A 123,838-nucleotide genomic window follows, 5' to 3' on the forward strand; every position below is an offset into this window, starting at 1 on the left:
GAAAGTTTTCTGCTGCATGAGGTTGCTGTGAAAGGATCGTTCCATATTCTTGCCTTTTGTGATAAAAGTTTTCTTGGTACTGCTGTTTCCATGGTATTGAATGGAAAACTACCGATTTTCATAAGAAAATAATTGTTCATTTCAATAGCCTGCATTAAGGATTATTTACAGTGCTGCTCAACTTTGGCTACCTAGGATTTTATATCCTTGTCAAGTCTTTTCCAAAGCAGTATTTTCAATAATTCTTGTTTTTTGAAAGCCTGCCCAGCTTTCTGCTGCAGCAGAACAATCCCATTTACTCTGGATTAGTGAATTCTACAATAGCAGCTACTTCCAGACCCAAAACTGCAGAGTAAAGGTAATTAGGGAATAGTGGCTCCTTGCCAAATTCCAAAGCAGCCTTCCCTGGCAATTATCATCCCACTGTTTCATATGAGCTGCTACACTTTCCTCTAAGGAAGAGGGATTTTACAGAAAGGGAGTCAGAGCAATTCCTACCTCTTGCCTATTTTATTATTTATTGTTCCATATCACTACCCAGCAGTGGCATATTTTGTGTAAATTCTTTCCATTACTCACAAAGCCACACAAACAGCTCGGAGCTTTCCTCAGAGAATTCTTAACTTCCTGCAAAAACAAGCAACAAAAAGCTACCAGGAAAAGTAACCAGAGACTTTTAATCACTTGAGTCTATTTCCTGTCCCTAAGAGAAACTAGGATTTTCCACCTGCTTAAGTGAAATACTCAAGTGAATTACATTCTATTAAACAAAATAAATGCATGATATTTTATTGTGTCAAACAGGAGAATGGATCCTATTTCTTATCCTTACTCAAAGGCTTCCAAAGATTGCTCCAGAAAAGGCAATTCCTCTTGAGCGGGTCTGTTTTATACAATCCCAATAATATACTTTGATAGCATTAAAAATCTGAATTTATGCATTTGGTTGTGATGGAAATATCCTGAACTCTCCTGGTATAAACAAAGCACAGGTGACCTTTTTAATATAATTATATATATATAAATAAATATAATATTTTATATATAATATATATATTTCATATATAATAATACATATACTGTATATTATATTTGAAATATTAAATTTGCATATAAATTATGTAATTTTTATTTTGAATAAAACTATGGCTACAACCATCAATACTTCTTTAATATTAAGTGCAGTTGACTGTTATCAAAAGATAAATGAAGAGGGAGAGGGGGAAAAAGAAGGCAAATAATTTTGCTTGCATTCCTGTCAGCCAAGAGCGTGATGCTACTTGAAAACTTGATACATCAAAATCCATTTCTTGAGGAAATAATTTATTGCTTTGTACTGAATGTTTCACAAAAAAAATTTAGTTTGAATAGGTAATTTTGAAACAAGAAGTTAAATAATTTATTTAACAAGAAGTTAAATAATTTACCCAGAGAGTGCTGGGGCAAAGCATCTGCAGATTACCCCAACCTAAGATATTTTTGGTTCTGCTGTTCCTTATTTACAAGGGTAAGGTTTTCCCAAGAGGAGGAGGAGAAAATCCACCTTGGTTTATTTTCAAAAGACAGCCTTGAAAGAGATGAATCTGTCAGGTGTGTCCTGGGGAGATGTCTGAGCACAGAAGCTCCCAGATGGAAATAATGCCTGGGAGTTTCACCCTGCCTGCCCCAGGACAGCTTTGGCTGTGCTGCAATTCCATGCTAGGACTGACATGGGGGCAGGCTGCAGTCCTCAAACCCCAAGCTGGAATTATTAATAAATACATCAGTACATACTAGCAACAAAACATGGCTATTCCTTTCCATCCATTCCACTTTGTATGTGATAAGGGGGAAAAAATAACCTTGTTTTAAAATTTCCTGTCTAGAATTTAGTGTGTGAACACAGAATCAGTTATTCCAAGTTACAAATACCTGCTGTATGACAAGCAAACGCTTTAGCTTGCTCTAGATTTTGCTTTTTTGGTGTTTCTTTGCCCTCACTGTGGAATCAAAGGGATGTCTCAGCAATGATGTTCCAGCAGTTACCCAAGTCCTTGTGTCACCGTTCCATTTCTGTGGAGGGCAGAAGAAAGCCTTGCACAATTTGCTGCTAATGCAAAGCTTCTGTCTCCACCAGAAATAGGTTTGGAGGTGAGGAATGTCTGAATAAATGAATGTGAATACCTGTGAGTATTTGATGTGTATCTCCAAAGTATTAAAAATACTCAGGTACAAGCAGGCATGTCCACACTCATTTCTGTGCAGTTGCTGAGAGATGGAACAAATCTCCTAACGCAGCACACTGGGCTCTGCTCTGAGCTCCAGCAGGAGACTTGTATGTTTGCATTCCTTTGGCCTGATGTCTTTGCTAATTACTGCTCAAGTAATTTACTTGTTTTGCTCATAGCATTGTTTTGGCTTTTTATTATCTTGCAGAAAGAAGTGAAAAAAGAAGTTTGTTCAAAAATAAGACCAAAGTGAACATCATCGTTCATTTAATCAGAGTTGACTTTTCTGTTGAAGCAGAAATATATCCTGATAAGTATAATCAACCTGATTATCACTGGCCAGTCTGAGAAATGAAAAAAAGTCCTTAATAAATTAAATATCAAATTAAATGACAAAAACATCCCCCACCTTTATCATCAGACACCAAATGAGCCATATATGTATGGAAGTTTGTAAAAATGCACTGTTACCCTGGTGTGTCATGTTAGAGCTTCCCAGGAGGAATCTCCTGATCCTTGTGCTGAGCCCTGTGCAGGATGTGTCCATGGAGCCCAGAGTGAAATTCCCCCTGTAATTTCCCCTGTGCAGCTCTGGAATGCTCCATGCTCTGTGCAGGATGAGTCCATCAGCCCAGAGTGAATTTCCCTGTGCAGCTCTGGAATGCTGAGCCCTGTGTAGGATGTGCCCATCAGCCCAGAGTGAATTTCCCTGTGCAGGATGTGCCCATGAGCCCAGAGTGAATTTCCCTGTGCAGGATGGGTCCATCAGCCCAGAGTGAATTTCCCTGTGCAGGATCTCTCCATCAGCCCAGAGTGAATTTCCCTGTGCAGCCCTGGAATGCTCCATGCCCTGGGCAGGGCTGGTCAGAGCTTCCCCTTGTCCAGCCACCAAGCCCCAGCAGCTGCATGGCCACAATCCTGCCCTACTGCACATCCTCACGGGTGCCCTGCTCTGAAGGGAGGTGCTTGCAACACGATTCTGGACTGTGCTGGCCCTGGAAGCACAAACTGCTCTGTGGGACACGGAGGACAGGAATCAAAGGCTGGCTGCAGCAGGGGCGTGTTGCCAAAAGTAACACAGCCCTTTGATCACCTATCTCTGTTTATCCCAATGTTTGAGATGAACTTGAAAGACAATGGATAAATGGGCTGGAGCTGAAAGACAGGCAGTTTTTTTTTTTTTTCTTATTTTGGACTGCTTTTTGTAACAGAATGCAGCTAAGGAGAGCTGCATTTCTCTCAGTGCAGGAATGCAGGCACGTGGCTAAAGTGGACTTTTGTCTTTGTGCTGCCTGCATGAACCTTTGAGTGCTGCAGGTATTTATGGCCTTATAGGCACATGGTAATTAGCTGCGTTATCTGGGCATGGCAGAGCTCAGGGCAGCAGGATGGATCCAGTGCCTGCTCTGGGTTCCTTGTCTCTGGAATCTGCCTTTGATGAGAGCTCACAGTGACGTGAGCAGGGCAGGAGTGAGGATCTCTGCACAAACACATCGCGGTCAGAGCAGCCTTCTCACCACAACTGTAAAAACCACTTGGGCTTTTTGATGAAGAAACAGAACAAAAATGATCTGTGAAGAGATAGAGGAAGGTTTGTGTATTTTTTAGCTACAGTCTGATAGAAGCCTCCTATCCTACTCTGTCACTACTCATTCCTTACTCAGGATTGCTTGCAGGAAAATGAAATGTTGCTGTCACCCTTTACCTTACTACAATGAACAGCTGTAATCCTTCTGCTTGGGGAGAACCTGAGTATTGAGTGGAGTTCAGTGGCCATGAGAAATTGTCAATGCACAGCTTAATGTCACACTGAATGAGGTGATAAATCCTTATCTCTCTATCAGGTGTAACAACTCTTCTTCAGCAGAGCATTCATTAATGTTCAGGCTGGGTTCTAAAAATGTTTGTCAGGAAAGAGCTATTTATGCTTTGTTATTTTTAAACTGTAGTACCTAGCTCTGAAGAGATTTTGCTGTGGTTAGGCTTTTTCAGAAAGTCAAAATAAACCAAATAAACCAGTTTGGTTAGGTTTCAAAAATAGAATACACGTGTAAATCAAAGTGCTGTATTTATTGTCTCTGCAGTAGGAATGGCTGTTCAAATAGACACAAATTATAGCCTAGATTTTTAGTTTTTAAAAAATGTGTCCTCTTTTTGGAGCTCAAATAATGCTTATTCAGACTGAATTTTTATTCCCTGTGCAGGTGGCACTCATCAGTTTAGCATCTCCACATTAAATTTATGAAATATTATTCTAAAATTATTTTCATGCTTTGATATTCTCAGCATCCAGTACTACCCCAGCTGACCTGGTGCATTTGTCTTGTGCTCTTTGAAACTTCCAGTGTTCTGAAAGGAGATTTACCCAGGCTTTCAGTCCTTTCCAAAATTATCTGGGATTTAACTGCTATTCCTCCAACACATTCCCAGCTATGGGGAAAAACCAGTTATAGTCACCAGATAAAATAAATTTGTACCTGTCAGACACAACAGGGAGGGAGCCCTTTGAAGCCACGTGCCTTTGGGGATATTTTCTATTTGCTTTTTCTCGGTTATCTGAGCAAACGAGGTGTGGAACAGCAGAGGACCCAGAGGACTGGCTGGGTGATGGGAGAATTGTCTGGGAGCAGGATCTGCACTGGGCAGCTCGGGTTTCAAAGTCACACCAGGAGAAAGTGAAATCTTGGGCAGAAGCGCTGCAAATGAGAATCCAAATGTAAAATTATCAGTGAGGAAGGGCTGCTGTAACTTTGTTTTTTCAGTAGGAGATTGTTGTTTACTGTTTGTAGAGCTGCACTCTCAGAATAATTTAATTACTGCAAGGCTTAATGAAAAGCTGTTTCAATTTATACTCTGAAGTGCTCCCACACAAACTGGTATTGAAAATCTACATAACTGATATTTTCATCCAACATATTTATTGTTAATTTTATAGAAAGACACCCAAGAACCATATAAGCAGCAACATCTAATAGATTATAGAACTATAATCTCCTTACTATAATCTATTAGATGTTCCTACTTACATGGTTCTTGGGTGTTTTTCTATTTTCATATGGAAGAGAGAGATTTGGCTCCCAAGATTTGGCTGAAAAGCTGCTGGACCCCAAGAGCAACCACCTTTGGCTGGATATGAACAATGTAGAAAATTGATGATTTATTCAGGACAAAGCAACAAAAATAATGGTTTTCATTTCAGCAAAACAAGTTAACTGCTCTGTTAACAGCTTCATATATGGTGTCCTGTTGTTGTAAGGCAATTTATGCAATTTAAATTCTCAATGCATGAAAAACCCAAACTAAAAATTGTATTTCCACTCCTTTGAACACTTTAGTGACACAGGGAAATAATAAAGCCTTTCAGATGGATGATAAAATATAAATAGTTTATGCATCATCATACACATAAGAGATGCCTTATTTGGCTTCTCTTTTAGGTTGCTCATGCTTGATTTGTTCAAGGCACTTTCTTCATGGGCTCTGTATGTGGACTTCTTTTGTATCTAACCTGACTTAAACTTTTTCCTAAGTAATTAAAAACAAACAAACAAAACAACAAAAAACCCCCACCTTTTGGAGGAGTTAGAGGATAATTTGTAGCATAATCAAACCTTGCAGAAGGACAATGTGCCTGGAAAAATGGCAAAGTTTGTCTACAGCAATCCTTGGCTTGAGGAGGGAGGGAGGAAGATTTGATACACAAAATTCCATAATAATAAAGTGTGTATATGCATTTCTTCTTTTTCCCAGCCAGCATTCCACTCCTAATTCTTGCTGTTCATTCTTCTGAGGCTTAGAGGCATTAAGGACACAATTAAGGTGATGTGGTGGCACTTCAAACATTTGATATTTATGAAGAATCCCCAAGACTGGGAGCACAGGAATATTGCACACAGCAAATGGAATCACCACAAATAAGGAATTTTTCCATGCTCCTTTCCAGCAGGCAGAGTGAAAACTCTTCTCAAAGCTGGGGATGGATCATCCCTGCCATGAGGGGGCTGAGGTGGCTTTGCCTGTGTGACAGACCCACAGGAGGAGAGGGAATTAAAGAATGCCCAGGATTTTGTCACAGCCTGAAGCCCAGGGGTTTTCATTCTCCTCTGATCCCTGCTTTTTGTCCAGGTAGGAACCCTGCAGATGTGAAAGTGCAAGAGCTGATTGTGTGCCTGGAGAAGTGCAAGTCCAATACCTGGATATTCACACTTCCAACACCTCACGCCTAACACAAACCACATCAGCCTGGGGAAGAATGCTGATAATTTTCAGTTTATTTTGGAAAATCTGCTCAGTTTTTGTTTCCCTTCTGCCCCAGTGCTGTAATGTTTCAGTTTCCCTGGTTGCTTTTCTGTTTCTTTCTTGCAATTATTGTCTTCCTTTGCATGTGCTGCATTGTTTAACTCTGAAATCTGGCTTGCTTTCCTCCAGATCTGTGTTTATTTGCTCCATGACTATACTCCTTCACTGTTCTGCTTGTTTAAAAGCAGTTTAAAACTTTCTGAAAGGTCTTTGGCAAAACCTCCTCTTTGCGAGGTGATTTTCCCTCCTTTCCTCCTTTTTCAAGCTCCTCATGGTGTTTATATTTTATATTACAGTATTTAAAGATCCTTTTACATATTTTGCTAAAATCTGTACTACTCTACCATATTACACGGACATGCTGAGTCTAAAGCCATGTGAATATTTATTGTACACACAGCTTTGAGTGGATTTTTGGATTTTTTTCCTCCTGGGCTAAGTTTTGCAGTCAGATACATGGATATGACTCCTGTTCAAGTTGTATAAATAAACTGGATCTGTGCATCATGGCACTTCTTCAGTTGAAATGTGGCATTGAGGTGTTAGTCTGTAAGAATTTGTAAAGAATGATTTGGATTTTAAATTTTGCCCTCAGTGGATACCACCTCAGTCTGGATTTGGTTTTCTGGTAGGTCTGAGCTGATGGCAATGGGGAAGAGGAAAATTAGAGTCTTTTCTTAACAGCTGGAATCTCAGTGTGATTCGTCTTATAGAAGGTGCTATAAAAGCTTAAATATTTCTTTTAGCAATATCCTGTAAACTGAAGCATTGTTACACTGGTATCAGTGGTAACTTTCAGAACAGGTGGGAATCACAGCATTTTGGAGACATGGAAACTTCTATTTCAGCCCTCCAGAGCTCCTGGTTGCCATCCCCATTCCAATCCCCTATTCCATGGAACCACACCTCTTCCTGGGGGCACCAGCACCTAAGAACTCTCTTGAATTTTGGGATTTTTTTCTTATTTGTTGCTCAGGAGAGGCAAACCCAACAGTGCTGCTTTGCCTTGTCCTTGCCATGCCTCTCTGAGGTTAACTGACTTTAGCTGAACTCAGGTTTTGGTTTATATCACAACTTTCTTCTGTAGAGAAATCCAAAATAAGGCAGAGAATTTTGCTGGAGGCTCTTTTTTAGAGTAAAGCTTATTTAATTAACAATTAATGTAACTTACATGACTGTAAATGCAAACGTGTAATGCTCTTTAAAAACACTTCTAGGAGAAATGTTTTCCTTTGCAACAGCTGTCCTTAGAAGCTGGATTTTGGGGTGGTAATTTATTATTTTGATGTACCGTTCTGTATGTTTTCAAAGCTAAAATGAGTTAAGAGCGAGCAGAGCCCTTTGGTATCCCCGCTTTTCCACGGAGGCTGTGCGGAGTCACACATGGACTGCTGCCTCACAGCCGGTCCCCGTCTCCTCCAGGAACAGAGCTCGCACGCTATTTCTTTTTATTTATTTTTTTATTTCTCCCCAGATACCTTTCCCAGCAGCTCGCACCCCACCCCTGAGCTCGTACCGCCCCTTGGGAATCGCTGCCTGCTCGGTGCAGAGCCGGGCTCCGCTGAGCGCAGGTAGGAGCGGGCAGGGCTGGCTCAGCCCAGGTAAGGCAGCGCTGCCCGGCCACAGCGCAGAGCCCCGCTCCGCTGCACCGGACCCGAGCACCGGGGCTGCTTCATTGACTAATTAATTGTCAAATTACAAATTAATTGTCAATCTGCCGAGGGCTCGACCGAGGCAGCGCTGCGGACCGGCTCGGCAGCTGAGGGCGGGGGTGCCTGTGAGGCAGCCCTGAGGGGAGCCGGCTCTGCCGCCCACCGGCGCGGCGGCAGCGCTCATGCCGCTCTCGCAGGCCGGGTGGCGGGCAGGGCTAGAGGCGCGGTGGCGGCGGGATCCCTTCGGGATCGCCTCATTCCCTCATTCCTTCCATCCCTCCCGCCGCCGCCGCCGCCGCCGCCGCCGAACCCGCGGCGCCTCAGCCGCTCCCAAATGGCGGCGGGGTGGGGCGGAGCGGCCGATCCAGGGCTCGGCGCTCCCGCGCCAGGCGGGGAGGCGGGAGCGGCCGGGCAGGCGGGCGCAGGGACGGCGTCGAGCGCCGAGCGGGCGATGGGCGGGGATAAATGTCTGCCTGGGCGCGGGGCCGCCATTTTCTCTGAGGCGCGGAACGAGCGGCGCCGGGCGGCACCGGGGCGCGGGGGACCCGCCGGGGGCCCGGGACACAGGTACGGGTGGCCGGGCAGCGCCAGGGCCGAGCGGGAGAACCGTTCCTCGTATTTCCTCTCTTTGCGGCGCTGCGTTCCGCGCTGGCGCCGCTCCGGGCTCGGCCCCGGGCGCGCTGACCCGGCCGCCGCCTCGGCCGCTCGGCCCCGGCGGACACTGGGGAAGGACGAGGAGAACCGGGCGGCTTCAGGCCTGCGGACCTTCGCGGCCGGATTGCCCGGCCAGGGCCGAGGGGATCGGTGCCGAGAGGGCCGGGGCGGGGCGAGGGTGCCCGAGGGTCGGGGGGAGCGGGGCTGGGTCGTGGCCGCCGCCTGTCAGCGCCAGCGCGGAGCCGCGAGGGTGGGCCCGCAGCGCCCGGGGGGACAGCCCGCACTGCTGCGGCCATGCAGGGGCTGTGCCCTGCCCCGGGAGGGTGAGCAGCGGGCATCCCGCTCTGCTGGGGCTGTGCCCTGTGCTGGGGCAGTGAACAGCGGGCATCCCGCACTGCTGGGGCTGTGCTCTGTGCTGGGACAGTGAACAGCGGGCATCCCGCACTGCTGGGGCTGTGCCCTGTGCTGGGACAGTGAACAGCGGGCATCCCGCACTGCTGGGGCTGTGCCCTGTGCTGGGACAGTGAACAGCGGGCATCCCGCACTGCTGGGGCTGTGCTCTGTGCTGGGACAGTGAACAGCGGGCATCCCGCACTGCTGGGGCTGTGCTCTGTGCAGGAAGAATGAGGAGGATGGGCAGTGGGATGAGGATCCTGCAGCCCTGGAGCCGTGCCCTGTGCAGGGAGGATGAAGATCCCGCGCTGCTGGGGCTGTGCCCTGTGCAGGGAGGATGAGAGTCCCGCAGCCCTGGAGCCGTGCCCTGTGCAGGGAGGATGAGGATGAGGATCCCGCACTGCTGGGGCCGTGCCCTGTGCAGGGAGGATGAGGAGGATGAGGATCCCGCACAGCTGGAGCCGTGCCCTGCCCACAGCCGGGGCTGTGCTGTCCTGCTCTCCCCGGGTCCCCGCTGTGATGCTGTGGCTTTGTCCCTCCTATGCTTCCAGCCTGACCCTCCTGTTAGTGTCATCCATAGTCAGCTGAACTGGGAGAAGAAAACACCTTTAGGTGTATCAACAAAACTGAATTCTTTCTGCTTGGGCACTCTTTGCTCTGAATTGCTCGCTTGATCATTTTTTGCAAGTTAAAATCCGTTCGACATTTGCAGACAGGGGTGAGATTGCTCTGAGTCCTTGTCAGCGGTTCAGCCCTGCCTGTAGCAGTGGTGTTCTGCAGGAGCAGCCCCAGCCCTGTCCAGTTTCTGCCTCTTTCTCTCCAGCCTGCCTGCACACAGCAGTAACCTGCCTGTCCCACTGCTGTCACCTCACCTGTGACAGGCCAAATGACTTCCCTTCTTAGCCTTGGAGTGCCAGCCAGAGATGCAGGGACTGCAGAACCAGTTGCAGAGGGATTGCTGCAGCACAGTTTGTGTTCCAGCTGCAGCTTGTAGGTGTGCAGAAGGATCTGCAGTGGTGTAAAACTCAGAGTATTTCCAAAACTGAAGCCAGCTTAAAATATCTGAAGGTGTTTTTTATTTTAATGCTTCAGAAAAACTCATCTGCAGCTATTGCCTGAAGGATCCCTGCATTGTGCCAAAATGGAATGGGCTTGCTTATTCTTCAGGCTGTGTCTGCAGCGTTGGTGCAGAAGGAGAGGTTGAGTTGATGAATGTGAGAGTTAATTCCAGGCAATTCTCTTAAATCTCTTCTGGGGACACCCACTCAAAATGGAAGTGGCTTTAGTTTGGTTTGTCTTAATGAGAATTTTCTGCAGGCAAACCCTGAGGCTGCAATTAATCATGAAAGATGTAGGGATCTCTGTGTGTGCTCATGAAATGAATATGGTGACTGATTAATGCAGTAAGCAATTTAATCTTAGATTATTAAATCAGAAGTGAAGCAGCATCGTTGGGTTGGGGCAGTGATGCTTTCAGAGTCCTGCAATGTGCTTTTCATATGATTTGTTGCTATTAATATTGTCAGAACTGAACAATTTACTGTGCAACATTGCAGGTTAACCTGCTTTGAAGGAATAGCTGTAAGTAGCAGGAAAAAAGCCTGCTTTTTTTTTTTTTTTCCAAAGAAGATCTAAACCTTATTTTTTTCAGTTTAATTCCTTTTCCATTTTTTATTCTTAACCAAGAGTGCATTCTGTTCAAATGACGTATGAAGTCACTGCTGTTTCAGGGCTGGACTTACTCTATCTTATTAAAGGAGCTCATTTTGTGAACCACAAACATGACCCACGGAAAGCATTGCTCAGCACTTCTTGTACGCTACATCAGCAGTAATTCCTTCTGGGACATCTCCTCCCCTCCAGATTATTTATGTGGCTTTTTGTGCTCTTGGAAAAGCAGGAGTTGAGAAGAAAACCACGTTTTCCTTAAATTCAGAGCTGTTGGTTTCCAAGCTCCTGTAGGAGATGGGAAGCAAAAGCTGTTAGGTGGAATTATTTTATATGAAGGAGCCTTCAGTCAAGATTCAGTGCAGGAGTTGATGTTGTGCATTCAGGATGTTGAAATGGCTTTTATTTTGCTAATTAAGTTCGTGGAGCAAATGAAGTCGGGCAGTTGAGTGCAGGTTGGTGTTTGGGTCTCTGCTCACAGCCTGTGCTGCCAGAGTGGGTCCCTGTGCCACACCTGTGCCACACCTGCAGCACCCCTCTGCTCCTCCCCTTCCCCTGCTGTCACAGCTCTGCTCCTGCCTCCCAGAAGGACAGACGGACAGACAGAGGGAGGGGTTTCCGTGGCTTTGGGCTCCTCCTGGGGATGATGTGCTCCTGCTGGGATGCCCTGGCTGATGGAGAGCAGGGAATTCCCCCACGCCTCAGCTTCCTATTTCTGTATTCTGTGGGAATGTCCCGTTCTTTGTGCCCCTGCCTGGCTTGAAGAATGGGAAATGCCCAGGAATTGCTGCAGGAGAGGCAGGGCAGTTGGTGCCACCAGGTGCCCAGGGCACGAGGATAATGGGATTTGTGCAGCTGCATTTCCAAAACTTTTTGTGGCAGTTCAGGAAACAAATGAGTGTTTGGCCTCTGTGTACAAATCAGTGCTTGAACAGGATGATTGTGCTGTCAAAAATAAATTCCCGGACCATCTTCTAAATTAGAAACACAGAAATCTAAATGTATGCAATGAAAAATAGTATTTAAAGTTCTGTTTATAATCATTAAATTGCATAAGTTAAAGTGATCTTTATTTGGGGAAGCAACAAAAGTCGTCAGAACAAGATAAAAACTTGTGATTTACCAGGCAGTGTGATTGAAGCATGATTTCTGTAAGTTTCACATAAGTTTAATTTGTAAACAGACATGTTTACATCTACATTGTATTGATTTTGATTGATTTTGTGTAATTGCTTATGCAAAACTCTGGTGTTTTCTAGTATGAAATACATCCACTGTATTGAATAAGGTTGTAGAAACATTTGCTCAGCTTTACAAATTAATTGAAAGAGGAACTGATGTAACAGTAGGGACTTGGCTAAAAAGTCAGAATTTATGACAAATTACCAAGGTATTTTAGCCATGAGCATTCATTAGCTCATGGCTTTTGAGACAGCATGAAGCAGATACAATTTATTCTGTATAGTAACCCATGTTTAGTGATGTTCTTATTTTTTCTGAAGAGAAAGTCTCTTTTGGCCCGAGTTCTGTGAAGAATTCTCCGAGCTGTGCTGGCTCTTGCTGCGTGCGCTGTTTTTTTGTAAACAACGCTTTTGCTTTGAAAGCAGCTGGCTCACGTTTATCCCTTTAGTGACTTGAATATTGTGTTTGTACTATAAATGTCATCTGTTTTACACAAAGTTGATTTTATTGCAGCACTGTGTACTGACCTTTTACAGTTTAATAGAATATGGTCATTTGTGTACTGAAATGCTGCAGTGCACACAGCAGACGAGAATAAACAAAGTGCTGCTCTGGAGTCGTTTGTAAAAGAGAAAAGCATTTTCAGAGCTAGGAATTAGAACTGATCATTAATAAATAGCATGTTTATAAGTATCCTATTGAAGTTATGTAGTCCATGTGATTGAACTGAGAGATTTTAGCAGCAGAACTCCGGGTTTGTGTGGCACAGCAGGGTGGCCATTGCGGGTTTGTGTGCAGGTGTCATTTCTCTGGAGCAAGGGAGCAGAGGAGAGCAGCAGCACGGTTAAATCAGAGCTGTTCACTTGAGGCAGAATCGCCTTCAAACCCCGAGTGCAGGTGGTGAGCGTGACACCCGTGCTGTGTTTGCCCCCGGCGCTGTGGTGGGACCTTGTGTGCAGCTCCGCCCTCTGAGCCCCTCCCTCTGCGCTGTGCCTGGGTCACCGGGAACTGCAGTTTCCCTCTGGGGTTCAGCTCAGTTTGTGCCTGCTGGCTCTGCCCCTCACAGCTGTGGGCTCTCAGCCCGTGTTTTGCCTGTGCCTGGGTCACCGGGCGCTGCAGTTTTCCCTCAGGTTCAGCTCGGTTTGTACCTGCCGTGGTTTCCCTCGCAGTTATGGGCTCTCAGCCTCTCCCTCTGTGCTGTGCCTGGATCACCCGGCGCTGCAGTAACCTGAAGCTCCTCACCTATCCTCCTCCTTACCCTAGGACTAGTATACAAATGAATTCAAGGTGGATTAGAATGAGCAGAATAACAGAAAGTTAGTCTAACTAAGACGGTTGATTTCGACTCAACAAATTATAGCTCCCACCCTACAACTTACTTTATGTCCTACCTCCACCTAAGCTCCTACTCAGCCTTCACCCTAAGCAGCCTAGGCCTAGCCTTCCACCAAACCCACCTAATTGCAGCCCTGCCTTGTTTAGAGAGCATAATACTATTTTTATTTTCCCCGGTGCCTGATCACCGGGTTCAGGTCAGTTTGAACCTGCCGTGGTTTCCCTGGCAGTTGTGGGGTGCCTGTGCCTGGGTCACTGGGCGCTGCAGTTTTCCCTCTATCTCAGGTTCAGCTCGGTTTGTACCTGGCTGGTTTCCCTCACAGCTGGGGGCTCTCAGCCTCACCCTCCATGCTGTGCGTGGATCACTGGGTACTGCAGTTTTTGCTTCATCTCAGGTTTAGCTCAGTTTGTACCTGCTGTGGTTTTCCTTCCCGTGTCTCTCTGAGCCTGGATCACCGGGTGCTGCAGTTTTCCCCCTCAGGTTTAGCTCAATTTGTACCTGCCGTGATTTCCCCTCCCGTGTCTCTCTCAGCCTCTCCCTCTGTGCTGTTCCTGTGCCTGGGTCACCAGGCGCTGCAGTTTCCCTCTCAGGGTTAGCTCAGTTTGTTCCTGCCGTGGCTCTGCCCCTCACAGTTGTGGGCTCTCAGCCTCTCCCTCTGTACTGCGCCTGGATCACCGCGTGCTGCAGTTTTCCCTCTATCTTGGGTTCAGCTCAATTTGTACCTGCTGTGGTTTCCCCTCCCGTGTCTCTGTGAGCCTGTATCACCGGGCGCTGCAGTTTTCCCCGTCAGGTTTAGCTCAGTTTGTACCTGCTGTGGTTTCCCCTCCCGTGTCTCTCTCAGCCTCTCCCTCTGTGCTTGTGCCTGGATCACTGGGCACTGCAGTTTTCCCTCAGGTTCGGCTCAGTTTGTACCTGCCGTGGTTCCCCTCACAGCTGTGGGCTCTCAGCCTGTCCCTCTGTGCTGTGCCTGTATCACCGGTGCTGCAGTTTTCCCTCAGGTTTAGCTCAGTTTGTACTGCCGTGGTTTCCCCTCCCGTGTCTCTCTGAGCCTGGATCACCGGGCGCTGCAGTTTCCCTCAGGTTCAGCTCGGTTTGTACCTGCCGTGTTTCCCCTCACAGCTGAGGGCTCTCAGCCCGTGTTGTGCCTGTGCCTGGGTCACCGGGCGCTGCAGTTTCCCTCAGGTTCAGCTCGGTTTGTACCTGCCGTGTTTCCCCCGGTTGTGCAGCAGCTGCCGCCGGGGTTTTGCAGCCCGGGCCGTTCCCATGGGCAGCCAGGATCGCAGTGCCCATGAGCCATTCGGTATTTTTAGTTCAGAGACGGGACATTGCTTCCCTAACTCGCCCCTGGGTGTGTGCCGTGGGTTAACTGCGTTAATTAAAGCTGCCTCAGAGGTTCAGGCGCTAAGAAATGGCTCTGGGCCCCCAGCAGAGGTTTCTGTTACATAAATGTCACCATAGAACAAGCTGGAGTTCTGAAAGTGGGATTTTTGGAACTCTGAGCTGACAGGTTACCAAGAGGGAGGTGCAGGATAGTGCAGAACTAGAAGAAAGATGTCTCTAATGCTTTCATAAGGGAAAACATTTAAGATATTCTATTGAAACAATTTAACCATTATTCTTTTAATATTTTAAACAATACCATTTAGTGAAATATTTAATATTTTAAATATGGCCCATTTTCCTTTTTCTCTAATGTCTTTTAGTCTGCTTCCAGTGTATGTCCCTGTCAGCTCTACCAGTAATTTCTGCTGGCTTTTGCATATTCCTTTTTCTTGTTCTCAGCCATTTAAGAGTGTTTGCTCAAAGTCTGGTCATACTTTCACTATTTTATGGTGGTTTTTCAGTCTATTAGCACACCACAAAAGGCACTGCTCTTTTTACTCACTTGCTACCTGTGGCAGAGATGACTAAATTATCATTCCTTTTTCTTTATTCAGATTTTCTTTGTGTATAAGAAACGTGAGGTTTTATGTAAGAATTTTTGGTGAAAGTGAAGGAGTGTGGTGGGCAGGTGAAGATATGTGTGCTCTCTTTTGTTGGTGTGGAATTGTTGCAGAAATGGAACACAGAGGGAAAATCCTGCAGAGCAGTTGTAGGGAGGACCATTAGACTGGAAATGTAGCTGGGAAGAAAAAAATAATAATCAAAAATACTGGTTAATCATACTTTAATTTTTTTTTTTAATTCCTAATTTATTGCTACCCCAAAAATGCTATTTATATTGTTTCCAAATCATTACCATAGAAAGTACACTATTAAAAGTTTCTTGTAGAAGAGAAAGTAAAGTGGATTTTAATTCTACTTAATGTGGAGGTAACAGTGCCTGTAATTGCCTGTGCAGGTTTCACTTGCAAAGGTGTATTTTGACACATGGGAACTTGGGGTTGTTTCAACTTTGCTTTAGAAACTTAGTTCTGAAGTTTCTCTGAAAGTTGGCACAGGATGTGACTCTGCCTTCAGGGGCAAGAAGATATTTTCTTTCAATTTCTGAAGTTCAGAACTTACCTGATTCCAAGGCTGCTGTTGGGTTAATATTTGCCTTATTTTGATGATTTCTGATAGCAATTGAATTCCTTCAGGTCCAATCTATTGCATAACTCCATTAAAATTTTTTTTTTTCAGTTTTTGTGTTGCAATTTGATGTGTTTGTTTTTTTTTTTTTTGCATTATAAAATTCATGTATTCAAAGTATGGCTGAAGTGTTTAAACTGTCTTTACTTTTGATTTTGCATGAGGCTGATGCTTAGTTTTTAAAACAAGCACACAGTGCAACAAACATCTCTGATTATTCCAGGGCTGGCAGGTTTAAGGATGATGAGCACTCAGTTTCCTTCAATTGAGGCAGAAAAGTGAGAGCACCTGTGCCAGCTCAGTGAGCTGCTGTTCCCAGCCTTTGCTCCCTCTCCCTGTGCCTCCAGTGGCTTTGGGAGCTGTGTGCAATCCATCCTGATGGAGGGAGGAGCAGGCAGGAACCTGTTTGTGGTGCTGGGGCGGGAGGTGCAGCTTTCCCCGGTGCCTAATTAGAGAGCTGAGCGCTTTTGGTCAGCTGCAAGCCAAGCTGCTGGCTTGGGGCAGAGTCTGTGCTGGTGGAACAGCGTTTGCTGTGATCCCTGGGCTCACAGGGCTCAGCTTGGGGGCTGTTAGCTTTGTGTGGAAACCTGGCAAAACCCACAGAGGGTTCGGGGCTGGGGAGGGCTCGTCCAGGCTGCAGAAATGGGGTAGGAGGAGGTCTGGAGGGGTGGATCTGGAGAATGGGGTAAATGGAGGAGCTTCCAGTGTGCAAGGCTCTAATTTTGTGCTGCCGTTTGACAAGAGATACACAGAATTCTGAGGGACGTCGTCCCTGGGTGCTTTGAGCAGGTAGAAAGCTGCCCCAGGCAGGGCTGCCCCGGAGCCCTGGGCTGCCAGTGGTGCAGGGATTGATCTGAGCTCAGAAACAGGGCACAGCTCTCTCTTGCATTGCTGCAGCCTTTTAAGCTGCCTGTGTGAGTGGCTCCCTGGCAATGCAGAGGTTATAAAAAGAGAGCCAGCTGATGTTGCAATGTAAGCACTGCCCCTGGAGTGGAAAGACTGTCCTTTGGCATGCTCCCTGCTGCTATTTTTACCTATTCCAGTAAGATCTGCCCTTGTGATGTTCAATTACAGGACAGTACCTGGAATAATTTTCTGTTACAAAGTGCTGTATGTGCTGAAGAAAACGTTCAGTAAAATTGGGGAGATTGACACTAAAACTGTCTTACTCTGAAAAATGTTTTTTCTTTTGTCAGCACAAAACTGTGACTACAAGAGAGTCTTTCAGGTTTTTTTCAATATTTTATGTCTGGCAGAGTTTTTATTTTTTAAACTTTAGGTTCCTTTGTATTTTGATTATTTTGTCTTTCTCAATTTCTCATATGGAGGCTTTAAACAGACAGTGTGAGTTTTAAAGATGGGGATTAACAGTGTAGCCCAGGAATCAGTTTTTTGTCTTAATTTCTAAAAGGCCAGGCTGACGTTGACTAAATTTTATTTTGTATTCCTGCACACTATAGGAAATTAATATTTGTTTCTGGGAGTAAATTAACAGCGATGAAATGCTGCATCTATCCAAATATTTGTTGTGGTGGAAACAGGAGCAAGAATGCCCTGACAGTGACACAGGGGGTTCAGTGGCACAGGTATCCAGTGGGGATGTGTGGCTGCTGAAATGTCTGACATTTGGGATTTCCTTACCCCAAATACAAGGTGTATTTTGTAAAGCCATCAATCCATGGTGTGGCTGCTGAAATGTCTGACATTTGGGATTTCCTTACCCCAAATACAAGGTGTATTTTCTAAAACCATCAATCCATGGTTCAGAAGTGATTGATAACACTGAAACCCAAACCTGAAGCTTTTGTGCTGGCTCTTGGTGCCTTTAGGAGTAGGTTTGGGCAGAACCTTTCCAAGGCAGTGCTTTGACACTGAGGTGTGATGAGTGATGAATTTGGGTGCTGGCCTTGCTCCTTGTGCTCCTCAGAGCAGCTCAGGTGGAAATCCTGCAGGCAGGAAATTCCTGCAGGACTCAGGGATTGTCCTCTCCCTCTGCTCTGCCATTGCCTCATTGCACAGTTCTAGCCAGGTTTGATTGAATCTCACATCTGCACTAAAGCTGGGCTTTTGGCAACTCATTCCTTAAACCCTCATATTTGCCAGTTCTGCTAGCAGATGTTCTTACTGATTTTTTTGTCATGTTTCTCTTTATCTGTCATGAAAAATAAGTAATTTTCCTGCTTCATAACTATTGCTGTGGTGGCAGATAGAATTCTGCACCTGCTTCTTCAGCCCATCACACTTGTTTTATGCTGTGCTGTCTCTTGATTTATGCATGAGATTTCTTTTTCTTCTTACAGATTTTATGTAAAAATGCTTCGGGTTTTCATTCTGTAAATGAAATTTCCACATCGATTTTCTCTCTTTTTTTTTTCATGTAACATTATCCATTTTAGTGCCTCATTGCCATCTCTTGTATTTGGTTAGAACTAAAGCTCTCACCTTTTCCTGTGGTGTGAGAAAACCTGAATTCCTTCCTTGTCCCCAGTCTCCTTGCTTATCTTTTTCCATGATGGAAAGCATATTTACAGTATTTTCTGTGCCACATTCCTTAGTGTTTGTTGGAGACAGGTGTGCTAGGTGTAAGCAGGGTAAATTCACTGGTCAGACTCTCAGTGGATTTTACTTTTAAAATTACTGAAAATGGCTCCAGGTGGAGGTCTCAAAGCATTCATCTGGTTTCTTGTTAATCTTTGAGAGTTTGCTTTTTTGGTAAAATCATTGCAGCTTCTTTTTGTTTATTAATTTTAGTTTTTTCCCCTTTCAGAAGAGAGGATACCTCTAACCAGAAGTGAGCTGCCAATATAAGATTTCTTGATTTTTTTTTATTGCATTTTTAAGAAAGACATGAGGAATCTGAGACTTCTTGGTCTGGAGAAGAGAAAGCTTTGTGGGGGCTGATCCCATCAAGATTTCTTCAGCTTCCCTAGGAATTCTCCCTCTTACAGTTGGTGCTTTTATGTGAGATACAGAGAGCCTTCAGAGGCTTGGCTGCTCCTACTGTTTGTTTGTTTTGTCTCCAAGATTTGTCAACATCTGTGAGTCAGCAAGGTGTTTGTCTGAGTGAGGAGCTGACGTCTGAGACTGAGATGGGACTGTTCAACTCCTGTTTGATTTTAATTTTTCTTCAGTGAGGTTTTAGCTGTAAAAGATTTTTTCTGATGTTCTGAAGGACGAATGAAATGCTTTTGAGCTGGGTAACATTTGGTTGTTGTGCACTTTGTGTCTCTTACACTGAAATGCTGCATGAAATAATGAAAGGTGGAAGACCCCGAGAGCTCTGAAAGTAGAAGGATGATAATTTATCACTGCTGTAATTTTTTTGTTGTTTATTTGATATACATAAGTTTGTCTATTAAAATGTAAATATCTGCTGTTTTTTTTGTCTTCCACAGATGATGTGCTTCATCCTTTTGTCATAGGACTTCATTTGCTGAAAGGAAAACTAAAGGTACAAATAACTTTCTCTTACCTTTCCCTTCCTCCTTCTCCTGCCCTTCCTTTCTTTGGAGATTCCCTTCAGGGGGGAAACTCAGCTCAGCCCCCCTGTGCTTGGATTCTTGCACTGCTGCTAAAATCCACTTTTTGTTTTTTGCAAAATGCCACAGAATCGATCTGGAGCTGCAGCTGTTACAGGATTTGCTTTATCAGAAGTGTGTATTTAACTTAGCCCTTGCTTGAGTCAGGCTCCCTGGGTATTTGCTTTGCAGGGGAAAAGCCCTTCCTCAGTTTAGAACTCCAGCTCTTGATATTTGCCTGTCTTCTCCAAACACCATTTGCCTTTGCACACAAGTGCAGCTCTGCTGGGACTAATCCAGGCCTAATGTAAATCTGTCTGTGACATTATCTTCAAACTCTATCTCTGAAACAACAAGGCTGCTGTGGCACTTTAAGTAAATAAAAACCCACCCAAAGCAGAACTGTAATTTCATGGGTGTATTTAATAAGATAATGTTAAAATGGAGCATAATTTCTTTTGGAGGCTCTCAGGACAGTAGATGGTTGACATAGTCTTAAGTATTTTTTGTTGTATGTAGTCATATATATATTATATATATGTGCATACACATATATATACACACACATATATGTACATACACATATATACATATATGTACATACACATATACATACACATATATGTGCATACACATATATATACATACACATACATGTACATACACATATATATACATATATGTACATACACATATACATACACATATATGTGCATACACATATACATACACATATATGTGCATACACATATATATACATACACATATATGTGCATACACATATATGTACATACACATATATGTGCATACACATATATATACATACACATATATGTGCATACACATATATATACATACACATACATGTACATACACATATATACATATATGTACATACACATATACATACACATACATGTGCATACACATACATGTACATACACATATATATATACATATATGTGCATACACATATACATACACATATATGTGCATACACATATGTGTACATACACATATATATACACACAGTCATATATATTGTATACAGTCTTTTGTTGTATACAGTCTTAAATTTTTAAGTACATTCTGTTTTTATTTGCCATTTTATTCAGGTTTCTTGGTAAGTACAGGTGCATGCAAACCATGAAAACAAAGAAGGATAAGCCCAGCTATTTCCAGGTGCCTCTTGTTCTAAAATACAAGGGAGAGCCCTTTGTTCATCTCCAGAGGATCTCTCAAGGTGCTGTGTGCCCTGCCCTGCCCTGTGCCCGTCTGGGTGATGTTTCCAAGCTCTTGGAGTGACATTATTGACCTCCACGTGGCACTGCAGGGCTGGCACAGAGCCCACATTTCATCACATCATTTACTGCTGCAGTGAAAGCAGGGAGCACCTGGGCAGGCTGGGTGTGCAGGTCATGAATTCAGCATTACCAGCACCTTGCAGGCTCTCTGTGCACTGAGATGTGAGCACAGCTCCCAGATTATTATTCTTTAATAATCCTCAGGCTGTTCCTTCTCCCCAGGCTCTCAGTTTGTGGTGTTCTCAGTGCTGCTCCCCTCAGTGCTGCTGCATTTCCTCCATGTGGCTGAGGGAGGACAGAGCCAGGCATTCTTTGTGCTGAGGTTCTCAGTCACTTTGTTGTTTAATCCTTGAGAACTCGTGTGGGAAGGGCATTTGGTGGATTGCTGACATTTGAGTAACTTTTTTTTCATCCTTGCTGTAAAGTGGATGAGTTCCAGACAACTGCAAACACAGTTTGGGGCTTTCAGGCTGGGAACAATTGGCATGAGCAAGTGCAGAATGCAAATGGGCACATGGCTGGGAAGGTATGTGCACTTGATTGAGAGATTTGGGGGAGAAAAAAGGCTTCTCCAGTGTTTTGGCCATGGGAAGAAAGACAAAGCACTTGTAGTCCCACTTGTGTCTGCAGAGCAAGGCCTGTGTTAAAGAGATCTCTCTGTAAATCTCCCTTTGGGGGATTCTCCTGACAGAATTCCACATTGTGGCACAGAAACAAGAAGTCTGAGTGACAGCACTGTCACATAATGTGATCCTGATACCATCAGCTATAAAAAGCAGTGTTCAGTGCTTTTTGTTTCTGGTACTGAGCTTGATTTACTGAATTCAAAAAGGAGCACGGCTTAAATATCACTTCAGCTTTAATAGTTTTTATAATGTTAAAAGCAGATTAGATAAGAAATGGAATATTATGCTAGGAAGAAAAGTGGAAATTTTTTTTGATGACAGAGTTCTGCTGCTTTGTAAGGAAAACTTGTACAAAATGTATGAGCCCTTTCCTTTCCTACTGTTTCAATAGCAATTCCATAAACTTGTTTGTGAATCTATATAAACTCTGCAGCTGTGCTTAAATCCAATTTAAAACCACTCTAATTAGAAACCTCTGCTGCATTTTACTTTTCACCTGAGATTGGGAAAGGCAAAGCTTTGGATTCTGTATCCCTCTTTTAGATGCAGGGTGTTCAGTGCTCCTGTTTCTCTAATGTAGGAATTGTGGTTCTATAGGGAAAATCAGAGCTCCACTTTTGAATTTCATAAAAATCTCATGTGATAAACAACGGATGACTGACATGGAATGCTCTGTGTGAAAGGACAAACCAGAGACCTTCTGGGATCTGCCTGGGAAGAGTAATAATATAATAATAATATAATAAATAATATAATATGTAACAGCTCCCTGAGCTGTTAGAGCCAGCAGGGAGCAGGCACAGGGTGGCCAAAGGTGCAGATTGTTTTGGTGACAAATTCCTGCTGAGCAAAGCCCAAAGTACAGCCTGCTGCAACCTGGGAGTCTGACTTGGGCTGTGCTTACCAGCCAGAGTTTATCTGACAGCAGCTCAGCAGCTTCTAAATACAAAAAGATACTGATCTTGAATGAATAATAAATGAATAAGTCTAAAATGAGTAAGTCTGAAAGCAGGTTGAGAGTTGTGTTGCTTGTCCTCCTTACTGCAGGGCCCACTTGTTAGAAAACCATTGTTATTTTTTCCCTGAAGGCTGAAACCAGAATACTTCTGATAAATAAAGAAAAAGAGCAGAAAAGATACTTCCAAGATCAGAACAGCAGAGGCAGAAATTGTAAAATTCTATGTGTTTCTGTTGGTTTTTGTTCTGTTTGTTTTTTTCCCTGAACACTGACATTTCCTTCTGTTAATTTTTAATTTCTGTCAGTTGTCCAAGGGAGGAATTTGGTTTTTGGCATTAAAATGAAGGACAAATGAAGGAAAAGCACCAACCTTGGAGATGTGAGAGGGATCTGCCTGGGTTCTTGCACTGATCCCAACTCATTCCCTGCATTCATATTTCCACAGATCACAGCTTTATTTATTCACATAGGAGTGGGTCCAGATTTATCCTCTGCTGCTCTGAAATCTGCTTTTTAAAAATGCTGCTATAGATCCCAACAGAGATTTGTCTGGTTTGAATTTCTGGTTTTCCCCCAGCTAATTGGTCACCCAAGCAATATTAGATCAATTAATTACTGTGTGGGAGAAGAAAAGTCACAGTTAAATGGATCATTGATCTTTTTGTGTCAAAGATGAAAACTTTGCTTTTCAAACTTCTGTTTACTGACAGAAGTGTTCAGCTTGAAATGGATTCTGGACTTTGTTCTGTGCTGTTCTGTGTTTGTAACACAAAATTCCATGAATTTGTGTGGATAAAAATGGCAGGGGGAACTGTTTTGACTTGTTTTTAAAAACTTTGGGTGCTTTTTCCAGAAAAAACTAAGGACAAAGTACCTAAATTTGGGAGAGTTCAGCTCGGTACCATGTGAGCCTTCAGCCTCACTCAGTGCCAGTTTTGGCATTTCTTCAGAGTGAAACTTTCTAACAGCTCCCACCAGCAATTTATCCAGCTGATGGGAAAAGTCAGAGCAGCTTCCAGTACCTTTAGAGCTGGCATGAATGCCATGAATGTATTGATGGTGTATGAGTGACTGATCTCCAGGAATGTGTTCCTGTCAGATGTGCACATTCCAGGGCTTTTGCTTGAATTCTTGGTGCAGTGATTCGTTAGCAGAACTGTAATATGTGCAAAAAACACTAATGAAAAGTGCACTCCTGGTCACAGTGTGCACGGCTCCTGGGGGACTTGCAGCACTAAATGACATTAATTTTGTGCTTAGGTTGAACATTTGATATGAAACCAATCAGTATCAGTTTCCCAGCAGTCCTGGATCTAAAAGGAGACTGATGTGCTTTAATATTCTCTAAATATTCTCTAAATATTCTCTAAATATTCTCTAAATATTCTCTAAATATTCTCTAAATATTCTCTAAATATTCTCTAAATATTCTCTAAATATTCTCTAAATATTCTCTAAATATTCTCTAAATATTCTGATGTACTTTTATCTCAAAATATTCTTTGAATGCTGCTGTTGCAGTTTGTCACTTGGAGAATGACTTCAAACAGCCTTTTTCATGGAAGTGATGAGCTGCAGGAAGAAAAGGGTTTCAAGAAAATTTTTAGAAATATACATGAAAACATCCAGCTGCCAGTGGATTATTTGAGCATGGCATAAACATAAATCCAGTGTCTGGTAATGATTATGTTTCAGAAATATGCTTGTAATTTAATTTAAAGAGAGAAAAGCAGTTTTTTTTTCTGGAAGAGACAAACTTAAGAAGAACATAGTTATGAAGGCATCATTTAAAATAAAGGAGGAAAGATTTTACAATGAAATTTCTCTTCAGAACAGAGTTTCAAGCATCTTTTCACTGGAGTGAGTTGGTGTGGATATTGAGGGAGCTGAGTGCAGTGAGTAAAAATGCCTTTAATGGATTATTGCTGGGAGAAAAATGCCCAAAGGCAATAAATCTGCTGCCAGGGTGGGCTGTGCTCTGCACATCAATTTCCTGCTCTCACACCTGTGGCCTGAGGTGTTCTCCCTGCTCTGTTCTGCTCTTGTGCCCCTGCAGGGTTCTGAGTGAGCCACATAGATGTGTGTGGATGTGCAGTGTTGGGCTGTCACTAAATGTCACTTCTGTCAGCCCCAAGCTGCTCACTTGGTGCCATGTGAGTGCTCTCCTCTCCTCCCTGAGCTGCTGCAGTTCCAAGGGATGGTTTTGTAATGATTTATATCAATATCTTTGCACTGGAGGGCAGGAGGAAGGTGGAACTCATTCAGAATCACCTCCTAAGCAGCAGCTTTCTGTCTGTCTGTCCTTCCATGAGAATAATCTGGAGTAAGGCTTGAGAAGTGAAGCCAGAATTTGAGTGTTCTCAGGCAGACTGTTCATGGCCCGGGTCAGGAGGTGTCTGTGGGGCCCTGGAACCTCGGGGGCTGCTCTGAATGGCTGCAGGAGTCAGCAGCACCACAGTTTGGGTTTCTCCACAAGCCCCACCTTTGCAGTGGATGCCAGAGCAGGTTTGGCAGCTTTCCAGCAGGGATTCCCTGTCTCTCCCGGGAGACTGAAGATCTGGTCAACTTCCCTTTCTCTCCCCTGCCCCTCCGCCCTCAGGTCTCTTGGCAGGTTTTTGGCAGCTCCAGGCCAGCTCTGACCTCTGCTCTCATCTTTTCCTGGTGCTGGCTCCTCCCTGAGGTTGGGGAGGAGGAGAGCTGAGGATGGTGAGTGTGGTACATCCATTTCCTAGGGAAAGAACTCAACAGCTGTGAGCAAACCCACCTCAGCCAAGAGAGGTGGCAAACCCTCAGTGACGGCAGGAGAGAGCAGGGCACTGCTGGGAGGGGACTGTGCCAGACATGGCCAGTTCTGACTCTGTTCTGAGGCAAAGATCCTGGGAGAGAAGGATGCAAATGCCTAATTAAAGATAGAACTGACATTTGGATCTACACAGGCTCAGAGCAGTTGCTGTCTGTGTTTTCTGTGTGTGTAACAACCCTAAAATACATTGCTGTGATCTTCCCTGGTAGCTGTGCCTCAGTGTGCAGGGTTTGGGGGAGAGAATGCTGTGAGAGCAGGGAAGTCACTTGTGGGGTATTTTTATCTTTTGTCAAAATGCAAGTGTGAATTCTTTGTCATTTCCTGCTTTCTCTGGAATTTTTCAGGAAATGTTGATAGCATATCAAAATATTAAATATAAATGTAATGTTGGGGCGTTGTCAACTTCTGTCAGCAGGGACAAGGAGGTTTTGGTGGCTGTCCTGCAATTCCTTAGCTCAGCTCAGCAGAAAAATCAAGTTGAGCTCCTCTTTCTGTTTAGTTTCATCTGTTACCTGGAAGGGTGAAACAAAGGAGTTTCCCATAGGGGTTAAGTTCAGAGAAGCTCTCTGGGTTTCATCTTTCCCCTCTTATCTAAGAGTTTATCTCAGTTTTTATTGCTGCCATCTCAGGAGTTACTCTTTCAGCTGCCATGTGCATTATGTGGGTGTTGTAACTGAACACAACTTGTTTTTCACCTTTCTGGTGCCCAGGAATTGGGAGGTGTGTGGTGAACTTGGTTGTATTCCTCACTTTTCAGAATGTCTCAGTGTCTTCCTTATTCCCTTTTTACATCAAATATAAAACTCTTGTCATTTATGTGCCATAGATTTAAAAATAATAAAACATCCAAGTATCTCAATCCTGTTAGATGATTGAGCATGGAGTTTAAATCTTACTGATATTTTAACATTTTGAACTTTTGGCCAAGTGGACCTGCAGAGCTGATAGATTGAGGATTGGCAGGAGGGGAGGTGGGGCTGTGCTGGCAGTGCAGGAGATATTCAGGAACTGGCTGGAGGTTCTCTTTGAGGCTGAGGGTGCTGCATGTGGTGGTCATGACTTCACCTAAACCAAACCTTTCTCTGGAACTTGGTTCCATTTCCTTTCTGGCTGCTGGTCACACCTGGCTTGAGGTCTGGACCAAAGGTAGTTGCAAATGTGCTGTGAAGGAAAACACTCTGAAATTCAGCTGATCCTTCTGGGTTGGTTCCTTCACCTCTGTTCCCCACAAATTCCATTCCCTAAATATCAATTTGCAGTGAAATGCCAGAATTGTGTTTATTACCCTGGTGATTCCCAGGTGTCACACACTGGCAGAGCTCACACTGTGCATGTTCCTCACAGGTCTGGTGAGTGCCATTTTTATTTTGCATAAATACCTGTGTCTGTAACTATTGTGGTAAGATACCCATGTCTTTAAAGTCCAGAAAAGGCCACTTAACATTAGTGGAAATCTTTCTTATCCAAGAATTTCATTGTTTTAACTCTTCAACTGAAACAAACACTGTTGGCTTTTCCCTGACATAAACATGAGGAAATGTATTGGAGGGTTCAGATAATTGGAGGTGCAGGACCACACATGAGATGAGACTTGAGCAGCTGCTGACAGGTGTTCAGTCAGTGTTGGCTGTTCTGAATGAGGTTGTTGGATTTCTGTACAGGCTTTGGTTTTGCCTAATTTTGAGTAAGATGGTTGAGTACAATTTGGAGTTCAAGCTGCATTGCAGTTGGGATAAATGGGGAGAGAATTCAGTGATGCCTTTATCTGTGTCCCTGCATGTGCAGAAATGTGTGCAGGGAGGGGGTTGTTGGTGTCCTTGCACTGGAAGGTGTTTGTAAAATCATCAAATGGTTTGTGTTGAAAGGGTCCTCAAAGCTCATCCAGTGCCACCCCTGCCATGGCAGGGACACCCCCACTGTCCCAGGTGCTCCCAGCCCTGTCCAGCCTGGCCTTGGGCACTGCCAGGGATCCAGGGGCAGCCACAGCTGCTCTGGGCACCTGTGCCAGGGCCTGCCCACCCTGCCAGGGAAAAATTCTTAATTTCCAATATCCCGTCTAAACCTCTTTCCTGTCTGTTTGAAGCCATTCCTTGTATCCTGTTAATTGCAAATAATCCCTCTCCATTTTCTTGTAGCTCCCTTCAGGTACTGGAAGGTTTCAGCTGGGTCACCCTGGAGCCTTCTCCTTCCCAGGCTGAACAATCCCACTTGTCCCAGGTTTATTTATGCTGAAATGTAACTGAGCATAGTGGGTATGAAGCTTGACAGATTTTTTTTTTGCTGTTTCACACTATGTAAATTGTGACAATATTTATAAAAACCCAAATAACCAAAGCCTCAAAATCAGTGATAAAAATAGATTCCTTAATTAATTCTTTTCATTGTAATTCCTGTTTAGTTAATTAATTAATAATTCTTTTAACAGTGTGGGCTAATGCCTGTGTGGCATATCTGGTTTTCAGGACTGCTGTGCTGGCCTCCTACAGAGCTCTTTATTCTTGTCACCAGGGATGGTTAGGGTGGAGCTCAGGGGAAGGTTCTGCCCCAGAGGGTGCTGGCACTGCCCAGGGAATGGGCACAGCCCTGAGGCTGCCAGAGCTGCCAGGGGTGCCCAGGGTGGGATTGTTGGGGTGGCTGTGCAGGGCCAGGGTTGGACTGGGTGTTCCTGTGGGTCCCTTCCAATTCAGGATATTCTGATTGTACATTCTGGCCCCCTCTCTGAAAGCCCCCAGGCACTGATAATGTCGATTCCCCTGCCGGTGAAGTGCAGTGGGAGGAATTACACATCTGTTCCTGCTCTGTCTGTGTATAAAGTGCAATGCTTTCAGGAGCAGGCTGATTGTGCAGCTGGGGGTGAGCTGTACCTGCAGTGTAGCTTGGTCACCTCACAAGGCAGAGCAGCTCCAGAAGCTTCCAGAAAAGTCTGAAGTTTGCTGTGTGAGGAGGAGGAGGCAGCCCCACTGCAGAGGGAAGGATGTGCCCATTTCCCTGACTGTCCCAATGTTCCTTAGGCTGCACCAATGGAGCACATCCAGGGAGCTTGGAAGACCATCAGCAATGGCTTTGGGCTGAAGGATTCTGTCTTTGATGGCCCCAACTGCATCTCCCCCACGCTGGTGCAGCAGTTTGGGTACCAGCGCCGGGCGTCCGACGACGGCAAAATCTCGGATACGTCCAAAACCAGCAACACCATCCGCGTCTTCCTGCCCAACAAGCAGCGCACCGTGGTGAGTGTGGGCTCACAAATGCTCTCCTGCCCCCGCTGGGGGTGGCCCTACCACCAGAAATCCCCTCCTTCAAAAGGGTCTTACTGGGCTTGAGTGATGGTCAGCAGTTGGGTGGTTTTAGAGGATGTGGTTTATTTGAAATATGCTCTGTATCTGTATTTTGAGAAGCTCTGCTGCTCTGCCTCATTGCTGTGAATTTTCTAAAGCACATGAGCATGTTCCACATGAAAAGTCATTGTTGGATGACCTAAACAATGATGCCTGCATGACACTTCTGTCATTTTCCTCACTTGAAGTGTGGGGGTTAAAACCGAAGTGAAACTTGTTGAGCAAACACTTCTGTTCAGTTTCTTGGAGCTGAGTGTATCTAATAATAGTCTTACCCAAAGTTCCCTGAAATAGAAATTAAACCTTTTTCTGTACTTGAGGTAGCTCCATTTGCCTGCATTTCTGTTCCTTCTGGAGGCTGCCTGCTTGTGTAAAATCCTGTTTCATAGAAACTCAGTCATTGTAAGAAACTGAGAAGTTATAAATTGCCTTCGGAACTTTGCAGGAGTGCACTTTGTGCAGCTTTCCTGGAATTTCTGAAAATGAGAAAATGGTCTTGGAAAAGCTTAAAGAAACTTTGCAGCAGTGTGTAAATGTTTTGTTGTGTCCCCCTTGCTCCCAGGTGAACGTGAGGAATGGGATGACCCTGCATGACTGTCTGATGAAGGCTCTGAAGGTCAGGGGGCTGCAGCCAGAGTGCTGTGCAGTGTTTCGACTTCTTGCTGAGCCCAGGGGGTAAGAGTCAAACTTCCTCCAGAGAATGTAAAAGTCTTGGGTTTGGAATAGCAGCAGTAATGTTTTCTTCCCCTCTGGCTGATTTCTTTTAAAGCAGTTTGGTTGTGAACACTTTGTGTTGCTTTCGTTGCCTTCTTCTGGGGTAACTCTGTCAGCTTCCTGTGTATTGGCAATTTCATTTTTGTTTTAAAGCTAAATACTGAAAATACTGAAAATGGAGGGGTTCCCTCTAGTGCTTGCAGCCCCTTAGTGAGGGTTTTGCCATGCTCTAGAAGAAGTGATGCCTTCCTTCATATTGGAGGTGCATTTCTGTGCTGCCTTTGTGCTTGGTAAATTCAGTGTCAGTGGTTCTTTGCCCACTGCCCTGAACAGTTCTGTGTGCTCAGTTTTAAGGCTCTGCATTCCTCTACAACTTCCCAATATTTGGATTTCAGTCTCATTCCACATATTCCATATTTATTTGTAGGACTGGGGATGCTGCTATTAAATACCAAATGACTGTTTTACAAGCTGAGGGAGTGAAGGTATCTCATGGAGTTAAAGCACTTCCCAGCTCCTCAGCCTTGGCCTTAAAGCTCCCTGCAGCCTCAGGCATTTGTGGGGCTCCATCTCTGAGCAGCTGAGGCCATTCTGGGGTCACCAGTCCCTGCCCAAGCACCTTCATAATGGCTTTTGTGGCACTCATAATTTCTGTTACATTTATAAGGGTGTTTCTGTGACTCCATTAAAACTTCCAGGTGCTTTATGTCAATATTTTATAAAGAAATAACATGTTAAAAAATGAGCAGAAAAAGAGGTGACTTGCTTCTGATTTTTTTGAGAGAAAGACACTGAGATCTATCCAGCTCACTGTACGAGGTTAGCCATGATTTTTTGGGTATTTGTTTTCAGTTTACTCAAGAAAACTCACCAGGCATAATTGCTGATGAGGCCAGACTTATCCCCAAAGTGATTTTGTTGTCCCCATGTTCTCTTTCAGGAAGAAAGTGCGTTTGGATTGGAACACAGATGCTGCCTCCCTGATTGGAGAGGAGCTGCGAGTGGATTTCCTTGACCATGTCCCACTCACCACTCACAATTTTGTAAGCTTGTCCTGCTCTCTGTTCTGCTGGGAAATTTATCTCTTGAACCACAGATTTGGCCAGAGAATGTTGTGAGCATTAAAAAGCTTTTGGCTTTCTTACACAGGGATTTTCAGAAGTTGGGGTTGGTTCCTTCACCCCTGTTCCCCACAAATTCCATTCCCTAAATATCACTTTGCAGTGAAATGCCAGAATTGTGTTTATTACCCTGGTGATCCCCAGGTGTGTCAGCCTGTCAAAGCTCACACTGTGCATGTTCCTCACAGGTCTGATGAGTGCCATTTTTATTTTACATAAATATCTGTGTCTGTAACTGTTGTTGTAAGATACTCGTGTCTTTAAAGTCCAGAAAAGGCAGAAAATTTCCATTTTTAGTCTCTAGCTCATCAGCCAAAAACGGCTGGATAAGTTCAGCAGCTTTACTGAACTGATGGTCCAATATTTATTATTTATACTGGATATTCAGGGATGCTGTTAATTCTGCAGGTCATGACATTATTTTGTGAGCTAATGCTGCCTTGTAATTTGACATGAGTGTTCTGTGGGGGAATGAAAGGCTTTACTTTGTAGTTCCTTCTCAAAAATGGATTATTTAAATTATTGATATTATTTTGTGTTTATTCCACACAAAACATAGAAGGTGGTTTTGTGCTCTGTGGGTTTTTTTTATTTTTTAAAAATTTTTAAAAATTCTTTTTTTTTGCAGAGATAATGCCCAACTCTCACTGTTTTACCTCGCATTATTGTCTTCTCCCTGGGAAGGAACTCTGTTCCCATATTTTAGCTTTTTTCTTGTTTTGTTCTAGAAATACATTGTGCTAATCCTAAATCCTAAAGGATTGTCATTTACATCCATTAGAAAGGTTAAGACTGATTTGCAAAACCTGAAAGTCACTTTACTTCTACATTACATTTAAAAAAACTGCAGAAAATGTCATCTGCAGCTGCTCAGCAGAAAATGAATATTTTTCTCCAGGTCTGGAGGAGGCTGAAATTTGGAGCTTTTCTCTCCAGTAGGTTCTGGAGGAGGAAACCCCCTTGGTTCATTTTAATCTTTTCATACTTCAGAAGCTTTAAAAAAAACAAAGTAGGCTGCCATTTAAAAAAAAAGTACAAATTCCTTCTATTATTTTGATTACTAAGAAATGTATTTCTCATGCAAGACTTATTGGTTAGTCATAAACACCAAGAGTTTTGGCTAACAAAAAAAATGAATTGGGCCTTCCAGTCTGATGCTCTTTCACCTCTTTGGTGCTACTGGAAACAAACACAAACCCCAGCTCTTGGCTCACACAGCTCTGTCACCTTGCTGAGAAAAACAATCACTTTTGCATTTGACAGAACACCTGTCCTTTTCTTTCTCTTTGTTTGTTTGTTCTGTAAATAAAGCCTTCAGTGTTTCTGAACTTCCCAGGTGTCCAAGCAACCTGGAAATCCACTCTGGAATATTTGAGTGTGGTTTTAAGCTCAGTAGCAACCTAGGGGCTCTGACAGCATTTTACCGTGGTTATTTATTTCTGTTGGGCTCTGAAGATCCAAATGTCAGTTAATGAAGAGTTAATTAGTTAATTAATAACCACTGGCTGTATTTTCCAGGCCAGGAAGACATTTCTGAAGCTTGCCTTCTGTGACATCTGCCAGAAGTTCCTGCTCAATGGCTTCCGCTGTCAGACGTGTGGCTACAAATTCCATGAGCACTGCAGCACCAAGGTGCCAACCATGTGTGTGGACTGGAGCAACATCAGGCAGCTCTTGTAAGGACTGCTCCTTTCTCATGGCACCAGCAAGTCTGGCTGACACTTGCTTTTGTGTCTCTGATCCCAGAGATCCTTTGGGGCTGTGGGGAAGGCAGTCCCTGTGAGCAGAATTGTGGGTTGAGCTCATGCAACAGCCAGCAATGAGTGTCTGTTCCCCAAAGGCCGTGCACATCAGCTGCAGTTTGTTCTTGCTCTGCATTTTAATGTTCTGGGACAAGCAAACAAACACCTTGAATGACCAGGCAGTTGCTGCAATGCCCTTTGAGCAGGGGACAGCAATTCCTCTCCCAAACACATGTTAGGAATCAACCAGGCCATGATTCAGTTGGATTTTAGCTGTTGGAAATTTAGTGTTCACCTGTTCTACACCTCAGCTTCTGGTGAAAATGGTGAATGGTGAGAAAACAGATGGAGGATACTGATACCAGTTACAAAAAGTTGAAAATTATGATGTTACAAGTCCTTTTATGCAAAAGTGTTAAAGCTTGTAATTGTTTTTATGTGTCTTAGTGGTTGTAATTTTTTATAACTAAACTTGGTCACGTGGTTCTGCATTTTCCCATACTAAGAGAGTGCAGGATGACTCGTGCCACTGGGTGCTACCTGGTTTTAATAGAGCTGAATTGTGTCAAGTGCCCTTTCAGGAAAACCTTAAGTCTGATATAAAAAGATTTTGTCTCTCACGTTTGGAAAGAACATGTGGAACTTTTCTTTGGGAGTCTGAAGGCAGAGATTTCAGTTGTACACAGAGGAAAAACACGATGTAAAGATAGGAATGTGTTCATGAAGTTAATCATGCTGCAAAGAAACAGCCCTTTCAAATTTCAGCTTTCAAGAGCATTGTACAGGAGGTAGTGTAGCAGTTGAAGTTGTAATTGTTTTTGTTGATATTTCAGATTGTTCCCAAATTCAAATATCAGTGACAGTGGTGTCCCTGCACTACCTCCCTTGACAATGAGACGGATGCGGGAGTCTGTCTCCCGGATACCTGTTAGGTAAGCTTGTATTTCCTGTCATTTCTCTCTTGGGAAATACACTTCTCTCAAAACAATCCATCCAAAGCAGCCAGAGACCCCCAGCTCCTCCAAAGCAGAGCAGTGTGATGCAAGGTTGGGATCAATGTGCAAGGCAGCAACACCACTTCATCACAGACAACTTTCTTGTTCTCAGATCCACCAAAGCATTGATTTCAGATTACATAGTTGCAATTTTTAGCCTTAAATCTTAAGGTAGAGTATTAAAGGCTTTTTGGAGACCTTTGTTTTCCTGCCTAAGAAAATCCAAGGCTCCCTTTTGGTATTTTTGTGAATTAATTTTATTTTATCTGATCAGGTAGTGTGCATTGAGAGTTTGTGTCTCGTGGTGGATGATTCACATCATAACTAAAATAATGCTCTGATATTCTGATGACAGATAGGAATTTAAGGAGAGAACAGTGGGGACTGAAAATTTGCTCCTCTAAAGAAAATTCTGATACCTAAAGAGAAGTTTCCTGTAGTTTTGAGTGCTGAAATGAATCTTGTGTCCCTTTCCAAGGGGCCTGTCCCCTGACCCTAACACGTGCCTGTATTCTTTCCCTTGAAATTCTAGAGGCTGAGGAGAGCAGGCCAGCTTTTGTTTTTTCTGCACCCATTTGAGCAGTCTGGTCAGGAATGAGGCACAGAGCACGTAGCTGACTTGTAAATGGTTCTATATCTTTATTTCTTTATTTTAATGGGAACTGCATCAGGAATTGATCTTTGCTGTCTCACTCTTATTTCCAGTGTTGTTGAACAGTGAGTTATTAACTTTATAGATATTTTGAAGGGTTTTGTGAAGGCTGGCCCATTTCAGTAAAGATGCATTTGTGTTTTGGGATCCTTATGGTCTGAGTGGCCTTAGCTGTGATTTATAACTCTTTGTTGAGCTGGATTTTAGTCTTGGCCTCCTTTTAACTGGTGTTGGGTTTCATGACTTCCTTGCTGGCTGTTCTGTGCAAACCATTGAACAGTCTTGCAAAGCTTTGCAGATTCAGGGCTTAGCTCTTAAGCTGTGCATTTAACAGGCTTGAAATGAGCAGTTTGTTTAGTTTCACAGTCCTGAATTCATCTCTCAGAGCCAGTATTTTGTCAGTGTATTAAATGTGATTTGGTGGGGATTGAGGTGGCAAAATTCCTAACAGCAAAACCAGACCTCAGCTAAACACACTAATTAAATATATGAGCTGACAAGATCTTCTAGTTTTTCAAATTTATTTCTTAAATGAAACTGGGACTGATTCAGCTGACCAAGTAGCTTAGTTGATGTGTAAATCCCAGCTCTTTCTCTGCTTGGAATTGTGTGTGCATTGCTTTTGGACAGGTTACATTGAACAGCGTTTGTCACTTGCCACAGGAGGGGAAATAAAAATAACCACAACTCTCCCTTTGTCTCTGCTTCCTTCTCAGCTCCCAGCACAGGTATTCTACACCTCATGCCTTCACTTTCAACCCATCCAACCCTTCCTCTGAGGGCTCTCTGTCCCAAAGGCAGCGCTCCACCTCCACCCCCAACGTGCACATGGTCAGCACCACCATGCCCGTGGACAGCAGGATCATTGAGGTAACCTGGGCTCCCCAGGGGCTGCCCTGCCCTGCCACAGCCCCTGGGGCCTTGCCTTCCCTGCCTTCCTCCCCTCTGCTCACCATCTTCCTCAGCTGCCTCACTGGGGAAGGCGTCAGGAGACACCTTTGCATAGGGAGTTCATTGTTAATTCTTGCAGTTAATACTTGGCTGGAGTAATGGTGAATTCTAGGGGTGTGCAGAGATGTTTAGCAGTTAGTCAGTTTTGTGAAGAAATGCTTTTTAGACATGTCTAAAAATGTTCTTCTAAATTTAAAAGTCTGGGTTTGTGGGGGGCTGGTGTTAATTTTCAATCAGACTGAAGGTGCCCTAAGTCTGGGTAGGTCAGAGCTTCCTGGGGCTCTGTTTTGTGTTACACTGAAGGGAATTAATGACAGCTCTGGGCCTGTGGGCTGAAGCCAGTCTGGCTGAGACTATTCCTGCTCTTCTTGCCTTCAAGCAGCCTTTTTTTGTGTTTTCCTCCCTTAGACTGGCAGTGAGGGACAACTCTTGGAAGTCAGGCCTAAAGTGGCTGGGTTTCTTTAATTTTGGTTTGTGACAACTTTAACAAAGTGGTGTGCAGGAACTGCAGGACCTGGGAGAGACAGCAAGCCCTGTTTGTTGCTTTTGCCTCTGGAATAGTTTAAAAACTCTGGAGGCCAAGCAAAAGCCCTTCACTGCTGAGCTCACCTGCATCTTCAGCTGTGATTTATGGACTTGTGTGAAACCTGAAGATCCTCTGAAGGGGTGAGAGAGTTCCTCTGGCCCTTGGCAGCAGAGCAAGAGTGCCCTGCAGCCCAGGAGGCATTTTTGGTCAGAGGCTCTGTGTCAGCTGGGTTTGTGTCCTCCCTTTCTCTCTGGGTTCTTTGGCTCCCAGCCCTTTTTGCTGGTTCAGAGGCCAGGCTGACCATCTCTGATGGCACAAACCACAATGGAGCACTCAAGAAAATCTGAATTATTGATCCTGGTAGACTGATGAGTCTTTAAGGAGACATTTTTTCTTTATTCTGTATGCAGAGCAGTAAAGACAGAAACACTTTCTATTCTGGATCTTCACATTACCATAAAAATAGTTGTTACATCCTAAAAGCTTTTAAAAGGCCCCACAACAATGCAGAAAGAAAGTAGTAAAGACTTTCTAATAAACCAGGAGAAAAACTGTAATAAAAAATGGTTTAGCCAAGGATAGGTCCTAGTGAACCTCTGGGTTTGAGCAGGAATACTTCAAAATTTTACTGCACTTAATTATCATTTATCAAGCAAATTAGCTTACTTTTTCTTTCATTTAGCCTAACATTTAATTTTTAGAAATATTTTTTTATACTTCCTCTGTTCTTTTCTTTTATCTCTTACTGTGTTGGCCTAGAATAACAGCCTGAATGCTTCTCCCAGCTCCTGGTGCAGACGCTTTTGTTTGAGGGGAAGAGTAGGTATTTCCTTGGTGCCTTCTGTTTTCTTGTCATTAACAGCATTGCTGGGACTTGTGAGCCATGGCAGTGTCCACCTGCAGTGTTTAATCTGGACCTGGGCTGATGAGAATCTTGCCAGCATGTTTATATTCAAATATTGAGGCTGTTATTGGAAGAGGCAGATTGATGAAGAGCTTCATGTTCAGTTTATCTGGCTGAATTCATCCTCCTCTGAGTGTGAATAGGCTTGGATTAGAATGCATTAAACAGCCTTTAAACAAAACCTTCTCAAAACACATCCATTGGGTGGCTTTTCCCTCTGGAAATGGTTTTTATTGGCTGTACCCATCCAAAGCCCTGAGATTAAGAACAATGTCACTGTTTTTATTTCCCGTCCAAGTAAAGTTGACAAACTGCAGCACTGGGGATGGTGTTACTGGTGTAGGAACAGGGGGTTTGGTTTGTTTGCTGTTGAATTCTGAAGCAAATAAACAAATATTCAGGATTGAAGCTCAAAAATACTTTTTCAAAGTAAGAACTCCACATAGAAGTAAGAACTCTCATAAAAGTATGAGAAACAATTTGAATTCTTTAGTTACCCTTTGCCAGCCTCCTTGAAAGCAGTTACATTCTCAGGCTGATGTACAAAGCCAATCTCTTGTTGTTTGAGTTCTGAAAGGCTTTATTATCCTTAAACTGAACAAAATAATGAAATTGAGGAGTTCTTCACTGGTTGTTCATGCAGATTTTATTTTAATCCACTCAGGTGTGGAGCAGTGGCAATCTGCAAGAATGCTGCACTTAGTCCAGCCTGGGTGAATGCAACTAATTAGCTAAACCAATGTATTTTATAACTGAATCTTTGCTCAGGATAATCTTAATTTGAAACTGTGGAGTGCAATGTGGGCTTGTTCTGTCCTCCTATGAAATCTTACATTTATTATTCTACTAATTAGTTAGAGAATTTGCATTGACTTCTGTTAACTTTGACAGTGTTTAACCTCTCTGTAGTGCATGTTCTTGCTTTGTACTCACACAGTCCCTGGATATTTTCCCTTTGCTGTTTGTACTTTGGGATAATGCCAAAGGCAGGTGAGAAAAGCTGTGCAGTGCTGTTTGTCAGAGCTTAGTTCTCTCTTGTGCATGGCTCTAGAGTTGTGTTGTGCCCGTGGCATGAGGTGACACTTGTGGCACTGTCCTGGTGACCTGTGGGAAACACTGCTCAAATGCCAAATTCCCTGTGGGAATGTGCTTGGAAAAGGAGAGGGCTTTGTGTAGGGGCACTTGTGTAGCTTTTTTGGGGGTTGAAGTATGTACAGCTATTTCACGTGGGTGTTGAGGTGGAATATTTGGGGGGGGGTTAAAAGTCCTGCTGTACCCAGAAGCTGTTTGGGAGTTGTCCCCTGGGGCAGAGCCATGCCAGGAGCTCTGTCCACACCTGGAACACAAGCATGAGGTGCAGGGGGAATGCAGGCAGTGTTGCTGCTGGTTCTTCTTGTTTTGTGCCCTTTTCTCTTTCCTTTTTGGTAGCAGTCCTTTCAGTATGCTGTGAATCTTCCCTGTGTTGTCAGAGTTCACAAGTTGCATGGGTTTCCTGCAGGATTGGTGTGATGAGCAGATCCCCAATCCTGGAGCTGCTGGCCAGTGCTGCATTGCACTAAAACTGGCCCAGCAATTTCCACACCAGCCCTGCTTGTTCCTTTGTGTGTTCTCTTACATTTACTAACTTTATTATCCATTTTCTCTGTTGCAGGATGCAATTCGAAGCCATAGTGAATCAGGTATGGTTTCAAAAATGAAACATTTTCTAATATGGTTTGATTTGGTTGTTTTCTTGTTCATCACCTGTTTCCTTGTGTTTCTGTCTTAAAGCCTCACCCTCTGCTCTGTCTGGAAGTCCTAACAATATGAGCCCAACTGGCTGGTCTCAGCCTAAAACCCCAGTCCCAGCCCAAAGAGAGAGAGCCCCTGCATCTAACACACAAGAAAAAAACAAAATTGTAAGTATGGTGTTTGTTTTAATTCCAAAATGAGTTACACCCTGCTGGGAGAGTGGTGAGGGATGAATTTCTGCCCTAAAAGGTGCAGGGATGAATTTCTGCACTGAAAGGTGCAGGGATAAATTTCTGCACTAAAAGGTGCAGAGATGAATTTCTGCACTGGAAGGTGCAGGGATGAATTTCTGCACTGGAAGGTGTGCAGGGATGAATTTCTGCACTGGAAGGTGTGCAGGGATGAATTTCTGCACTGGAAGGTGTGCAGGGATGAATTTCTGCACTGGAAGGTGTGCAGGGATGAATTTCTGCACTGGAAGGTGTGCAGGGATGAATTTCTGCACTGGAAGGTGTGCAGGGATGAATTTCTGCACTGGAAGGTGTGCAGGGATGAATTTCTGCACTGGAAGGTGTGCAGGGATGAATTTCTGCACTGGAAGGTGTGCAGGGATGAATTTCTGCACTGGAAGGTGTGCAGGGATGAATTTCTGCACTGGAAGGTGTGCAGGGATGAATTTCTGCACTGGAAGGTGTGCAGGGATGAATTTCTGCACTGGAAGGTGTGCAGGGATGAATTTCTGCACTGGAAGGTGTGCAGGGATAAATTTCTGCACTAAAAGGTGCAGGGATGAATTTCTGCACTAAAAGGTGCAGGGATGAATTTCTGCACTAAAAGGTGCAGATAATCTTGGATTGCTCTGCACTGTGTATACAGGAGCAGTTTATTATCATTAATTGGGGAATGATGGCACTGTTATAAATGGGTTATAAATGCTCAGAACAAAGTGTTCTGGGTTGCAAATGAATTTCAGGCAGTGGTGTGACATTGTCAGTGCAGGTCCAAGGATTTCCTTTTAAATCTTTCGAGGTTACATCCTTTTGATCCAGTTTTAATTTATTTAAAATTGGCTTTATTAGCCCTGTTTGAACTGTGCTGTTTCCAATGCCTTCATTTCCATTGGACAGTCAAATGTCTCAGGGAAAACCAGATTTTACAAAATACAACTTTTCCTTCAAAGGTTTGATTTAAACTTAGGGGTGGGGGAAAGAAAGAAGAGTTAGAATAACAATTGATAATAATAATTGATAATATCTTGAAATTTTTGAAGGCTTCTAAGCTTTCACAAGGAGAACACAGTTGCTCAGTGGGATTCACAGGTTTTGCTCACTTAGACATTGGGAATTTTGCTCTCATCTGTTTGGCTTATTCCATTTAAGAGTTGCAGAGTTTTAGCATTGTGCTTTTGAAGAAACCACTCTCTTAAATATTTCAGATGTTTTAAAATATTTGATCATAAAATACGTGTTCCTTAGGGTTTAGTTTTCTAGTGCAGACCTTCATGATAAACAGTTCAAGACATCCATGAAAATGGGTGATTTTTTATTTGGGTGTTTTGCTAAAAACCCCCACCACCCTCCCAAACTGAGGAGAAAAACAAAAATCCAAACTGCAGGATCAGCCCCTCAAGGTTCCAGGGGGAAGTTGTGTGAAGGAAGTTACTTAATTTATTTGTGTGTGTATAATACAGGTGATTAGAAATGAACTCCCTGTGAATTGTTGTTGCAGAGGCCTCGTGGACAGAGAGACTCCAGCTATTACTGGGAGATAGAAGCCAGTGAAGTGATGCTCTCCACCAGGATAGGCTCAGGCTCTTTTGGGACAGTTTACAAGGGCAAGTGGCACGGTGAGTCTGCAGCTGGGGGGCAGCACCCAGGGAAAATGGAGCTTGGGGTGCTGCGTGCTCAGCTGCCTCCAAAGGCACAGGAGAATGGATTTAGGGGTGCTGGGTGTTCATCCTTCACCAAGGGCACAGGGAGAATGGATTTATTGCTGCTGGGTGCTCATCCTTCACCAAGGGAAGAGGGAGAATGAGTTTAGGGGTGCTGGGTGCTCATCTGCCACCAAAGGCACAGAGAAAATGGATTTATTGCACCTGGGTGCTCATCCTTCACTAAGGGACAGGCAAAATGGAATTACAGGTTCTGGGTGCTCATCTGTCTCCAAAGGCACAGGGAGAATGGATTTAGGGGTGCTGGGTGCTCATCCTTCACCAAAGGGAGAATGGATTTAGGGGTGCTGGGTGCTCATCCTTCACCAAAGGGAGAATGGATTTAGGGGTCCTGGGTGCTCATCCTTCACCAAAGGGAGAATGGATTTAGGGGTGCTGGATGCTCATCCTTTCACCAAAGGCACAGAGGAAATGGATCTGGGGGTGCTGGGTGCTCAGCTGCCTCCAAAGGGAAAATTGATTTAGGGGTGCTGGGTGCTTATCCTTCACTAGAGGCACAGAGAAAATGGGTTTATTGTACCTGGCTGGGTGCTCATCTGCCTCTAAAGGGAGGATGGATTTATTGCTGCTGGGTGCTCAGCTGCCACCAAAGGGAGAATGGGTTTAGGGGTGCTGGGTGCTCATTTGCCACAAAAGGGAAAAGGGATTTATTGCCACTGGGTGCTTATCTGCCACCAAAGGCACAGGGAAAATGCATTTGGGGTGCTCTGTGCTCATCCTTCACCAAAGGCACAAGGAAAATGGATTTAGGAGTGCTGGATGCTCATCCTTCACCAAAGGGAAAAGGCATTTTGGGGTGCTCAGTGCTCAGTTTCCACCAAAGGGAAAATGAATTTATTGCTGCTGGGTGCTCATCTGCCACCAAAGGCACAGGGAGAATGGATTTATTGAACCTGGGTGCTCATCCTTCACCAAAGGGAAAATGGATTTATTGCTGCTGGGTGCTCATCCTTCACCAAGGGAAGAGGGAGAATGGGTTTAGGGGTGCTGGGTGTTCATCTTCCACCAAAGGGAAAATGGATTTATTGCTGTTGGGTGCTCATCCTTCACTAAGGGAACAGGGAGAATGGATTTATTGCTGCTGGGTGCTCATCTGCCTTCAAAAAGAAAATGGATTTATTGCTGCTGAGTACTCAGCTGCCACCAAAGGGAGAATGGGTTTAGGGGTGCTGGGTGCTCATCTGCTTCCAAAGGCACAGGGAGAATGGATCTTGGGGTGCTGGGTGCTCATCCTTCACCAAGGGCACAGGCAGAATGGATTTATTGCTGCTGGGTGCTCATCTGTCACCAAAGGGAAAATGGATTTAGGGGTGCTGGGTGCTCATCTGCCTCCAAGGGAAGAGGGAAAATGGATTTATTGCTGCTGGGTGCTCATCCTTCACCAAAGGCCCAGGCAGAACCAGGATCTGCTGTGTAAGAGCAGCCCTGGGGTTAAAGCAAAGCTCAGACACCAAACTCAATCTCACAGCTCTCCATTCTCACGGCTCTGATCTCTTCACTCCCATGTTCCCAGCTTGCTTTCTGAAAGGGTTTATTTTCTGTTAGCTGGGAAATTCCACAGCCTGCTCTTCAATTATATTTAGCTTCTCTTAAACCTTTGTGGTTCAATTAGCATGCTTCATTTCCAGGTGGGATGGAAAGGAAATCAGCATAAATAAATTGTGGAGTTTTTTCAATGAAAAAATGATTAATGTGAGAGTTTGATCTGTAGTGGGGATATTTTGAAAACAGACACCCTGCAAAGCTGCAGAATTTGTTTCCAAATTCATGGCTTGTGATTTTGAACAGAAGCTCACAGAAACCCCTCCAGGCTCTAATTTAAATGGCAGAATTGTCAGAAAAAAAAACCTGAAAAAACAAATCTGGAAACCTACCTGCTGCCCTCTACTTTTAATGAGTAAATACTTGCATGTGTCAAAGCCCAGATGCTGTCAGCAGAAGGGAAGCAATATTGTTACACTGAAAGTCTGATTTTCATTATGGAACTGAAATGGGACACAGAAATCAAGGGGAAAAATGAATTCAGTCAGATTTTATAATAAAAACTAAATTTATATTATGATTTATTTTAGTAGAACATTCACACCTCTTCAAGAATTAAATAATTAATGAAATTCTGCATGAAGGAGAGCTGTTGGGTTTTCTAATGTGCTCAGATGAAGTTTATTTATAAAACACTTCAATATTTAATTGATAATAAATTTGATAATAAAACCACAAAGGTGTGTGTACATATGTCCTGCAAAAAGGAGGAGAGAATAAAAATTTAAGGGAATATTTTTCCCTTAAAAATGGAAGGGAAGTGTGTAAATAATTAATTAATGGCTTTTTCCATTAGACTGAAATTCAGCTAAATTAATTGCTTGATACCACAGGAATTTGCAGGGAAATCTTGACCCTTTAGTAGAGGTGTGCTGTGCACAGATGAGGGATTTTAGTTTCATTGTTTATTTATGTTATTTTGGGGAGGAAAGGAAAGCTGCACTTTCAATAAATTTGTGGTAATTGTATTTCCAGGGGATGTAGCAGTGAAGATCCTAAAGGTTGTAGACCCAACCCCAGAGCAGTTCCAGGCTTTCAGGAATGAAGTGGCTGTCCTGAGGTGAGTTGGTGTTGCACTGCTAAATTCTGATATTCCAGCTGCTGCATTTGCCTCCCAGCCCTCCCTGGAGCCTTCTGGCCCAATATTCTGTTCACAAAAAGCAGATTTCCAGAGAAGAATAAAAAAGACAGTCCTATTTCAGAGTATTTTTGTGGTCTCTCAACACCCACATTGCTCAGACCACACTGGGCAGTGAAGGTGGGCATTAATAAATTCTGCCCTAATCCTCACCACACTTGAACTCTTCAAGTGTTGAAGTTTGAAGCTCCTCTTCAAATTGCAGCACAATAATTTTTTTTTCCTTAAGCACATGCACTGATGAGTGTAACTGTTCTCTGCTTTCAGATCCTGAGGTATTTTAGTGTTTGTGATGTTACTTCTGACAATTGAACCAAGTAGATAGATAAAAAACTCATCTCTGTATCTGATAATTCCTTGAGGGTTTATAGCCATCCTTTGGTCTCTCTTGGGGAAAAATCAGGGTTTGGAAAGAAAAGAAAGCTCTGGTCTTTGAAAGCAGCTGGGAATGGGGAAAAGTTGGGATAGAAGGAAAAGCTCTGGCTTGCAAAAGCATTTGAGAATGGGGAAAAATTGAGGGTGGAAAGAAAAGCTCTGGTTTGTGAAAGCAGCTGGGAATGGGGAAAAATTTGGGGTGGAAGGAAAAGTTCTGGTTTGTGAAAGCAGCTGGGAATGGGGAAGAATTGGGGGGTGGAAGGAAGTCTTTAGTCTTCCACCTAAAGCTGGGATTTTTCCCAGCTTCCAGGGTGATTTCTGCCATTCCTGTGACTTCTAACCCCACTTGCAAGTGTGGCTGTTGCTTGTTGATGTCAAACCACTTGGGTTTTCAGACATCCTTTTCTTTAATGTTGATTTTAAGTAACTAAAAGGAAGTATTGTAACTAAAAAGCAAAAAACCAGCTGAAAAACCAGAAAATGGCAACTGTGTTGTATTTTAATTATCTGTGAGCCCAAACTTGGCTCCCACACTGGGCTGGGACTGCAGAGATGAGGTGCATCCAGCCAGGAGTGCCCTTTGAGCAGCCCTGGGGAGCGCTTTGGGTGCAGCCACTGATTTCTCTTGGTGCTCCTCTGTCAGGAAGACCCGGCACGTGAACATCCTGCTCTTCATGGGCTACATGACCAAGGACAACCTGGCCATTGTCACCCAGTGGTGTGAGGGCAGCAGCCTCTACAAACACCTGCACGTGCAGGAGACCAAGTTCCAGATGTTCCAGCTGATCGACATCGCCCGCCAGACCGCCCAGGGCATGGAGTGAGTGCCCTTCCCTTTCCCCCCTTTTTTCCCTTTCCCCCCTTTTTTCCCTTTCCCCCCTTTTTTCCCTTTCCCCCCTTTTTTCCCTTTCCCCCCTTTTTTCCCTTTCCCCCCTTTTTTCCCTTTCCCCCCTTTTTTCCCTTTCCCCCCTTTTTTCCCTTTCCCCCCTTTTTTCCCTTTCCCCCTTTTTTCCCTTTCCCCCCTTTTTTCCCTTTCCCCCCTTTTTTCCCTTTCCCCCCTTTTTTCCCTTTCCCCCCTTTTTTCCCTTTCCCCCCTTTTTTCCCTTTCCCCCCTTTTTTCCCTTTCCCCCCTTTTTTCCCTTTCCCCCCTTTTTTCCCTTTCCCCCCTTTTTTCCCTTTCCCCCCTTTTTTCCCTTTCCCCCCTTTTTTCCCTTTCCCCCCTTTTTTCCCTTTCCCCCCTTTTTTCCCTTTCCCCCCTTTTTTCCCTTTCCCCCCTTTTTTCCCTTTCCCCCCTTTTTTCCCTTTCCCCCCTTTTTTCCCTTTCCCCCCTTTTTTCCCTTTCCCCCCTTTTTTCCCTTTCCCCCCTTTTTTCCCTTTCCCCCCTTTTTTCCCTTTCCCCCCTTTTTTCCCTTTCCCCCCTTTTTTCCCTTTCCCCCCTTTTTTCCCTTTCCCCCCTTTTTTCCCTTTCCCCCCTTTTTTCCCTTTCCCCCCTTTTTTCCCTTTCCCCCCTTTTTTCCCTTTCCCCCCTTTTTTCCCTTTCCCCCCTTTTTTCCCTTTCCCCCCTTTTTTCCCTTTCCCCCCTTTTTTCCCTTTCCCCCCTTTTTTCCCTTTCCCCCCTTTTTTCCCTTTCCCCCCTTTTTTCCCTTTCCCCCCTTTTTTCCCTTTCCCCCCTTTTTTCCCTTTCCCCCCTTTTTTCCCTTTCCCCCCTTTTTTCCCTTTCCCCCCTTTTTTCCCTTTCCCCCCTTTTTTCCCTTTCCCCCCTTTTTTCCCTTTCCCCCCTTTTTTCCCTTTCCCCCCTTTTTTCCCTTTCCCCCCTTTTTTCCCTTTCCCCCCTTTTTTCCCTTTCCCCCCTTTTTTCCCTTTCCCCCCTTTTTTCCCTTTCCCCCCTTTTTTCCCTTTCCCCCCTTTTTTCCCTTTCCCCCCTTTTTTCCCTTTCCCCCCTTTTTTCCCTTTCCCCCCTTTTTTCCCTTTCCCCCCTTTTTTCCCTTTCCCCCCTTTTTTCCCTTTCCCCCCTTTTTTCCCTTTCCCCCCTTTTTTCCCTTTCCCCCCTTTTTTCCCTTTCCCCCCTTTTTTCCCTTTCCCCCCTTTTTTCCCTTTCCCCCCTTTTTTCCCTTTCCCCCCTTTTTTCCCTTTCCCCCCTTTTTTCCCTTTCCCCCCTTTTTTCCCTTTCCCCCCTTTTTTCCCTTTCCCCCCTTTTTTCCCTTTCCCCCCTTTTTTCCCTTTCCCCCCTTTTTTCCCTTTCCCCCCTTTTTTCCCTTTCCCCCCTTTTTTCCCTTTCCCCCCTTTTTTCCCTTTCCCCCCTTCTTTCCCTTATATCAATTAGATTTTCTCTATTTTATCAGCTATTTTATCTGCTTGTCCAGCCTGAGCTCTTGCTCTAGTGCAGCAAATGATAGCTGTTGTAAATTCAGAATGAAGGGGCTTTTCCTCCCTGTGTCAGCGTAACCCTGCAGTGTCTGACACACACTGATGGATGCTCTGTGGGCTGAGGTGTGGCTGCTCTGTTCCCCAGGACTCACCCAGATGTTTCTGGAAGCATTTCCAGCTCTGCTTTCAGCCCTGGCTCTGATGCTGAGAGCACAGGAGCAGCTGCAGAGCTCAAGGCCCAGGTTTGCAAACCAGACTTCAGGATCTGGGCAGGTTAAATGTCCATTTGGAGCTGTCAGACTCCAGGATCTGGGCAGGTTAAATGTCCATTTGGAGCAGACTCCAGGATCAGGCCAGGTTTCAGTGTCCATTTGGAGCAGACTCCAGGATCAGGCCAGGTTTCAATGTCCATTTGGAGCAGACTCCAGGATCTGGGCAGGTTAAATGTCCATTTGGAGCAGACTCCAGGATCTGGGCAGGTTTCAGTGTCCATTTGGAGCTGTCAGCCCCAGCACAGGGCACAGAGCTCATGGCTGTGAGCACAGCCCCAGGTTCCCAGGGTTAATGAATTTGTGCCACTCCTTCCTGGCATTTCTTCTCTGCACTGAGCACAGCTCCATGTCTTTGTTCCCCAAGTAGATTTGTGGAAAGCCAGAAGGGGCTGGGTGTGGAATAAACTGAATGAAGTGTCTGGGGGCAATGAAAATGCTGATGGTTTGTGAGCAGCCCTGCTAATGGCTCTTGTGCTTTTCCCTTCACAGCTATTTACATGCAAAGAACATCATCCACAGAGACATGAAATCCAATAGTATCCTTCCTGAGTCTCCATTCTCTGCTGGGAGGGAGGGATTTCTTAATGGTGATTTGGAGCTTGCTTTCTGTGGGGGTTGCAGCAGCTTTTTAAAATATATTTATGTATATAACTACTAATGGGCAGTCCCTGTTGATGAACTAGCAAGGACTTCCACAGGGCCACACTTGGGATAAAGATGTGCAAGAGTTGTGCTCCAGAATTCTCTAATTTTACTGAAATGAGGTTTATTCAGTCCTCTGGTACCCACATGCTGCTCTCATTGATGGGAGCTGTGTGTTCATCTGTGTGCACACATGGGTTTGTTTCTGTCTCTTGGGTATTTTTAGTGTGTTTAAAAGTCCTCGCATAGTTGGCAGAAATGAAGCCAAAATTCTACTTTAAACTCAAGAAAAGGCAGACTTTTACAATTATATTTTGTGCAAAAATAAATATTCAGTAAGACATCTGGAGTGAAAATGTTGTGAGCTGATTTCTTTCACCTTTGAAATACCTGATTTTGGAATTACCAGAGCATCCCTGGAGATGGGAACTGGGGCTTCCTTCCATCAGATGTGACCAGGATGTTTTGGCAAATGTCATCATAAAAAATCTGCCAAGTCCAGTAGTTCCACAGTGTCAGTGGATTCTATTTTCAGTTTAAAAAAACTCAATTATTTTACTGTATAGGAGGCCAGAAATTTGTGATTCCTAGTTAATGATGATCATTTTTATGAAATAAGTTTGCTCTGCTCCTGACAGAAATGAGGGAGTCAGTAATGTTTATATTTCTGAATTATCTCCTTGAACTTGCAGCATTCCTAAGTGGAATCATTAAATGATAACTTCTTAGAATAAACCCAGCAGAGAAGGTGCTGGGGTTTTTAAAATATATATATATTTAATATATATTATAAATATGTTTATATATAAAATATAAATATATGTAACTAAAATGTATAATATATATAAATATATACACATACACACACATATATATGTATATATATAAATACATATATATATAAACACACACACACATATATATATATATGTATATATATATATATATATAATATAGATATCAGTGACAGATCCATGAAGGAGATAATTGTAAATAGTGTGGATATATTTGCAGTTAAAATCATAGTTAGACCTCAGCAGATCTGCCAGAGAACTTTATGGAAATAGATTTTATTTTGATACTTAATTATCCTTGTAATTATTTTTTCTTAATTTTCTTTTCTGAGTTTGAGACCTCTGAGCTGTTTCCCTTTCTCAGTTATTTAAGGAGCTGCAGCCATGGATGGCAATGAACTGTTGATTTCTGTCCTGGCTCACCATAAAGATAAATCTGCAAATGCTGCTGAACATCTGCTCTGGTTTAGTGTTAAATGTTAATTTAAAATCCCTTTCCTTTGTTTCCCATACAGCTCCCAGCAGGTTTCAATAAAAAAAGCAGCACTTGTCAGTCAGGTCAGAAAATATCCAATGTTTGACTCAGTTTTGTGCAGTTTCTTTAACAAAGCCACAGATATATTTCTTCATGAAGGCCTCACAGTGAAAATAGGAGACTTTGGTCTGGCAACTGTGAAATCCCGGTGGAGTGGGTCCCAGCAGGTGGAGCAGCCCACGGGCTCCATCCTGTGGATGGTGAGCACAACCTTGCTGCATTTCAGTGCTCTGCACCCCCTGAGCGCTCGGGGCTGTCCGTCTGTCTGGGCTTGGGTTCAGCTCCAGGACAGGCAACGCTGGGGCTGGATTGTGCAGAGCAGGCACCAGGCACCCGTGGGCTCTCCACTGGGGCTTGGGAGTGATTTGAAATATTTAGGGCTGCCGGTGTATCTGGGAATGTGTATTAAGAATGTCAGGATGCTTTGTGCTCTGTAAAATACACACATCACCTGAAACAGAGTTCCAGAAGTAGAAATGTTCTTTTCTGTAAAAAAAAATTGTACAAAAAGCCAAATTTTAAAAGCTTTTCTTAAAAAAAAAAAGGATTTAAAACTAATTTACCCAATGCAAGGTATTTGTGTACATGAAACAGACCTTGGGGAAAAACACCACCCTGCATATTTGCTCATTGCAGGCTTTAAAAAAAATTAATATATTTATTTTAGTCATTTGTAGCCCATGTTTGCTGAGCTGTCACAGGAGGGAAGGTTGTTTCTCTTTCCTTGGAAGCTCCTGTGATCACTTATTGTACTTTAGTGCTTTGCTTAATAATTCTGCGGGGATTCTTTAGGAGGGAGAAAAGATCTCAGTCAATGGGGAAAATTCTTCTGACGGTTCACACCTTGTTTTGCTCAGTCATCTGACAATGTTTATTTTAAGAAGCTTCATAATTGGCAAAGCTGTTAAATTTTCCTGCATTTCTTCCCTGATCTGTTCAGTATGTGCTGGTTTGTGTTTGGCTTTCACATTTCCTGACCAAGTTTTGGTATCAATTTACAAGAGATGAGAGTTTTGTATTTTTGAAAATATTTTTAATATATATTTATGTATTTTTATATATTTATATATATAAATATATATTTTATTTGTTTAACCTTGATACCAGTTTAAGAACTGATGGTGAAACACATGCTCAGTTCTGTGTAAGGTACAACAGGAGTCAATAAATGTTGCAAATGCAAATATTAATATTTTTTTCTAGTGGCAAAATGCTTGTTCAGTTAAAGCATTGATTTTTTTTTTTTTTTGGTGTGTTCTGAACTGTATTGTTATTTTTAATAAGATGTGGAGTAGCCTGAACTTCTCCAGAGCCTTAGGTAACCTCATCAAACTTTGGGGATATGTTAAACTAGGAAATATGCAAAATGTTCCTGCATTTCTTCCCTGATCTGTTCAATATGTGCTGGTTTGTGTTTGGCTTTCACATTTCCTGACCAAGTTTTGGTATCAGTTTACAAGAGATGAGAGTTTTGTATTTTCCCTTTTAACCTTGATACCAAGTTTAAGAACTGGTGGTGCAACTCTGGCTCAGTTCTGTGTAAGATGTAACAGGAGTCAATAAACGTTGCAAATCCAAATATTAATATTTTTTTCTAATGGCAAAATGCTTGTTCAGTTAAAGCATTGATTTGAACTGTATTGATAATTTTAATTAGATGTGGAGTAGCCTGAGCTTGTCCAGAGCTTTAGGTAAACTCCTCAAGCTTTGGGGTGCCCTTTGCTCACTGATTTCCAGCTGAGCTCAGTCTCTGCTTCCCAAATGCTCTCTCTTGGCTTTCTGCTGTTGCTGCTGAGTTTTGTTTGTGTTTGTTCCCCTGCAGGCCCCCGAGGTGATCCGGATGCAGGACAGCAACCCCTTCAGCTTCCAGTCAGATGTCTACTCCTATGGCATAGTGCTCTATGAGCTGATGACAGGGGAGCTGCCCTACTCCCACATCAACAACAGAGATCAGGTAGGAGCCCCCTGGGGCAGCCCAGCTCACTTCTGCCCATGGCACATCCCCTGGCCTGGAGAAATGCAGGGAAAATACAAATTTATTATTTATTAAACCAGCTGAGGTGGGGCTGCCAGCCTGCCTGGTGTCAGCAGTGAATGTGGAACTGAGAGTTCACCTCAGGATTGACAGGGCAGGTACTCAAAGGAGAAAATTCCTTGTATATAAATATTTGAAGTGCCCTGTTAATTTATTCCCAGGTGCACAGTAAAATATTGCTGTATACATTTGCAGTTATGGGAAATTCCCATTTTGGTGTTAAATATGCTGCTGCTGCATCAGGAGGATTGGATTTGGTGCTTTTTACTGATGGAAAAACCCCAATAACTATTGTCCAGCCTTGGAATATTGAATATTTGTGTTTAGTCTGTGCTGCTAGGCAGCCCAGCCTGCAGGGCAGTGCCCTGTGGGACTGGGTTCCATCCCAGCTGCCCAGCAGCGAGCCCCTGTGTAACCTGGTTTTTTTGTGGGTGGTTGTTTTGCAGATCATTTTCATGGTTGGCAGGGGCTATGCTTCCCCAGACCTCAGCAAGCTGTACAAGAACTGCCCCAAGGCCATGAAGAGGCTGGTAGCAGATTGCCTGAAGAAAGTCAGGGAAGAGCGGCCTCTGTTCCCTCAGGTGAGCGGGGTGGGGTCCTGCCCAGGGCCTGAGGGCTTGTGAGGAGCCCTTGGGCACACAGGACTCTGCAGATGGAAATTCTGGGGAACAGCAAGTGCAGCCTTGCCCTGGGTCTGTGTTCATTGCTAATGCAGCTCTGGGCTGTGCTTTGGTTGGACTGGCAGTTCTGGGAGTCCATGGAACACAACCTGAGGCTGTGCTGGGCCTTCATCACCTCACCTGCCCAGAGACAAACCAAACCCCCTCAGTCCAGAAAAGTGAAATCTATCTCTGGATATTCCTTTCATTTTAGAGTTGAGGGAAATGAGAGGCCACTGCTCCTTTCCTTCCCCACACCTCTGAACAAGGAAACAAAATCCACTGGGGGATGTAAACTCCTGGAGCAATTCTTGGTATTTCTACAAGGGATGCTTTACCTTGTCCTGTCACTATGGGGATGGACTATAGACTTTCTTATACTCATTAATTATGAGTAATTAATTAATTAAACATCAGCAATTTTGGAAAAATACCTTCCTGCTGTTGCAGTCAAGCATTGTTTAGAAAGTTCTTTTTGAACATCAGGCAGAAGATGCAGTTCCTTCCCTGTGACTCTGCTGGAGGGCGGTTTAGATGCTCATTAATTGTTCCTAATATCTGTAAATTGATGAAAATTGATGAAATTGATGAAATTGATCCTCCCAACCTCTGGAACCCCCTGAGGCCCTCCCAGCACTGACAGAGCTGGGCTCCTCCACTCTGTGTTCAGTGCCCCACGGAGCATTAATGTGAAACTTGAACTGGATAAGAACTGAGTGAGTGAATGGATAAATGAATGAATGAAGGTTTAAATGGAAGCAGAGGGAGCTGCTGTTGGTTTAGATGGAAGGTTTAAGTGGAAGCAGAGGGAATGCAGACCCCACAGGCCTCTCAGAGCTCTCTTTCCCCAGATCCTGTCCTCCATCGAGCTGCTGCAGCACTCTCTGCCCAAGATCAACCGCAGCGCCTCGGAGCCGTCCCTGCACCGCGCCGCCCACACCGAGGACATCAACTCGTGCACGCTGACCTCCAGCAGGCTGCCCGTGTTCTGAGAGCTCTGCCCTGCCCCCAGCAGGCTGTTCCGAGTGCTCTGCCCGTGTTCTGAGTGCTCTGCCCCTGTTCTGAGCTCTCCTGCCCTGCTCCAGGCTGGGGCTGCAGGGGGAACTCGAGCTGTCCAGGCTCCTCCAGCAGGACTCCGTGTCCCACCCCACCAGGAAGCTGCTCTGGATTCGTGCAGTTCTCAGCCTGCAGGGACACAGCTCCTCATTGCCTTTGCTACCATCTCTTGTCCTGGGAGAGGTAACAGACTACAAATCAAGAGATCTATTATTATTTTTTTAATAGATGCACTTGAGCCTTATTTTGCCCTTCCCAGAAGCGATGGCTGTTTGTCTGGCAGTGGTTGTGGCTGGCTTTGCTCTGGGCTCAGTGAGGGGGCTCTGAGGACAGGTGATGTTCTGGTGCTGACTGCCCCGTGCCAAGTGTCACCTCACCCTGGGGAGTTGTGCCTGGAGTGGGAAGAGGAAATAACTCTGGAAATCAGCTCCTGCCTAAGAGCTTCACCAAGCCAATGAAATAAGTTCAAATGCTAATTCAACACAAAATAGTTTTGCAATAGTTTTGCACATAGAAGAAAAACTCTTGCAAAAGGATGGCATCTGTTCTGAATTGTCCTGCTCAGAGAGGAGGAGATGAGCCAGTCCTGCTTTGGTCATCTTGAGAAGCCTCCCAGCTGCCTTTGGTACTATGGACCTGCTGTTGGTGCAGCCCAGGCAGGGTGGGTGAGGAGGGCTGGGCTGGGAGAGCCTGGGGGTGTCCCCTCTCCTACTGAGGGATGTCCCCCCTCCTGCAGAGGCTGAGGTGTCCCCTCTCCTGCAGAGGGTGTCCCCCTTCCTGCAGAGATTGAGCATGTCCCCCCTCCTGCAGAGGCTGCATCCAGCAGGAGCTGTTGTCCAAGAGATGCACTAGCAAGAGGAAACTGAGCGTATACAGTTTTTCTTGTTGATTTGGGTTTTAATTTTTTTTTTGTTTTTATTGCTCCTGAGAAAATGCATTTATTGTAAGCCAAGGTTCCTCTTGATTATCTTATTTTAATAAAATAAATTAAATTTTAGGTTTAAGATTCAATGTCATCATTTTAATGGAGTCAGCCACAGTTCTTACTGGGACATCTGCATTTGGAAAACTCAAGAAATGACATTTCTGAATAGGTTTTTAAAAAGTAATGGATAAATAAACAGCAGTGCAAGTAAAAACACACTTGATAAAACAACCTGTACATTTCCAGTCATGACAAGACAGTTTGTGTGCTGTAGTGACCTCTGAGCAGCAGCTGCTTGGGACACCCTGATGAGCTCCCAGGCTCCTGCCCTGCCCCACTCTGGCTCCATTTTCTCTTCTTCACTGAGGTGCAAGGGAGGGTTTTGTGTTGGCTGAACTCCAGGAGGGCAGAACAGGTGGGTCAATCTAGAGATGGGTTTTTTCAAAGAGCAGGGGGTGAAATGGGAAATGTGGTTACTGGGGCACAGCTGGAACCCATTTGGGGTTCTGCCTCACTGGGGGTCAGGCTGGCTGTGCCCTCTGCACCCCAAAGCTCTGGGCAGAGCTGCTGCCTGTGCTGGGAGCTGGGACAGGCCCTGGAATGGCCACACAGCCCCTGCAGCAGCAGCACCCACAGAGCTCCTGGGAGAGGGAGAACCAGACCCAGAAATCCCCTCCAGTTTGGCCTCAGAACGTTCTGGAACAGGGCAAGGGCAGGATGTGAATCCCTGGGTGGTAACTGAGAATTCTGTGACTTTTGCTTCCTCAACAGTAAATTGGGACTTGAAGTCTCCATTTCTTTCTGCATGGTTTTTATCAATATTATTGTATTTGGACTGCAACTCTAAACATTATTTATCTCTAATTGTCACTTCATTATAAGCTTAAAACATGAAAGGAAAAATCCCAGAAGAGGTAAGCTGCTTTTACTTTAACCCTGATTTCCCAAAAGAAACCATTAACCTGTGGTTTTTAAACTAGATCATGTGTTTCTTGAAAAAAAATGAAGTATTTTGGATAAGTGAGTTTATTTTAACCAGCACTTGATGTCCAGTTAAATGAAAGGTGCTGAGTGAAGAACTTGGAAACCCAGACATGGTAATTCCCTGGTAGCTTTGAAAACCAAGTTATGTTTTTAATTTCAGACTATCCCTCATGGCTTCTTGGGGCAGAGTAAATCAGGAATGTCCTGTTTAGGGTGAAGAACATCCTCTCCATTGATTTTTTTTTTTAAAAGTGTGTTCCTGACAATATTTCTTTCTGGCAAAAAAATTTAGGTGGAGGGGCAGATGGAAATGAGCTTTAGTGGGAGGGTGAGGGCTGGGAAGTATTCTGGGATGGAAAGGGTGTTTGGGTGTCCCTGACCCCTTGATCTGGGTGTGTGACATCCTCTCAGGGTAATTCACCTTCTGCTTTGTAATCAGTGCTGACCAACTGCACTGACTGGCCCTCAGCCTTTGCTGGGCCAGCTTTACCACGAGAGGGAATTGATGTTACAGCCATGCAAGGCCAGCCCTGACTGTGCAGCGAGCCCTGCCACAATTACTGCAGGGGGAAATGATGGAAAATTTAATTTCCAGTGAGATCAGGGGGCACAGCTGGCACAGGGGAGGAGCTCCTGAGCCAGAAATGCCAACAGCAGCTGAGTGGATCATCCTGGATCCAACACCTGCTGCCAGCTGAGGTGTTGGAATGCCAGGCTGAGGCTCCTGCTGCTCCTTCCCAGCAGGACCCAGAGCCTGCTGCCACCCCCAGGGCTGGCCCTGTGTGCCCAGGGCTCTCTGCCACCCCCAGGGCTGGCCCTGTGTGCCCAGGGCTCTCTGCCACCCCCAGGGCTGGCCCTGTGTGCCCAGGGCTCCCTGAACACATTTTGCTTCATCATTTCCCACCCCTGATTACAAACCTTCCTGTCCTTGGCCTTTCTTTCTTACACATTTTAAAGTATTATTTTTATGCTTTTATATTGCTATAGATAACAACCAAAGGAGTTCACACCTTCCACGGCAACCAAAGTGTTCTAAAACAAACCCCACATCTCTGTTGGTGTTTACAAACACTGCTCAGTGATGTACAAGGCTGAGTCAGTGACAGCTCCTGCTCAGCTGTGTCCATGCTGAATTCTTGGTTTAAATTCCAAGTTGGGACAGTTGCATTGGCAGAATTAACTTCTGGTACCAGATTTCACAACCCAACAGAAATTACATTTTTAACAAAGCCAGAATTCAGTTCCAGTTCTGTTACCTCAGCAGAGATGTGCACGAATCCCTGGGGCCAAGGGGAGAGGAGGCTCTGAGGTGCTGCAGAGCCCCCCCTGCTCTGAGACACCTCACTCCTCTGCTGCAGCTCCAGGGAGTGCAGGAACCAGTGCAGCTGCATTTGCTGTGCAGCAGGAGCCACTGCTGCCTCTGAGCACTGGGGTGAGTGTGAAACAGGCTCATCACACTGGGGTGAGTGTGAAACAGGGCTGGGAGCTCCCCTGGCAGCACTGAGGAGCCAGCCCTGCCCAGAGAACCCACCAGCCCCCACTCTGAGCTCCAGGTACTACCTGAGGTATCATTAAGGAGAAAACCCTACACTGACCATTATTCCCAGTGGGTTTTGTACTTCTACATTTAGCTGATTTAGTGGAGAAAAAAACCCAAAAGCACTCAAACTCTAATTAGCAACATTTTTTACCAGCTGAAGCTTTCACTGGACCTGTATTTACACTACCACTCAGCTCACAAGACAGCATATGTTAGGCCAGAGAGGGACAAAACCCTCCTGGGATTAAGGGATTTTTTCCATGCAGCCAATTTTTTTTTTCTTTTAAATATATTTTAGTCTTTTGTTGTTGTTGCCATATAAAAACTATCAGAAAACTTTACCAGGACCGCACAAGTGACCAGCAGGGCACGTTTTGCTCTACCTGTGCTGGGGAGAGAAAAGCCTGGCTGGCAGGCAGCTCGGGGGGGCTCAGAGGGGCTCTGGGGGCTCGCTGGGCTCCTCCTCAGCCCCAGAGAGGTGCATGAAGAGCTCCCCCAGCTCCGTCACCTCGGCGTCGGCGCCGGGCGCGCTCCGGCTCTCCCTGTCCTCGATGAAATCCCACAGGCGCACGGAATTGAAGAACTGCAGCAGACACAGAGAGAGCAGCCTGAGCACCCCTTGGCACTGATACATTCTATAAAAAATCCTTCTGCCGGGATCTTTCCTCCTGAGAAGTTGGGAAGTTTCAGCTTCCCCATGTTTTGCTGCTTTGGAATGTGATTTGGAGAATTGTTTAGCCAGCATGTGAATTGTTTTTATTTGATGACCAATGACAGCCAGCTGTGGCGAGGCTGTGAGCAGCCACCAGATTTTATCATCCCTTTTCTTTTCTTGATGAAATCCTTTCTTCTATTCTTTTAGTATAGTTTTAGTATATAATTTTCTTTTAATATAAAATAATAAATCAGCCTTCTGAAACATGGAGTCAAGATTCTCATCTCTTCCCCTGTCCTGTGAACACCCCCACAGCCCTGGCCTGGGCTGGCACCTCCCCATTGAAACCAGCCCCAGAGCTGCCTGTGAGCTCTGTGTGCCAGGGGAGGGGACACGAGGTTTTGTCCCTTTCAGCTGCCCTGAGTGCCAGCACAGGAGAGAGCTGTGAGCACTGTGGGTGAAAGCTTAAAGGGCAGAATCCCTGTGAGGAAAGGTTTGGGCTGGTCACAAAAACAAACGTATTCAAAAGCACTTCTGCTCTTTACAGACTCAGCCAATGTTTAGTAGGACTATTATCTGTCTTCAGCACACTAAGAAGAAAATGAACCAAAGCTTCCCCAACTTCAGCTGTGCTTAAGGGAACTCTGCCCAAGCCACAGAGTGCTGGAAAGCATGGCACAAAGCCCCTCAGACAGCCTAAAGGGGTGAGCTCCCTTCTCAAGGCAAGAATCATGCACAACTAATAAACTGCTCCAGAGTTCATAGAGTACAATGTCTCCCACATCAGTCAGTCTGTGAGTCAGTTTATACTGGTCAGAAATACACATCTGGCTCATAACTAGAGAAATTTGTAAAATCCAGGCATAATGAGAGACACTTTCTGTCTCCAAGGACAAACCCTTGCCCGAGGAACACTGAGGGGCTTTTCCCACTTATCCTGCATGGCAGGAAGCAGTGGCAGCAGCACAGCTGGGGCTGCAGGGGGGCTCTGTGGGGGTTGTGGGGGCTGCAGGGTGTGCAGGGCTCTCTTACCCTGACAGTGCCCTCGGAGCTCAGCTGCTTCCTGGGTTTCTCGGGCTCGGCGCGGGTGCCGTCGGGGTAGGCGTGCAGGTACAGACACCTCCCCCCAAAGGGACACGTGCCTTTGCCTTGCTCAAAGTACTTGCAGGGCTTTTTCCTGAGGGAAGCACAACACACAGGTTATTGCCTTCAGCTGCAAGGGAAGGAGGTGCAGCTCGGTGCCCACAGCCCCAGTGGTGCTCTGCTAACACAGCCACTGAGCTGAGAGCAGTGACATTCCCATTTTCCTTCCCTCAGGCACCAGCAATGATGGCTGAGGGATCCACACGAAGCCATTTTGGCAAGTGAGCTGAAGCAGCTTCAACATTTCTGAGCATTTTCAACATTCTGAGTGTCTGACCTACAATTGCACAGGCACAGAGTGAAGCAAACTGTGAGCAGAGACGAGGAGCTCTCTGCAGAGGGGTCTGTAATTACATTAAGTTTAAAAATAAAAGCTCAGCAATTGATTGAGCCTTAGAGCAGCTAAAGAACAACGTGAGGGGTGTGGGTGGCTGCTGAACTTACCCCACTCCCTGCTTGAATGCTTCAATCAGCTCATTCTTCTTCTCCTGCTCTTCCACCCAGTACACGCTGGGGATGACAAACTCGGAGATGACGCGGCACTCGGGGCAGGACCTGCAGGACAGGACACAGAGATGCTCTGGAACCTCCCACGCTGGAACCCTCCTCAGACCTGATACTCTGGAACCCCCCACACTGGAACCCTCCTCAGACCTGATACTCTGGAACCCCCCACACTGGAACCCTCCTCAGACTGCCCCAGCAGTGAGGATCCTCCCCAGAGAGGGGATCTGTCACCTCAGGCAGCACAGACACCTCCTCCCACGTTAGCACAGAGCTTTGTGGGAGTTCCAGTTGGAATTGCTCAGTTCAGGACACCCAGGGCTTGTGTTTGTTTCTGGACTTGAGCAAAAGTCTGCACACTCTTCTCATGTGCAGAGACAAACTCTGCTCTGGGAGTGCAGCAGGAGGCCAAAAACACAAATTAAGATGTCTCAGCCTTTTGAACTGATGGTCCCTTCAGTGACAGTTGGAGTGAAAGTTGTGCAGAAAAGTCTCTTTTGGTAGAAGACTGAAAATATTCCCACCTTTCCTTCAGCATGTTTGTAACTTGAGAGATGCTCAAAGAAGGAAACTTCCCTACTTGGATGTTTTAGATTCTCTCTGAGGGGTGACAGGTTTGGAACACATTTTTGTGGAGCTAGAAGATAAAGGCATTTATGAGACAGGCACAAGTGTGGTCAGTGGGACAGTGACCTGGAGCTGGAACTGAGGGAGAAAGCCCAGGATGAAGCACATCCATGGGAAAAGATGGGAGCTCTGAGTGCAGCCCCCTCACTGAGGTGGCACTGCAGGCTAAACAAGAATGATAATGAAAGCTCCTGACTCAGTCTGACACAGCTGATGGTGATTGGTCATTAATTAAAACCAATTCCCATGGTACCAATCAAAGCTGCACCTGTTGGCAAAGGATCTCCAGACCACATTCCCAAACAATCAGAGAATTATTGTTTTCACTCTTTTCTGAGGCCTCTCAGCTTCCCAGGAGAAGAAATCCTGGTGAAGGGATTTTTCAGCAAACACCAAGGTGACAGCCCTGGGGCTGGCAGAGCTGGGGCAGGCTCTGCTGAGCTCTGACACCTGCAGCTCCAGCCCCTGAGAGCAGCTCCAGCCCCTGAGAGCAGCTCCAGCCCCTCAGAGCAGCTCCAGCCCCTTGAGAGCAGCTCCAGCCCTCTGACAGCAGCTCCAGCCCCTGTGTGTGAGAGCAGCTCCAGCCCCTTGAGAGCAGCTCAGCCCGTGTGAGAGCAGCTCAGCCCCTGTGTGTGAGAGCAGCTCCAGCCCCTGTGTGTGAGAGCAGCTCAGCCCCTGTGTGTGAGAGCAGCTCCAGCCCCTGTGTGTGAGAGCAGCTCAGCCCCTGTGTGTGAGAGCAGCTCCAGCCCCTGTGTGTGAGAGCAGCTCCAGCCCCTGTGTGTGAGAGCAGCTCCAGCCCCTGTGTGTGAGAGCAGCTCAGCCCCTTGAGAGCAGCTCCAGCCCCTGTGTGTGAGAGCAGCTCCAGCCCCTGTGTGTGAGAGCAGCTCCAGCCCCTGTGTGAGAGCAGCTCAGCCCCTGTGTGAGAGCAGCTCAGCCCCTGTGTGAGAGCAGCTCCAGCCCCTGTGTGAGAGCAGCTCAGCCCCTGTGTGTGAGAGCAGCTCCAGCCCCTGTGTGAGAGCAGCTCAGCCCCTGTGTGAGAGCAGCTCAGCCCCTGTGTGTGAGAGCAGCTCAGCCCCTGTGTGAGAGCAGCTCAGCCCCTGTGTGTGAGAGCAGCTCCAGCCCCTTGAGAGCAGCTCCAGCCCCTGTGTGAGAGCAGCTCAGCCCCTGTGTGAGAGCAGCCCACGCCCCAGGCAGGTGCAGCACTCACTTGATGATGGGGTTCTCAAACTGCTTGGCACACCTCCACTGGCGGATGCAGGACAGGCAGTAGGTGTGGGTGCAGTTGGACAGGATCCCAAACCTCCTCTCTGAGGCTGAGGCTTTCTCATAGACCACCTCCATGCAGATGCTGCACACCTTGTCCTGGCTGGCCTGGATGGCAAAGGCCCTCTCCATGTCGTGCTCAAAGCTTGCCATGCACATCTGTCAGGGGACAGGGCACTGTCAGGGACACAGGGCACAGCCAGCTCCCTCTGGAGAGCATGGAGCACTCACTGAGGGCACCCAGTGCCAGCCTGGCACACCCAGCTCCCTCTGGAGAGCATGGAGCACTCACTGAGGGCACCCAGTGCCAGCCTGGCACACCCAGCTCCCTCTGGAGAGCATGGAGCACTCACTGAGGGCACCACTCCCACCTGTCACTGGCACAGTTTAATTTAAAGAACATTAAATTCAATCATGTATTTGAGCCTTCAGTGCTCTCCCAGCTGCCAGAAATAAAGATGCCAGGGTGCTTCATTCACCCCTTTGTGCATCTCTGTCAGACAACAGGTACTGAATTATTTGGTGCTTCCAATGTCCCCAAAAAACACTTCACTGAATACGTGCCACACTCAAGGTGTTCCTCTGATTACAATTAAGGCCACATTCATTCACCAGATGCTCATTTTTACCCAGGTAAGGAATTAGTCTCTTATTTCAGCTTTCCTCCAGCACTTCTCAGCCCAGCAGTGACAATCCAGAGCCCTTCCCACTGCCACAGCACTGCAGGGTGAGCTGGTGCCTCAGTCAGAGACCTCCCACAGCTTTTCTCCTGGGACCTGCAGGATGCTGTGGGAGCTCTGATGAGGATGAAATGGCAAAACCCACAAGCTGCTACCTGCAGCCACTTCAGCTCCAGAGGCCTGAGCTGGCCCAGAACCACAGGAGGAGCTCTGTGGGAGAGCTGGAGCTCTCACCAGTCCTAAACACATTCACACTCTTAACCCTGGCAACCCCCTCCACCCCCATCCTATTTCCACTTCTATCCAACAGCCTCAAGAACATCCCCAGCACAATCACAAACACAAAACCTCCTTCTTAATCAGCCTAATCCAAATAGCAATCTCCATCCACTCCAGAACAGAAAGCCTCACCTCCTTCTGAGAATGAAAATTCATTATAAACTTCAGAATCCCCATCAGCCTAAAAATAGATTTCTACTCCCTTACCCTCTTCCCCACTGCACTGTTCCTACCATGATCTATCCTTGCTGAAGATTGCAATGCAAGATGCTTTCAGTTCCCATCTGTATGGCAGATTCCCTTTGCCAAGTGGGCAGTTTGCCTTATCTCTCTCTCTGAGTGACCACATTCACTCCTCCCTCAGGAGGGGACATTGCTGATAACAGCTACTGAATGTCACTGCATGGCTGATAAGAACTACAGCATCCCACTGGGAGATGTGAGCCCAGAGGGAGGAGCCAAGCATTGCTACCCAGATATAATCCAGAGGGAGGAGCCAAGCATTGCTACCCAGATATAATCCAGAGGGAGGAGCCAAGCATTGCTACCCAGATATAATCCAGAGGGAGGAGCCAAGCATTGCTACCCAGATATAATCCAGAGGGAGGAGCCAAGCATTGCTACCCAGATATAATCCAGAGGTTTGAGACACCAGCACGGCTTCTCCACAGGATTCCCCAGAGGAACAGCAGCTGCCTCTCCTTCCACTGGATCTCCAGAGGAAGAATGCATCCTTCTCTACAGATCCCCCTGCTCCAACAGAACCACCCCAGACAGTCCAGGAGGGCTGCAGCCACATTTGCAATTGGATTGCTACCAACAGGGTGTCAGGCTGGGTTCTCACTCTGTCAGTGTTGTTCTAGTGTACTGCATTGTTTATTTTATAATTTTATTTTTCTTCCCTATTAAAGAACTGTTATTTCCTGCTCCCATATTTTTACCTCAGAGCCCCTTCATTTAAAATTTATAGCAATTCAGAGGGGTGGGGAGGGTTTACATTCTCCATTTCCGGAGAGGCTCTCCTTCCTTAGCAGACTCCTGTCTTTCCAAACCAAGACAACCCTACAATTTACAAGGTGATACACGGGCTCAGACCCCTACATTACAACACTTTTCACCTCTCCGCTATTCTCATCCTACTCTAAGCTGAGAGCAGCCCCAGCCCTGCCCCGAGCTGCCCACTCCCCGTTTACCATCTCGTGGGCTTTCCTCTGCTCCGGGTCGAAGGGGTGCAGCACCTGGAGGCCGCAGATCTCGCAGAGCTGCCCGTGCAGGTAGAGGCAGCGCTCCCCGAAGTGGCAGGCGCCGGCGGCGGCGTAGGGACACAGCTGCTGGGCCGGGGCGCCGGGGCAGCCGCCGGGCGCCGCCTCCTCCAGCCCGCTGCAGATGGCCTCCAGGTACGAGTGCGGCTTGGGCGCCTCCTCCTCCTCGGCACCGCCGGGCTCGGGGCAGCACGGCACCGCCCCGGCCGCGCTGGGCGGCGCCTGCTCCTCGCTGGAGCCGCACAGCTCTGCCGTGAGACACAGGAGAGATTCTCCAGAATAGAAACCCAGTTTGAGTTAGGTGAAATGTACATCTGCGTAGCCTGATTGCACAGCCTAGGCTCAAGGGAAACTGCTTCCATGAATGACAGAGATAAGGGGAGGAGACAGAGGGTGATAAAGAGAGTCTGCTATGAAAGCAGATCAACCTGACCTAGGAATTCTTTCTGATAAAGAAGAACTAGCAGCAAATGTCACGCAAAATTCATAAAAATGAATATGTATGAACCCATTGTGAAATTGTATGCATATGTACTTGAGAGGGGGATAAGAAGAGACCTGAAGTTCCCAGAAGTACACGTGTCATTTTAGGGGAATGATTCCCACACGCATCCAGCGCTGCAATAAACATATTGGCGTTACAACTTTCACAAAGTTGTGGAGTTTTTGGCTGTCTCTGCAAAACAGTGGGACAAGCAGAGGCACTGGGCTCAGCCCCAGCAGTGCCTGATTCTTTAAGGGTTAAATTTTCCTCCCCAGTGGGGTCTCATCTCTGAGCCCCTCTGCTTGTGAATCACAGGGATTTACCCAGGCTGCCTGCTGAAGAGTTCAGCATTTGTGCAGGTGTGCTCTGTCACAAACCACTGGAAATCATCAGGGCTGGACAAAATCTCCAAGATCATCAGGTGTGACCCAGCACCCCAGGACACAGAGATGCTCTGCTACCTCCCCACGCTGGAACCCTCCTCAGACTGCCCCAGCAGTGAGGATCCTCCCCAGAGAGGGGATCTGTCACCTCAGGCAGCACAGACACCTCCTCCCACGTTAGCACAGAGCTTTGTGGGAGTTCCAGTTGGAATTGCTCAGTTCAGGACACCCAGGGCTGTCACAGACACCTTTTTATGAAAATCCTTTCTTAGGATTCTTTTCTTCCCGAGAAGCTGAGAAGCTCCAGGAACAAAATGTAAACAATGGTTATCTGCTGCTGTGGAATGCAACAGGTGTGTCTGTGATTGGTCTCCTCTAGATCTTTGGATTTCTCTCTCTGTCAGAGCCAGCTGCCTTTGTTATCATTCTTTTATTTTCTTTTCTATTCCATTCTTAGCTAGCCTTCTGAGATGAAACTTTTCCTTCTATTCTTTTCAGTATAGTTATCATGTAATATATCTATCATAAGACAATAAATCAAACCTTCTGAACATGGAGTCAACATTCTTGTCTCTTCCCTCACCTGAAAACCCCTGTGAACACCATGACACCCCTCTGCTCGTGAATCACAGGGATTGCCTGCTGAAGAGTTCAGCATTTGTTCAGGGGTGCTCTGTCACACACCCATTGGAAACCACAGAATCACCAGGGCTGGACAAGAGCTCTGAGATCACCAGGTGTGACCAAGCACCCCAGGACACCCTTGGACTCCTTCTCTCTGAGGGGGAACATGTTTGGAACACATTTTTTGAGGAGCTAGAAGATAAAGGCATTTATGAGACAGGTGAAAGTGTGGTTAGTGGGAGTTCCAGTTGGAATTGCTCAGTTCAGGACACACAGGGCTTGTGTTTGTTTCTGGACTTGAGCAATCCCTCCTAAGTAAACCATAACAAGCACAAGGAGACAAAAGAAACCCCCAAATTTACCAGTCAACCACACCCTGCAACTGCTGCTACAACCAACCCCAGCACCCCATAATAAGGGGAGGTGTTAGATGCAACTGCCAACCCCCTAGAACAAAGTACAGCCCTAAAAATAAAACAAATTCTATCACTGCTCCCCTGTGCAGAGACAAACTCTGCTCTGGGAGTGCAGCAGGAGGCCAAAAACACAAATTAAGATGTCTCAGCCTTTTGAACTGATGGTCCCTTCAGTGACAGTTGGAGTGAAAGTTGTGCAGAAAAGTCTCTTTTGGTAGAAGACTGAAAATATTCCCACCTTTCCTTCAGCATGTTTGTAACTTGAGAGATGCTCAAAGAAGGAAACTTCCCTACTTGGATGTTTTAGATTCTCTCTGAGGGGGGACAGGTTTGGAACACATTTTTGTGGAGCTAGAAGATAAAGGCATTTATGAGACAGGCACAAGTGTGGTCAGTGGGACAGTGACCTGGAGCTGGAACTGAGGGAGAAAGCCCAGGATGAAGCACATCCATGGGAAAAGATGGGAGCTCTGAGTGCAGCCCCCTCACTGAGGTGGCACTGCAGGGACAACAGCTGCTCCTGCAGCTCATGGCACAGGGGGTCCTAAAGGTTCTGTGGCTGCTGGTCAGCACTGGGACACTGGGACAGCAGGACACTGGGACAGAGGGACACTGGGAACACAGGGACACTGGGACAGCAGGGACACTGCCACATGAGAGCATTGCAGCCTCAGTAGGAACTGAAGCATTCCCACAAGGGCAGGGCTCTGCCAGGTCCCAGCTGCTCCAGAGCCCTCTGTGCCCACTGAGCACAGGACCAGGGAGGGCTGAGGGGGCAGAGCTGCCCTGCAGGGCTGTGGGATGGAGGGAACTGCAGCAAGGGACACCCAGGGCACCCTGCTGCTCCTGCAGGCAGCTCTGCCAGCCCAGCCTGGGGGTCTGAGTGCCCAGGACGAGGTGGGAGGTGAGAATGTGACTCCATGTTCTCAGAAAGCTGATATTATATTATATTATATTATATTATATTATATTATATTATATTATATTATATTATATTACATTACATTATATGCTATACTAAAACTATACTAAACTATAGAGAAAGGAGACATCAGCTCTCACTGAAGGGGACACCTGCCCACCTGCAGGGATGAGGGCTCTCCCCCAATGCCTGACAATCCTCTCCATGAAAAAACTCTTCCTGATGTCCAGCCTGGAGCTCCCCAGGCCTGAGGGCTCACACAGCTCCGGGAGCAGAGCCTGACGCCCCAGGACAGAACAACAGAACATTCCCCTCCCTCCCTCCCTCCCCCCGGGAGCCCGCTGGGAGCTGTCACCTCCAAGGCTCGGGCCGGCCTTGGGGCTCCGATAAGCACCGGGGACAGCACCTCCCTCCTCCCGCCGTCCCTGCCCGCGGCCGGCACAGCGGCTCCCACTCACTCCTGTCCCGCAGCACCAGCGTCCTCTTCTCCCTCCGGCTGCGGGGGGCGCCGGCGCCGGGCTCGGGGGGCGCCCGGGGGCTGCCCGGGGCCGCGGGGGGCGGCGGGGGCCGCGGCTCCGCCCGGGGGCAGCTTCACGTGGTCATACCTGCGGGGAAACGGCACCGGGAAACAAAGCGGGACACGGAAACGGCACCGGGACACGGAAACGGCACCGGGACACAAAGCGGGACACGGAAACGGCACCGGGACACGGAAACGGCACCGGGACACGGAAACGGCACCGGGACACCGGACACACGGCTGAGCCGGGGGGGGACGGGATCCCGGACAGAGCGAGGGACCGGGGGGACAGCACAGGGAAAGCAGGGAAACGGGGACACATTCCAGCAGAACTGGGGACACGCTGCAGCAGCAGAGCAGGAGCAGCCAGAGGAGTGAAGGGGCTGCTCCACGGACACAGCCAAGTGTGCAATATTTTCAGGGGACAGAAATATTCGCCAGGAGCGCCCCAGGCAGGAGGAGCACAGCCAGGCCCTGCCTGAGCCCTCAGGAGCAGCCAGAGCAGCTCCAGGGCCTGACCCCGGCCTGGCTCATGGGTCAGACCAGGCAGGGAGCTGAGGGAGCGGCAGGGATCAGTCCATGCCTGGTTCTCCTCAGAGCATTCCCCTGGGAGCTTTAACCTGCAGACCCCAGGGAGAGCTGTGGAACTGCTGAGCCCTCCCCAAAGCTCCATTCCCACAGGGCAGAACGAGCGCTGACACTGAGCCAGAGCACAACTGCAGCGCTGCAGGTGAAAGCGGCTTTAGGCTCTGAGGGCAAAACTCACATTTAGGAAATGATTTCCTGCCCAGGAGCCCCCGCGGTGCCCGGCTCGGCGCTCACCTGCAGCGGGAGCCGTAGGCACACTGCCCCTTCTGGTAGTACTTGCAGATGGTGGAGGATTTGCTGGTGGCCAGGTCATGGGAGAACAGGCACTTGCTGCCCTCCCGACACACGCCCTGCAAGAAATACCTGCGGGGAGAGAGAGACGCGGCTCGCTCAGGGCGGGCGCTGCCGCCACGCTCGGCTTTGCCGCGCTTCGTTTGTGCAGAAGCAGCGGGGCCGGCAAAGCGCTCCAGCCCTGGAGCCCGAGCTGCGCCCGAGCAGAGCGCCCACGGCCACCGCCAGGGACGGGCACTCGGGACCCAGCGCCCCTTCGTGAACAAAACTCCCCGAGCAGCCCGGGAGGAGCCGGCCCTGCTGACCCCGCCCGTTCCCCGGGCACCTCCGGCCGGGACACCGGGCAGCCCCCGGGGCAGCGGCAGGGCTGGGCACAAGGAGGGGACAGGGGGCAGCCACGACACCCAGCTCGGCACGGGCCGGTGCTGACGGGGGAGAGCGGAGCGAAGGGCTGTGAGGAGCGGGACAGGGGCCGGGCCGGTGTTTGAGGGGTCTGAAGGCTCCGGGGCCGGGCGGAGCGTGGGGGGCGTGAGGGCGGAATGAGGCGCGGGGCAGGGGCGGAGGCGGTGCCTGCGGGGAGCCCGAGGGCCGTGAGGGCCGTGAGGGCTCTGCGGGCCGTGAGGGCTCTGCCGTCTCTGAGGGCTCTGCGGGCCGTGAGGGCTCTGCCGTCTCTGAGGGCTCTGCGGGCCGTGAGGGCTCTGCCGTCTCTGAGGGCTCTGCGGGTCTGGCCCGGCCGGGCCGCGCTCACCTGCACGTCACCTGCTTCGTGCTCATCGTGCCGCCGCACTGTCCGGCCCGCCCGGCTCCTCACGCCGTGCACGGAGGTTCCGCGGCACGGGGGGCGTGGTCGCGGGCCCGTCCCGCCCCGCGGCCGCGTTTCCGGCCGGACGGTTTAGGGCGACGCGCCGGGCCATGGCGGTGCTGCGCGTGCGCCACTGCCGCGCGCTCCTGTACTGCCGGCGCGCGCCGCCGCGCTGCCCCGCGTGCGGAGGGGACCTGCGCGGAGCCGGGCTGGCCTCGGCGCCTGTGCGCCTGGACAGCCCCTTCCGGCACGGCCACGGGCAGCCCCGCGCCTTCCTCGTCAGGCCGACCCGCGGCACCTTCCTGGAGTAACCGCCAGGGGGCGCTGAGGGAGCGGAAAGGGCGGGAACGGGGCGGGACCGGGAACGGGAATGGGAGTGGGAATGGGGACGGGAACGGGAATGGGAGTGGGAATGGGAGTGGGGACGGGAATGGGTCGGGACAGGGGCGTGGGAGTGGGAATGGGAACGGGCATGGGAAATGAGGAATGGGGAGGGAACGGGGAGGGACATGGGAGTGGGAAGGGAACGGGGCGGGAACAGGAATGGGAACGGGGCGGGAACGGGGCGGGACAGGAAAGGGGAATGGGGAATGGGAACGGGGCGGGACACGGGGCGGGACACGGGAATAGGGGATGGGGAAGCAAAAGGACAGGGTAATGGGACGGGAACGGGGAGGGAATGGGGAATCGCAATGGGGCGGGCACTGAGAGGGAAATGGGGGGGAAAGGGGTTGGGAAAGGGGTGGGCACTGAGGGAACGGGGAATGGAACGGGAGGGGAAGAGGGAGGAGAGTGGGGAATGGGAGGGAAAAGGGGAGGGAATAGGGATGGGCAAGGGGCGGGCGCTGAGAAGGAATGGGGAGGGAAAGGGAGTGGGCAGGGAAGGGAATGGGCGGGAAAAGGGAATGCAAAACGAAGGGGGAAGGAAATGAAATGGGAGGGCACGGGAAGGGGAAGAGGAACGGGGAAGGGAAGGGGAAGAGGAACGGGAAGGGAAGGGAAGGGAGGAAGGGGAGCGGGCGGGCCGGGGCTCGCAGCTCTGGGGAAGGCAGGCTGTCACCCCGGCCGCTGAGGGGCAGCCCTGCCGGGCTGTGCCGGACCCCGCTGTCCCTCAGCGCCGCTCTGCCCCTCCCGCAGCGGCTACGACGGGCACAGCGACCTGCACGTGGGCATCAGCAGCTCCCGGGGTGAGCGGCGCCTGCGGGCCCGGCCGCGCCCCCTCCCGCTGCCGCCCCTGCTGGTCTGGGTGTGCCAGCTCGCGATATCCCGGGATAGGCTCATTGGGAATGGTCTCACCCCGCAGCACAGCTCCAGAGCAGATCCATTCCCCTGAATGGATTGAACAGGCACTGAATGGAATACACGGGTGCCTTCCACCCTTGGAATGAAAGGCTAGGCTTGCTTTAAAGGAATTACACTTTAATTGAGTTTAACACACTTTTTGCTAATTCTAAAACATCCCTAATTAAAAATAATTTTTAAAAGCCACATTAAAAATTCTATTGGGCTCTACCTAGAGCAGGCCCACCCTGTACAACATCATTCCAGGTGTGCATTTCATACAAAGCCAGTCTCCTTTGGGGGTTAAAAATGAAGCCTGATTGTTGCTCTGATTATTAAAGAGCCAACCCTTTTTTCAAACCACGCTGTTGAGAACGAGCCCAGGCGTTTGCTGGGAGCCAGGGCTGCATTTCCTGCTCTGCTGGTGGGAAGCTGGGCGAGAAGAAAGCTCTGTGTGTGTGCGTTTGCAGGTGTGGTGTACAGCTACGACCAGGAGGGCGTGCACAGGGATGCCAGGGGCTGGGAGCAGTGCGTCTGCGTCCCCCTGCTGCAGCCTGACGCCGGGGAGCTGCTGCAGCACTGGGACAGCCTCCTGCAGGAGTTCTCCCTGGAAGAGGCCTGGCTCCCCCACAGGTGTGTGCTGGCTGCTGGGCTGGCTTTGGGGTGGGCTCTGGGCTCACTCAGGACTCCACTCCTGGCAGCCCGGCCTGGCCTGCCTGCACAGAATGGGCTGAGCTTTAGGTAAAACTCAGCTGCTGGAACATGAAAGCTCTAAAGCGAGAGGTTTAGGGGATTTTGTATTAAAGCCTCAGTTCACTGAACATCACCTGCATGCTGCTGAGTACAAAAGTCCAGGCACAACTCCATAATTATTTTTCTGTCAGTTTTAGGTGAGTTTGCATTTAAAGGCTGAGCACAGTGATGGGATCCTTGCCCTGTTGTTGTTTTTGATGTTGTGGTGAGAAATGGAGAGCAGGCTGATTTCTGCTCTGCTGGTGACAGAGCAGGAAAGCAGCACTCCTGGGATTGTCCCTCAGAGCCTGCCTGGGTGCCACTGAATGAATGCAACCATAAAAGAAAAAAAAAATCAAATCAAAAGCATTTTTTAGCAATTCTGTATGTGCTGACTATAAAATTTCAGGGATCAAACATTACCCCCCAGAAGAGATGGAAAATTTGATTTAGAGCAGAAGTTTTAGATGTTTACAGAGCTGGTAAAACCAACAGAACTTGTGTCACTTTTACAGTTCCCAGTAATATTAAAAGTGCCCTGACACCCAAAGATCCCTGGCAGAAGAGCAGAGATGTGTGCATCCCTTCCCCTGGCTTGCCCTGCTTTTCCTTTTTCCACAGCCACACCAGTGACCACTGAACTGAAAACAACTTTAATTAAATCCTCTGCTTATTTTTTCAGTGGACAGGAACTGTAGCTCCTATAACTCCTTTTTGGGTTCAGGCCAAGCCCAGTCTGGTTTTCTGGAAGCTTTTCCCTTACTGCAGGGTGGCAGAGAAATCACTGGTAGGGTTTGAAATGAGCTCCCACTCACCCGTGGTGGCACACAAAGAGTTAACTCTGGGGCTGCGGGGAAGGGCTGCAACAATAGCTGGAAAAGCAAAGGTTAACAAGGTAAAAGCAAAAAATAGTATAAAAATATAAGAACTGCTTTTTGTCAAGCCTTGCAGCTCTCATTTTTACAGAGCTCAGGCTGGGAGGTGCCACTTGTGAGGAAGATATGGAACAACTGGGAGGGAGGGGGAGTAACTGGAGAGTATTCCTGGAGTAAATGCTCCTTAGGGTGGTGCTGGGTGGCAGTGCCCTGCTGAGGGTGTGTGACAGTGACACTGCCCCGCTGAGGGGTGTGTGACAGTGACACTGCCCTGCTCAGAGGTGTGTGACAGTGACACTGCCCCGCTCAGGGGTGTGTGACAGTGACACTGCCCCGCTCAGAGGTGTGTGACAGTGACACTGCCCCGCTCAGGGCTGTGTGACAGTGACACTGCCCTGCTCAGGGGTGTGTGACAGTGACACTGCCCTGCTCAGGGGTGTCTGTCAGTGTCACTGCCCCGCTCGGGGCTGTGTGACAGTGACACTGCCCCGCTCGGGGCTGTGTGACAGTGACACTGCCCCGCTCAGGGGTGTGTGACAGTGACACTGCCCCGCTCAGAGGTGTGTGACAGTGACACTGCCCTGCTGAGGGGTGTGTGACAGTGACACTGCCCCGCTCAGGGCTGTGTGACAGTGACACTGCCCCGCTCAGGGCTGTGTGACAGTGACACTGCCCCGCTCAGGGGTGTGTGACAGTGACACTGCCCCGCTCAGAGGTGTGTGACAGTGACACTGCCCCGCTCAGGGGTGTGTGACAGTGACACTGCCCTGCTCAGGGGTGTCTGTCAGTGTCACTGCCCCGCTCGGGGCTGTGTGACAGTGACACTGCCCCGCTCGGGGCTGTGTGACAGTGACACTGCCCCGCTCAGGGGTGTGTGACAGTGACACTGCCCCGCTCAGAGGTGTGTGACAGTGACACTGCCCTGCTGAGGGGTGTGTGACAGTGACACTGCCCCGCTCAGGGGTGTGTGACAGTGACACTGCCCCGCTCAGAGGTGTGTGACAGTGACACTGCCCTGCTGAGGGGTGTGTGACAGTGACACTGCCCCGCTCAGGGCTGTGTGACAGTGACACTGCCCCGCTCAGGGCTGTGTGACAGTGGCACTGCCCCGCTGAGTGAGGCGTTTCCCCAGGTACGAGGAGCAGCAGCACAACTGTTTCACCTTCGCCCTGGCGTTCATCAACCGCGTGCGGCAGGGCCGGGGCGGGGCCGCGCTGAGCAAGGCGGAGTTCACGGAGCGCTTCGTGCTGCCCCGCACCCGGGACGCCGCCCGCTACCTGCGGCTGCAGCGGCTGCTGCAGCACAGCGACATCCACATCGTGCCCCTGGCTGAGCAGCAGCAGCAGAGCCTGCCCGGGAACCGCGGCCCGCTGGGGTAGCGGTGGGAAGGGACGGGCACCTCAGGGGTTAAGGTTTAATGTGGGTAAAAACACCTTTAACTAAAGCCTGCACCTCAGGGTACCGAGCTTGTGCATTTCAGGGAAGTCACACGCACACAATGTACACCCTACAGGGAATTTCCATGGATCTGTTCCTGTGGAAAAATGTTCTGTGATTTAACATTCACTGTGTGCTCTGTTCTGCAAAAACTTCACAGTAGAAATCAGAACTGCTGTGGAGTTCAGGGATTTACAGATGAACTGTGGGAACTTCAGCTGTAACAAACCAAAATGGCCTTTTCTGTCATACTGTTTACTGCTGAGTGAAAAAAGGGAACATATGCTTGTGTGCTGCTAAATCCCATCCCTGTCTGACTTAATTTCCTTTAATTTCCTTTCCTTTAAACACTAATAAATGTACCAACAAATAAATCCAGCCTCTTTGCCTATCAGATTTCATTTTCCACTCTGAACTGGGTAAAGTAAAGAAGCCAAGGTGTAAAGCAGGGTAAAGGAAAGAAGCCAAGGTGGAGTTCAGATACCTGAATGTGAAGCTGCAAATCCCAAGGGAAGAAACACTTCTCACCCAGATGGGGAAAGGTGCCCAGGCCCCAGAATAAATTTAAATTCTGGGAAGAGTTCCTCAATTCTGAGCTGTGATTGTAGAAGTAAGTTCCAGGGTCCCAAATCCAAATCTGAATTCCCCAAGACTGAAGTCAGGTTTGTGCTGCCATAATATCAGAAATACTGTGCCTAATGATTGCAGTGTAACCACCACTCAAACATGCACCTTTTTATATTTTATATTTTGAGTTGGGACACAGCTATTCATCTGTTCACTCACATTTTTCAGTAAACATGATACATCTCATTTTAAACAGCATTTATACACACCATTTTATGTTGGTAGAAAATGCTCTGGGCCAACAGTTCATCACAAGATTAGGTGAAAACCAACAAAAAGTGGATTTTAAAAAGGTTTTCTTGTGCAGTCAGTTAAAATTCATCGGGCTCGCTGCGCTCACGGGAGGAGACCCAACGGGACACGATCAGCTCCTGAAACAAACCCAGCAATGAGGAAGGAAAACCCCAAAAGCGGCAGCAAATCAGAGAGAGATGGGGACAGGTCTGTAAAACTGATTATGTGTATTTTGTGGCCACTGGGGTGTTTCAGTAGATGACTCTGTTTGTTCCCGAAGAGAGCTGAACTCTCACACTTTCCCCTTTTATTTCTGATCTTAGCTCAGCCCTGCCATCTCCACAGGGTTTTAGGAATCCCTAAATGTTTACATGCACTGTACCAGCAACATTCCCATTCACACAGGAGAGGTTAAGCTTACAGAGATCCTGCAAAGCACTTTGCATGACTTGGGGCAGGAAGGAATTTGATTTTATGTGCAAAACTCAAATCAAGGCAAAGAAGAAGGCACAGTTCTCCCAGGGAGCTGTGGAAAGGCAGGAAGCACTCACCTGAACCTTGATTCTCTTCATGCACTCTGGGGTTGCCATCTCCTCTGCTGTCATGTCAGAAGGTCTGATCAAGTAGCACAGCATGAGCTCCTGTGGGCAGGAGCAAACACAGAATTTCAGTGGATTATGGAGGCACCATGGAGCTCACACTGACAATGTCAGGGAAATCCCAGTCTCAAAAGGAAAATCCTGGGAGATGGAAAGGGCTTTATAAACAGAAGTGGCAGTCAGGAAACAAGGGTCCCTCAGGTCTTGCTGTTCCTCACACAACTTCTAACATTCCTACAAATGGCAGAACTTTCATAATTATTACTTAACAACAATTCTTCCAGGATTCACCTGGTATTGACAAAGGAAACTTCTCTCCCACTGGCAGCTCAACATATTGTTCAGCAGGAGGATTCTCTTCCCAGCCTCAGTTAAATCCCTGCCCTCTGGAGCCAAACTTTACCGTGCCAAAGCTGGTTCTACCCCAGAGCTTGTACCTTGGAAGCATTTGCATTTGTTCTGTTCAGCCCAGAGAGGGACATCCAGCTGAGGGGTCTGCGAAGGGAACCTTCAAAATTATCATCCACCAACTCAGCAATGACAGAGTAACTGCAAAACAGCAGGCAGGACAGGTCACAGAAAGGAAACTGGCATTTTCTGAGGACAACTCAAGGACCAGGGGCTAAAAACTGGCATTAAACAATCTGCCAGTTTGCAAGCTGTGGGATTGAGTCTTTCTATAAGGAAAAGAGGAGAAGTACTGAAGTTGTGCATGTGCCCAATGGTGCCTTCCCTCCCACCCTTCTGATGTTTGTAGCATTCTCTTTGTTAATGCCAAGCTGACATTTATAACCAATTTATTACCTAGGAGTTCAACCTGACTAGCCAACAAATAAAGACAATTATCATCCCTTTGAAGTTCTCCCAAATTACCCAGACCATGTATTTTTCTAAGTCAGTATTACGAAATCCAATTATTTTCCTGAGTCTATCATCATATGAGTACTAAATCATAACTAAATCACAACTGCAGCTTGTGATTTTGAATGCCTGTTATTTACATTCAAAGAAATGGTGTCATTTAGCTCCTCTGCTGAAAGGATTTTCACATTCCCAGTGTGAACACAATGTGTTTTGAGTGATGAGTATGTGCTGAACCAGTGAAGATGCTAAACTGGAGTGAGTGCAATTTGACTGAAGGAAATGAGGCAGAAACAGGAGTGTCAAACCTGGCGTGGTAGAACGGGGGCCCTTTCCGATACAGCACTGAAAGGAAAGAGAAACACCTCAGTCACATCAGAGTTAAAATGGGTTTAACACCAGGGCCCATCACTATTGTCAAATGTTCTGTAAATTGTAATTACATGAGAAAAAAACCTCAACTCTTGAGAATTCTGCTCAGAGTTAGGTTGTCCCAGCAAGTGGAGAGAGGGAGGAGCAGCAGAGTGACTCAGGGCAGGGCAGGCCAAGGGCAAGGCAGAAGAACCAGAGGAACTGGCAGTTGTAGGAGAGAGTTTAGGATGGGATTTTCTGGCAGGGATGATGAATTCAGCCAGAGCTGCACCCTGACCTAAAGGACTTGCTCAGCATCCCCCAAGCTGTGTCACCACTTCAGCAGCACTAAAACACCTGCTGGGCTGCACACATCCAGAAACACCTGACTTCAATGCATGTTCTCTAACTGCTGCACTGCTTGTGTTGACATGAGCCAAGTGGAGCTCTTGGGTTCCTCAGCAAGGACACCACTAATTACTTCTGGAATATCAAACCCTCAAGCAATAATACAAAAATGCCAAATCCATTCTCTAGCTCCCCCAAACCCCACACAAAGAGACAATCCTGGCAGTGAGCTCAGCAGAAGTCCAGCTGCTCTTAACCGGGATGAATGGGGTGCATGAACTTCAGTGTGGATTGGGATCTGGGCTCAAACCTGTTATGTTAACACTGCAGCAGATGTGTTTAGGAGAGCACAGAGAAAGTTGGGAAGGGAATTTCAGTGCAATCCTGAAGGAATTCTGAACCTCATGAAGCAAACCAGGCCTTCCAAGCTGTCTCTTCACCTCCTGGATATGGGATATTCCTTTCCACTCACATCCCAACTTCACTGCTAACCCATATGTCCTCTGCCAACGCAAGCAGCAAAGGCTGCTCCATGCAGTCCTGCAGCTCCTCGCTGAACTCCCCTCTGGAGTTCCCACTTGCCTGGAGGAGGGGTGGCCAGGAAATGACCCCATTTTTGGGGAGGTACTCACAGAGGTCCGTGCCATACTTCAGCCCCACCTTGGGCACCCAGCCCTTGCCCCTGAAGTAGTGGTAGGCCATGTAGGTGGTTTTGAAATCGGGCTTCACCTCACTGAACACTTCCCACAGCTTCACGATGCTCAGGGGCTCCTGCAAAGCACACAGCAAGGTCACTGCACTGAGAGAAACCAGCCATGCCCTGCTGCACAGATGCATGACAAATACCAAATTCCACAGCACCAGATACCACATGGCACAGCCACGGAGCAGGAACTGCAGGCAGTGAAACAGAACCCCTGCATTCAAGGCAGGAACCTGCTGCTCCACTTAGTGGCTCTTTTAGGCAGTTCACAATCATTCCCATAACACCCCTGTTAAAGGAAAGGCTGATAAATCTTCAACTAAAAGCACAGGTTTGAATTATTATGTAATAATAGTTTGATAGAATTAATATCTAAAACTCCAAGGAATTTTGCCATCTCAGGTGTGATTATTTACCATATTATTTCTCCTGTATTTCCAAGTTACAACAAAAATCCTTTCTCTGCAGACACACAGTGCTTAATTATATCTGTCTTGGTAAACTTAAAGATTTCAGAGCTGTATTTCCTAAACAGAAATACCATTAGTTGTAAGAAAATCTTCCCAATTCCTGTGTTTGGTATTTCCCCCTCCAGAATTACCAGCACAAATCACTGCCACACAGGGGAAGATTCAGACCAAACCACATCCAGAGAAAAGCATCCCCAGTAATCCCAAATGAATCCAATCTCTTACCTCACCATAATAAACACTTAAACATCCCAGGGCATAGACCAAGAAAAAAGCCTGAAAAAACAAACAGAGGCAGTTTAAGTGATGGCTACATTCCCCTCCTGTAGTTTATACACAAAACCTTGAAAGAACAAAGGCTTCATTCATTAATTTCCTACAATGTCATTAAATATAATGAGAAGCAGCAGAATTGAAAGAGGATTCATACAAATGTTGTATTCCAGTCCTGTCACAGGTCTCTGTGTCAGTGGCATTACTCACCTAAAGCAAACAGGATTGGACTCTGTTTTTTAACCATCTCATGTAATTATCACAGCATATTAAAGCTAAGTGTAATGGCTAAGACAATCCAGGTCCTTAGGAGACACAGGACTCTGTATTTTAGGAACATATTTTAAATGACAGTGTGACATAGATTAAGGTTTACTTTTTCAGATGAAAAGCAAACTCACTTGCACTGTGCTTGACACATACCTCTTCCAAGCTGAGTTGTAAGTACTCAAAAATCCTAAATGGGTTTTTTCTGCATACTAATACTTCCTTCTTGACAAGCTACAAGAAAAATTGGCTATTATTAATATGTTGAACTGGAAAAAAGACTGAATTCTGAAAGTAGCTTTGTCTAAAAGATTAGATAATTTTTCTTACATTATCTTGTGCATGAGTGGAGTCATCTTCAGGACAGGAGCTGCCTTCTTCCTCCTCTTGCACCAGCACATATTCTGGAGCACATTCCCTTGAGTCCATCTCCTCCCAAGCCCTCTGCTCAGGGCTCTGCTTCCCCTCACAGCCCCAGGGCACAGCGGGGTCCCTGTGGCAGGACCCCTCAGCCACGTCCCTGGGGTGCTCCTGTTCCTGGTCCCTGGAGGCACTGCCAGGATCTCCTCCCTCCTGGGAGTGCTGCTTGTGACCCTCAGGCCGTTGGGCTCCTTCCCTGCCACATTTCCTGCCCAGTTCTGCATTTCCTGTGCTCCCTGTGGTGCAGCTGTGCCCAGCCTGTCCATCCCCATCCCCTGTGCAGAGGGGCAGCCCCAGGGGTTTGGTGTAACTCTCCAGGATCCTGCTGATGGAGCAGCTGTCCAGGCCCTGCTCCCGCAGCACACTCTGAGCCCACTGCACGCGCCGCTGGTACCTGGGAACACAGAAATGGGGAACTGCAAGGATTGAGGCTGTAATTAACACTGCACAGCCAGGAGGCTCAGCACAGAGCACAGACACCCCCAGCAGCTGTGGGCACAAATGGGATCAGTGCAGTGGTGTCGCAGACATTTCTCCACAGAAATCCTTTCTTTCAGATTTCTGCATCTTCGGGAGGCCAGAGGCCCCCGAAGAGAAGGTAAACAATTATTATCAGCTGCTGGGGAATGCAACAGGGACACCTTGATTGGCTCATTTCCTATGTTTATAATTAAGAGCCAATCACCAGTGCAAGCCAGGGGACTGAGTCCTTGAACACAACTTTGTTGTAGATTTTTTTCTATCTATTCCTAGCTTAGCCTAGCTGCTCTGCAAAACCTCTCTCTATATTCTATTAGTATAACTATAATGTATTATATCATATATTAATAAATCCAGCCTTCTGATTCAAGAAACAAGATTCACCGTCTCTCTCTCACCAGCTGTGCCCATTCAGGTGCGGTAATACAGTGGGGCTCCAGTGTTTTTGGGAGCCTCACGAACACTTCAGCTTTTACACAGCCAAGGACTGAGAGCAGGAGCTGCAAACTCTGCTGTAACTGCCCTGGAAGCAGCAATGGCACTGCAGGAACACCATTCTCCAGCAGGAATCACCCTTTGGAACTGAACCCCTCAACCTGAGCACAGAAATGGGGAATTGCAGGGATTGAGCCTTTAATTAACACTGCACAGCCAGGAGGCTCAGCACAGAGCACAAACACCCCCAGCAGCTGTGGGCACAAATGGGATCCATGCCCTGGGGCTCCAGTGCTTTTGGGAGCCTCATGAGCACCAAGTGCTGGGCAGGTTCAAGGAGCAGCAGCTTCACCAGGGAGAAAATCCCATCTCCTATGAAAGCCTTAAGGCTGAATTCCCCACAAATTTGGAATTGGAATTTCAGGATTGAAACATGGAACAAGAGCACTCCCACTTCAGCTTTTACACAAGGATTGAGAGCAGGAGCTGCAAAATTCTGCTCTAACTGCCCTGGAAACTGCAATGGCACTGCAGGAACCCCAGTGGAAAATTCTCCAGTAGGAACCAACCCCTCAGTTATATCCCTGAGAGATAACAACAATCCCATCACTGAGATATTTACAACTTTCAGCTACTACTTCTAATAGTTTTCAATCATGACAGAGTTTTTAGTGCCTTTTCTCTTGGAAAATAACATTAATTAATTATTACTAACATTTAATGTTATTTTAATAACATGAAGTCAGTCGAAACAGGACTCTTCACTCTGTGAAGGTGAAAATCTTGCACAGCATTTTTTATTTCCCTGAACAAAATCCTCAGGCAGCAATTTCAGCCCAGGTGACAAGGGCATTAAATGCAAATTCCATGTGTCAACACAAACACAAGTGCAGGCTCCTGATAAAGCTGGGTAATTCAGGGCTCTGCTCTTTGGTATATAAAGGACATTCCTCTCTGTCCTATTATTTAATTACCATTTAATTTGCACTTGCAGAGCATTTTGTGCACCAATAAAATCCCACTCTTATTGATGCTCAGCATCTGCAAGCAGCAGTAGCTGTAGCAGCATTAGCAATAATATGGTTACTGTTTTTCTTACCTAAAATCGAGAGCAAAATTTTAAAATTTAAGCGAAGTTTTTAGTTATCATAAGATTAAAACCAACTGAGTAACTCACCTGCACTTAATATTTTATACACTATTTAAGCAGAAAAAAAAAAAAAAAAGTAGTCCAACACTAAGTTCTGCTAAGTGTACAAACTACCAAGGTTAACTGAGACTTAAAAAAAGGTAAAATATCAAAGTATTGTAAAATATCAAAGTACTGTAAAAGTTCAAGAGCTGCTTCTGCTACACCATAAAAACCCAATATGGAAATGGAAGAGATATTTTAAATAGCCTGCACCAGAAATTTCTTTTCCTGCTCCTCACCTGAAGAATGTTTATTATGCTTATAATCATTATTAATTAATTGCCCATTCTGTGGATGCACTGAGCCTTGGCTTCTCTCCAGCAATCAACACCTACAAGCCTGCATGAAAAACCACCCTGAGGATCACCCCCTGCCCTTTTCTCATTATTTCATTTATAAATTCTAAAGTAATTTATAAATGAAATAATGAGAAAAGAAATGGAAGCAAGTCACTGCCTTAATTCATACAGCAAACAACCTGAAACCCAGAAATGTAAACCAGAACAATCTGTTTCCTGAAAACACCAAGAAAAAAGCAAATTCACTTACTTTTGGGATGTAATAATGGGCATGTTTGTGTTAACACCTGTGTAAAGAAAAAAGCATACATTGTTTCATCAATATAAGGATGGTTTTGTGTGATTTTGGTCACTGGGTGATCTGCACCAGGGAATTGTCCCCATTTGCAGCCCTCCAAGCCATTTTGGTGCCACTTTTCCAGCAGGGATACAGCAGAACCAGGAAAGTGTTGTTTTGGTTTTTTAAGATTTTTTATCTTTCTGGTGTTGATATTCTTGTAACGAACTTTCTCACACACTTTCTGTAAATAACTCATTGTTTTGCATTTCTTTATGGAGGAGGAGAAAGTTGATGGGCTGTTGGTTTGACCAGTGTCATTGGAGAGGTGGCACTGTCACCCTCCAATCCACTGTCACTCCTGGAAAATTATAAATGTTGGAGTCAGAAAATAAACTTCTCTTTTCCTTCACCTTGAGAACAGCGGTGTGTGCTTGTGTTTTTTGTGTACTATAGTGACAGAACGGTACAAATGTCACAGCCTGCACAGAGGAGAATTAAATACACTTTTTTCTCCAGATAATTATGGAGGGACAGAATAAAATCCAGTGATGGCCTCTGGGACTTCACTGTCATGGCAGAGGTGAGTACAAAATCAGTTTTTACATAAACAGCCAAGAGCAGACTGGGTGTGACTGAAACCTTCACCAACCCTTCCCTCATCGTTTCAGGGACACCAAAAGCTGCAGATCAAACCCAAGGAAAATAAGGGGGGAAAAAAGCCCCAGGATGATCCCTTCACTTCAATCTTCCCAAGCAACAGTTCAGTGAAGGTTTGGGTGAATGCACTAAGGAATTATCCACATGGATTCCAACTCTTGGATTTTTCCTAGGCATGAGAGATGGGGAGAGACAGATCTCCTTCGCCTGATCCATCCAGCAGATTATTCTGTGTGTAATTTATAAAAATATGCCTTCAATAGGTGTGGAGAGCTCCCAGAGCAGTGCTGGGCTACAAGCAGCCCCCACTTACCTCTCCACTTGGCCACCAGCTGAGGATCTGAAATGCTGAACACTGGGCGGCTCCTGGAGAGGATCCCTTTGCCAAAATAGCCCTGCAAGGACAGAAAACCCCGAATCACCTCATGGTACACACATCAACTTCTTCCCGCTTATAAATTGTGCAATGGTGACACCAGCTGAACAAACAGCTCAACTCCTGCAGCATGTCAGCCCTGCCTGAAGCTTGTTTAGCTGCTGGTTCACTATTAAACCTGATTTAACCAAGTGGTTAAATCCCATTTAGCCTGGAGAGTGTTGGGTCTTTTCCCTGAACTCTAAATATCTAAAACCTCCCAGGAAATGTTTGAAAACAACACCTGAAACCAAGGAGACAGCACAGCATTAGAGTGGTACTCAGACACAAAAACCTGAACACAGCTTGTTTCACACAGGAATAAATCACTCTGAAATTAAAATAATTATACAAGCACTTATAAAACATTAATAAAGCTTTAAAAACAAGAAAATGCTTTGAAAAGTTGCATGAAATGTTGAAAGCAGACATAAACATGAAGGATTTGCAGCTGTTTCTTAGCTCACAGTGTCACTTCATTCCAACATTTATTTCCTTGGATAAGAAACTTTTCACATTTGATACAGAAAGAATTTTTCTTGCAGTGATTTCAGGAGAGAAGGGAAATATGGAGAATCACGGGTGGCTGAAGGGGCAGGAAAGATAAAGGCAGCAGATTTGAACCAGGGTTGTGTTTTACCTGCATTTAAAACACTACAAATATTGTGCAAACAGGGTGCAGCACCTTGTTGTAGAGCTGTTCAATATCCTCGGGGTTCCTCACAATCACATTGTTGTTAATGATCTCAGCCTGGCAGAGTCTGAAATCCTTCCCCCCCACATCCACAGGAAAGGGAGCCTTGTAGGACTCGAAAACTCTTCTTTTCCTTTTTGGGGGGTGAAAAACTGCTTCTGCCATGTCTTACTTTATCCTCCTAAAAGTGCAAAGAAAAGATTTAACACCCGGGAATTAAGGTTCGCCCATTTTTTTCGTACTTCAGCAAGATCCCTCCTACAGCACAGCAGCACATTCTCAGTGGGTGCTGCAGGGTAACACAGGTTTAATTCTTCAACTCTTACACCAAACAAACGCAGGCAGGGATGCGCTGGAGATCTCTGATCTGCCTCTGGCGCATCCCCTGCACAGAGCTCATGAAGGAAACTCCAGAAATAAAGGAGTAAAATACATCCCCTCAAGTTTGCCCCGGATCCCCTCAGGGCTGCCCCTGGATCCCTGAGGGCTGCCCCGGATCCCCTCAGGGCTGCCCTGGGATCATTCAGGGCTGCCCCGGATCCCCTCAGGGCTGCCCCGGATCCCTCAAGGCTCCGCCGGGATCCCCTCAGGGCTGCCCCGGGATCCCCTGAAGGCTGCCCTGGGATCATTCAGGGCTGCCCCGGATCCCCTCAGGGCTGTGCCGGATCCCCTCAGGGCTGTCCCGCGAGTCCCTCAGGGCTGCCCCGGATCCCCTCAGGGCTCTGCCCGGATCCCCTCAGGGCTGTGCCGGATCCCCTCAGGGCTGTCCCGCGAGTCCCTCAGGGTTGTCCCGAATCCCCTCAGGGCTCTGCCCGGATCCCCTCAGGGCTGCCCCGGGATCCCTCAGGGCTCCGCCGGGATCCCTCACGGCTGCCCCGGAATCCCCCCGGGATAGCTGCAAGACTCGCACTCGGCCCGGGGTGTCCCGGTGGGTTTGGGGGCAGTGTCCGCTCCCGGGGTGTCCCGGTGGGGCTCGGGGGCAGTGTCCGCTCCCGGGGTGTCCCGGTGGGTTTGAGGGGCAGTGTCTGGTCCCGGGGTGTCCCGGTGGGCTCAGGGGCAGTGTCCGGTCCCGGGGTGTCCCGGTGGGTTTGAGGGGCAGTGTCCGCTCCCGGGGTGTCCCGGTGGGCTTGAGGGGCAGTGTCCGGTCCCGGGGTGTCCCGGTGGGTTTGAGGGGCAGTGTCCGGTCCCGGGGTGTCCCGGTGGGGTTCGGGGGCAGTGTCTGGTCCCGGGGTGTCCCGGTGGGTTCGAGGGGCAGTGTCCGGTCCCGGTGGGTTCGGGCAGACAGAGCCGGGCCGTTCCCGCCGCCCGCGCGCGCCACGCACCGTCACTGTCACCGTCACCGCCGCGCCGCCACCGCGCCTGCGCACTGAGCCCGCGCACGAACGGCCCCGCCCCGAGCCCGCCCCGGTCCCGCCCGTGGGTCCCGCCCCGCTCCGCTCCGCTCCGGGTACCGGTCCCGCTCCGTCCCTGCCCATCGGTTCCGCTCCATCCCTGGTCACGGTCTATCCCCCGTTCCGCTCCGTCCCCGGTTGCGCTCCATCCCCGCCCATCGGTTCCGCTCCGTTCCCCCCACGGTCCCGCCCCGCTCCATCCCCGGTCCCGCTCCATTTTCGCCTGGGGGTTCGGTCCCGCTTCGTCCTAGCCCAGAGGGAGATCCGGTCCCTGCCGGGGTGTTCCGGTCCTGGTTCACCCCGGTCCCGCTCCATCCCCGGTCCAGGGCCGGTTCCGGTCCCGCTCCATCCCCGCGGGGCGGGCCCGTCCCGCTCGGGTGTCCCGCCCCGGCAGAGGTGAGGCCGCGCTGTCCGGCCCCGGCTGCCGGCCCCGAGCCAGGGATGCTCCCGGCAGGGAAGGACCGGGAATGTGCTCCCGGCTCTGCTGCCGGGCTGTCCCCGCCGGGCTGCGGGGCTGTCCCTCCCGGGATGTGCTGATGTCCCTCCCGGGGACAAATCACATTGGCGGCTCTAGTGTGACCAAAGTGAGAGAAGCTTTTGGAGTGAGCGATGAGCTCCGTGAGCAGAGGCAGGAGGCACACACGGAGATGATTAATTAGAGAGGGATTGGGACAATATTCTGCTCATTTGGCTCCGGGACACAGCCCGTGGCTCGGTGGCACTGCTGTCCCGCTGGGTGAGGCTGATCCCGCAGCTCAGAGCCAGCTCGGCCCGACGGGCTTGTGCAGCTATAAAATAAAAGCGCCTGAATTAAATACAAAGCATTTTCCTTATTTAGGACCTGGTGTCTCTTTTTCTACACCTTGTCCAACCCACGGTCACACCTTCACCTGCTCCTGTTTGAGGCACCTGCGAGGTGCTGCCACTGTCACCAAAGAGGAGCGAGACAGTTTGGCTGCAGACTCTCAGCAGAGAATTCTGATTCCCAGCAGAGATCAGGGATGAAGAACTGCAATAATACATACTTTTAGGAGGTATTTTATCTCGTTCCTGGTTTTTTATGGTGAGCCAAAGGGCAGGCAATAGTGAGTACAAGGCCAGACAGGAGTTATTGCACGAAACACGGGAACACTCAGATTGTGTTCTCGCAGTTATCGCCTGCAGAGGTGTGCTCGATACACCAGCTCAGGACTTTTTGATGTTGATTTGCATAAAAAGTGTTGAAGCCAAACCTCAGAGGGGCCTGATGTGTTCTTGTCACCAAAGTACAGAGATGCTCTGGCAACTTCAGGTTCATTCTCAGAGCTCTGCCATTGAAATACCCAAATTAAAATATTCCAGGCAACAAAATGAAAGTGACCCAGCTTCAAAGATGTCACTCTGATTCAAAATTCCTCCTAAATTGGTCAAACCAAGTCTCACTTGAATGAAAGCAAGTTTATCTCTGCTAGCTATATCTGGATTTTCTCTTTGTGCAGACACATTTACTATGAGACATTCCCTGCAGGGAGAGGCAGACAAAACACGAGGAGCTACAGGCCACTCACATTTCCTTATCAACCTGCAGCCTTGGACAGAACCCACAGCCAGCCCTTCAATTAACTCACTCACACTCCTGTTTCTTCACCCATTATCTGCTCCCGTCCCTGATAAGCCCAGATCAAGCTGCAGCCAGAACTCGCTGTCTGAAGGACAAGCTTTGCGTGAGTCACACCTCGTTTCTTTTATCTATCAATTTCTGTATCAATAATTGTGCAGACACTCTCAGCAGTGTCCCTGCTGCTGCTGATGATGAGGCAGCGCCCAGTGACAGGCTCTGAGCTGCAGCCCTCGGGGTCACCAGGGAATCAGGAATGTCACCCTGCTGTCAGGAGCCACAATGAAAGAATTTGTGTCTCAACACAACAGCACAAGGCTGAAATCACCCAGTCTAGAAATTGTACAGAAATTAAGGTGTCCAGGGTGTCTGCACTGGAGCATGGATACTTGCATGTATATACCTAGCAAAAACTAACAGTGAGGTTAGGACTAGGTCTGTTGTCCTTGGGTGTGTGTGACAGCCTCTTGACATCTTCAGTGTCTTGCTTTTTATAAGTTACAAGAATGTAAAATTTGGTGTGTGATTGGTTGATGATTTATGATCATTGTTTGTATTTTTGTTTGTTTTTTTTTTTGGGGGGGTTAGTTCTGGGGTTAATTCTATGTTTGTTTTGGGGTGGTTATGGAGTGATGATGATGGTTGGTTGTTGTTTTTGACACTAGGAAATATAGAGGAAGGTTAATTGAAAGTGTATTGATTGTTGCAGACATCTTTTATGGAAAATAATTTCCTTAGGATTTTTCCTCCTGAGAATCTGAGAGGCCTCAGGAACAAAATGTAAACAATGATTATCTGCTGCTGTGAAATGCAACAGGTAGATCTTTAATTAACCCATCTTAGATGTTTGTAATTAATGGCCAGTCACAGCCCAGCTGGCTCAGACAGAGAGATGAGCCACAAACCTTTGTTATCATTCCTTTTTTTTCTATTCTTAGCCAGCCTTCTGATGAAACCTTTCTTCTATTCTTTTAGTATAGCTTTAATGTAATATATATCATAAAACAATAAATCAGCCTTCTGAAACATGGAGTCAGATCCTCGTCTCTTCCCTCATCCTAAGACCCCTGTAAACACCATCACAATTGATGATAAATGATTTGGATAATGTAGGTATATATGGTTTAATTATTTAATTAAAAAAAAAGAAAAAAGTCAAGATAAAAAAAATGAATGCGTAAAATGGGATTTAAATGTTAGTTCCTAGTAAATATGTGAACAGACCTGCATGGTCCTGCAGGACCACTGGGATATGGGAGGAGCAAAACAATGTTGTACCTGTGAGTGAGGATTGTGTCCCTCACCGGGGCGTTTCACAGGCTGAACAAACACTCAGGAGCAGAACAAATAAAGCTCATCCTGCCTCCAGACACGGGGCTGCGCTAGAAGCCCTGCAGATCGCTTTGCTGGCAGTTTTCAGGGCGGGTTTTTGCTCCCTGGAGCGCTCCAGCTGTGCCCTGCAGGGTGCAGCTCCTGCCAGGCATCCCCGCCCTGCCCCTCCCTGCGCTGGGAATGGCACCGGGAACAGGGAATTCCCTGCTGCCCCGGCTGCTTCAGGGCTCTCAGTCACAGCATCCAGTTGCTTGGTATTTCACAGAATCCCAGAATCCCAGAATCCCAGAATCCCGGAATCACAGAATCCCAGAATCATGGAATCCCAGAATCCCGGAATCAAAGAATCACAGAATCACGGAATCGCAGAATCGCAGAATCGCAGAATCGCAGAATCACAGAATCATGGAATCCCAGAATCCCGGAATCACAGAATCGCAGAATCGCAGAATCGCAGAATCACAGAATCGCAGAATCGCAGAATCCCAGAATCATGGAATCCCAGAATTGCAAAATCACAGAATCGCAGAATCATAAAATCCCAGAATCCCAGAATCCCAGAATCCCAGAATTGCAGAATCACAGAATCACAGAATCCCAGAATCACAGAATCACAGAATCCCAAAATCACAGAATCACAGAATCCCAGAATCCCAGAATCACAGAATCCCAGAATCCCAGAATCACAGAATCACAGAATCCCAGAATCCCAGAAGGATGAGGTTGGAAGAGACCTCTAAGATCATCAAGTCCAACCCATGCCCTAACACCTCAGCTATAGTGTAGCACCAAGTGCAGTGTCCAGGCTTTTATAAAACACATCCAGAGATGGTGATTCCACCACCTCCCTGGGAAGAGCATTCCAGTACTTTATTATTCTGTCTGTGAAAATTTTTTTCCTAATATCCAACCTGTACCTTCCCTGATGTAGCTTGAGGCTGTGTCCTCTGATTCTGTCAGAGACCGACCCCACCTGAGCACAACCTCCCTTCAGGAAGGTGTAGAGAGCAATAAGGTCACCTCTAAGCCTCCTCTTCTCCAGGCTAAACACCCCCAGTTCCTTCAAACGTTCCTCACAGGGTTTGTTTTGTGTTCCCAGCCCCTCTCCAGCCTTGTTGCCTCCTCTGGACGTGCTCCAGCCCCTCAAGGTCCTCCCCAAACTGAGGGCCCAGAACTGCACACAGCATTTCTTGATACTGGGCTGATTTATTGCATTATTAAATTAAGGTCCAAGGCAATGTCAGCTTCCTGCCAAGGCTGATAGGACTCTCCCCTAAACCACCGTGGCTGTGACCCTTCAACCCTGACACAGTTGCCTTTGCTGCCTGACTCTCAATGCCCCTTTGTCTGCACTACCAGCCCCAGAAATTCAGATATAAATCCCAGAAATATGGATGTAAATACGGATGTGTTATGGCATCCACGTCAGATCCACAGGAACCCCTCTGAACTCCCAGTGCCTTTCCAGGGGAGGATGCTCCTGCTCTGTGCTGTCCCAGGATTTCTCAGACAGAGCTGCAAACCAGTTCCAGTGGCAGGACACGATGTCCCTGCCAGGCTCACTGAACTCCTCCTGTGACCACACACGTGGTGATTTCCTCTAAAATCTGCACAGCATTTGCAGCGCTGTGCTCTCAGCCTGCCTGTGGTTTGTGTCCTTCCACAGGCACTGTTTCATTGTGAAGCCCATCTGGAAGAAATATTCCCCTTATAAAATAGGAGCTCATTTTATATTATATGAACTAATGTTTAACAGCTAATATTAACGAGGGGCTGTGCTGTGAAGTTTCTACCCCAGTAAAATGGAGTTGCCATGTGCAGGAAGGCACAGGGAGGTTTTGTTATCCAAAGTGGTTTTTTTGAGTGTTTGGGGGTTTTAGAGGCAGTTGGGAGTTAATTCTCAGTCCTACCTCAGCCAAAACATACAGGCCAGGTACTCCTTAAATACATATTTTACATGCTTAGGCTTATTAAAAGAAACAGAAATGTCAGCCTGTAAAACTATTTGCCCATGCAGAAAGCCACTCATAAAATCATAAAAGAATGATCTGTTCTTACAGTGTCTTTAGGTAATTTTGGAATCCGTGCCAAGAAATAAAAGGGTTTTGCATGAAATTCAAGTCATGATTTGTCATTGTAATAATTTCTGTCTGGCTTTGACAGAATGTTCCTGTAAAATTTTGTTATCCCATCCGTGTTGTAATCCACAAAGCCCCCATGATGACACTTTCCTTTCTGGATTTTCTTTCTCACAAGGTGATGCAGACAGCAGTGGGAGGATGGGCTGTAGTTATTTACATTAGCCAGCTCCAGTTTCCCCAGACTGACAGAAATTCCCATGGAAATTCTGGTTACATTAACTTTGACAGAGATATGGGACTGGACTGTTTTTGGAAACTTTAAAAAAACACCAACAACTAGGGAATACTTTTCATTTTTATTAACATGCAGCATCTTAATTTTGTTTATTAAAGAAATAAATCAAGGTTGGTTTCTGCTTAGTTTCAGATGGTTTTCACAGGAGACAAAAAAAGAGAAGTCAAATACTGGCCAAGCATCAACCCAGGGAGGAATCCCATAATAGCAGCAATCCCGAGGAGGATGGCAGTGAAGGGAGCAGCATGAGAAAAGAGGATTTTAGAGATGAGAATGGCATGGCTGTGTTTGCTTCAGACATGGACAGTGATTGTGCGTTCTTGGAGATTAAACACACTTGGATGTGGAATTCTTGCAGGATCCATCCCATTATCCCATCCCATTATCCCATGGATCCCATGGATCCCATCCCATTATCCCATCCCATCCCTCCGTCCCATTGTCCCATCCCATCCCATCCATCCAATTCAATCCAATCCAATCCAATCCAATCCAATCCAATCCAATCCAATCCAATCCAATCCCATTATCCCATCCCGTCCCATCCCATCCCAGCCTATCCCATTATCCCATCCCATTATCCCATGGATCCCATGGATCCCATCCCATCCCATCCCATCCCATCCCATCCCATCCCATCCCATCCCATCCCATCCCATGGATCCCATTATCCGATCTCATTATCCCATCCCCTCCCATGGATGCCATGGATGCCATGGATCCCATCCCATCCCATGGATCCCATGGATCCCATCTCATCCCGTGGATCCCATGGACCCCATCCCATTATCCCATCCCATGGATCCCATGGACCCCATCCCATTATCCCATCCCATGGACCCCATCCCATTATCACATCCCATGGATCCCATGGATCCCATCCCATTATCACATCCCATGGATCCCATCTCATCCCATGGATCCTATGGATCCCATTATCCCATCCCATCCCATTATCCCATCCCATCCCATTATCCCATCCCATCCCATTATCCCATCCCATTATCCCATCCCATCCCATCCGGGCTCTCTGAGGCCATCCCAGTCACTCCCTGCCCTCAGTTTTTGTTCCAGATGTGTTAGAAAATGATGTGAACATTAATTGAAAATTATGTGAACGTTAATTAACTGAAATGATGTGACCATTAATTAACTGAAATGATGTGAACATTGATTTTCTCTGTCCCAGCCTCCCCAGAGCCCCTGCTTCCCTTCTCCCCCTGGAAACAAAAAGCCACAGCTCTGAGCTGGCCCCTCCAGGGGAATTAAGGGCACTCAAACCTGCTGATTTTCTCCCAGCCCTGCAGCTCCAGTGCCACATTTATTTACCTTTAGCTGCAGAACCATTTGTTTCTGCGTGCCTCATTAGTTTTTCTGCTCCATCAGTCCCTGGCTGAGCTGCTCAATGAGGCAAATCCTCTCTTTGGCTAAATCCTGCCTCCCTCACCTTCACCTCGTGTGGCTCAGCACACAGCTGGGCACAAAACCCTCCAGGTTCCAGCAAGATGAGCAGCAAAAGTTCATTTTTTGGGTGTGTATCCAGTTGGGAAGGGCACAGTAAGGGTTGGGAGTCTCCACTAGGTGTCCATGTTTCTGCAATTTTCATTTAGGGCTCCACTCAGCCCTGCAGAATGCACAGCAATTGTTCTGCTCCGCTGCCAGATGGAAATGGGAGATAGATTTTATATCAGTCAGGGGTGCACCTGGGCCTGCACCTAAAAAGGCACAAAACCCTCAAAAACCACCTTTAAATTGCACATCTCAGACACCCAAACCAGTCCTGTAAGGGCTGGCAGAATTTTCACATATTGATTATTGCCTCTCTTGCTTTTTAAAATGTTTTTCAAATTATTACATGCTTTATATTAACTTGTAGGAACACACAGAAAAAGCTTTCCGGATTTTTAGTGGGGTTTTCAAAGTATTTTCTAATTTGACTCCCAGTTTTTCTGGGATGGGATAGGATAATAGGATGGATCCTGCAAGAACTCCACATCCAATTATTACATGCTTTGTATTAACTTGTAGGAACAAACAGAAAAAGCTTTCCAGGTTTTTAGTGGGGTTTTAAAGTCTTTTTTTATTTGACTCACAGTTTTTCTGGGATGGGATGGATCCTGCGACAATTCCACATCCAGTTATTAGATGCTTTGTATTAACTTGTAGGAACAAACAGAAAAAGCCTTCCAGGTTTTTAGTGGGGTTTTAAAAGTCTTTTTTTATTTGACTCACAGTTTTTCTCTGCACAGCCTTTTTTTTTGCATTCAGGTGAGCACAGAGCCCTAAAGCAGTGACTCAGAATTTTAGAAGCACCTGCTTAATTGTCAAATAACTGCTTTGCTCATTACATTTCTCTTCAAATATTGATGCCTAATATTTACCTACTTTACCTGGCTGTCTAATGGATGCTGGCAGGCAGAGTTTTGTGCACTCAGGGACTTTTTCATGCTCCCAATTTCAAACAAACTGTAGGCAGCAGCCTTTAGTGCTCATTTATTGAAGGTGTTTTTCACTGCTTGTTTTTGTCATTTGCAACCCCATTCATTAATAAGAGGCCAGAGAGCAGGGATTTCATTCAGATACCAGGGAATTCCAAGGAGCTGTAAATAAGGATTTATTTAAGATTACTGGATTCCCTTCTAGGAAGAATAACCCAGCAGATTTTCTTATTTTTTTTTTTTCTTTCATGTTTTTATTTTTATTTTTTATATTTATTTTCCTTTTTTCTTTTTCTTTTTCTTTTTCTTTTTCTTTTTCTTTTTCTTTTTCTTTTTCTTTTTCTTTTTTTCTTTTTCTTTTTCTTTTTCTTTTTCTTTTTCTTTTTCTTTTTCTTTTTCTTTTTCTCTTTCTTTTTCTTTTTTTTTTCTTTTTTTTCTTTTTTTCTTTTTCTTTTTCTTTTTCTTTTTCTTTTTCTTTTTCTTTTTCTTTTTCTTTTTTTCTTTTTCTTTTTCTTTTTCTTTTTCTTTTTCTTTTTCTTTTTCTCTTTCTTTTTCTTTTTTTTTTTCTTTTTTTTCTTTTTTTCTTTTTCTTTTTCTTTTTCTTTTTCTTTTTCTTTTTCTTTTTCTTTTTCTTTTTCTTTTTCTTTTTCTTTTTCTTTTTCTCTTCTTCTTCTTCTTTTTCTTCTTCTTTTCCTTCTTCTTTTCCTTTTTCTCTTCTTCTTCTTCTTCTTCTTCTTCTTCTTCTTCTTCTCCTTCTTCTTCTTCTTCTTCTTCTTCTTCTTTGCTGCTTTTTTTCTGGTTCCCCAGGCATTTTTGTGAAATGTAAGGGACAGAATATTTAATATTTTAGAATTTTAGGGAATGCTATGTGCCAGAGCATTTGGAGGCAGCTTCCAGGACCACATGCAGACAAAGCTCTGGTGATTTATAATTCCCATTGCTGTGAGTGCAACATCTAAAACTGAATTTGACTCCAAAACTTTTACCTCATTTACAATGCTAAGGAAGCAGATTAGGTTCTTTTATTACAGAATGAAACCAAAATCTGGTGTCACTCTTTCTGATTTGGACTCTGCCTGATGCAGGAATGTGCTTTAAGTTTTCTCTGCTCAGGAACAATCCTGTGGACCTCAGATTTTACCTGAAATGTGTCTCAGAGCTTGTCCCAAATGCTCTCTAGGGTCATCTGTCACAGCTGACAGAAGGACAAAATAACAAACAAATCAAGGAAAACCCCCAAATCATCACATTCTAAGAACTGAAATAAATAAATCAACTTGTTGCCAAAGGTATATATGTTTTTAAATACAAAAAAACCACCCAGAACATCCTCTTATGGAACCTATCCCAATCTGGAATATTTACTTTCCGTTTGTTTAATAACAGGAAAAGGCTCGTTGCTTCTTTTGCTGAGTTTCACATGTCAGCATCTTAATATTCCTCTGGTACTCTTGAAACTTTTACCAGGAAGAAAACAGTGCCGTGGCCTATAGTAGGAAATGTTCTGTTTATTTGAAATGCCTTTATGAGCACACAAAGGCAAACAATTGCTGCCATAAACCCAGGGAGCAGCTCCTGATGCCTTGGCTGTCTCATTTGCACTTCCTTGGCTCTGCCCTTCCTGTGCTCTGCTCCTCCTGAATTCCAGGGCAGGTTAAATCCCTTTTTCCCTTAAATCTCTTTTTCCTGAAATCCCTTTTTCCTTAAATCCCTTTTTCCCTTAAATCCCCTTTTCCATTTGCCCATCACCTGCTGCTCTTGGTGTGGGAAGGTGGGGTTGAAGGTTTGTCACCCATCTGCTGCTGGATCCACATTTGGTGATTCCTGTGGGCTCTTTCCAGCTCAGAATATTCTGACAATATTCTGAATATTATCACAAACCTGGAACTGAAGGCCTGATTTTTCCTTGGAATGGACTCTGGAAGAAATAATGACAAAGAGCTTTCAAATCTTCTCACAGAAGTGTTTGAACTTATTTTGGCCCTGCCTTTTTTATTGTGGCAAATGCAGCAACTGTGGCAAATTTGGGTCTAATAATGTCAAAAAAAGGCAGTTTTATTTCTGTAGGGCAGAGCTATAAACGGAATAAAGCAGGCCAGCTCTCTTCCCACAGCTCTGTGTGCTGTGGGGCTGTTTAAACAATGACTAAACCACAAACAGCCACGGACGGGATTCCCCAGGAGCACAACTGTGGGCACAGGAGTGTCTCAAAGCCAGGCTCCAGGTTCAAAAAAAAAAAAAAAGAAAAAAAAGTAAATAACTCATAAATGGAAGTGCAAACAGCAGGGAAATCTCCTTTCCATCTATCAAGCTGTGTAAAGGACAGGCCGGCTGGAAAGAATGGGCAGAGTTGTGGGGTTTTTGTGGGGTTTGGGAGCATCTCACATCCCTGGGTGTGAGCTGGGGAGGATTTTACAAGATTAAAAAAGACCACTAAAAATCTGGAAAGCTTTTTCTGTTTGTTCCTACAAGTCAATAAAAACCACGTAATAATTTGAAAAACATTAGAAAAAGCAAGAGAAGCAATAATCAATATCTCAAAATCTGCCAGCCCTTACAGGACTGGTTTGAGTGTCTGAGATGTGCAATTTAAAGGTGATTTTTGAGTGTTTTGTGCATTATTAGGTGCAGGCACAGGTGATGATTCTGCACCTTCCCTGAGCCACACAGCAAATTTCTGGCACAGCAAAATCAGAGGTGAAGATCAGGCTCAGAGAGCCAGGCTTTGTTCTGTGGGCCAGGGGCTGTTCCAACCCCAGCAGTTTGGTGGGTTTCAAACCCTTGGTGCTGCTGGAGCCCCCAGTGCTGCTGCCATGCAGATTTTGGGGCGTTTTCACAGTTACTCCCTGGAAATCTCACAGCCCCCGAGTCAGCTGGAGTTTTGTAAAGTTCCTATGACAGATGGATGGAATTTATACCAAAGGTGTTGAAATCCCTGAGGCTGCTGCTGACTCACTTCCCCAGGGAGGGCTGCTGAGCTCAGAGATGCCCCCATGGCAGCACAGGGCACAACATCCTGAACTCTCAACTCTGCCTCATCCCCAAATTCTTTCCCAACGTGTCCTGCTGCCCTGCAAGCCCCAGGCTGTCTGAAATGCCACTTTCTTTTATCATCTGCTCTGACTCAGATGCTGAGCTGGAGTGGTGTTTACAAAATATCTGCATGGGCCCCGGATTTATCTCGCTAAGAAAAGTTAAATGGTTACAGATTAAAAAGATTTTATAAGCACGATATGCCACAGTAAACATGAGTAAAAGTTGTTCTGAAACTATTTCTGTCTTTTGTTGGGAAAAGAAATGATTATTGAAGCTTGAAGGGGAAGGCTGCTTCGTAAAAGGAAGGAGAATTAACCATAGTGAGGTTTTAAAGGAACTCTGGTTTGCTGATTAAGGGCTTTTTCCAGAAATGCAACTAATGTTTCCTTCTTTTTTAATTCTTAAATCAGGCCCAAGTGCCAGCAAATGCCTTTTTTACTGTGTCTGGAGGTTTATTTTTAGTCCCAAGAAGGGGATAGACAGCAGGCTGGAAATCAGGACGTGTGCAGGCCAAATAAACTTCCCCACACTTGAACTCTGGCTGTCAGCTCATCCATCTCCTGTGGCTCAGCTCCTTTCTGTCACAAGGGGCTCTGAAATCCCCTCTGAAGCTCCTCAGAGCTGCTCTCATCTTGCTGAAAGCATCTCCCACTTCTGCAGCTCCAGGATTTTAATTTCCTGGTGTGAGAGTCAGAGTGAGCAGGAATTTCATTGTCCTTGCCTGGTAGAGGTCTGACAGCAGAACTGCCTGGCACAGGCTGTTATTAATTAATTAATTAAATAAATATAAATTTATTTATTTATTTATTTATTTATTTATTCCCTGTGGAAGTGTGGGAGGGTGGGCACAGCCCCCACTCTGCCCTTTCAGAACTGAAATATCAGAGGGTGTGTGACACAGGAAACAGCTCACAAAAGTTTTGCCTCCACCAATGACAGCCTGGGAACCAGGTGGGAAATACAGATTTTTTTAGGCTGTTGGTGCAGTTTTTCTGAGCAGGCTGTTTTCCCTTTATTTTAAAAGGAGATATCAAAAAAATGCAGCTTTTCCCTGCGTGGTTTTCCTCTCCTGGGCAAGATTTTTGTGCCCAGCTGGTGCTGAGCCTCTGCTTTCCCTTCCTGTCCCCATCCTCTTGAATCAACGCTGCGAGCAGTGCTGGGTGGTCAGCTTGCAGTGTTTGTCACACCATCAGGGGACAGAGCATCCTCTCTGCTGTCACCTGGCTCTCAGCAGGGCTGGAACTCTCCCCAGCCCCCCTGAGATCCACCCTGGAGCTGCTTGGTTCAGCTGAAGTGCAGCTCCCCTCAGAAACGAGTCAGCTCTCAGTGCTGCTGCCTCAGGACAGCTCATAAGTGGATTTTTGTCCATTTTTTCTCACAGTGTGGAGTTGACACAACTGCTGGTTTCAGCTCGCCCCCTGAGCCTGCAGACAGAGCTGCTGCCACCCACACCTGCACAAAGTCCCTGTGGCAGGCGGGACACCAGGCTTTGCTGACATGCAGGAATCTGAGGTCCAGTCTGACCTCTGGAACCTTTTAATTTTGGGCACATGCAAGGAGCTTGGAAAACTCTGGTCCTGTGCTCCAGAGCCCAAGCTAAACTTGCCAGGCTTTGGTAACCAAAAAGTTTCTGCAATGTCTGTAATCAGTGTAAATTCATATACACATAAATGTGTGATTATTGTCCTCCAGCACCATCACAGTCGTGTGTTAAACACTACAGGAACCATACAAAGTAAATATCCTTGGATTCAGGCAAAAATCTGGGGATGTGAGTGCTGGGTCGGTGTAATTTCTCATAAACATAAATATGTGATTATTGTCCTCCATCACAGTGATGTGTCAACCACTACAAGAACCATACAAAGGAAATATGAACCATACAAAGGAAATATCCTTGGATTTGGGCAAAAAAACTGGGATGTGAGTGCTGGGTCAGTGTAATTTCTTATGCACATAAATATGTGATTATTGTCCTCCATCACAGTGATGTGTCAATCACTATAGAACCATACAAATATCATTGGATTCAGGCAAAAATCTGGGGATGTGAGAGCTGGGTCAGTGTAATTTCCTATACACATAAATATGTGATTATTGTTCTCCAGCAATCACTACAGGAACCATACAAAGGAAATTTCCTTGAATTCAGGCAAAAATCTGGGAATGTGAGTGCTGGATCAGTATAATTTCTTATAAACATAAATATGTGATTATTGTCCTCCATCACAGTGATGTGTCAATCACTATAGAACCATACAAATATCCTGGGATTCAGGCAAAAATCAGGGATGTGAGTGCTGGATCCCATCTGTGTTACCAGCAGGGTTACCCAGTGACAGCCTGATGGCAGAAATGGGAATTTAGGGAAACTCTTGCAAACTCTCACCACAGCTCACTGCAAGAGTGGGGCAGGATTGCAACAATTCCTGCAATGGGTGCCTGAGCCCCCAGGAGAGCAGGGGCTGATTAAAACGTGGCTCCACTCCAGTACTTGGGACAAATAAACCAGCAACTGCCTCTTGTGCAAGGCCTGTACACTTTCCTCACAGACTTTCACAAAAATGCCACATTTCTGACACCTTTCCAGCAGGCTTTAGAGGCACCAGGGTCTAGGCAGATAAAAAAATCTGAATTGTGGGTCCTGTTTCCCGTTCTGACAGGCACTGGATGAGGAACACCTCAGTTACTCACTCCTCTATTTGCAAAAAGGAATGAAGTCACTCCCATTCCACTAACTTTGGTATTAACAGAGAACAGTAGTCTTATTTGAGACTTATTATTTCTTATAATTCCTTTTAAGACTCTTTTAAAAGCAATTAATTGCCAAAAAATCATTTCCAAGTGACTATGTACTCACAACAACAGTAGCATCTATCTAAATGCAAATTTACTCCTTCAACCTGTTAAGTATCTAATAATGCACATTTAAAATCTATCATGCACATTTAAAATCTATCATGCACATTTAAAATTTATAATGCACATTTAAAATCCCCATAAACCTCCCTGCTCCATAAGGAATGCTCTTCTCTCCTAGGTGAGCAGCAGGAATTTGAAAAGGCTCTCTAAAGCACTTTTAATCAAAGTCTTCCCTTGGAAATCCAGATTTTTATGGATGGCAAATTGAAGTATTCAAATGAGCCAAAAAAAAAAAAAAAAAAAAAAAAAAGAAGTTCAGGAATTGCTAAACTGTACCAGCCCCCAGGTATTTCTAACCTGCAACGTGAGCTTTCTTCCTGCTTCAAAGGAAGGTGTAAAAAATGAATGTCAAATGTTGCATTTCTGCAGAAATTTCTGTCTGCTAGAATGGGAGCCACGGCTGTGGGAGAAATGAGTGAAATGTGACAAACAGAGCTGAAGTGCCTGGGTGTGAGCTCGTTCTCACCCAACAACAGCCAGGTTACCCCACATTTCGGAGGGGACAATCCTCCCCTGGCTGCCAGCTCTGGAGGGACGCAGCAGGAGAGGCTCTGTGCCCACAAACCCAGCTGGATTTGGGAATCGTGCTCTCCCTGCAGCGCCAGCTGCTCACTCGGGGCTACAGGAGAGCCACCCAGCCCTGGAAGGTGCCTGGCACCCAGCTCAGCTCTGCCTCTCCTTTTTCAGCCAGGAGATTTAGGGGCAGGGAAGATCTGCAGCCCCTCACGGGAATTTGGACTGCTCGGTTTAATCTCACCCCTGGTGCTTCCCCATATCAGGAGCTCAAGGCAAACCCCACTGTTTAGTCTCTGCAATGTGAAATCATGCCAGTGCACAGAAATATCTGAAATATATGGATTTCCCTACTTAAAATACAACAACAACATCTGTTTGCACCACAGCATGGCCAAGTCCAGGCTGCTGAATTGGAGTTCAGGGGTGGCCATGCAGGATGTTCTGTGAAACACCATTTTTTTCACAGTTAAATTTTAATTATCAGTGAAGAAAGCAGGCAGTGGGTGCCCAGTTATCCCAAGAAAACCAGGAGTGTGCTGGATCTTATCCTTTCACGGCCAAAACAAAGAGGAGGTGCCACAGCAGGAGCTCCCTCAGTGCTGACCTGGGCAGTGCCACGGACACACAGGGACAGCAAAATCCCCTGGTGGCATCACCAGGACCTGGGATTTCCCACCTGTTTGCAGAATTCCCAGTCAGATCTGGAAACTGGAGTAAACCAAGCCCTCAGGGGAGTGTTGGTGCATCAGCTGCTCTCAAAAATCCAAGCAGTCACAGCAAATGAATGCTTTAAAACACAGAACAACGTTGATGGCATTAATTCTAGGAGATGTTTTTCCAGACAAGTGTCCAGAATGTTCATTTTATGGAATTAGTGCTGCAATGTTTACAAGCAGAAAAGAGGTGAAAGGGATGAAAAGGATTTTTAGCTCACACAGGGCAGTTTTCTACAGTAAAATTGTTGGGTCTCTTTAGGTCTGTACTGATCATTAATATCAATATGTCCTCAAACTAAATTTTCTAATGGTGCTGAAGTGAATTCCTCCTTTCTGCTAAAATTGGGAAAATCACAGAGGATTTTGAAAGCAAACCTGATCTGGATCATCTCCTGCTCTGCCTTTATGAAGCTTTTTTAAGCTTCTTTCAAGGCTCCAAAATCTGCCTCTTTGTATTTCTTTGACCTGAACATAAATAGAATGATAAATCCTAGGAGAGCTCCTTGCCATAAAGGAAACTTCAGTGTTTCTGAAGCTTCCTAGAGTTTGAGCAATGTGACACAGGCAGTGCCAGCACAATCCCACCCTTGGGCCCTTTACCCTTCCTGGCTCTGAAATATTGATTTGCTCCTCACATGGCTGCCAGGAAGGAGGGAATAATCTGAGGGCAGAGAAATGACTGAAGAGAAAAGAAGGAGAGAAATGTCAGGAATTCCATATAATGGACAAACCCCTGACTCCTCTTTAGGGCCTTCTCCAGTTGTGAGGAACTCCTGTGTAAGAAAGGGGCACCTCAGGAAGATTAGGTGACTTTAATGTTTACCCTAAAAACCAGTGGACATTTGCTTTTAAGATCCCAAGAAACAGAACTTCATGGAAAAAAAAATCCTCTGATTTATGGTCTTGCAGCATTCCCTGATGATTTGACCCAAGTTTTTTTGTCGTCGCTGTGTTCCATTATTTCCAGTTGTGTTTGCAAACCCAGCCCCTCGTGTCCTTCCCCATGGGAATGTCCCCTGAGCTCTCAGCAGGGAACATTTGGTCACTGAGCTTCATCCACAGCCTGGCAGAGCTGGGGGGGCTCACCTGGAGAGGAGAAGCTCCAGGGAGAGCTCAGAGCCCAAAGGGGCTGCAGGAGAGCTGGAGAGGTGTGACGGTGTTCACAGGGGTTCTTGGATGAGGGAACAGACGAGGATCTGACTCCATGTTTCAGAAGGCTGATTTATTATTTTATGGTATATATTGCATCAAAACTATACTAAAAGAACAGAAGAAAGGATTTCATCAGAAGGCTAGCTAAGAATAGAATAGGAAAGAATGATAACAAAGGTTTGTGGCTCGGCTCTCTGTCTGAGCCAGCTGACTGTGATTGGCCATTAATTAGAAACAACCACATGAGACAAATCCCAGATGCACCTGTTGCATTCCACAGCAGCAGATAATCATTGTTTACATTTTGTTCCTGAGACCTCCCAGCTTCTCAGGAGGAAAAATCCTAAGGGAAGGATTATTCATAAAAGATGTCTGTGACAGAAAGGGACTGGGGACAAGGGATGGAGGAACAGGACACAGGGAATGGCTCCCACTGCCAGAGGGCAGGGCTGGATGGGACATAACTGGGAATTCCTGGCTGGGCTGGAATTGCCAGAGCAGCTTCCCTGTGTGGCCTCCTGCAGTGCCCCTGCTCTCTCAGGGTGGCACTGGGTGCTCTCTGGAAACCTCTGGCAAGGCCAACCCTCCTGTGAGGCCATGGAGAGGGCCTGCTCCTCTCCACCCTCCTGAACTGCCATGGAGAGGGCCTGCTCCTCCTCTCCACCCTCCTGTGAGACCATGGAGAAGGCCTGCTCCTCCTCTCCACCCTCCTGTGAGGCCATGGAGAAGGCCTGTTCCTCCTCTCCACTCTCCTGCGCTGCCATGGAGAAGGCCTGCTCCTCCTCTCCACCCTCCTGTGAGACCATGGAGAGGGCCTGCTCCTCCTCTCCACCCTCCTGTGAGGCCATGGAGAAGGCCTGCTCCTCTCTACTCTCCTGTGCTGCCATGGAGAAGGCCTGCTCCTCTCTACTCTCCTGTGCTGCCATGGAGAAGGCCTGTTCCTCCTCTCCACCCTCCTGTGAGGCCATGGAGAAGGCCTGCTCCTCTCCACCCTCCTGTGAGGCCATGGAGAAGGCCTGCTCCTCCTCTCCACCCTCCTGTGCTGCCATGGAGAAGGCCTGCTCCTCCTCTCCACCCTCCTGTGAGGCCATGGAGAAGGCCTGCTCCTCTCCACCCTCCTGTGAGGCCATGGAGAAGGCCTGCTCCTCCTCTCCACCCTCCTGTGCTGCCATGGAGAAGGCCTGCTCCTCTCCACCCTCCTGTGAGGCCATGGAGAAGGACTGTTCCTCTCCACCCTCCTGTGAGGCCATGGAGAGGGCCTGTTCCTCCTCTCCACCCTCCCGTGCTGCCATGGAGAGGGCCTGCTCCTCCTCTCCACTCTCCTGTGATGCCATAGAGAGGGTCTGCTCCTCTCCACCCTTCTCACCACCCCCCGTTGCTGCCACGGAGAAGGCCTGCTCCTCACCACCGTCCTGTGAGGCCATGGAGAACGCCTGCTCCTCCTCTCCACCACCCTGTGAGGCCATGGCGGATTGCTACTCTCCACCCTTCTCACCACCCTCCTGTGAGGCCATGGAGAACACCTGCTCCTCCTCTCCACCCTCCTGTGAGGCCACGGAGAAGGGCAGCTCCTCTCCTACCTTCTCACCACCCTCCTGTGATGCCATTGAGAGGGCCTGCTCCTCCTCTCCACCCCCCTGTGAGACCTGCCCACCTTGTGAGGTCGTGGAGAAGAAGGCACCACCCTCGTGTGAGGACAGAGCGAAGGACTGCTCCTTACCACCCTCCTGTGAGGGCTTGGAGGTGGTCTGGTTCGCTCCACCCTCCTGTGAGGCCATCTCCTCTCCATCCTCCTGTGATGCCATGGAAGAGATCTCCTGCCCATCACCCTCCTGTGAGCCCAAGGAGCGGGCCTGCTCCTCCTCCCCACCCTCCTGTGAGGCCATGGAGATGGTCTGGTCCTCTCCAGCCTCCTGTGGTGCCATGGAGAACATCTGCTCCTCACCACCCTCCTGTGGGGACATGAAGCGGGCCTGCTCCTCCTCTCTACCCTCCTGTGAGGCCATGGAGATGATCTGGTCAACTCGACGCTCCACTCCACCCTCCTGTGATGCCAGGGAGAAGATCTCCACCCCACCACCCTCCTGTGATGGCATGGAGGGTCTGCTCCTCTCCACCCTCCTGTGAGGCCATGGAGAGGGCCTGCTCTCAGGCCTTCCTCCTGAGGAAGGAGAAACAAAGCTACAACAACGATGTAAAGCAACCAAAACCAAAGCAAGCAAGGAAAAAGAGTCATTGGGACCACAGGACATAAACAGAGACAGAAATAAAATCCATTCTAATTTCTGGCCTTTAAACCACGGTGACCATAATGTAAGCAATGCAGCAGGAAGTTCTGGTTTAGTTCAGTGGATATCAATGAATTCTTCTCCACAGAACAGCATCAAATCCCAGTCCTTTTGCTTTCTGTCAAATATTCAGCCTGTTGTTTAACTATTTTTGTTGTTATTATTTATTTTTTTCCCCTGCTCTTTACAAAAACCCTGGTAACTGTTTTCAAAACCTACTTAAAACCCATTTAAAGTCCTTGGCTGCCCCTGGCTCCCTGGCAGTGCCCAAGGCCAGGCAGGACACTGGGGCTGGGAGCACCTGGGACAGTGGGAGGTGTCCCTGCCATGGCAGGGGTGGGATGGGATGGGCTTTAAGGTCCCTTTCAACCCAAACCTGTGGGAATTCTGTGATTCCCATCACTCTGCAGACCTGGGAAGGCCACCAAGGGTGGTGTACCACCAGCAGGTCCTCCCAGCTTGGATTTGCACCAAAGCTCTGCTGCTGACAGAAGCAATGAGATTTTGTCTGCTCCTGAGGTGAAACTTTCACTGCCTGTTTCAAGCAGCTCTATTGCAAGGCCCTGTTGCATCAATGTGAGGTTTCAAAATAGAGTAAAAACCAACTTGGCTTTAGATTATTTATTTATTTATTTGGGACTAATGTCTAAAAGAGCAGCAGCATTCCTGACAGCCAAAGGACTCCAAGCATCTGTCCTTAGCTTGCCAGTGACCCTGGGGAAGCAACCCATAATCCACATATTTGAATTGCCACAGGGCTTTGTGGGCTGTGCAGGGGTGGGAATGTGGGCAGGAATATTTCTGGCTCTGTAATTAATCCTATTTGCTGTACAAGTGTGATTTATGGGGCAGCCTGGGTGCTGGGGGAAGGAAGGAGCTGCTCCATGGACATGGACAGGGCTGGGATTTGGAGGAAGGAGAATCCAGAATTCTCTGTTTAATAAAGAAGCGGGATTGGAAGGGCTCTCATTAAATACAGGCCTGCCAAGAATTATCCTTTGGTTTTCTGCAGCACCAGGATTATTCCAAGAGTGTCCCCAGAGGGGTTTTTTTGGCTATGGTGTTCAGGATATTCACCAAGAATTTCAATTCAAGGCTGAAGCAGAAGTCTCAGTGTCACAGACATCTTTTATGGAAAATCCTTTCCTTAGGATTTTTCCTCCTGAGGATCTGAGAGGCCTCAGGAACAAAATGTAAACATTGATTATCTGCTGCTGTGGAATGCAACAGGTGCATCTGGGATTTGTCTCATGTGGTTGTTTCTAATTCCTGACCAGTCACAGGCCCAGCTGGCTCGGACTCTCTGTCCAAGCCACAAACCTTTGTTATAATTTTTTTTCCCTATTCTTAGCTAGCCTTTTGATGAAATCCTTTCTTCTATTCTTTTAGTGTAGTTTTAATATAATATATATCACAAAATAATAACTCAAGCCTTCTGAAACATGGAGCCAGATCCTCATCTCTTCCCTCATCCTGGGACCCCTGTGAACACCCTCACATCTCAGCTACACTGAGGCTCTCAGGTCTGACAGTGGTGATGCCCTGCTCCCCTCTGCTCCTCCCCATTTGGCCCCTTGTCCCAAAGAAGCACCAAAAGCAAGGCACGAACCATCCTGCCACAACTTATTTTCCACTTTGGCACAAGCAGATAAAGTATAACCAGGTTGTTATTTCATGCACAGCCTCTTCTAGAACTTAAACAAATTTTAAAGCAATATTGCATAATTTAACATTTTTCTGCGTGAACCCTTCAGCTTCTCCCATGATGATTCTTCATTAACAAGGGCTCTGTATCCAATTCCAGAATAAACCAGGCTACTCAAATCACCACCCCAGGAGCCCCTTGTGCCATCAGTGTCGTGTGACCAGCACAAGTGTCACCTGACAGTGCTGTCCCTGCTGCTCCATCACTTCCTTTCTGCCACCCTGTCCCCTGCTGAGTCACCCCTGTGGTGACAAGGCCCTGAACCCTCTTGGTCAACAGGTTTCACTTCCAGAAGTGCCTGTAAAAGATTAATTTTGCTCTCCAGGCTCAGTGCTTGACGTGGGGCAGTTGCAAAAGGCAATTTCCCTCCTCTGCTGAGTCAGGGCACAGCAATTTCTGGGCTTTGGAAGAGCAAGGCAACTGAAATTCTCTCTATTTAATCTGCTGGGTGAAATGGGAAGAGGAGAAATTTGTCACTTTTCCCCTCAGCCAGCATCCTGCCATCCCCACTGATTGCCTCTGAGTTCTGGCTCTGTTCCAGTCACCAGTTTGGATGCAAAGCTCTCCTTAACACCATTGCATAGAAACAGCTGCCATTTGATCAGACAAAAAAAATATTCCAATTATTCCATTCCTTCTTCTGTGACAGCTTTAAAATGGCTCTGGAATCAGCAGGCCAATCTATAATTATCTTTAATCAGCAGCAGCTCAGCTCTGCTGTTATCTGCAGCTTCTGGTGCACAAAGCTGCAGGGTCCCAGTTCAGTGCAGGTGTCTGTGGCTGCCACAGGATTCTGAGTTGGGAAATGCAGCAGGGGCTCTGCTCATTGCAAAAGGATTCCAGAAATTGCACTGAGTTAAACTACAACGATTCCAGAACCTGGAAAATAGGCTGATGCTGGCCTTGCTTATTTCTGCTTCATAAAAATGCTACAAAAAAAAATTAAAAAGGAAAAATTGCATTAAAAATCCATACAAATGTTCCTTGAAAAAAACCCCATGTATTGGACATGAAGCAAGAGATCTTCCACAGCAGCAAAACTATTGATTATTGCCCAGAGGATGAAATATGGGCACAGCCAAATTTACAGAAAACAACCTGGTTGTAGCCCTGTTCTTAAAGCAAAAGACCAGAAATTTGGTGAGCACTGCTGTCAGTAGGCTCAGCAGGACCAGGAGGGAATGGTTACAAATTCTGGATTAACCTGGGCCCTAAAAGTGACTTTCCAGGTGGTTTCTGCAGAGAGGGACTTCTCAGCCAGCCTTGCTGCTGGATCCCACTGTTCTGCTGGCTTCATTCCCCAGGGATTTGATCCATCTCACCTGTATAAAAAGAGGAGGAAACAAATGGGTTAGCCATACCCTGAGTGGGATTTATGGAATCTCCTCAAAACTCCTCAGCCATTCTCCTCAAATCCTTGGAGGGATGTGGCAGAAGCAGCTGAAAAATAATCTGCTGACCCCACTGAGTGCATTTATTAGAGCTGCTCCTTGGGAAAATACAATAAAAATTCTTCCTATCAAATCTCCCAGCTCCTGGCTGGTTGTGAGGTAGATCCAGGCTATTAAATCTGGAGGATTTGTTATCTAGAATGGCCCTGTCAAAGATGTCCCAAACCCCCCCAGGAGAGCTCTGTGTCCTGCTGGGGTGGCCCATGTGGAACCACATCCAGGACCAGGCTGAAAAGATTCCCCATAACTTCTGGGTTCCATTGGTCACACCATGGTCCCAATAAATCCTTTGTTGTGAGGCACCCTGTGCTGTGCTGCATCAGAGCAGAAAATGCCTCAGAGGCCATGGGGATGGCACCAGAAGTTTAAAGTGAGTTGTTCTTTTGTTGAATTAGGAAAAAATAGCAAATATTTCATGGAGGAAATGTTCAGGAGCAGAGCAGTGGCATCCAGCCATAAATTCAGTGCTGCTCAGCGTCTGCAGAGGCTTTTCCTGTCCATAAAACAAAGTGACACTGAGTGATCAGCCCCCAAAAATTCACAGGCTGAGGAAGCAGAGGAGAAATGCAGGGATCAGAGCAGCTTGGCCCACTGAGGATGTTTAGATGTCAGCAGCTGCTGGAAATGCAGAGTCAGGAGGCAGGAGAGGAGCTGCAGGAGAAATGTTCCAAGCGTGAGTCCCAGCTCCTCTCTGCTCAGCATTTCCCCAGCTGTTTGTCCCCATCCTGCTGAGCTTCCAGAGGATGGCAGTAATTCATCCCACAGTGACTCTGTGTTTACAGAGCAGCACCTTGGCAGGAGGGGTCCCTGCCAGCTGGCACGTCCCCTCTGCTGTCCCCTCTGCTGTCCCCTGTGTGCCAGGATGGCTTTCCTGCCCTGTGAGCAGCCAGGCAGTGTCACAGTGTTCACAGGGGTGTTTGGCTGAGGGAAGAGATGAGGATCTCACTTTATGTTTCAGAAGGCTTGATTTATTATTTTATGATAATAAATAAAAGAATTTCGTTTTAATGTATAATAATATAATAAATAATAATACAATAATCTAATAAATAATATAATAATATAATAAATAATATAATAAACAATATGATAAATAATATAATAAATAATAGCTTTAATATATAATAATATAATAAATAATATAATATAATATAACAAATTATATAATAAATAATAATATAATAAATAATAAGAGATATAATACATGTGGGACCATTATGGACATAAATACATATAAAGATATAAACATTATATTAAATTAAATATGGAAATACATATTAAATAAATAATAGAAATAATTATAAAAGTATAATAATTGTAATACATTATGCATTTAATAAGAATTATTAAATATAATGATTTATTAATTATTAAATACAATTTAATATCATGAAATATGTAATTCAATTATTACATTAAAACTATACTAAAATAATAGAAGAAAGGATTTCATCAGAAGGCTGCCTAAGAATAGAATAAGAAAGAATGATAACAAAGGTTTGTGTCTGGGACAGAGAGTCTGAGCCAGCTGGCTGTGATTGGCCATGAATTAGAAACAACCACATGAGGCCAATCCCAGATGCACCTGTTGCATTCCACAGCAGCAGATAATCAATGTTTACATTTTGTTCCTGAGGCCTCCCAGCTTCTCAGGAGGAAATATCTTAAAGAAAGGGTTTTTCATAAAAGATGTCTGTGGCAAGGCAGGGCCAGGGCTCCATCCCCCTGCCCTGGCTGCTCTCTGGGGGCCACAATGTGCCCAAATCCCCTCTGTGCACACTCAGGAGCTCCCTGGGTTCTGCCCTGCTTTGGGCACAGCCTCTCCAGAACATGACTCACAGCACTCCTGCCACCATCTGAGGATGTTCAGGCAGAACAAATGGCATGTGACCCCAGGCCAATCACAGCTGGGAATTTGGATTAAAAATAAAAGAGGAATGAGAACATTTGTCACAGAATACTCTGTCCTTCAAGGAGAGGGAAATTTTCTAGCCGGGGAATCAAAACAGCATTTATTTTTATTAAAAGTGCTTCTGTTTCACTCCATTTTTTCTGACCCTCAGAGCAATTCTCCCTCGTGGGTTTTTGGCTTAGAGAAGCAACACAATGTATGTTTTTTCTCAGCCTGGGAAGAGGGAATGTCCTGCCTGTGAGAAGCTGCCTGCACCTTGCAGTTCTGAGCAGAGTGAAAAAGGAATTTGGATTTTCTGTGCATGTGGGACAGAGACCCTGGTGCCAAACAGAACAAGGAGGAAAGAAGAGCTTGTGCCTCTCACCCTGCTCCAGCAGAGCTTCTGCTCCCCAGCTTGTTGGGAAGGATGAAAGTGTGACAAGAAAGTCTCACAGATATGTGTGCTTGGCAGAAAGATTTTTGCATGTAGAGTCTGATGGAGGAATAGGGATGGAAGCAAGTTTTGATATAGAAGAAAAGAATTGCTGAGCCAGTCTGACTGGATAACCAAGGAAGTAAAGGGTGTGTTATTAGAAGGGGTTTTTATGGCTGAAACCCACCTCAGACAAGAAGATGTTTTTACCAAGCAGAAAGACAGCACAGGCAAACAAGTCAGCAAATGCTGCAAGTAGAAAAAAGGTCTCAGAATTTTCCACTGCAGGAAAACTGAAAAACATCTTCTAGCTTAAACTACAATGTACTGAATTTTAGTGATTGGAGAACAGTAGCATGAATATGGTAATTATAGTATTTATGTTAGGCTAGAGATAAAAGTTAAGGTATAGATTGGTTCTGCTGTATGAAGATGCTCAGCAAAGAAAAGTGTGAAATGCATTGTAACCAAAACCAAAGGGTCTCCAGGCCTGGCTGCAGCTGGAGCTGACAGCTGTGGGCACAGCTCTGTCACCCACAACCCTGGACTGCTGTAATCTCTTGGATGGAATGAACTGTATTTTGGATGGAATAAACTTCATTTTGGAAACAATGAACTGTATTTTGGATACAATAAACTGCATTTTGGCTACAATAAACTGCATTCTGGAGAGCCCCTGAGTCCCACATCCCTCATTTCAGCTCTTACACCAGTTAATCAGTCTCCCCCTCTGGGCTGGGCTTTGTTCTGCTCTGGTCACGCATTGCCCACCCTGGGCTCCCCAGGCACAGCAGGGCCAGCAGAGCCTGCAGGGCACAAAATCCCCTGGCTGAGAGCTCTGCCCTCCTTATCAGCGGGCAGGGAGAGCTGCTATCAGTGTGGCAGGGCACCCTGCTCACAGATATTGTCTCTCCCAGATTGTCTCTCCACTATTTTGTCTCCGTGCCCTGTCCTGCACCATTCAGCCAAGGGATTCTGCTCACTCAGCTCCAGCTCTTGAGGCTTTGCAGAGCTCTGTAAACAAAATCTCCCAGAGAAGAAGCCCCAGAGCATGCCATGGCAGGGAGAAATATGCTTTAAATACATTCACTGAGGATTACTTAAACACCTCATCAATCAAGTGACAAACAAAAAGAGAAATCTTATTTATAATCCCTCTCTGCTGCTTTGGGTGTAGTAAGAGGCTAGTGGATGGTGGGAAACTAAAACCATATTTTATTTTTCCACCTGCTTGCCTCTATTACAGTGTGGCCAGTGGTGTGTTAGGCTCAGGGCATTCCAGAACAGAGCCCAGGCAGTGTGGCAGCAATAATGAAATGACATTTTATTTTCTGGGAGGCTCCCTTCAGCTGTAGGTTATTGCACACAATTTTCAGGCTGCTGATTCCAGGTAAAAGAGCTGTGCTGAAAAAAGAGATAAACACTGATTTCCTTGGTTCACTTCAGGAACAGATTTCCAGGAGCCCTGAGTCAGGAGAATGATCTCTTTCTTATGCTTCTATTTTGTGTTGAAATCAATCACTAAATCTAAGGAAATCTGTGGTGATTATTAGGCTGCAACCCTCAGCCTCTGCTGACCCAGTCCTGTGTGGATTTTTATTTTCTGTTACTTGAAGACAGAAATTATGTGGAAAACTCAGTGAAATCCAGGATTTGAAGCAAGGCTGAGTGTAACAAGGTGCCCACTGTTACTGCAGGTCAAATGGAGAATCCAGATGTTCTCACTCTGAGGGACAGGAGCTCACAGCAGTGTCAGAGAACACTTGGGGTGTCAGGGATGGATTTGAGAAAAGCAGGGTGGTGAAGGACATCAATATCACATTTAGAGCAGAGCATGAGGAGAAAAGTGTTAGAAGGGGATCAGAGATCTGATCCATTCTCCTGTCCAAGGAGCTGAGAGCTGTTCCTGGTGGGCTGAGAGGGAGAAGCAGGAGCTGGGGTGGAGAATCTGAAGGAGAAGAGCACCCTGTGCCCTTCCCTCCCTCCCTGGGGGTTCCGGGGGGCAGAGGCACAACGCTGGGGCAGGTGGGGCCTCTCCTGCTGCCCCTTCTCCTGCCCTCCATGAGCAGCTCCGGGAGCTGCCCCTGCCCACAGAAATTCACCTGTTTGCTCCCTCACAGGTGGGGATTTCTCTGCAGCTCTGGGGCTGAGAATGTGGGTACCAGGGAGGTGGAAAAACCCAAGACATTGAAGGTAAATTAAGGGCACATCTGGATTAAACCCCCTTGGCTTGCAGCTCCTGCTGCCAAGGGAGGACGTTTATGCAGGAACTGCTTGTTTCAGTGCTTGGACCTTTGCTAGTGAGGCCGGTATGGACATAAATACATATATAAACACATTTAAATGTATAAACATTCTATTAAATAAAATCTAGAAATATATATTAAATAAATAATAGAAATAATTACAGAAATATAATAATAGAAATATTATAATGCATTTTAAATATAATAATAATTATTAAATACAATTATTTGTTAATGATTAAATACAGTTTAATGTAATTGAATATTTAATTCAATTATTATTAAATATAACCATTATAATAATTATATAATAATTATTACAGAATTATTAATATAATATAATATAATATAATATAATATAATATAATATAATATAATATAATATTATATTAATATTATAATTATTGTATTATTATATAATGATAACATAAATAATTATAGACATATATAATATATAATGTATATAATATAATATAATATAATATAATATAATATAATATAATATTATAATATAATATAATATAATAATATAATTATTGTATTATTATATAATGATAACATAAATAATTATAGACATATTACAGACATATTATATAAAATACATATACATATACATATACATATACAAAATATATATTATAAATAAATACAGATATATTACATAAATATGAATATAAGCTATAAATATATAAATAGAAAATATATATTTAAATATATAAACAGAAAAATAGAAATATTTAAATATATAAATAGAAATTTTAAATAATTATATTACACACATAGAAATATTATATATAAATATTTACATATATAAATAGATATAAATCTATAATAAGTCTATTATAAAGAAATATATAATATAATACATATAAACATATATAAACAAACATTTCTCTCTTTGAGAGCAATAAAAGTCCAGCTCATTCCAGGAACCAGCAGCAGCTGAGGGTGTGACATCTGCTGCCCATTTCCACCTGTGAATGGTTTTCTGTATTCCCTGCTAAGGAGCAATTCCCACATTTGAATATTCCCCACACTTGGGTGCAAATTCTGCCTTTCAGACCCTTCCCCTTCTGCTCCTGGCTGCCCCCAGAGAGGATTTCCAGCTCAGCCCCCCCTGATTTGCAAACTCTGCTGTTCCTTCCAGCCCTGATTGCGTGGTATCCCCATGGCAGCTGCCATTGCCTAAGAGAAACAAACATTAAGAAAGAATTTAATGTATTGTTGCTTGTGCTCTGATAACAAATGCAAGAGCTGGGGACAAGAGGGGAACTGTCACCTGGAACAGCCAGTTCCAGCACCCAGGGCTTTGGGACAGGGCCAGGAACGTGCTCAGGGCAGCCAGGGAAGGCTGGGCCAGGCTTTTGGGAGGGCAGATTTGAACAGTTTTTATTGATTATTACGATAAATATTGCCACCAGATCCCACAAACTGTGCCACAAACTCACCGTGATCCTCTGTGATGGGAGGGATCCACACCGACAGCTCTGAATCCTGATCTTAGGATTTATTTTGTTTTCTGAAAATTCTGGAAGCTCTTTTGCCATCTTCTTGTGAATAAAGAGCCAGGGATGGCAAAGATCCCCCCCAGGGATCTCCTGCTGGCTGGGACTGAGCAAATCCCAGCTTTTCCAGCAAGGCTTGGTCCAGCTCACAGGAAAAGCCAGTGACAGATGCCTGCAGTGCCACAAAGCCTTTGCAGCACTCGGGCACCCTGAAAGCTCAGGAGCAGCCTTGGCAGCCCCATTCCAGCAGGGGAGAAGCAAATTCAGCCACATCAAGTGGAGGTTTTGGAAATTAGAGTGAAATTTGAGATTTTTGTTCAGCCGGGCCCGCAATTTCTCATGCCTCAGGTTTGGGTTTTCCTTGCCGACCACAAGGTTATTTTACAAAAGGTGAGAAGGAAAAGAAAGAAGAATGAAATAATGACATGAGCTTTGCTAGGTTCCATGCATAAATGATATTATGTAGTTAGAGTAGCAGATTTCTTTAAAATCTCATCCATTAAATGAGAGAAAGAAGCTTCTGCACATGACTGGAAAGCAGATTTGGGGTGCCACAAGGCTGTGGGGACTGGGATTTGTCTCATTTTTATTCAGCCATCTAAAATTTCCACCCAGAGCCTGCAGAAGGAGCAGCACCTCCAGAGAATGAGGCAAACCCCAGCCTGAGCTATCAATCCCTGCAGGAGATCAATGCCAGGCTGAGCTCCCCATCCCAGAATGAGTCTCATTGGGTCCTTGGCTTTTGGACAGACGTAAATCAAGGATTAGGAACTCAAGGCATGGCACAAATGCACATTTTTGCTTTGTAAATAGTCAAAGAGTTAGAGGAGAGGATCTGGAGGGAGCCTAGAAATTCATTCAGAACCAGATGAAGGCAGAAAAAAAAATAATCTGAGTCTTTTTGGTGCAACTTAAACATCTTTTTTCTACATAAATGAAGCCTTGCTAATTAGCCAGGACACCTTTCAGTGACTTGTGCCATCCTTTCTTCTGCTGTGATTAAATCACTGATGTCCATTAACTCCTGGAATATCGGAGACAATATTAAGGAGAAAAAAAAAAAAAAGAAAAAAGAAAGACTTCTCTAAAAGGAAAAGAATGTTATGAAAACAAACTGTGGCTTTTTAGGACTTTTTGCAATTTCCTGAGGCTTTTTCTTGAGCTGGGGAACATCAAGTCCTCCCTGTGCAGCAATTCGTGGGAACAGTGGCTCAGCCCAGGGAGGCTCAGCCACATTTGGGCCATCCCTGGGCTCCAAAGGGGCTCCAAGAGGAACAGCCTGGATTTGGGGCAGCCCTGGGCTCCAAAGGGGCTCCAAGAGGAACAGCCTGGATCTGGGGCAGCCCTGGCAGCCAGGGGTTGGAAATGGCAGCAGGAAAAGCCAGGCTGGATGGGGCAGGGGCTGGTTCCTTGCAGGGTTGGGAGGGTGGGAGGCTTCCCTCAGGAATTCCCATCCTGGGGGAGGCACCAGGGCTGGGATTTGGGAATTCCCAATTCTCCTTCCAGCACTGGGGCTGGCAGTGCCCTGGAACCCAGCACAAAGCAGCCATGGGCAGGGATGGTGCCAGCCAAGGAGAGCTTTGGCCACCAAGCCAATGTTTTGGCCACCAAGCACAGGTTTTGGCCACCCAGGAGATGTTTTGGCCACCAAGAAGATGTTTTGGCCACCAAGCAGAGCTTTTGACCACCAAGCAGAGACTTGGCCACCAAGAAGATGTTTTGGCAACCACTCAGATATTTTGGCCACCATGAAGATGTTTTGGCCACCAATCAGATATTTTGGCCACCAAGCAGAGCTTTTGGCCACCCAAGAAGATGTTGTGGCCACCAAGCCAATGTTTTGGCCACCAAGCAGATGTTGTGGCCACCAATCAAAGCTTTTGGCCACCAAGCAGAGGTTGTGGCCACCAAGCCAATGTTTTGGCCACCAAGCAGAGCATTTTGCCACTCAGCAGAGCCTTTGGCAAGCACAGGTTTTGGCCACCAAGTAGGGGCTTTGGCCACCAAGAAGATATTGTGGCCACCAATCAAAGCTTTTGGCCGCCAAGCCAATGTTTTTGCCACCAATCAGATATTTTGGCCACCAAGATGATGTTTTGGCCACCAAGCAGAACTTTTGGCCACAAAGAAGATATTTTGGCCACCAAGCAGATATTTTGGCCAACAAGAAGATGTTTTGGCCACCAATCAAAGCTTTTGGCCACCAAGCAGAGGCTTTGGCCGCCCAGCAGTTGTTCTGGGCACGAATCAGATGTTTTGGCCACCAAGAACAGGTTTTTGCCACCCAGCCGAGGCTTTGGCCACCAAGACCATGCTTTGGCTACAAAGCAGAGGCTTTAGCCATGAAGCAGTTATTAAAGCCACCAAGAAGATGTTGTGGCCACCAAGCAGAGCTTTTGGCCACCAAGAAGATGTTGTGGCCACCAAGAAGATGTTGTGGCCACCAATCAAAGCTTTTGGCCACCAAGCAGAGCTTTTGGCCACCAATCAGATGTTTTGGCCATCAAGCAGAGATTTTGGCCACCAAGCAGATTTTATGGTCACCAAGACAATATTTTGGCCACCAAGCAGAGCTTTTGGCCACCAAGCCAATGTTTTGGCCACCAATCAGATGTTTTGGCCACCAAGCAGATACTATGGCCACCAAGAAGATGTTTTGGCCACCAGGCCAATGTTTTGGCCACCAAGAAGATGTTGTGGCCACCAATCAAAGCTTTTGGCCACCAATCAGATGTTTTGGCCATCAAGCAGAGATTTTGGCCACCAAGCAGATTTTATGGTCACCAAGACAATATTTTGGCCACCAAGCAGAGCTTTTGGCCACCAATCAGATGCTTTGGCCACCAAGATGATACTTTGGCCACCAATCAGATGCTTTGGCCACCAAGCCACCCCCCTTTAGCCCCAGCAGCCCTGGATGTGCTCCCTGCACCCCTCCTGTCTCTGCCCTTAATCCATGGCTGGGCTGGCTGGGGCAGGGCTGCCTTGCACAGGTAACAATTGACATTTTCACATTCAAATTCACATTTTCACATTCACATTCTGCCTGCTGGGCCTTGCAGGTGGGTCCCAGACATTCATTGATCCCAGCAGCTCAGGCTCAGCCTGGATTAAAAACCAGAATGCTCAGGTCTCTGGTGGGATTTGGAATTTCTAGGTGCACTCTGTATTTTGTTATCATGTATTTTGTTATCAAATGGCGCCCAGGAAACCCCTCGTGCACCCCAGCTGGGATTGATCTCCCAGTTTGGCAGCAAACTATTCCAAAAATCTATTCCAAAATAATTTAAAATCCGTTTTCACACCTGCAACAATTTCAGCTTTCAGTGCTTCCCCAGCTTGTTCATAGGAATGTTGCATTGCACAGCTTCCCCTACACTCACAAGGTCAATTATTCTGTCAAAAAAGGAAATTAAATTAAATTAACATGGCACAGTTTCAGTCCTGACAAGAAATACTTGTTCTGTCGCTATTGGCTGGATAGCTGAGATGGGCAGTTAAATAAATCAGTGATTAATCAGCTACTTGAGGCTGGAATAACCTGTAATTGAAAAAAATGGAAGAGATTTTCCTTCCTGAGTCCTCTGAGGCCTCTCTTCTCCATGATCCTGAGCTCTTAGAGATAATCATGGAATGCTCAGATGTTTCAGCATTTCCTCAAAGATTCCAGGGTGAATTTGCCTGCAGCTCCCTCACTTGAGTGAATCCACCCCAGCTGAACACATTGAAATTAAACCTCTCCAATTTAACCTCTTCTCTTCCTCCCTCTGCACTCATTGTCATTTGAATTATTCTGGAGGGAGTTAACCTCTTGCTGTGGAGGCTCAAGCAAAGAAACTATTGAACAATTAATCTTTATTCTTCTGTTATTTCCTCGTCTTCCCTTGGCACTGCTGGGATTTTTCTCTTTTTCTTTGTTTTAAAGCACAGAATTTTTCTCCTCTCCTTCAAGGCCTCCTCCAAGCTGTCATTTTCTGCTTTAATATTGGAGCACCACTGGACATTTCCCACCCTGGGCTTGCACAGACAGGAGGGAAATGTTGGATTTGAGAGCCAGGGTGGGAAAAGCTGCCCCACAAAGCTGCAGTGATGCTCCCCAGCCCAGAAACAGGGGCATGACAATGCTTACAGGACATATCACCAGAGGGATTAATTTAAATTTACTTAAATTTAATTTACAGAGAGGTTAATTTTAATTATTAACAGCTGCAGGGATCTGAGGTGATTTAGGGTACCTGGATTTAGACACCCTGGATAACACTCAGGACATGAGAATGTGACACTAAAAACCAGCAGGAGGGAAAAAATAGAGAAAAAAAAAACCAAAAAAAGCCCCAAACTAAACCAAAACAAAAAAAAAAAACCCAAAAAAACCCCCAAAAACCAACCAACCAACCAACAACAACAACAACAAAACCCACCCCCCAAAAAAACAATTAAAAAAACCCAAAACAAAACCAAAAAACCAAAAAACTCGAAAAAACCAAACCAAACCAAAACAACGACCAAACCCCCCCCCCCCCCCCCCAAAAAAAACAACAAAAAACCAAAAAACCAAACAAAACCACCCAAAAAACCAAACCAAAAAACCCTTGGACCCCCAAAGAGTTGCTCACCTCCAAGTGAACACACAGCTGGGGAAATAGAATTTTAAAGGAAAAATTCCAATTTAGCTTTCTTGTTTGTAAATAAAATTATTTCTGGTGGTGCTTTCTAATGGATTTTTCCTTGGAAAAATGGGCATTTTCTGGTGTCCTGGAGAAGATCCTGTAAGGGGAACTGAGGATGGGGTTTAGTTTGGAATCTTTGGATGACCTGGGGTGATCCCTTACCTGCTCCAGCCTCCTCCACCAGCGAAATGAAGAAATTTGGCCCTGATTGTTGTAAAGCACTTGGGGAAATGTGAGAAATTCCTGGTGCTGAACCAGAGCCAGGTTAAAGCTCCCCATAAACCCTGCTGGCTCCTCAATCCATTGAGCAATCCCTCATTTCAAACGGCGGCAGCAGCAGCAGCACCAAAACCCAGCTGGGGCAATTGCTAAGGAAATCAGGAGATGGAATTGTGGGACAACATCCTGGGGCCCTGCAAAATCCTGAGCTGGAAAAGGAGCAGAATGAGCTCCTGAGGGGCTCTGTGGGCCTGAGCAGGGTGGGTTTTCAACAAAAAGCTAAAAAAACTCTTTCCCTGCGCCTCTCCAAAGGAGATTTTCCACAAAGAAATATTTTTCAACAAAAAGTTCTTCCCCTGCGCCTATGCAAGGGAGACTTTCAACAAAAAAACTCTTCCCCTGCGCCTTTCCAAGGGAGATTTTCAACAAAGATCTTCCCCTGCACCTATCCAGGGGAGACTTTCCACAAAAATCTCTTCCCTGCAACTATCCAAGAGAGAATTCAACAAAAATCTCTTCCCTGCAACTATCCAAGGGAGAATTCAACAAAAAGCTCTTCCCTGCAACTATCCAAGGGGAATTTAAAAAAATCCCTCTTCCCCTGCACCTATCCAAGGAGGTTTTCAATAAAAAATATTTTTCAACAAAAAACTCTTCCCCTGCACCTATCCAAGGAGATTTTCATCAAAGATCTTCCCCTGCACCTATCCAAGGAGATTTTCATCAAAGATCTTCCCCTGCATCTATCCAAGGAGATTTTCAACAAAAAGCTCTTCCCTGCTCCTATCCAAGGGAAATTTTCTACAAAAAGCTCTTCCCTGCCCCTATCCAAGGAGATTTTGAACAAAAAAATCTTTTTCAACAAAAAACTCTTCTCCTGCACTTATCCAAGGAAGAATTCAACAAAAAACCCTTCACCTGCACCTTTCCAAGGGAAATTTTCCACAAAAAGCTCTTCCTCTGCACCTATCCAAGGGAGATTTTCAACAAAAAAATATTTTTCAACAAAAATCTCATCCCTGCACCTATCCAATGAGATTTTCCGCAAAAACTGTTCCCTGCACCTATCCAAGGAAATTTTCAACAAATATCTTCTCCTGCACCTATCCAAGGGAGACTTTCCACAAAAAACTCTTGCCCTGCACCTATCCAAAGGAGATTTTCAACAAAGATCTTCCCCTGCACCTTTTTAAGGGAGATTTTCAACAAAAAGCTCTTCCCTGCCCCCATCCAAGTGAGATTTAAAAAAAAATTCTTCCCCTGTACCTTTCTAAGGGAGATTTTCCTCAAAAACACTTCCCCTGCACCCATCCAGGGGAGATTTTCAACAAAAAAAAAATATTTTTCAACAAAAATCTCTTCTATCCAAGGAGATTTTCAATAAAAATCTCTCCCCTGCACCTATCCAGGGGGATTTTGCTGCTCTGCTGTCAGGCAGGATGCACCCACTGATTTAAGGCTCCCCAGGCATGCCAAGGATGTGTCAGCTCGCTGCTGGCTGCAGGAATTGTGTTTGTGTAACCAACAGCTTTCAAACCCTGTGAAGAAACATTGTCTGATCTGCAGCATGGGACTCGTTTGTTTGCTTGCTGTCATTTTTTTTAATGAAAAGGGGAAAAAAAAACGTGCACAAGAAGTTTCTCCAAAATTCTGGCGGGCACTTTGGAATGTCCTTTAAAAAAGTTAAAAATGAACCCAAAAACCGAGCAACAAAGAGCATGGCAGATTGGGAAAGAGCTGCATGCCCTGCTCCTGGAAGGCTGGTTTGATGTGCAGGGGAATGTTTGTTGTGTCTCCTGGACACTGTGTGAGTTGCACAAGGGTTTCAACACCGTCCCCACACCGTGGCAGGGGCTGAAATGTGCATTTCTGCACAGCCCTGGTGATTTCTGTGAGCCCTGATGGGGTGTGAGACCTTCTGTGTGACATCGCAGAGCTCGGGAATGGCACACACAGAGAGGGGACGGGGACAGGGATGGGGACACAGGGACACAGGGACAGGGCTCCATCCCTGCCCTGGCACCTCCTGAGGCTGCTGTTTGTGCCAGAGCTCCCTCAGGAGAGGCAGGGGCAGGGAATGGCCTGCAATGAGCACAACGGGGTGAGAAATGTTGTAATGCAGGGGTCTGAGGCCGTATCTCATGCTGCTGATTGTAGGGTAGATCATGGCAGGAACAGTGCAATGGGGAGGAAGGTGAGGGAGTAGAAGTCTGTTTTTAGGCTGATGGGGATTTGGATGTGACCATGGTCACAGGGGTTTTCAGGTGAGGGAAGAGACGAGAATGTTGAGTCCATGTTCAGAAGGCTTGATTTATTATTTTATGATATATATATTACATTATGACTATACTAAAAAGAATAGAAGGAAAAGGTTCCTCAGAAGCTAGCTAAGCTAAGAATAGAATAGAAAAGAATAATAACAAAGCCATCTCTCTCAGACTCTGTCCGAGATAGCCCAGTCCTTGATTGGCCATTAATTATAAACATTCAAGATGGCCCAATCAAGAATCCACCTGTTGCATTCCACAGCAGCTGATAACCATTGTTTGCATTCTTTTTCTGCGGCCTCAGCTTCCCAGAAGGGAAAATCCTAAAGAAAGGATTTTTAGTGAAAAAGATGTCTGTGACATTTTGAAGTTGATAATGAATTTTCATTGTCAGAAGGAGGTGAGGCTCTCTGTTCAGAGTAGATGTAGATTGTTATTGGGATGAGGCTGATGAAGAAGGAGGTTTTGTGTTTGGAATTGTGTTGAGGGTGTCCTAGAGGTTGTTGGATGGAAGTGGGAATAGCCCCAGTGCTGGGGCTCAGAATCAGAGCCTGCCTGAGCCCCACCAGGGCCTTTCTTGCTGCAGCCCTGGGAGTTTGGAGCCTCCTTTGTGCCCAGTGCAGGCTGCAGCCTCCTTGTGCTGTGCTGGGATCTCTTGTGCAGGAGGGATCTCCTGTCCCACTCCCAGCAGGGAAGGAGCCCTGGGGGCTCTCAGCTCCCTCCCAGAGCTCTGGAGAAGGCTCTGTGCTGCAGAATGAGCCATTTGTGGGGTGCAGGGAAAACTTGGGATGCTCAATATGAGATCGGCAAGCTCCGTTTATTGAAGAGAGCGTCAGACACTTATACAGCAAGTAATGAGCTTGTGAATATTCTGTAATTTACACTGTCCATTGGCCACACCACAGCATCAGCTCTTCCCCATTCCTTAGGGGTTACATCTCTCTTTTCTCATGTCTCCTTCACTATTTGTTATCATACTACAGCTAGGCCCAAGGACACGCTATCTTGCAGGTGCAGGACTTAGAATTAGCCACGGCCTTGCACTTTTCCAATTCCTGGCTACTCTCCCAACAGTTCTGCCCTGCTGGAGCTGCCCAGGGGCTCTCCAGAGGTGCCCAGGGTGTGTGGGGAGGGCAGGGGCAGCTCCTGCCCTGGCACCACGGGCTGGGCAGGAAATCTGCTCTCATTCGTGTCCCCAGACCAAAGGGCCAGAGCTGTGAGCAGGACACGCTCTGAGGGACAGCAGGGTGCAGGGACAGCAGCTGGGGACAGTGGGAGGGTCTGGGGGGCAGCAGGGGCACAGGCTGGCCCTGGCACTGCTCCTTGCAGGGATCTGAGCCAGCACAGCAGGCAGAGACCTCGGGGCCACAGCAGTTCCTGGCCCCTCCTGCTCTAACAGTGCTCAAACTGGGTGACAGAGCTCCTGCAAGGGCAACCTGAGCATTCTGGCTCTACAGAAAGAGATTTCTCAGCCACTGGAATTGAGTGAGGATGAGCCCAGCCCAGGGTCGGTGCAGGATTCACACTGTGCTCATGGCAATCCCTTTTCACCATTTTAATGCCTGATTTATCCTTCAAATCACTTTGCCCTTACTGTTCTTCAGCCACATCCCTTCTGCGTTTTTGGGGCAGGTATCCCCAGGGTTTCATTTAGGATCCAATCCTGCTCCCTTTGGGCACCCAAACCTCTCCTCCCAGGAACACAAACCCCATTTGTGCATTTGTTCCTCCCAGGAACACAAACCCCATTTGTACCTCATCCCATGGGACCAATCCTGCAAATCCTGGCTCAAAGGCTTCTCCTGGAAACCTTCTCTGAATGAGAGTGGACAGAACCCAAATCATGAGCCCCTAAGTGGTGCCACAAATGGGATTTTTCTCCAAACTTGAGCAGTTCCGCATTTTTGGTTTGATCCCAGGTTTGAGGCTCTGCCCCTGCACTGGGCAATTTCCAGTGAAACTCTGGGTTAACTCTGTGCCAGCCTTGGTGCTGGTTCAGCACAGTTAATTGTGTACCAAAGGGAGTGCAGAGCAAACAGGGAAGAGAGATTTTATATAAAATTCATAACTGGGTGCCTTACAGCCCACTGGCTCCTCCCTCACAACACATCCCTGCCCATGGGAGTTGGATGTTCCTAAAGGTCCTTTCCAACCCACCCCAACCCAACCCAACCCAACCCAACCCAACCCAACCCAACCCAACCCAAACCAACCCAACGTGACCCTTTCTGTGACAATATTTGTGTTAAATTGTATAATTTCCACTACTGACAATTTCGGATGGTACCTCTTATGAACATCTCACAATCCAAGCGGCAAATGAAAGGTGATGCCTTTGGGAACCAGAAACAGCTGCCATCAGAAAATCCTCTCTTTGTGACACAGAACTTTCACTGCTGGCTGCTGCCAGTGCCCTCCTCAGCACCCAGCCCTCCAGGTAACTCCTTCAAGCCACATTTGTAACCCTGTGGTGTTTCCAAAGTCCATTTCTTAGCACAACTTCATCCCTGTCACTTCACGTGGGTGTGATGCCATTGCCCCCAGGCCATTTGAGCTCTGGAATCACATTGCAGGCAGACTCTGCACCTTGGAATTGCATGGGAAATGCAGAGCCCTCAGTGCAGAGTCCTCCCAGAAAAGAAGGTGAAGAATTCCCAGTTAAATTTCCACCACCTTCATTTATTTTTATTTTTTGTCAAGAACAACTACAGAGTAAAAAAATATATTAATTAATTATTAATTTAGTTTTATTTTTAATATTTAGAACAAACCTGTCTCTGGTAGTCATTTTTCATTGTCCTTTCCCACAGAACTGCAAGTGCAAGGTTAATGGGAGAACTCAGGGAATTTCATTCCATAAACTGATCTTGCAAAGTCAAAGCACCTTGGAAGTCCCATCTTTGAATCTGGCTTTATTACCTCTGTTTATATTTTACTGTAAAAATGCATAGACTGAAAATATCAAATATTTTATTCAGGCTGTTCAGGCAGAGTCCAGATGCAGAGGAACCTGCACATCCCTGTGCCTTTCCTACCAGCCTAGAATGAATCTATTAATCCACATTAAAATGTGAAAACTGAAGAGAAAAGGGGAAAGATTCAGCTGGGGAAATATTCAGCTGAAGAGCTCCTGGATCTTTTGATTGGAGTTCAGCAAAGAGACAGCAAGTTTAGCATAACCTGGATTCCAACACACAGCAACAATCCCATTCCTTTGGATTGTACATCTCAATTTTCTTCTGACTGCAGGACTCTGATCATTCCTCTCCTTTCATTGATTCTGCTTTGAGCTGGGAGGGAATTTTGGGAGTCTGCATTGTTCCCAAAAGGATCTCCCTGGAGCTGTGACCATGAACAGCTCTGGATTTGTGTCCCTGCACAAATTTGTGTTCAGGGTTCTGCTGGGGGTCAGAGCTCAGGTTTGGGTTCTGTGCCATGGAGGGAAACCCAGCAACCAAACTCCATCAGGAGCAGCTGATTCAAGGGGATCTCACTGATCAGTCCCTGATACCATCCTGTTATCAACAGAGACCCAAATCCATTTTTTAAGGTCCAGAACCCAAAGCTTGCCCTTGTTCCAGGAGCCACCTCCTCCCCTCTGCTGAGATTTCTCATTTATTGCAGCAGGCAGAACTCAGATCTCCCTTGCCAGCAAGCAGATGTTCACCAAGAAGGTTTTGCTAACTGATCAATTGCAAAATCCCTCACTGCAATCCTTCAGAAAATCAGATGCCCTCTGTCCTTCCTCCCACTCCAGATCACTTGCCAAAACTTACATACAAAATTATTACTGTAAAGTTTTGTAGTCACTGGGAAAAAAAATAAAATATCCATTTGGTCTTACAGAATGATGTGAAATGAATCTGTGGCCTCAAAAGGGAAAAAAAAAAGTCTATTAAAAGTAGCTCTTTTTCCTCCCTCCTCCCTCTCCCAGGCCCCTTTCGCTCCCCTCCCCCAACAATAAAGGATGTTTTGGAACAGCCTTTTCAGGAAACATTTCCACAGCAAAATGCAGCATCATTTATAATATTTAAAGCTACATTTTTGTTGAGATGGCTTGGCAGGCTTTGCTTGCAAATCTGGCAGGATATGGCCAGCTGAGAGTTAGCACTAACAGGCTGAGGATATGCTGACACAACAGAATGCCTTAATCACCCCTGCAGCAGCAGGACAGCATCCTCTCCTGCTCTGCCAGCTCTTCCCAGGGCGAGAACCAATGGAGCAGCGTGCTCCTCCTTCCCTCCCTGCCTCTGGAGACTCCAGCTCTCCCTGCTGTCTCCATGAGCTGGAAAAGCCTCCTTGGGTAACAGCACAGCACGGAATGAGCAATGGATGCTCCTCTTGGCCAACGCTCCGCTCAAAGGGCTCCCCACTTCCAGCACCGTGAGGGAGCTCAATAATTAAAAAGAATGCCCTTAACCAGTTTGTGTCCCAGTGGAAGGGCTATTTTCACTGGCAGCTAAAGCTCTTTTTTTGGCTTTACCCTTTTGTGAAGCAGGGCTTGGAGCCACGTTCAGTTTGCAAAATCCCAACTGGAAACTCGTCCTGCTTGAGAGCTGGGAGCTGATCTCAGCCACTCGCAGAGAGCTCTCAAAGCAAATTAATTTCACATTTCAAAGGAGTCCTGAAGCATTTAACCCCAAAAATCTGAGAGCTGCTGCCTTGACTAATGCCTGCCCAGAGCAAGACTTGCCCAGAGAGTTCCTGCTACAGGATCCAGCCAAGCTACAGACTTGCAAAACTTCAATATTCACCACATTCAGCAATAAAGAGATGCAGTAAAAGAGATTGTGATTTGAGGAAACCTTTCCTATTTTGGGAGCATATAAATTTAGAGGTGCTGTTTACTGGTTTTGGTGCACTGAAACTTCTTGCAAACTCCAAATCCATGGGGCATTTGGCTCTTTAGGAAAAAATAAAGGTAAAATCCTGCACACACAGAGAGAGATCTAACCCTATTACACTGCATCCAAAGCTGTGGAATCATTTCCTCCTTTCTTCCTTTGCTGGCTCAGTCTTTGCCTCCTGAGTGTTTACCTCAGGCCACTGAAGATGTGCTGCCTAATTTCCTCTGCATCCCCTGCGTGTCCAAAGGAAAATCCAGAAGTTCAGGAATTGTTTTTCCTGCACCCACCATTTCCAGGGCTGAGAAGAGTGGAGCTGCACATTCCTTGCGTCTGTAGGGTTGGATTCAGCCCTGTGCAGCTGATTTTTAACCCCTGGTTTTCACAACAGCACTTGGAATGGGATTTGTGATGAGACCCATCATTTTTTCCAGTGTTTGAATGAGAATCTGAGTTGTTTGACTGGTGTGGGACTGAGCTGCTGAGCCAGGAGGGGTTTGCTGGGGATTTTCCCCCTCATATTTTTTTTCCTTCTTCTAGCTGCAGCTTTGTAATTGCTTGTGTTTGCAAAGTTGGTGTGACATCCATTTAAGGCATATCACCTCTTATTTAAAAGGAAAAAAGTCCCATTGAAACGCACTCAACCTCAAGACAGAGTTTACATCTACATATCAAATATTAAATGCTGATCCCTCAGGGTTTGTCTGTGCCCACAGTGGCTGGACCTGAGGTGTGTTAGCTGGGGAAGGGGCTCAGCAGCTCCTGGCAAGCCCATTTCCCATTTCCCATTTTCCCATTTCCCATTTCCCATTTTCCATTTTCCCATTTTCCCATTTTCCCATTTCCCATTTCCTATTTCCCATTTCCCATTTTCCATTTTCCCATTTTCCCATTTCCCATTTTCCCATTTTCCCATTTCCCCATTTTCCCATTTCCCATTTCCCATTTCCCATTTCCCATTTTCCATTTTCCCATTTTCCCATTTCCCATTTTCCATTTCCCATTTCCCATTTCCCATTTCCCATTTCCCATTTCCCATTTCCCATTTTCCCATTTTCCCATTTCCCATTTCCCATTTCCAATTTTCCATTTCCCATTTCCCCATTTTCCCATTTTCCATTTCTCATTTCCCATTTTCCATTTCCCATTTTCCCATTTTCCCATTTCCCATTTTCCCATTTTCCCATTTCCCATGTTTTGGAGTGCTGGACCTGAGGTGTGTTAGCTGGGGAAGGTGCTCAGCAGCTCCTGGCAAGCCCATTTCCCATTATTTCCCATTTCCCATTTTCCCATTTCCCATTACTTCCCATTTCTCATTTTTCATTTTCCATTTTCCCATTTCCCATTTTCCCATTTTTCCATTTTCCCATGTTTTGGAGTGCTGGGAGAAGGTTCTGTCAGAGGGGGCTGAAGGGAGGTGAGACACCCGCACCAGGGGCACAGAAGGGTTTTCCACGGTTTTATGGAAACTGTGACTAAAATGGTCTGGGCTGCAGCAATGGGGATGCTGGAAATGCTTTTTCTCCTCTCAATTTCCATTCCAGGCCCTCCCAGCGACATTTGCTGGAGAAATGGTCACCAATGTTGCCTGAAGAAGGAAACTTTCCCTGTTGAACAGGAAGGAATGTTCCTCCAAGGAATGTTCTGCTGCCTTTCAGGGCCAGGGGAAGGGGCTGGATGTGACAGGGACACCCAATGACTTTGCCTGGGCTCCATTTACCTGCAGGTTTTCCACAGAAGAAGCAGATCAGTGTGAAACACAAGGCAGAATGGCAGCCCAGCAGTCTCACAGCCTGTGGGAATGCCCAGGATCCCACAGCATCCCTGAGGATTTCACACAGGACTGAGGGGCAGCACAGCACCAGCAAAATGAAGCTCTTCATGTGCCAGCTGTCTGCTGCTATTTTTGAGTTGTTAAATGTTTTTAGTAGCACTGAAGATCAAAACCCAAATTGTTCATTTATGGCACAGCCCATTCTACTCAAAACTCCAGAGAGTCTGAAAGTATTACAACCTACTGCTGAACTCCCATTAGCAAGTTTGTGTTTTTAATAAATAAAGTCCCATAGAAACAGAAAGTATTTACAATTAGATCAAAATTCTGAATATAATTCACAAGAGAAAATGCTATTTTTTGAGAAGATGTTTTCATATCCTCATAACAGTCATTTGTTCTAAATTGGTACATAGCAATTGTCCATTAAATGAACATTTTTCCCTTAAGACCTATTCTTGTAGAAAAGTATTTCAGGCAAAACTTCTTAACCATGATGTAACCACTCAGAATCAGAGCATGTCAGTGGTTAGTAACTCACAGGAAATATTAACACTTTGCATGGCTTGAGGAAAACATGGTGAATAATGTCAATATGTGAGAGCAGACAGGGTGTGGGGATAACAACAGATTTTATTAGAGCAGCTGATACAGTTGAAAGAAAAGTTGAGGCTTGTGGGCACTCAGTGCCTTCATCCTCATAAAGGATAACAACAACCATTCCTGCAAAACTCTTCTGGTTCTGACTCCATCACCACTCTCAGAATGCAGGGATTTTTGGGCTGAGTGGCTTAGGCACTGTCACTGCTGAAGGGACAGTTTCAGAAATATCACCCCTTGCAGGAGAGGGATGAAGCTCTTTGGTTAATGTGCTGTGGGTTACACAGATCTTTTTCAGTGCTTTAACAAAGTACTGAACTCAATTTCCCTGTCAGAGCATCTCTGCCACTTATTTTCAAATTAATTTGAGTATTACTTCTGTAAGGACATGCCCTAAAATTCCTTTTTGTTTGAAGCCACTTCTGGGCTTCCATTTGAA

The 123,838-nt window shown here is 46.3% G+C and overlaps 4 protein-coding genes across 7 annotated transcripts; 2 read left to right on the top strand and 2 right to left on the bottom strand.

Moving 5' to 3' along the window:
- The first annotated feature begins 8,624 nt into the window (after positions 1–8,624).
- Positions 8,625–52,205, top strand: RAF1 (Raf-1 proto-oncogene, serine/threonine kinase). 4 transcript variants are annotated; one of them, XM_058813115.1, is made up of 19 exons: positions 8,625–8,725; positions 19,358–19,413; positions 28,183–28,398; positions 29,069–29,181; positions 30,161–30,263; positions 31,860–32,017; positions 32,917–33,015; positions 34,447–34,600; positions 35,967–36,026; positions 37,763–37,790; positions 37,882–38,009; positions 39,571–39,688; positions 42,311–42,395; positions 43,492–43,668; positions 45,977–46,023; positions 47,540–47,658; positions 49,281–49,412; positions 49,940–50,074; positions 51,004–52,205. In XM_058813115.1, exons 3-19 carry the CDS (start codon positions 28,192–28,194, stop codon positions 51,142–51,144), a joined length of 2,004 nt encoding a protein of 667 aa, XP_058669098.1. In that variant the 5' UTR covers positions 8,625–8,725; positions 19,358–19,413; positions 28,183–28,191; the 3' UTR covers positions 51,145–52,205. The 4 variants fall into 4 exon arrangements, with proteins under 4 accessions (XP_058669098.1, XP_058669099.1, XP_058669100.1 ...); XM_058813116.1 differs by lacking the exon at positions 35,967–36,026; XM_058813117.1 differs by lacking the exon at positions 32,917–33,015.
- Positions 52,163–66,196, bottom strand: MKRN2 (makorin ring finger protein 2). The gene is given in 9 exon segments (XM_058813119.1): positions 52,163–55,240; positions 56,345–56,489; positions 56,900–57,010; positions 58,794–59,008; positions 61,002–61,318; positions 64,358–64,467; positions 64,469–64,504; positions 65,242–65,370; positions 66,047–66,196. Coding segments are annotated over 9 exon segments (1,242 nt in total). The 5' UTR covers positions 66,073–66,196; the 3' UTR covers positions 52,163–55,087.
- Positions 66,197–66,210: 14 nt separating this feature from the next.
- On the top strand, positions 66,211–70,786 carry MKRN2OS (MKRN2 opposite strand). Its single transcript, XM_058813120.1, has 4 exons — positions 66,211–66,407; positions 67,238–67,287; positions 67,852–68,014; positions 70,121–70,786. Exons 1-4 carry the CDS (start codon positions 66,211–66,213, stop codon positions 70,365–70,367), a joined length of 657 nt encoding a protein of 218 aa, XP_058669103.1. The 3' UTR covers positions 70,368–70,786.
- A 400-nt stretch (positions 70,787–71,186) lies between these two features.
- On the bottom strand, positions 71,187–81,385 carry TSEN2 (tRNA splicing endonuclease subunit 2). Its single transcript, XM_058813028.1, has 12 exons — positions 81,353–81,385; positions 80,022–80,211; positions 79,235–79,316; positions 78,235–78,271; positions 75,489–75,972; positions 75,315–75,392; positions 74,844–74,894; positions 74,078–74,216; positions 73,055–73,091; positions 72,323–72,434; positions 71,838–71,927; positions 71,187–71,423 (listed from the first exon to the last, which is right to left on the bottom strand). Exons 2-12 carry the CDS (start codon positions 80,193–80,195, stop codon positions 71,364–71,366), a joined length of 1,344 nt encoding a protein of 447 aa, XP_058669011.1. The 5' UTR covers positions 80,196–80,211; positions 81,353–81,385; the 3' UTR covers positions 71,187–71,363.
- Positions 81,386–123,838: the final 42,453 nt, after the last annotated feature.

The sequence above is a fragment of the Ammospiza caudacuta genome, chromosome 12 (assembly GCF_027887145.1).
Source record: "Ammospiza caudacuta isolate bAmmCau1 chromosome 12, bAmmCau1.pri, whole genome shotgun sequence".
Taxonomy (NCBI): domain Eukaryota; kingdom Metazoa; phylum Chordata; class Aves; order Passeriformes; family Passerellidae; genus Ammospiza; species Ammospiza caudacuta.

Bases quoted from the DNA above. Each gene is read 5' to 3' on its own strand.
- TSEN2 (XM_058813028.1), bottom strand. From the start codon at position 80,195: ATGGCAGAAGCAGTTTTTCACCCCCCAAAAAGGAAAAGAAGAGTTTTC. The intron at 75,973-78,234 runs GTAAGTGAATTT...CTGTGTTCCCAG, and splicing joins CCCATTATTACATCCCAAAA to GTACCAGCGGCGCGTGCAGT. The intron at 71,424-71,837 runs GTGAGTGCTTCC...GGTTTGTTTCAG, and splicing joins TGAAGAGAATCAAGGTTCAG to GAGCTGATCGTGTCCCGTTG.
- RAF1 (XM_058813115.1), top strand. From the start codon at position 28,192: ATGGAGCACATCCAGGGAGCTTGGAAGACCATCAGCAATGGCTTTGGG. The intron at 34,601-35,966 runs GTAACCTGGGCT...GTGTTGGCCTAG, and splicing joins TGGACAGCAGGATCATTGAG to AATAACAGCCTGAATGCTTC. The intron at 47,659-49,280 runs GTGAGCACAACC...GTTCCCCTGCAG, and splicing joins CGGGCTCCATCCTGTGGATG to GCCCCCGAGGTGATCCGGAT.
- MKRN2OS (XM_058813120.1), top strand. From the start codon at position 66,211: ATGGCGGTGCTGCGCGTGCGCCACTGCCGCGCGCTCCTGTACTGCCGG. The intron at 66,408-67,237 runs GTAACCGCCAGG...CCCCTCCCGCAG, and splicing joins ACCCGCGGCACCTTCCTGGA to CGGCTACGACGGGCACAGCG. The intron at 67,288-67,851 runs GTGAGCGGCGCC...GTGCGTTTGCAG, and splicing joins GGGCATCAGCAGCTCCCGGG to GTGTGGTGTACAGCTACGAC.